Source organism: Amblyomma mixtum, chromosome 2 (genome assembly GCF_055824585.1).
Source record: "Amblyomma mixtum isolate Tamu chromosome 2, ASM5582458v1, whole genome shotgun sequence".
In the NCBI taxonomy this organism is placed as follows: Eukaryota; Metazoa; Arthropoda; class Arachnida; order Ixodida; family Ixodidae; genus Amblyomma; species Amblyomma mixtum.
Window position 1 is genome coordinate 227,469,272 of NC_143013.1, and position 144,179 is coordinate 227,613,450.

At 46.7% G+C, this 144,179-nt stretch overlaps 5 protein-coding genes and 1 non-coding gene across 10 annotated transcripts; 4 read left to right on the forward strand and 2 right to left on the reverse strand.

The window, feature by feature from the left end:
- Positions 1 to 14,083: 14,083 nt before the first annotated feature.
- On the reverse strand, positions 14,084 to 66,640 carry LOC149362812 (caspase-7-like). 3 transcript variants are annotated; one of them, XM_089573253.1, is made up of 6 exons: positions 66,586 to 66,640; positions 50,724 to 50,970; positions 42,915 to 42,991; positions 38,433 to 38,603; positions 24,345 to 24,567; positions 14,084 to 14,669 (listed from the first exon to the last, which is right to left on the reverse strand). In XM_089573253.1, the coding sequence occupies exons 2-6, from the start codon at positions 50,863 to 50,865 to the stop codon at positions 14,272 to 14,274; spliced, it is 1,011 nt and encodes a 336-aa protein (XP_089429379.1). In that variant the 5' UTR covers positions 50,866 to 50,970; positions 66,586 to 66,640; the 3' UTR covers positions 14,084 to 14,271. The 3 variants fall into 3 exon arrangements, with proteins under 3 accessions (XP_089429379.1, XP_089429377.1, XP_089429378.1); XM_089573251.1 differs by lacking the exon at positions 66,586 to 66,640 and adding an exon at positions 54,329 to 54,602; XM_089573252.1 differs by lacking the exon at positions 66,586 to 66,640 and adding an exon at positions 53,953 to 54,322.
- On the reverse strand, positions 54,962 to 55,034 carry TRNAM-CAU (transfer RNA methionine (anticodon CAU)). The gene has a single exon. It is a non-coding gene; the product is annotated as a tRNA-Met (tRNA).
- On the forward strand, positions 55,428 to 63,884 carry LOC149362814 (THAP domain-containing protein 5-like). Of its 3 annotated transcripts, XM_089573257.1 has the most exons (12): positions 55,428 to 55,788; positions 58,905 to 59,037; positions 60,896 to 60,943; positions 61,031 to 61,054; positions 61,158 to 61,214; positions 61,507 to 61,545; positions 61,626 to 61,676; positions 61,764 to 61,846; positions 61,906 to 61,962; positions 62,045 to 62,092; positions 62,188 to 62,241; positions 63,856 to 63,884. In XM_089573257.1, the coding sequence occupies exons 1-8, from the start codon at positions 55,627 to 55,629 to the stop codon at positions 61,835 to 61,837; spliced, it is 588 nt and encodes a 195-aa protein (XP_089429383.1). In that variant the 5' UTR covers positions 55,428 to 55,626; the 3' UTR covers positions 61,838 to 61,846; positions 61,906 to 61,962; positions 62,045 to 62,092; positions 62,188 to 62,241; positions 63,856 to 63,884. The 3 variants fall into 3 exon arrangements, with proteins under 3 accessions (XP_089429383.1, XP_089429382.1, XP_089429381.1); XM_089573256.1 differs by having other exon boundaries at positions 61,764 to 61,962; positions 63,856 to 63,872; XM_089573255.1 differs by lacking the exons at positions 61,906 to 61,962; positions 62,045 to 62,092; positions 62,188 to 62,241; positions 63,856 to 63,884 and having other exon boundaries at positions 61,158 to 61,545; positions 61,764 to 61,823.
- LOC149362815 (uncharacterized) lies at positions 64,341 to 65,592 on the forward strand. Its single transcript, XM_089573254.1, has one exon. It carries the CDS (start codon positions 64,600 to 64,602, stop codon positions 65,590 to 65,592), a length of 993 nt encoding a protein of 330 aa, XP_089429380.1. The 5' UTR covers positions 64,341 to 64,599.
- A 46,303-nt stretch (positions 66,641 to 112,943) lies between the features above and the next one.
- LOC149362816 (beta-1,3-galactosyltransferase 5-like) lies at positions 112,944 to 114,540 on the forward strand. The gene has a single exon (XM_089569819.1). It carries the CDS (start codon positions 113,016 to 113,018, stop codon positions 114,120 to 114,122), a length of 1,107 nt encoding a protein of 368 aa, XP_089425945.1. The 5' UTR covers positions 112,944 to 113,015; the 3' UTR covers positions 114,123 to 114,540.
- A 7,734-nt stretch (positions 114,541 to 122,274) lies between these two features.
- Positions 122,275 to 135,460, forward strand: LOC149362817 (3 beta-hydroxysteroid dehydrogenase type 7-like). The gene is made up of 5 exons (XM_089569822.1): positions 122,275 to 122,418; positions 127,692 to 127,856; positions 128,525 to 128,713; positions 129,539 to 129,675; positions 134,844 to 135,460. Exons 1-5 carry the CDS (start codon positions 122,280 to 122,282, stop codon positions 135,252 to 135,254), a joined length of 1,041 nt encoding a protein of 346 aa, XP_089425948.1. The 5' UTR covers positions 122,275 to 122,279; the 3' UTR covers positions 135,255 to 135,460.
- The last annotated feature ends 8,719 nt before the right edge of the window (positions 135,461 to 144,179 follow it).

The window sequence follows — 144,179 nt, forward strand, 5'->3', positions numbered from 1 at the left end:
TCTGAAATTCTAAAACTTCGAATTCTTCAATGCTGTCCTCTGCGAACTTTACTAGATGACTAATTATTGGCGGAAATCTTAATAATCAACGTGAAATGGCGACTCAAAGCCACAAGAGAAAGTGCGTGGAAGTGGCTGGAGCGCAACCTTTACAATTCTGCATTCGTGCACTCCGATGAACCTATCATTCGAATGCGCGTGAACGGGTGTTCGTTTAGTACAAGTATTTAGTCAACATACCTTCTTGAACCTCTACACTTCACCTCGTCTAATTACTGTCCTGTATACGGGAAGCTACGAAAAGCACAGTTGCAATATATTGAAGAATTTAAGGCCATAAAATTACATTCTTTTCCCACACAGTCGTAATGGGTCAGTCCGAGTTCCTCGCTAAGTGTGCGAAGGAACAATGAAATAATACGCAAACATAGGTGCCAACATCCCGTGTACAGGCAGTTAGCCTACGTATAGGCAGCAGCCAATACCAGGGTACGTCATCGAGTGCGGTCTGTATTTCGTTGTTCATTGTTTTCACAGGTATTGAGCTTCATATACTTGGACATGCAGGCGGATTAACTGCCCATAATGAACGACAGCGATGTTATTGTCTTAAACAAGAAACTCGACTGCGATAAAAAGCCGGCCGTACGTATTGTTCATTAAATTTTCATGTGAGCACGGACATTTTTATGACAAAAAGAAGATTTCTATCACCCCCTCCTCCTGATAAGCCTTCTGGTGATTTCCCAACGGAACATATATTGGCGCCTAAAGCTGTTTTCGTCCATTGTCATCACTATCAGCCTACTACTTTCACTTTAGGACAAATGCATCTTTCTACTTAATTACCCAGTCCTGTGCCAGCTGCGGCCACCGTATCCCCGCCCCTCTCTTGCTGCGCTTGTCTTCTTTTGAAATCTAGACTGTTCACCTTAAAGGGAAACTGCATAGGTTTTAGAAATAAACCCGCTTAAGAGGGTCGAATGTGTGAAACTTGCAGGTAAGGCAAGCGAAATATTTTTAGGCTAGCACTTGACATAGTGAAGTAATCATCGATTAAAGTCTGGACGCCCTTCAAGCTTCTCCGCAGCGCACAACGCCAAGTGGGGGCTCATGATGACGTCATTGAAGGTATCGGTACATTTCCAACACACAACATCCTGCTTTGAAGAAAAAAAAAACAACGCCACCTAAGGCGAACCCTGCCAAGAGTTGTTTGGCAGCGTATAACGAATCAGGGCAGGATGTGGCTGATGACAGCGATAATTTGAAATCATACCTTCCGTGACGTCACGCTGAATTTCTCCGCACTCCTCTGGTGCATTCAGGAGAAGCGCGAAAATCGATCGTCGATTACGTCTCTATTTTAAATGCTAGTGCAAAAATACTCGGCATGCTTTACCTGCAGCCTATAAAGATTTGCATCCTTGAATATCGCCAAATTCGCAAAAAAGTGCTGCAGTTGCCCTTTAACTACAACCGGAATTACCTTGCCTTTCTATTAAATTCCGTGCATAAACCCATTTTATTGCGTAAGCAATACTGCGCCAGGTTTCGAGCCGTCGCGTAGCTCCCGGCGGTGGCCACGGTTGACCTCCAGCCGCAGCGAGGTCACACAGATGGAGTGTCGTTGCCATAGCAACCGTTCCAGCCGCGCTCCACCGGGCGGCCGGACCGTCGCTGCGCCGCCGCCGCTGCGCTCTCGAAGCATGTGTCGGAATGTGGAGAGAGGAAGCGGAGGGCGGGGGGGGGGGGAAGTGGGAATAAATACCCGCGTTCGCCTCGGGCAAAAGAGTTGCTGCTTGCTTACGCAACTTGCGCGCTTTAACCAAAGCTAAACCTCAGCTGTTTTCCACTTGATATCGACTAGGATGTGATTAACCCTCGTTTGTTCTCTGACCCACTCTGCCCCCTTTGTGTCTCTTAACGTTTCAACTATCATTTTCCTTTCCATTGCTTGCTACTTAGTCCTCAATTCAGGCTGACGAACCCTTTTCGTTAGCCTCCACGTTTCTGCCCTATAGTTGAGTACCGGTAAGATATAGTTGTTATATACTTTACTCTCGAGGGATATTAATAAACTCATTCCTAATCAGAGAGAATCTGCCAAGTAGGCTTCACCCACTATTATTTCACTCCCGTGATCCGGATGTCCAGTCACGACCTGCCCTAAGTCGATGTATTTCCTCACCATTTCCAGCACCACTCTACCACTGGTACATTGCTGTTGCCTTTCGGGATTGTCGAACAATACTTTAGACCAACAGTATGCTGTTCTGCCTGTCAGATCACAATTTGCAATTCACCTCGTGAGTGACTCATCAAGGCAACATATTAGCGAATCGCAGATTACTAAGATATCCTCTGACTCTAATCCCCAACGGTTCTCAGTTCAGGCCTGAATACCTCCTGCAGACAGGCGGTGAATAGCATTGGCGAGACCGTGTGTCCTTGTCTGACACCCTTCCTGATTGGAATTTTATCGCTTAATTTATGGAAGACTATGGCGGCTTTGAAGCCACCACCTAGGCAATAACTTGCAATCTATAATGAAATATATATAATGTTAGAACAAAATTAGCTTTATTTTTTAATGCCCCGCGAGTTCCTCCTGAGGAATTTTTTTCTTTGACCTCAGTTTCACAAGCCGTTGCTATAGGCTATGTAGATGCAATACAAAGCTTCTATGTTCCTACGCGATTTAAATACGAATACCTTTTGTTCTCAAGTGATTTAAATAAGATATTTCTAGCTGTACTGTGGCCTGCTGTGATGCTATAGCAATCGCTCTTCATTCACCTTGGTAGTCAACGCGCGACGGCTCGTCAACGGGGCGCATTCAGTGAGTACTTAAAGAGAGAAACGAATTGAGAGGACAGGTCTGTTCTTTCAGAGCGAAAGCTCTATTCCTGACGTACAAACCCAGAGAACAGCTGGTTCCGGCACTCTCCCCTTCAAGCTCAGCCAAGGTCAGGCCCCCTCTCGGGACGAACGATGGCGCACCTTTCATGTCTGCCGGAGCGAACAGCCTCTCAGTAGATGGCGACTCTCCATACATGGCGCTGGAAAAGGCAGATCAGGAAAGAAATTTTCTATGATAACTCAAGAGGCAGTGCCCTACTTTTTGAAGCTAGGTCAGGGTGTTTTAGAACACGCAGCTAAAAAAAGAAATTTAACGAAGAAGATGACACATGTGCAGTGTGTGGTAGATCTGTGGAAACAATTGAACACCTCATAATCAAATGTGATGGTATCCATCCGGAGGTCGATGCAGGCGCAGCCACTCTTCCTGAGGCCCTAGGGTTTAAAGATAACACTAATCACGTAAATAAATCTGCAGTGGAAGTTAGCAAAAAGCGATTGGAGGATTGGTGGCTGAAAAGCAGGAGGTGGCATATATAAGGTTAGAAGTGTAAGAAACCGTAGGTAAAGAAGATGGCGAATCTTAATGAGAATTGGCAACACAGTTGAACAAAAATAAAGAAAACCTAAGCATGGTGGCAATTGCCACCACCCCGTTTCAAAGGGGGCGCTCCTATCCATCCATCCATCCGCTGGTGCTCGCGCAGCGGCCCTTGGAAACCAGCGCACACAAGCGAAGCGGCGCGAACATCAGCGAGCTCGATGAGTGATACTGCAGCGGGGAGAATTACAGACTGTAGCGCAAATATTGTCCTTTAGTTAAGTTCATAGCGAATGGTGTACGAGTTATCTCCATGACAACGGACGACCGGAACACGCTGGTGCGCGGGGTGTTCGCATGGAATCTGCTTCAATGTGAACCGGTCCAAAATCGTGTCCGCTAGGGGAGGTGGGCGGATTTATAGTCGTCCGCCCCGCCTGCTCTGCGCGCGGTCGCGCGCCGCGCTTTACTTTGATTTTCGTAAACCCTTTCTTGGCTGTTGTGTCATGTTAAAATTGGTTGCGCTGCTGGTCAGCGATGGTAACAGCAGAGCTGTGGCAATGAATTTCTGGTTTATTGGTGCATATATCCTGCTGTTACTTTGTATCTAAAAGATATCTCAAAATAAACTACATGTCTATGTTACAGCATTACGTACAATTCAGATAATGTGCGCCGACGGACCAAGGGTGTTAAGTATCTCAAACGGCGCGGCTGACGTTTTCAGTTCATCATTTCATGCATCATTCACGCAATTCGCGTGCATTGTCAGAATATCGATATTGAATGTCGATATTCTGTACTATATCAGAAATGGTGCGTGCGCTGCTTCTGTGATGTTGCTTGTAAAGTGAGTCGAGAGCTCCTCAAGCTGCTCCCGTGAAGCTTTTTACCTCGGCCTCCTCCACACATTGCATGGAAATAAAACAGTTGAATTTAGCTGAAATTGAAGAAGGCGATGTACAAGGCTCAACGCGAGAGTGAGTTGCAGTTTAATTAATATAATGGGTGATCGGTTGCGTCGATAGCCTATATATATATAGTGCTCTCGTGCAGTGGGCGGCGAAGCTGATCTGTTTGCGCCGCCGCGGATTCGAATCACGGTCACGCCAATATTTATGTTTGCCCAAGGTCACCATCAAGGTCAAAAGTCACACAAATCGTTAAGCCGGTTTGACCTAGTAGTACAGTGGGTCCATACTTTCCCCTGGCCTGGTGCTCGGAATGTCTGGGATTAAATGCATTATATATGAGTGTTTGACGCCACCTTGTGTAGACGAAAAATATAGCTTACGGCACGGCGCTTTTTGTCCAAAAGATGCCATTGCGTCACCAGTATCCACGATCATCATCATCAGCCCCAACAGCCTTGAATGAATGAAATAACTTCACTCAACAGACAAGCGCTACTCGCCTTTGGAGAAGGGCCCCATAAGTGGGGTTTATAATTCTGAAGAAGAGTTCAGAGAAAGATGACACACTTTTGGTGTTGTGTCACCTCTTCGGGTCTGTGCTTGTTGTTTATCACATGTCATGCATGCATGCCTGGCTCGCTTGCTGCCACTTAATTATAGGTGCCAGCAGTACAAGCGTTCACATTGAAGCACTCAATTGGAATATCCAGTCTATTCCTACTGGTGCTTCAAATTGGTTTCAAAAACATCCGCGGAAATTTTATAATTTATAACCCCAATTGATAGCCAATTGTGGTTCTTTGAGCAGGCGTCCCAATTGGGCATTCGAATTGGTTAAAAAAATACAATGGGGGATTTTCCGATTGGAGAGCCCGAGTAGACCCATAAGCTTTTTTGCCTGTGATCTTGTTGTACAGTTTTTAATCAGGATTTCTTCAATGAGCTAATATCTACGTTCTGACCAGTACTTACACCCCTCAAGTTTCACTGCATTATGCACCTGTTGCACCACATTTCAAAGGTAGGTACTTCACTGAGTAGAAGCAAACCTTTCTTGCAATTTCATTTCATTTCATTTCATTTATTGGTTTTGTTTGGCCAGTACAGAGACTGCAAACAAGGGAGAGCAAGCTAAAGGCGCCTAGTAGCGCCTGACAGAGGCCTGCCCTCCCCACAGCAAAAGGGCAGAAACAGCACCTTGTTCCGATTGTAGCCACTCAAGATGAAATCATGCATGTGAGGCACTGTCTAAATGAGAGCATCATGCTCCGCACTTTTGGCTCGTGCATTTCGGACAGACACTACAACATCCGCCCTGCAATGATACTTTCTTCAGCACACAAGATACACAAGGATATCGGTTCCTCTGGCTTGTTTAATACAATAGCACTTCGCTGTTAACGTGGGAGCAAGAACGTTAGAGATCACTGCGGCACCTTCATTGGAGAAATGCGTAAGCATGACGTCACATTTTATGACGTCACACCAAGACATCGACGTAACACTTCCACACTCTTCATGTCTACTGAGGCTGGTGGCCGGAAGTTGAGACCCTCAAATCGGATGTCGGTCACTTATCGATCAGTTATCGATACCACAATTGTCTCACTTAATCAAGTTCCATCATATGCCCATCTGAGTTTTCAAACTTCGCGCCATGCTTCGTTTTCATATTTGGCGCCACGCGTTGACTTCGTCCACACTTCCGGTCACGTAGCGCCACACTTCCGGCGTTTTAAATATGGCGCCACTTTTGCTTCAGCCTCGCGAACTTTTCGGACATTTCTGGCTCTAATTAATTCACTAATTAACCCACCTCAACCCCCCGCCTTCCCGCACTACATTTTTTGTTCTATCCGATGGTACCATTCTTTTTCGCCTAAACCCGTTCGCTCGGACGTAATCGTGTGGATCTCGTGATGACACGAAACCACCCACTTTTTGGACATTTTTGGGTCTAATTAATTAACTAATCAACCCATCTCAACTCCCCCAATTTCCCATACGAAATTTTTTGATGCTCTTTCCGATGGCTACATTCTTTTTTGCATATACCCATTCGTTCAAACGTAAGTGTGCATACAAACTCGGCCCACTTGTTGGACATTTTCGGCGCTAGTTAATTAACTAACCCACCTCAACACCCCCATTTCCCATATGAGATTTTTTGATGTTCTATCCAATGGTACCATTCATTTTCACATAAACCCATTCATTCAGACGTAATCGTGCGGACAAGCTCGTGATGACATGAAACCATAAACATAGTGATACAACGCTAACCCATAAAAAAAAAGTACCGGTCACGAAACATAACAGCCGAATACAGCGCATGAAGAATAGTATTTATTTGCCACTTTTTTTTTTATTTGTCAGTGCAGCATGATTCTTAGGAACTCTAAAGGTTTTGTGGCTCTCGCGATAATTCTGAGTGCACAGAACATCCACAATGGCTTTCAGTTTTCCTGAGCTGTTGTTAAAGTGAGGCAGCATGCGAGGAGGGAGCACACAGAAGCGGGTGAAGTTGTGGCATATGCGTAACCTTCTGTGTTGTTGATGCTGATCCTGTAGTACCAACTTCTATGACCATGCAGAAATCTGTGAGCTGCATTAGATTGACACGCTCAGTGTGGCATTTTAGGAACCCTAAGCCTAGAGTGTAGCAGCCCATCGGTGGTCCATCTTTAAGTTTTCATTGCTGGGACGTGACCCAACAGTGAGCCACTGATGATACCAGCTTCTCTGAGTCACTAACAGATGGCAATAGCCACCTTGCATGTGCTCTTTTTGCATGCTCTGAAACTTACTGAGCTACTGTGCAGCTTCATCGCATGGCGGTGCTCTTGGCCACACAGCTTGCATGCGTGACATGAGTTACTGATGACCCGCTGTGGAGTCAACATGTTGATGATGAGTCTGCACACATTTAGCCAATGTTGAATGAGCGACACGGGCAGCTACTTGAGCGTACCGGATAGTGAGTGAATTTACATAGATCAGCATCTTCTATGTATTTAAAATGGACACCTTTAGCATACCGCGTCACCGTCACCCTTACTGAAGAACTAGGAGCCCGCCCACCGCCGGTTAGCATGCGCTAATTGGTCCCAATGCTGCAGGCGCACACACAGCTGCCGGGTATCTGGCGCCATCTGGAGCTGTCAAGGTGATTTGCGCATGCGCATTGGCTGTGCGCGGGCTCCCATTACTCCGGTACCGGTAACGATAACATGGTACACGGTATGCTAAAAGTGCATAAGTAGGCACGAACTTTGCTAAAATCCTGCAACACTGCACATGAACAGCACGCACCAGCATGCATGCTCACATGCAAACATCTTATTTTATTTTTTAGACACGATTCTAGCTTTGTTAGGAAATCATACAAAGATGGCACGAGGACACCTGCACCACAGATTAGAAACAAACGTTGAACGTTTTATTTTTCAACCTCACACATCTCTAACATCCGTAATAAGGCACAATAGTCTTTCCAGGCATTCCAGCAAAAATTTCACAGCAGTCATGGCCTTTTTGTTGAGAGGCCTTTTCATTAAAATGGCAAATAATGCCTACCTTTCACACCTTTAATAAATGACGAAAAACATCGCCTACATCCACACAGACAAATTGTGAAAGTACATTGCACTACACTCTAGGACATAGCAAAAGTACTGCTCAAATGCACTTCAAGTAAATCTGTACAACCAACTCAAGAACACCAGACGTAAGGAGCAGAAAGAGCCGTATATATTGTGGTGATATACTCTGTCCTGTTAACCTCCAAGTTTATTTTAACAAACCGATGTGAATTAGTGATGCACAGCAGCAGGGGAAAAACTTGCTTTATGTTCTGTGGTGTTGATTCACATCATGAGCTATCAACGAATCTGTTTGTTGTATACTGAATAATATTGCTACTCACTCATAGTCAGACATAAAGCGGTTTAAAAAGGTTAAAAGGCTTTAGGCCACCTGTCATGCACCATCACAAGGCATATCATTAAAAAGCACAATAGACTACCAGCTTGGTGCCTATGAAAACTTATATGTATAATAGAACTGTGATGCAATTAGCATTGTCATCCGTTACACCTGAAAAGGCGGGACTAGGGTAAAAAGTTTGCCGCAGTGAATAATCTTGACTGCAGGGCACTCTGGCAGATGTCAACACTTGTACAAAAGCCTCGCATAAACGAAAAACTGCAATGCATTCAGTACTTCAGCACATTATATACCAAAATGGGCGGCACAGTACAGCTTGGCATATTGAGCAAGTAACATTGAGCAATTAAACTGCAACTGCACTTCTTTTACAAATAAAATGTTTCAAAGGTGGCAGTACACTGCACTGCAGGCACGTGACAGTCAGCTGAATAATTTAGGATTAGGAAGTAAAAGTGCAAGCAATGATACACTAGAGCTAACAGTAAAAAAGAATGAGCAATTTCAAAGGAACAAATTAAGTGAGCGAAGTACCACTGACACAACAAAGTGACAAATGTGAACCCATGCTGTTGTAAACAGTACAAGTAGGAAACAAATAAAGATGAGCTAGACTGTCAAGAGCTTTTAAACATAGTGAAAATGTCGTTAGATATAGACGTTATAAAACTGAAACAAAACCTTGACAAACACAGGCATGCTCAGGCACAGTTCCTATATATGCTCCCTATCGAAGCATATATGTTTTGTATAGCTCTACATGCAAGCTTTATATGCTTCCTGTCGGAGCATATAGAGCTGCGCTAGGCTTAGTACATACATCACTGAATAAGTACAATGAACCAACATTTGTTTGTGACATGACCTGAAAACAAAGAACATTCCATTTTTTTTATTTCATACAAAAAAGAATTCAGATTGGCTTTTCTACAATAGAACAGGGAAAATAAACAAGGCTTAGCACATTATGTATTACATACTAATGTGGAAGAATTCATATCCAGGCTGTTAAGCGCAACCACACCAGGGGCACCCTTCTACAAAATGGTTTGGTTTGGTTTATAGGTATATTAGGGTTTAATGTCCCAAAGCAACTAAGGCTATGAGGGACGCCGTAGTGATGGGCTCCGGAAATTTCAACCACCTGGGGTTCTTTAACGTGCACTGACATCGCACAGTACACGGGCCTCTGGAATTTCGCCTGCATCAAAATTTGGCTGCCGCGGCCGAGATCGAACCCGCGTTTTTCGGGTCAGCAGCCAAGCACCATAACCACTGAGCCACCGCAGCAAGTCTTCTACAAAATGGTAATGACACAACGATATGTGTGTATGAGATTGTGACGAGCATCCTAGTTACGCTGACTAAACGTCGGTGTTAGTGATACTCATGCTGTCAGATTACATTCCACACATGCCTTTGCATCTGCAGTGTGCAGCAATGACACGCACTTAAAATCACGCCCTCAGATGCACCAAGTTTAAAACATTTTCCCACCTTGCATTTAATGGTATGATTAATACTTTCATTTGGTGGCTCAGTGGTTACGGCGCTCGGCTGCTGACCTGAAAGACGCGGGTTCGATCATGGCCGCGGCGGCTGACTTTCTTGAAGGCGAAATTCTAGAGGCCCGTGTGCTGTGCGATGTCAGTGCACGTTTTGAACCCCAGGTGGTCGAAATTTCCGGAGCCCTTCACTACGGCGTCTCTCATAGCCTCAGTCGCTTTGGGACGTTAAACCCCACTAAACCAAACCAATACTTTCATTTCTGCAGGTCAGAAGCTTCCATCACATATTGCAAGCCACGTCTACACAGATAAGAGGTCCAAAAGAAGACTGCACATGGGGACAAGTAACAAGCGGAGGTGTACTAAACTGACACTGAATCCCCAAATTAAAAAGAAATATCATAATACACAGCTGTGTTCACACTTGTCATACAAAGAAAGCTAAGGTCAGCTTTGTGAGCAAATCACAGTTATTTCATGCATTTCACGAAATTTTTCCTGTAGCTGTTTTTGCACGAGATTCCCGAGATTGATACTGTTCGTTTCAGATAATTTAGGGCTCATCCATCAATGAACCTGGCACTGCAAGAGCACATGAAGTGAACAATTTCTGGAAGGAAGCAAACAAACAGGTAACAGAAAAGTAATCCATAACAAGTCGTGCAAAACAAAATTTGAGGCAAAATGAAGTAAAGACGTACATACATGGTACCACGTATAAGAGCAACTGCATATTACACCTGTGAGCAACCCGCCATGTGCCGATAATAATTTGGTGCCCTTCACAGCCCTAGCATGGGATAGCTAGAAATGAAACACGCAAATTATATTTTGTAGCAGCATTTCTGCACAGGTATAAACAAGTCTTGAAAGAAGCGATATGCATTTCAGCTTATCTCTGGAACCAAGACAGCTGTCAGAGAGTCTCGTGCAAATGTCCAAAACTGCAAGCCAATTTCGAATAACAAAGACCACCCCTACCACGGGATGTCAAACAAAAATGGCCGCACTGCTCTGCATAAGCTGAGTGCAAATCAAAACAGATTAATATCAATGAAAAAACATATGTAGGTCAATAAATACTAGACGAGACTATGTCAATGTGAATGTCTATGGACCGAACACTACAAAGTACAAACTGAAGGCACAGCTTTGAACCATGTACCGACTAGCCCAGACAAATACCTTACTACAAAGTAGTGTCACGTCCATTACCACGAGGAAGACCAGTTTATGCAAAACAGCCAAAACTGTACCACCTGTACTAAATTGCCACAAGACCTTATTCCACGACCTGAAAACTACTGCACAGACGAAAGCAAGCTGACTGGAAGTTGTACTTGTGGGCATTAGTGATGAAGACTAGTCAAATGCTTTCTGCCGCCAACAAACTGTAATGTGCGTGGCCAGCGGAGTCCACGCTTTCTACACAGCAGCACCCAGATACAGTTTGCACAGGATAAAATCTGCAGCGCATGCCCATAGTGTTCTTAGCTATACGTTTAGTCACTGACTGCATTGGCCTCGTTGCTATGGGCAGACACCACATTCTGTGCTACCCAACCAACAAACTTCGATTTCAAATTGTGATGGCATAGAGACTGGCACGGAATGGTGCGCATGGCTCGGTCAATACAACCCATGCTGTTTGGCAACTACCATAAACAGTTTCCCAAACAGAACCAATATATGGCACAGAAAGAAATGAAAGGGCACGCCACATGCAGAAGCAAAAGTAAATCAATTACAGTTAAAATTTTCAGGATGCAAGTACAAATGTCATCACCTAGTCGATGGACAGGCATGTACGAAACAATGACTCTTGATAAAACTCGCCAATTTTGCTCCTCAATCAAAATCCTGCGTTCACTGAGCCCACTAGTGAAAAACACAGCTGTACATTTGCATCTTCTTATATTAATATAATATTTGTAGCAGCGCTATCGCTGGCACAAATATCAGATTTCAAATCCAATACACAGGCATTCCTAATTAGGCAGGAATTGGTCATAAGTACATTGAGCACCGAGAGCTAGCACCGGAAGAAGCACAACTCCTGCTTGCTTCAGGAAGGTGCCCCAAGATATAATTTGCTCCTGCAAGGTGGAACAAAAGAACCAAGGCGTCGAGATTGCAGCAACACAGCTGATGACACATTATGTGCAACAGCACATGAAGGACAAAGACAAAAGGATGGAAAATGGGCACTATCATAACAGAGAGTCCTAAACAATCAGTGCCAACTAGCACTAACTAATGACAATAATTGTGTAGGAGGCAGAGCTAAGAAAAAATTGGCTGTGGCTTAGCTAAGGTTAAGCCTGGATATCTCGAAGCGAAAAGCTCTCGCAGCTTTTCAGCCAACTCCCAAACTACCACTTCTGGATCGGTGTTTCTGCACCGTCCGACTGTTGCTTCTTCTCCTTCCATGGCGAGTGTCTGCGCCTGTTCTATGGGCAAGTGCGCCTTATATACCCCTCCTTTCAAATGGGCACTGCGCACGGCTGCGGCGAAAGGTCGAACGGTGGCGAGGATGGCCGCCTCTTCTATGGCTGCTGCCACCACTCACGCGTTCTCGCAATGCCTTGCGAAAGAACCTACTCCTCTTGGGATGGCGAAGGGTAAAACGGTGGCGAGGAGGAGAAGCGGCGACACTCAGACGACGGAGTCAGCGCGCAGCGGCGACGACAGCTGCGGCAGCAGCGGCCACCTGCGCTCCGCGTGACGTCGCTCGGTTTCGCGCGTGTGCAGCTGTGGCTAAAATTGATCATGGCGCACGCCAGATCCCGTGTTGACGAGCCTAGTGAAGCTTTTCGCTTCAAAAGAAGCAGGCACCATAGTGGAGGGCTGCAATTGAATTTCAACCACCAGAGTTTCTGTACCACGCACTGATGTCGCACAGCAAACAGCCCTCTTCGCATTTCGCCTCATGTGGCTGCTGTGGCCGGGACTCGATCATGCAACCTCATGCTGAACCGCTGAATGTCATAATCACTGAGCCAGCTTAGCATTGCGGTAAGTTGGGAAGAGCCTGATAAGCTCGGGGATGTCAAGATGGAATGCTAGTCTGCAGTCTGCAAAGACCGGACAGTCTCGCAGTCTCTGTCAGAAAATGCAGGACAAGCTATTGCAGCAACAGCGGGCAGCAACAAGATGAAATACTTGCCATTCTTTTTGACAGAAAGCATATCAGGAGACTGTTATTTCTTTCTTGGCAGTAGTACACACAACAATCGACAAAGAACAGTCTCGGGTCAATCTCGTTAGTCTCAGTTTTAGCCACAAGGTCTAAATGCAATGGGGCAGTGTTCACAAAGGCAAGGGATCTGGCTGTGGAGCAGTGATGAAGGAAGGCACTGGCTAGAATGCGAGGCATCAGTGTATCAAAGTACGCAAAGTTCCTCAACGGCAGCAACTAGGCTTTCAAGACGAAAAGGTGTATGGTTATCTAAGGCACCACATTCTACGTTACAAACGCAATCTTTTGCACCGAAGCCACGGAAAGTCAACAGCAGTACAGGTACGAAAATATGCAGCAGAAAAAGACTGCACAGAGCATCACCACCTAAAGCAATTCGACCTCACTGTACAGGCACATAAACGCGACACTGCCACAGTAACTTAGCTTCCACTCCTCTCGTCGCTGCAAAATGCACTTAGTGCATGCGGCAGCCACGGAACCAGCTTAGGTTTGGTTTGGTTTATGGGGTTTAACGTCCCAAATCGACTAAGGCTGTGAGAGACGCCGTAGTGGAGGGCTCCGGAAATTTCGACCACCTGGGGTTCTTTAACGTGCACTGACATCGCATAGTACACGGGCCTCTAGAATTTCTCCTCCAAAGAAATTCAACCGCCGCAGCCGGGATCGAACCCGCGTCTTTCGGGCCAGCAGCCGAGCACCATAGCCACTGAGCCACCGCGGCGGCGGAACCAGCTTAGACCCACATGAGAAGAAGCTTTGAGACACTGCTGCAATCGACTTTCAGATGCGAAGCGCCATCTCATCACACTAGCAGCTGATGCAAAGACAGGTTTACTCACAGCCAGTCCTCTGCTTTGCCAGCAAACCTAACTGTCACTGCAGTCATGTGCAATACTTAAGCAGCCACTCCGAGGCATGATGGCATGAAAAAAAAATGGCCGGATTTTAGTGGCACAACTGAAGCCACCCTGCTTGTGCAGGCAGCGTGTTGTAGCACTCCTCGATTATGCGCCAACCAGACCTGTGCAGCATCCTACTCTTTGCTGGTCATGCAGTTCATCAATGCCAGCAGTGGCAATGGCAAGTAGTGGTAGCACCAGTAGGGTTTCGGAGGCACAGCGGTGAATCGGGCCATAGGGCGACGGACAGCAGAGGGCGACGAATTACACCGAGACCAAGATGGCACTGGAACAATCAAGTGCAGAGAACTGATACACAGTACCGGTGCTTGTGAGACCAAAAAATGAGTAACCCCAACGCATTCACTCCAAGACTCTCGTCCCAATCACCAAGGGTCAGCTATTTAGCAGCGGCTTCCTCAGGCCTACGCTCCACAAAGAGTCCCGGGTTGAAGTACAGCTTCTTTCTCCAACCCTGCAGCTCCATGCTGGGTGTCTGCCTGTCGCCATCGTGGGAAGAGCGGCTCAGCACTTTGTCTTGGACACGGTGCATGAGCTTTTCTAGATGCATGGTGCAGGCATTCTCGCAGAAGACGGTGTAGACGGCCGACAGAAACCACGAGCCGATCACTCTGTTCTTGAGCGCCTTGTAACCCGGGATGGTGGCGTACGCAATGTACATGTCCGACCAGGTGGCCATGCGGTCGTGACCGGGCGATGCTTCAGGCACACCCGCAGGTATCGGTCCCGCATCTGGGGTGTCAAATACAAGGGCCTTGGTTCCGCTGTCATCTTTTACTGCACGAGAAAAAAAGAAATGCAGCTGTAAAAGCACGCACGAAGTGCTCAAGATGGCGGAAAAGGAACAAGCACATACTGCCTTCAAGTAATTTTCTTCGAGAAAAACATGCAGACAGAAAACTGGGTCTTGTATACAGTTCGTGATTATTTTGTAAGACACAAAATTTACGGAGATGCAGGAAGAAAAAACATGGAACGAAGCACACCGCTTTCCTATTATCATCCACCACCACCATAACTGCCTGGTCATGTGAAAAGCAAGAAATGGGCAAAGGACATGTTTCCTCCACTAAAGCAGGAATGCAGGAAAACAACACTGAAAAAAAAAAAAAATGTACCCTGCATGCATAATAAGTCACCACTTCAAAGCTTCGTGCAGAAAGCTGTGGAGCGAAGACTGTTCCCACCGCTCCTGTAAGACTGGACAGATTAGTCTGGTGGTTCAAAAAAGGCTGAAAACATGGGCTTAGCCGCCGCGGTGACTCAGTGGTTATGGCGCTAATCTACCGAGCCGAAGTATCCGGATTGGAACCCGACCGCAGCGGCCGCATTTCGATGGAGGCGAAACGCAAAAGGCACCCTGTGCTGTGCCATCTTAGTGCACCCCATGTTAGTGCACCGGGTGGTCCAAATTATTCCGGAGACCTCCACTACCACACCTATTTCTTTTTTTCTCCTTTCCCTCCCACATTTATCCCTTCCCTTACTGCGCCATTCAAGTGTCCACCAAGATATGTGAGACAGATACTGCGCCACTTCCTTTCCTCAAAAAACCATTTTTCAACTTTTCGAGCAACACATGCTAGGTAAAGTAGAAAGTGAGGTAGGTATGAGCGCTATCAGTTGGGTGCTGTGTATGGGATTCCCTTCACATGTGGATATTCATACATCGGCCAAACCAGGTCCTGTTTGAATATTTGCATCCAGGAGCACAAAAATAATCTAAACAATTCTGGTTTGGTTTGGTTTATTGGGGTTTAACGTCCCGAAGCAACTCAGGCTATGAGGGACGCCGTAGTGAAGGGCTCCGGACATTTCGACCACCTGGGGTTCTTTAACATGCACTGACGTCGCACAGCACACGGGCCTCTAGAATTTCGCCTTCACCGAAATTCGGCCGCTGCGGCCGGGATCGAACCCGCGTCTTTCGGGTCAGCAGCCGAGCGCCATAACCACTGAGCCACTGCGGCGGGTCTCTAAACAATTCTTTCTTTCTTTTAGGTGATCATCGTAGCATACACAGGTGCCCTCACATCAGCACACGAGGGAAATGATGAAAGCATTCTAAATTGCTTCATAGATAAATTGTGTAAGCCGGCCATCAGTTGTGCTCTGCCGCAAGAAAGTATCATTTTCGGAGATTGCAACACTTTTATGGTTTTGCAGGCTTGAGATGTTACATTTCATGCTTTTGCTGTTGTTCTATAGTGCATTAATTTTTTTTTTCCATTTCCCAATTAACCAATTGCGAGAATGATGTCTTTTCTCTTCTTGCATCTTCATGAAGTCCACACCTCACACCATAATCAAGATCTTCTTGGTCTCACAAGTACGTCAAATGGTCAATAATTTGCCCCCCCCCCCCCCCCCCCCCCCTTTCCCAACGGGGTTTTTGCTCGAACTGCCTGTCTACAACGTAATAAAGTGGCAACATAAGTTGAGGCAAACAAAAGTGCCTAATGATCACAGTGAAGCCTGTTGCATCGCAATGTGGTAAAACGGTTGTAACTACCGAAAACTATCACTGAATAGACAAGCTTGTGACAACATTTTGGAGCAACAAATTCCTCGGCCCAAATAACTGATGCCTGAACAAACGTCCCAACAACCAAGTAAGTGAGAGTCCTTGATTTTTACATGTGAGATAACCCCCACAGTGGAATACGTTCAGGCTATAAGTCAGAAAGGCTACTTTGCAGAGCGACGTGCTCGAGTTTTTGCCTCTGGCACTGGGAGGCAAGCACTGCAGTGAAGTAGAACCTCGTCAACTCGAAGTCCGTCGAAGGCCATAAAATATTTGAATTAAGAGGAATCATTCGAAACTGAAGCAAGATGAAAAAGACAAGCATGACATGTTGTTCAACTGCTTGCACTTGTCATGGTTGCCATGTCACTGCCAGAGACGCGAAATTCTGCCACACAGGTTTCGACATCAGCGAAACATTGGCACAAAGCTCTGTAATGTTTGTTTATGCCCGAAGCCGCTGGCAAGAGGCTTCATCTCTTTTTGACACGAGGTGCAACCAGATTTACCTGCAATTATTGCAGCCATATGCAATTGCTTCTTTGTAATTCAAGAATGCACCGTATTTACTCACATAATGATTGCACCCCTGAATTTGTTGTCAAAATTCAAATTTTTTCATTCCCAGCGTAATGATCGCACGCTGAACTTTCCGCTGCGATTTGTCATGTGCCAAGTCTAGCTGACGATGATCGTACTTGCCATCTGTCAGCACCTGCTGACAGATGGCACGTGCAGATGGCCATCGTGCTCTGTCAGCCGCCATTTTTGTTTTGATGTCCCGCACTGTTACAGCGGCAGCCACCTGTTGGTTGACCTGCAGACATCCAGCTGCAAACGCGTTCCGACGCATCATGGGCAGTCTAAATACGGTTACGCTTAACCGTGGTTACAAAACTTAACAGTGGTTATCTCGAAACATGGTTCACTGTTGTCACAAGACTCGCCACTGTTCTGGGTTGCGGTGCAACGAACGAAGTGACGCGGTGATCTGCAGCGAAGCCACATTTGCAAATATCTTGCAGCGCATTTGGCGTAGTGTCGAGAGTGCCGTCCGACGGCACTGTCCGGTGGCAGCACTGCCTCCACACCGAATACATCGCCGCGCCGCCTGCAAGCTGACCGTGCCAAGGAAGCATCTCAACGGCGGATCCCTGGCACCAGTGTCAAAAAACCATGTTTTTCTTGTACTCGTAAATAATGAGCCCTGGGGTACGGGAATGTCAAAAATGAATCCTCTTCGAGGATCGTTGACCTGTACTGAGTTGCCGGTAGGAGTCATAACTGCGATACAAGCTAGTTTTATCTTCTCAGCCGCGTAGCTGCTGCTGCCGTTGCAGCGTGGCTGACCCGATCTGCTTGCACGCCAGCTCCGTTGCCAAGACGTCGCTGAAATCGCGCATATATCTTTTTGATATGAAACAACGAGGTTATCGCAGTGCCATAAGTTGGTCGATTCAAAAGCGCCGTCCGCTGTGGCTTCAATGCGAATCATATTAGACCTAGCAACAACTAGGGAGTAGCCCACCAGAGCGCCGTTGTCCGCCGCGCTTGTGGGCGCACCATTGCAGTAAGCTCGTGGAATCCGGTGCTGCGAGCGTTGCGAACATGTCACCTACTTTAACGATGCCGCAGGGACCGGACATTTTTCGGCGTAACGGCGGTAAACTGCGTACCTTGAGCACCGCGGGACGTTGCTGCAGTACGCTGTTGCTGCGCCTTCGGACAGGATTGAAGGTTCCATTAAAGCGCCGTCGCACAGCCTATTTCGATGCATTGCTCTCTAATCGTGGTTTAGTGCGAAGAAAGTACGCTCTTGAAGCGAGCCAGCTCATGCGCTTTACGCACTCGGACGCCTGCGGGCACTTTCCGTCCACAGATTCCACCATTTCGGATAACGACGCAAACTGAGGTCGCCAAGCTCAGTTCATGATAACCATGGTTTGGTCCGCTGTGTGGACAGCAGTAACCACAGTTAGCGATAACTGCGGTTACCTCAACCGCAGTTAAGCGCGCCCTTGTGACAAGGGTATCATTAGTAGCTATTGAAAGTCTGACCTGAAACTTGTGTGCGTTTCCGGTGCTCAAAAAGTTTTTGTAGAAAATTTACCCAGTATAATGATCGCACCCCTAAATTTGTGTCAGTTTTTTAAAAAAAAAAGTGCAATCATTATGCAAGTAAATACGGTAGTAGGTGATTTCCATGCCTTATCTCAAAAGTTAATCAGATTTAAATTGACCATGGCCAAGGGCAGCAGTCATTCTGTTCTCCTCAACTACCATCGAGCACATTTGTTGCTACTGCAGTCGCCAAGTTGATCAAAGCTTTGTGGGCATACGTCAGCCCAATAAAGAGCTCATTTCAATGTCCCATCAGTCTGCTGATATGTTCATGGCGTTGTTGCCAGCCTGTGACAACAAGGTGCACATCTCTCTCAATGTAACCCGGTTACTGGCAATGTTCTTCACCATTTGTTTCTGAGTTCCTACCCAGTGCACTGAGTGCGCGTATGCGCGACAGCCATGGTCAGACATGATGGGTTAGGTTTGGTTTATGTTTGGTTTATGGGGTTTAACGTCCCAAAGCGACTAAGGCTATGAGAGACGCCGTAGTGGAGGGCTCCGGAAATTTCGACCACCTGGGGTTCTTTAACGTGCACTGACATCGCACAGTACACGGGCCTCTAGAATTTCTCCTCCAAAGAAATTCCAGCCGCCGCGGCCGGGATCGAACCCGCGTCTTTCGGGTCAGCAGCCGAGCACCATAACCACTGAGCCACCGCAGCGACCATGATGAGTTAGTAGTGTGGCTCAGCTCTGAGGCTTATGCACAAAGGGGCTGCTGTTGGTAGAAAAGGGGCAACGGGAAGAGTGTGCACACACTCCATCCCGCAAATCAGGACGTGGTGCGGTGTATATTGTATCAACAAGTTCAGCAAGATGTGAGGTGTGCATGAAATAAAAACTGTTCGTTAAGTCACCGCCACTATTAACTGGTCTAAGAAAGATCAGTGCACACTGACCAACGTTGTTTGTCGCATTGCGCAAGCGGTTTGCCGACTTACTCAGACATTGTTGTCAGAGTTTTGCTGCAAGAACGTACCTTAGAATGGCTGTTATATGGACGCATCCACTAGAATGAAACAAAAGTATCACTAAGCATTTTTGCATGGATTTCCAGGTACCAGCAATAAACAGTGAAAAGGGGAATAGCAACTTTTCACGCTGTAGTGAGATGCATGCAAGCCCATGACAGTGCAGCTGACACCAGGCACTGAGCTGATAAAATATCATTTTATCTAATCAGCAGTGCAGATGTAAATACGAAACGCTATTTGTCAACATCATTGAGCACACATGACTAAGAGGCACATTTTAACCGCGAGGAGATTTGTGCAGACTACGATTTCCCGGCTACTACGTTTATAATTTCAACAAACTGTGGTGGTATAATACCGTATATACTCACGTAATGAACCCACTCGCATAATGAATCTCCCCGCCCTACCTTTCGCCTCGAAAAATGAGATTTTTTTCTTTCTCATGTAAAAGCTACGTGCCGATCTTCAGGCCCATATTGCAGCATGTTCGCGTTATCTCGGCACGATTGGCCGGCACTGCTGACGATAACAAAGTCAACAGATCGTGATGTGATGCAGCCAGTTTCTTTTAATGCGAGATACGCCGGCGGGGTAGCTCAGTATTCTGGAGCCCTTCACTACGGCTCTTCTACCCTTCGCTCACAGCGCAGCTCGGGTGAGCTCCTAGTGCGAGTGGCAATTGCCGCATCTTTCCTTTCCCATAACCACATGATTATTATTGTCTAACGCGAGAGAAACGCCGGAGACATGAGCGCAGGTGACGAGGAAACGAAACATGGCGACTGCGCTTTTGCCGAGGATGATGATGATTTGGTTGTTAGCGCCATCTGTCAAACGCAAAACAAAACCTTGCTCATAGCGCCGTTTGTGCGCAGCAGCAGCAAAACGATGTAAAGACAACGCATTTGGACGTCAGCCACCCGCCATATTGCTGGAGCTGCGTGTGAGTGGTCTGTGTGCTTTGACTTGTGCGTTGTGGTGACGGGTCGTTACGCCAGCTACACGGCAGGTTTCAAGATAAAAGTCGTGGAGCATGCCTTGGAGTATGGCAACCGCGCAGCAGGGCGACTCTTCAACGTGAACCCGGTGCGTGTGCGCTACTGGCGTAAACAAGAGAACGAACTGAGGGCTACCGGAAAAGATTGGCGTGCATTTCGAGGGCCTAAACAAGGGAAGTTCCCTCACGTGGAGGAAGAAGTGCTGAACTACGTGAAGAGGCTGCGCAACGAAGGATGCGCTGTATCTCACGAGCTCATTCAGAACCACGTGTGGGCCACTGCAAGGAGTCACAGCATTCCTATTCTCGAATTTAAAGCCAGCAGTGGTTGGACAACTCGTTTTATGCGTCGGAACGGGCTATGCCTGAGAAGGCGTACCACGCTATGTCAGCGGCTGCCGATGGGCTGTGAGGACAAAGTGCGCGACTTTCATCGCTTTGTGATACGTATCCGGGAGGAGAAGAAGTTCCTGCTCTCACAGATTGGGAGTGCCGACCAAACGGTGATAAACTTTGATATGCCACGGAACAGCACTGTGGACCTGAAAGGTGCAAGAAGCGTGCACGTGAGGACAACGGGCGCCGAGAAACAGCCGTGCATCGTAATGCTCGCTGTAACGGCGGATGGCAGGAAACTGCCACCGTTCGTTACATTTAAGAGGAAAACTCTTCCAAAAGGCACCTTTCCGGCTGGGATTCACATTCGTGCCCAAGAAAAAGGGTGGATGTCGGCACAACTGATGGTCGACTGGCTAAAGACAGTCTGGGGACGGCGACCAGGGGCCCTTCTTCTGCTGCCGCTCCTTGTCTTAGATAGTTTTCGAGGCCACCTAGACAAAGACGTCCGGCGCCGAATGCGCGAGCTGCGAACAGACATCGCCGTAATTTCGAATGGCTTAACCTCAGTGCTGCAGCCACTTGACGTCTCTGTCAACAAACCATTTAAGGATGACGTGCGGCGGCTGTACGCTGAGTGGATGGCAGCGGGCAACCACGACCTGACACTGACTGGTAAGATACGAAGGCCAACCACTGACATGCTTTGCCGATGGATTTTGGAAGCGTGAAATTTAATTACCCCCGAGGTGATCGTCCGCAGCTTCAAGAAAGCTGGAATCTCAAACTGCTTGGACGGCACAGAAGATGACGCGCTGTGGGACAATGACGCCGACGCCGACGAAGTTGCGAGCGACGCAAGCGAAATCCTCGACTCGGAGAGCGAGGCTCAGTGATAATGCGAGACAGAGCCAAGCGGTGTGTGAAATAAATTTTTTATTCACATCAGATCCGTGGTTTTTCTATAGAGGTAAGGCTGAGATTGCATTTTTTATCCATGTTGTGGTATGAAATTTAATCGCCCGAAAAATTTCGAAAAAAAATTTTTCCCGCATGATGAACCCCCCCCCAACTTGAAGTCAATCTTTCGGGAAAAAAAGTAGGATCATTACGCGAGTATATACGATATGTTTTTACTGACCAACCACATATGTGCAAACATGTGGGAACTAACACTGTTCCCACTTTGAGTTATTGATCACTTCGCTTTCGCCCTACCATATGCTAACTTTCCAGGTTAGCTGAGTTGGTAGAGCGACTGCTCTGGTGAAGTGGTGGTCCCGGGTTCGATTCTTGGACCAGGACGAAGTTTCTGTACAAGTTGCATGACTTTCCTTTGTAGTCGTATGGCTGCGCTCGGGTGGATGCCGATGAGTAATTACTCCCTTATTATACAAGTGGACCGAACATGAGGGAACGCAACTTGAACAATGCAGCGGCAGTCACCCGCTATGGTGGCTTCTCTGCAATGCCTAAGTGCAAGGAGGTGAAGCACCACCACCACCACCACCACCACCACCACCACAAACAATAAAAATTAAAACTAGCAATCGAGAGAGCTGTTTTTGCGGGGACGCGACATGAAGAGGAGAAACGCTGTTTTTTCGCGGTGCATAAGGGCAAGGGTGCGGGCATGGGAAATGCAGCTTAAAAGCAGAAATGCTGTGACAATCAGCCGCCATGGTGGCTTTCCCGCGGTACTTATGTGCAAAGGGGGCGAAATATCCGAAAATGATGAGATTTTGGTTACTTTTGTCACTGCCGATGACAGACTGGATGCGTTACGAAGTTCCTTCTTCGCTTAAGACAGCAGGAACGCGGACTAAATTGTGCAAGCATTAGAAGAGGATCTGTGTAGACCTTGTTCCAAGAAATGCTGACCAACATTTTTATGCAGTGAAATTGTCAATAAATGTCTTTGCACCTCACTCAACAGTTCAGTTTTTCAAAACTGAGCGGTTTGGATCATATGTTTTCCCGAATAATAAGTTTTTTCCGCAATTTTACTTACCCAACAACACAAGCTCGAGATCACATGTGCATGTGTGACCCGACTGCGTTCGCCGACCCACGGAGAATGCCACTCCGTATTTGGATGTGGCTCAATTTATTTAGGAGCATTATTTATAAGAACCAACTTTTTAAGTTGCAAGTTTGAATTAATGTGGCTCTACTGTACAAACAAACCGGAAGCTTGGATGTTGGCAGCGCTGTTCCAGCGAGCACAAATATCGAAACTCTTCTTGTGGTCTTACATTAAATTTTGGGACACGTGATGTCGCAGCTCGAAGACCTGATAAATCTACAGGACCCAAGTTTAGCACTACTTCAGCCTCTGGATAGCAATTTTTTCTCAGCATGTGCATTCCTCATGTCACTTTGGGACAGTGTTGGCAGCGCCGCTGAAGCAGATGTGCAATTACGTGCTCACACTGTGTACTAACAGTACAGGCAGTAAAAAGCTAGACAGTGAAACAAGATGGATTTGTTGGTCATCTTTCTCAGTACACACCGGGAGACAGAACCTGAGGCATGCCTTTGCACAATAGGCGGTAGCCTGAACCTCTTCGTGTTCACCGTGGCTCTTGGTTGCTAGAAAAGCCAGCGTTGGCGGCATTGGCCATGAGTGAAAAATCCCAGCAGCATTAATAAATAAAACCGAGTAGGAAACTGGTCGAGCGAGGGAAACGAACTAGGGCCTCCGGAGTGCGAGACGAGCACGCTAACCGCTCCGCCACGCCAGCTCGATGGTTTGGAATGAACAAAGGGGCGTCTAGTGAATACTGTGTTGCCTTAGAACGGTGCTTTAGAGACATGTACTGCGGTGTATATTAGTAATTACGAGCATAGAAATTACAGAAGTCGCAGTTAAGCGAGTAGCAAAGTACGTTTCCGCTACCTTTCCTCATCGCTTGGCACGCACGTAGCACCATCAGGTGGCGCCCACTAAAACCACTCCCTCCTCGCAATGTACGCCACTGCCCCAACAGACAGCGCGCGACAGCAGCGCCTCCCGCTCGTTTTGTTCAGGCGCAGTGGGGCTGTGCGGGGAAGCAGGAATAACTCAGTGAGCGGCGAACAACGCAGCGTACATCTAAGGCATGTTCACCATGAAGCTTGTGGCTTGCTGCCCGTTCGTTCGGCGCGGACGCTATGCTGGCATCCGTGGCAGCGGGTTTGTCGAGAACGATGTGCCGCACAAACTACGACTGCAACTTCAGTCTCGCGCAGTTCCCATTACGCTCTCGCGTCATCCCCTCAAGGCGGAGCTTCAGTGTCCCCTCTAAGTTTCCTCTGCGTACTCTATCTTTCCACCTTTTGGCGCAGCCACTGAACCATGTTATCAAAGACCACCAATTTGTATCAGCTTGCAGAGCAGGTTTAGTGAAATGGCGCAGATTAGCGCAACTGGCGCAGCATTCCCACCGTGCGAATGGGCAAAAACATCATTGGAGCAGTGCAGGAGCACCAAGAATGACACCAAGAGCACGTACCTCCTCGGCATGCCTGGATGAAGAACAGCTTCGGTTTCCCTTGGAGGGCAGGGCAGTTGTCGTTATTGAACAGGGCGTAGACGTCATCGACTAGGTGCAGCTGCTCACCGTCAGAGCCATCAATCAGGTCCCTCTTCCCGTGCGACATAAGGATCACCACTAGGCAGTCCGCACCCTGCTGCTGCTCTGGCTGGGCCGCCCAGGACAGCAGTGCCTTCATGTCCTGCACATCAATGGCAAACAGGGAGACATTTGTTCACTGCGTAGGACTGCGGAAACAAACGCCTGGAAAGCTTCATGCCAGTGCGACACACGAAGCACCGTAAAGCTACAATCTGAATATATAGGAAAATGTATGGCTAGATCGTACACAAGCTGTCACATCCGATAGATCGAACTTCGGGCCACACCGGGTGACTCGATAAGCTGGCATTCCCTTAAGGGGGATGTGGGGTCAGATCGCAAAAATCACGAAAAAAGTCGATTTCTGAAAAGTACACTTTTTGGCATCTCTAACATGGTTTCTAGGTTGTACTGAAATATTTCACCCAAAAGTAAACTTTAAGTGCTCCAAATAAATATATTTGTCGGCATCTACACATAGACAGTGTGTGCTAGCTTAGAACTTTCAGGCTTGTTTTCTCGAAAGTTTGTTTTGAGCTTAATACCTTGCTCAAGGAAAGCGTAGCACAGCAATGGGTGCATGGATTTTTACCCCGCTTGTTTTGTTGTGATCACTGAAATGCGGTCTGCGTCAAGACAGTCTCAGATTTACCATTTAGGCTCACATGTTTTTATTACATGGTAATTGGAGCATGATACATTCTAAACATAAAAGAAGGTGCATATTGTGTCCTTCATAAAAAAAAAGCAGAGAAATTAAAAAAAAAATTAAGAGAGTCTTGACTTACACCACACTTCTTAGTAAATATTAAAAGCATTTACAGACCTGTAGTCTGTTTTTTTTTTGTCATGCTAGGCTTTCCACAAGCAAGCAGCATGGGGACAACATATAAACAATGACAAAAGGTAACCCACTGAAGCTGTCATTGTGAAACTTTATATCTGATTGTTTGATGCTGTTTTAAGCCAGTCTGCCAAATTTCATCACTCCAAGTTGAAAAATAGAAAAGTTGTTTTCAATCCCCTCATCCCTCCTTAATACGTCTCCGGGGGTAGCTGTCCCGCATAGACCTGCGGGTGTTATGGCGTGGCGTAGTGCGCGCAGACCAATGATGACACAGATTTTTCATGACGTAGGCAGCAGTCGCTTGCCCAGCCAACCAGAATACGCGTTTTTTGCGCGTTACGCAAAATATCTAATATCTTAAGCACCCAAGCTGCAGGCGGTGGAAATAAAGGGACACGGAGAGGATAGCAAAGAGAAGTACACAGGGGAGCGATAGTGAGAAAGAACAAGGGCAGGGTTTATATGCCATTTACGATATTTACAAAAACATAAAGAAAGGTGAGCAAGTTTGTGCCGCTCGTGAGCATGTGTCCAGGCACTGTTAGAATTAACATTGTGCGCGAGCGATGACTGCGCATATTTAAAACACAGAAACACTGTATAACAAAGCCACGCACACGTAGTGGCCTGTCGCAACGCGTGTGTACTCCGCGGTGTGCTGTTCAAGCGCTGTAGAGTCAGGTGTGTGAACGACTGTAGTACTGTGAACGATATAAGAGGGAACATGGGAGCATATAACAGATAGTCCTGAACCACATTTTTTTCAACATGTGGCGGCTGCCCTAAGAAACAAAGCAGAAAGGGGGTATGATCGTGTTAGCTGCTAGCACTCCCACCACTCTCTTTCAGACCATTTTACTGAAATAAGTGACTCAGCCACTTCTCTGAAAGCAATCATTGATATCTTTCCCTAATAGGGGATATTCAAAATTCCGCAAGTGCGCTTTCCCACATAACTATGTTGCCCCAAACAAGATGGCCGACTTCGCTATAAAGGAACTACGTGGGCTACAGGACAGGCGCTAAAGGTGTGGATAGAATGTAAGAAGCGTATTTTGGAAGAATCAAACAAAAAACCAGTCTTTCTTGCTCTGTTTCAGCAGGAAACGCATGGTCAGCCATCTTGTTTGGGACAACATTGTTATGCGGGAAAGCGCACTTGCAGAATTTTGAATATCCCCTATTGTGATCTAGTATTGGATTACATTTTTCTGCATTTCTTTTTAACTATTCGGTAAAGACGATTAGGTTTGGTTTTATGGGGTTTAACGTCCCAAAGCGACGGTAAAGACGATTATGAATGTCAAATTTCGTATCATATTTTTGATGATGACCACTACTGTATCAGTTTTACCAGTTCCATTATTTTGCTCACATATTTCTACTTATTGTTCTCGCGTTTACTTCCCACCCCCTACCAATCATGTAATGTTCCAAACTCAATGGAGCCCGTGAGGTACATTTTGTCAGTGAGCTGAGGGTGATTGCATATCACATTGCATTTGGATACACGGTGCATTTGCCCATCTCAGGTCACCAGCCCAATACGTACTGTTGGTCATCGGCAATCGTAGGCAGGTAGTGCAACCACCACAACTTACCAATGTGAGCACACCGTAATGAGTCCAATTTCCAATGCTAATTCCTGCAGTTGAATTCCTCACCAAGATGTAATTTAAATTCTGAGACACTTCCAAATGGGGCTACACTTGGCAGTAGATATGAACCAGGAAAAAGTTAATGGCTGCACCTAGAACTACAGTCAAACCTGCATATATCAAACCTGCAAAAAAAACTGCATGAGTTCCATGTAATTTGATGTAAAGTAGCAGTAAATTTAATAAGATACAAACGTACTGAGATGGAAAATAATGGTAGTATTTCCATGATAGCCATTTACTCCATATAGATTACTGAGCGAAATAGTCATGAATTTACTATGTTTCTTCATGTTCATTACCATGGAGAAAACGTCTTTTAATGCTAGTGATGGACTCTGAACAGCTGACACCACAGCCTTCTATTGACGCGCAATATTGACGAACCATGACGAGTGCACGGAGCACACGAGCACTAGTTCTAAGACCTCGTCACAATTTGCATCGGTGGTGTTCTGGTTATCTGCAACTTTGGCAATGATGTTTTCGTAGCACCAGGAAATTCAGACAACTGGATCTGCAAATTCATCAGCCGCAGCTTTGTTGAACTCACCTTATAAAGAATTTCCTCCATCTTCTCTGGCAGAGCAGAGACCAGGATGCCAGAAGCAGTTCTGTATAGTTTTTTTACAGCATTCTATGACCCACTCAGCATAGACAAGGCACCTAAGAGGTTTGTCCACTTGTAAGACACTTCCAGTCTTTAGATTCTACAGGAGCCATTCAATCATGTTTCCTACAACTAACCTTCACCACGCGGATTAACCCCCCCAGTCTAAGGGCTGAAGCACCGACATAGCATTCAACGGCAGGAACTGACGTGCCATGTTTCTGAAACTAGCAGTGCAGCGGTGGGCACAGCCGTTGTCTACGGTGAGGCAGACATCGAGGAACCATTTGTACGCTGCTGCCTCAAAATCTTCACACGCAGCTGTGCGTACGCATTTGGTGCCGTGAGTGTAGGGTCCCTTCTCTGCTTTATCCCGAACGTCAGCCTCGTCCTTCAAAATGGTGCTCAGTGTGCCTCTTGGACTCTTGTATGCAGCGGCGACTTCGTACAGTCGACGACCGATTTTTCGGACTCTCTAGGGACCGCAAAAATGAATGCAAAATCAAATTTCACCGAAAAAATCACGAACTTATCACCAATATGACGGAGGAAGTCGTCAGTTGTATTGCATACATTCTAAAGTTCCTCATGACTCTATTTCGCCACGCAACATGTGCATGGACGACGGGCAGCGACCACTTTCGCGAGCTCGGCCTGGCTGTGCTGCCCTCAGCATGTCGCCGATGTATGCACGACTTGGGACAAAGTCTAAGCGGGAAAGCGAACAACCACTGCGGGAACTGCGCTGCGCCCGCTGTACAATGGGCCCGGAACTAGAACACGAAGATGGAGAAACAATAAGAGCCTGAGAAACGGCTGAAGCAAGAGCTCCGTCGGCGTTGGCCTAGCGACTAGGGCCAAAATCGGCATTGTATCCAGTGATATGCACTCTGTGGTGGCTTGCGTACAATGAGGCGTTTTGCCTGTTATCGAAACGCCAGTTGTTTACGGTTTTACAATAGAAGAGTCGCGTTGTGGTGCATTTGCGGGTACGCTGACCTTGCTCTGAAATGCACCACCGTTTCCTCCCGTGCTCACCGTCCCCGTGAGGCCGTACGCCTCCCACGCGCTTCGCTGCCACCTCTTTCCGTAATTGGGATGAAAGACTCGGCACAGATGAGTTCCGTGAATTCAGACTACGGTTCAAGTTCGTGCGGCGGAAGACGTTCAAGAACAGTATGAATTCGAAACCACGCGGGCGCATTGTGCTGACTCGCGCAGAATTTCAGCATCGCAAGTTAAGAGGCTCCCTTTAAGCTTGAATTTCATTTTGTCTGATCAAGTTTTCGATCTCTCCTGCAGTTTGAATTAATGAGGTTCCACTGTACATATATGGCGGCTTTGGTATTGGCAGCGAGTGTGAATGAGGTCCAAAAAATCGAGTGGTCAGCTGCAGTGCGTCCGAAATTTCAAGCACTCTTACACATTGACTCTATGGGCCATGTCGCGGTGCCCTCGAAAAAGACCGAATAAGCAAGCACAGTGATGTGATTGGCTGAAGCCATTTTGGAGCAGCTTTTTGGAGCAGCCAAATGGGAATTTTGGAGCAGGGAAACAAGCTTTTGGAGCAGCTCAAGGCTCATTGCAAGTGAAAAAATTGACTTTGCGAGAAGTAAAATAGTAAAATAAGGAGGAAACCTTTGGGAACAAAAAGGTGCTGTTCAATAGGATGTTAGGGGCATTTCGATGCGAGCAAAATGCAAAAACACCCGTGTACTAAGATTTAGGTGCATATTAAAGAACCCCAGGTGGTCCAATTCTGGAGTCCCCCACTACGGCGTGCCTCATAATCAGATCGTGGTTTTGGCAATAATTTAATTAAATTAGAGGCAATTGTGAAACATCATATGTTGGCCCAAATAACTAATTTTAGAACTTCAGTGTCATGTAAATTTTTATGCGACCAAGTATAGATCAGCGCTGTGTTATAGCCGCCAAGCACCTATAGGACAGCAGTTATAAATGGACAACAAGGAATTCACTGGAACTTTTATTTAAAAATGACTAGAATGCAGATCACAAGCTTACAGAAAAACAATGAAATAACACTATCAACGTTTCGAACTGAATAATAATTATGTACACGACAGCACAACTTTTCGGCTTCTTGGCCTATCAAAAAGCAGTGGACCTATTCTGTGCCTTTTTTCTGTGAGCAACATCATTCAGTCTTTAACTGCAAAATACTGCCCAGTTGGCTGCCTTAGGCGACATTTTGTCAACAGCAGCTGAAAGCCTTGTTTTTCCTTCAGCAAGCATGGCCTGCCCACTTTCCATATCACCAAAATTCTTCATCTTTATGCCATTGTTGATGAGCAGCTCTGCATTCACCAGCATTTTCTTTGCTGTTTCTACTTCCAGCTTGAGGGTTTTGTCAGCATCACTTGGTGTCATCTTCGGCACATTGGCACGCTGCCGTTTGGCAGCCTGCTCTTCTTCAGCTGCCAAACGTTCTCTGTACCTTTTGCGTGCCCCTCGCACTGCTCTGACAACATCAGGCGTAACATCAAAGTGAAAATACGCGTTTGGCGCAGCTTTGGCGCACAATAACAAAAATGTAGCAGGATGTAGCAGGTTTTGCCTTTTGGCGCACATCGGCGCAATTGGCGCAGCTATCACATCACTGCAAGCATGTCCGAAAAATCAGGCGTCTGAATTTTCGGTCGTCAACTGTATTTCCTAGCACCTCGTTCAATTCTCTTCATAATTTCCAGTTTCATAGAAAAGGTGGGGTTCTGCCGTATTGTCGTTACCATCGCACGCACTCAGAGGAATCAAAAACTTCGCACAATTGCCAAAGGCAGTACGATGTACTGTGTGTGTGAACAGCGAGACAATGCAGGCATAACTTGCATAATACACAAAAAGTGCATATTCTAGTTGGTTGGGTAAGCGCCTGCCGCCATGCCATGACAAATCCGTGACATCATTGGTCTGCGCGCCCTACGCCACACCATAACACCAGCAGGTCTATGCAGCATAGCTACCCCCAGAGATGTGTTAAGGGAAAGGCAGCTTATCGAGTCACCCGGTGTTGTCCAAAGCATGGTGTTAGAATAGGTTAGGTGTACGAACAAGTCTTGCCAGCGCGGCACTGCTCATAGTGCAGGCGGCGCGCCAAACTTGGGGCCCTAGGGGCCCTCGATGGTGCAGCGGCGCAGCGCCCATAAACGCGCGGTAGACTCGCGTGGATTCGAGTATAGCACGGACAGGGTCAACGCGCGCACTGCTGGCTGCTTGCATTATTTTATGAGAGCCAATTCTGTCTTAGTCGTAATAAACCTAACCTCTTCTGGCGCTTTGTATTAAATGCTCGTCGTGAAAATCGTACGCCACTCAATAAGAGCTGTTCGCTCGCACTGAAATTTCGAATTGATGCGGGCTGTAACAGCACCTACTCTGCGATATGTCTGAAAGTGTTCCTAATAGTCTGTTCTCATATTAAGCTATAATGCGAGCAGTGTTGCGCTTGATTATGCAAAACACTGTTGGCACTTCTGGAAGTTGGCGTCCGGAAACAAGTTTCTCGTGTTTTCGCTTGCAGCTGTTATACGCACGAATTTCTGCGTAGCTTCCGAGCGCCGAATGTTGCGTTCATGCTTTGAAAAAAAAATAATAAACACAATGCTGCATCACCATTTATTCCACACACATATCTGCAATCACAAAAAAAGGCCAGATTCTACAGGTTTGCGTAAAATTTTGCATCAGAAGTTTGCATCAGATCCGGCTACATTATGCTATCATCTGTTTAGTTCACAAAAAAAGATCTGGCACACAAAAAACACAGATAAGTAAAAAATCACGTATTAAACAAGTTTAGCAAGCTTTCGCAGCTGCTGCGTTTTGTTTTTCGCATCAGCTTTTCTTTGCTTGCAGACCTGTCACATTCGCATTGCTATATAGTGATGCAGAAGGACTGCCATAATTTCTTCTCTGTGTTCCGGACAGGGAAAAGAAAAATGGTAGCTTTCTAGCATGCTTTCTACTGTCAATTCATAAGACATTTCTATGAAAAGTATTCTTCTGAAATTCAGCCTCGGCTGCTTGCAGTAGGTGGAAGATGGTCCTACTCGGGTGCAATAGTTCACCTCGAGTTTTGCACTGAACTAGAGCACTTTCTTTTAGAGACTGTGCAGTAGCTTCTCCAATAAGGCACTCTCTACATTTTGAGCATGTTGTACTTTTTGTAAGTTTTCGGCACATAAAACCAGCGAGGTAATAAATTATACAGTCAATAACCTCTGGCTCTGCACATACATGATCAAAAACATCTTCACACTCAGCTTCCGCATTGACTAAGCCATCCTGCTTTTGTTTTAGCTGTTAAAGCTGTGTCTTTTCTTCAGTGTTAGCCTTAAATGCAAGCTTAATATCATTCAGTGTTAGTGCATATGCATTACTGGCGCTTTGCACTTCGCAATTGCCAAACTTTGGCAGCTTGAGCAGACTGTACGCCGAGAGCATGTTATACAATTGCAGGAAAGTGGGCATAGAGGGGTGGTCATTTTGGCCACCTGCCTGGCGAATAATTCCGAAGAAACGTTCAAGCACGTCCTGATTGAACTTGCCCGCCAAGACATACCTGAACCCACATTCCTTAAGCAGATACTGAGACAGCTCCAGTGCAGATAAAATTGCGGTCCCTCTGCGGTCTGCTCGGTGAGGCAGTTTGCACGGGAAATCGTTCCAGATAACACATCTTTCTCCCACTTGTTAGGCAATACAATGAAGAAGCTAAAACTCGCAGATCTTTGCTCCCTACAGTAATACCTTCTTGCGGGCAGTTTCGATTGAGGGCGTCAAAGAGGTCATTGATTGGTTTGGTTTGGTTTATGGGGTTTAACGTCCCAAAGCGACTAAGGCTATGAGAGACGCCGTAGTGGAGGGCTCCGGAAATTTCGACCACCTGGGGTTCTTTAACGTGCACCGACATCGCACAGTACACGGGCCTCTAGAATTTCTCCTCCAAAGAAATTCAACCGCCGCGGCCGGGATCGAACCCGCGTCTTCCCGGTCAGCAGCCGAGCACCATAACGACTGAGCCACCGCGGCGGCAAAGAAAGAGGTCATTGAGTTTCATGGTAAACTCCATCGTTCCTTTCACGTTTTCTAAACCTTGCGTGCCTCTCCTCGAACAAAACTCCAGCCCTTTTGCTACACTACGGCCGATCAACTGGGTCGCCAGCTTAACACGCATTTTTTCAGTGTTCGTTGGATTGATATGGGAAAATGCTACAGTAAAACCTCGTTAACCCGGATCTCACGGGACTGGGAAAAATGTCCGAGTTGACCGAATTCCGGATTATCGAATGTACCAAGAAAACGAGAAACAAATGTACGCAGCATGAACATACCTTTATTGCTTGAAAAACTGCGTTATTTTCGTTTGTTTCGTCGCCGGAATCTGCGCTACAACGATCTTTCTCAACCCCATCAGGTGATGGTTTGCACGCTCACTGTCACGGGATTCTACGCAGAATTCCTCTAGAGCGGCGAGAGCGTCGGCGGCCTCCCGCACAGTGCGACGTCGCGGCGGCTGATCTGGATTTTCATCATCAGAACACTCATTCTCCTCCACACCGAGCACTTCCGATATGATGTCATTATTGGCTGGCTGCTGTTGCCGCTTCGCTGGGGGGGCGGCCGCCATAACAGCAAAGCGTGAAGGCAAAGACAGCAAAGCATGACGGCAGAGACAGCACGCACCAGTCCGTGCGCAATGCGGCTTATCACACTCGCAACTAAAAAAAAAAGCAGCTGCAGCGTCAGCGTAGACGTGGCGGCAGTTACAGCACGCACCAGATGTCGAACGCAACGGGCATGAGTCCGCACACAACACGGCTTTTCGCACACTCGCAAAACAACACAGCTGCAGCGCAGGCGTAGCGTGGGTCGAATGGGCTGAGCAGCATGCGCGTAGATCCGGTGACAAAGTAAGCCTAGCAAGCCGTCCCGTCGTCCTTTGCAACTTTTAGTGGTTGCTGGATGGCTGAATGCTCGACCAGTGCGCTGGGTGGTGGCTAGCGCCACCTGGCCACTGATCGCTCTCTCACTATCATCATCACATCTCTCGCCTACTGCGGCCGTTTCTCGTCCTGTTTCGATTTGTGTGGCTCTCCTTGGCTGCGCCAGCTTCGTCGTCGGTTAGGGGTGTTTGAACATTCGGGCCGCCGAGTATGGACGTTTCGATAGCTCTCGCCGAGGTTGTCCGAGTTAACCGATACGCGGCTAAATGCTGCCGAGTTAACAAGCGTTTAACCCCATTGAACTACACACATTTTTGCCGGGACCGCGGTGCGTGTCCGAGTTAACTGAATTTCCGAGTTATCGAGATCCGGGTAAGCGAGGTTTTACTGTATTTTAGGACAGACACGTGCCAGATCGGGTTGCTTGGAATCTTCAACAAACAATCTGTCATAGTGCACCCAGTGCACCCGTTCACCATTGACAACCAAAACCTTTTGTCGATGCAAGCGGTTCCGCACACGCTTGAGGAGGTGAGGCACATCGGAAAAAACAAAAACACTGCGTTTGTTGTCAACAGGGTCAGTAAAGTGCTTAGTGTGCCGAAGAGCTCCACTCACTCCAAACTCTTTCCACATTAGGCGATTAGTAGCTGCTCCGTCACACACTATTCCATCGACCAACGCACCTGTTTCCTCCAGGAGAAATATCGCTTTTCGTATGAGCTGTGCAAGTTTCGTCCCTTTTGTAGGACCCTTGCTCGCAAAGACAGCAACTGGCTGTGAGTCATCATCATCATCAGCCTGACTACACCCACTGCAGGGCAAAGGCCTCTCCCATGCCTCTCCAATTAACCCTGTCCTTTGTCAGTTGCCGCCACTGTATCCCCGCAAACTTCTTAATCTCATCCGCCCACCTAACTTTTTGCCGTCCCCTGCTACGTTTGCTTTCTCTTGGAATCCATTCCGTTACCCTTAAGGACCAGCGGTTATCTTGCCTTCGCATTACATGCGCTGCCCAAGCCCATTTCTTCCTCTTGATTTCGACTAAGATGTCATTAACCCGCGTTTGTTCCCTCACCCACTCCACCCTCTTCCGATCTCGTAACATTACACCTATCATTTTCCTTTGTGAGTAATAGTCCCCAAATGCTCGAATAGTGAAGACCAGTCCATGGTCGGCGAGGTCATCGCTGGTCGACGCACTGTCACCAAAATCGCTGAATCCACAATAAGTCATTGACTTTGAGTGCACTCTCATCTCCTTTCTCACCTGCATTCCATCGAACACCAAAATCCCATGTTGCTGGAACTCGTCTTTGGTTGCCATTTTTTTCTTAAATGCGGCAAAAAATCACGTGTCAAATCCGCACTTCACTCTCACCAAACTTAACCCTTTGAAGGGTTTTGCCATATATGTACGGCGGCGGTTTTCTGTCCCGCAAGGTCTTTGCCATACGGGTACGGTTTCGATCTTCCGTTTGAAATTTTGCGCCAAAAGAACAATGCGTGTTCACTGGGAGGTGCTGCCACCTCTTAGGACTTACAAGAAGTGTTTGAATTTTGTGCTGCCTTCTTACGGAGATAAGCAGAACTTATGTCTAGCTTTAGCGCGGCGGCACAGACTGCGGCAACACCCCTTTTGTAGTTTTGGTTTCGCCGCGTGATCGCAACGGAGTCGCGCGAAATTTGAGTTTTCTTTTTGTCAGCACTATCTTGCAGGGGCTGCCGAAGTTGATTTCTATCTTTATTGGCGCTGCTCTTAGCTTGCTTATCACCGTTGCTCGCGAGACATTCTCGCCCTCTGTGGCAACGCGCCTACGCGGTTTCGATTCCGCCGTGGAATCGCAACGGAGTCGCGCGAAACGTGTTTTCTCTTTGTGGGCACTGTTTTGCAGAGGCGGCGAAAATTGATTTCTATCTTTATTGGTGCTGCTCTTAGCTTGCTTATCACCATTGCTATTCTATTCTATTGAACATTTTCCAGTTGTGAGTGATGCTGTCACCAAAGTACTGTTCCTAACTTTTTTTTACTATTTATTCTCGATTATGTACATTTTGTAGATTCAAGATCCGCAATAAAGTAATTTGACCACCTGGAAAAGTTTTCTTCAAAATAATTCGACCCTCAAAGGGTTAACCACTTTCGCACTGTTGTGACACAAGGAAGCGGTAGAACATCATTTTCTCGAAGGAAGGAGTAAGCCGATGGGCTGCAAATGTGCAGTAAGAGACACAGCAAAAGGCAGTCTTCGGTGTAGCGCCTGCTCCTTTTATTTGCAAGTTTGGCAGCTGCCAAACACTCTTTCACTGCTGTCAGCTGCATTCCTGGTAGCTCAGCTTCGGAAAGCTTCGTTTCAAGGTCTTTGCCAGAAATTGTCTGCAGGCGCTCAAGAGCTTGCTTAAGCTCGGCAGTGAGGATCTTCAGCCGGTTACAAAGGCGATTCTTGGATCTTTTGAAGGCATAGTTCGCACGCCTGAGCATTCCAAGTTTTTCGCGGTTTTGCAAGTTTTTCGCAGAAAAAAAAGAGAACCACCAGGCTTCAACTTGCGTTGCTTCTCCATTAGCCTCTTCTGGCGAATTCGGAATGTGTCTGAGAGGCTGGAGCACTTCTGGCAAACCGATTCAGCAGCATTGAGGATTAGTGGACATTTCTTGTGGCACCATTTATTATCGTAATCAAGAAACGCACTTTGCGGCTCAGCCTTAGGATACTCTTTGGCGCTTGGTCCTCCAGTACAAAGCCTTTGTCTACCTGCTCCAAAATAGTTTTAACGTCCTCCAAAGATCTCACAGAGCTTGCACATTTCAAATCCTCCAAGGAAACGACTTTGCCCATCACCACTACTCTCACCTCCATTTTGTCATTAATTTCGACGAGCTTGACAGCCATCAGAGAAGCAGCAGGGCAGATGGCATCCCACGAGCACGTTGCTTCATTCATGACTGACGTGACGTCGTTCGTCTATGCAGCACGTGAGGTAACCGACGACAACTGGCTGGCAGATCTCCTGGAGCGTTTTAGTTGGAGAAAGACAACACTTTTGACTTTGTCCATTTCGAGTCGGTGAAAACCCCAGCCTTTAGACGGTAGGCACGAGAGTGGAGCATGGAGTGGAGGGTTTTCGAACAAGCTTGCGAATACTGATATCGTTGCTGTAGGTGAGTTGGAATCAGATTCTTCTTCAACCGCTGTCACGTTGCACGCCTTAGCTGTAATCGACGAGGAGTGCATGCTACCTTCTTCTGAGACTTCTACGCAAGGTTCGGTGCTCTTCAGTTTTTTTGGTTCCAGCGGTTGCCTTTCGGCGGGTCGCTTTCTGCTTTTTGAAGTCTTCGAAAGGTAGGCAGGACAGTCAGGGAATTTCGTGGGCCCCGCGTCCTTTGCTAACAACGCACGTTGTGGTGCGCTTTGCAGCACATGCTCATTGTACTCTGCCGTCCAGGTTTCGGACACAAAACTGGGCTCAAAATGTCTTTCACAAACGTAATCTGTTGTTTGTAGAGCTCGGTCCTTTCTTGGTATGGCCCGCCGCCACAGCTGCAGCCATTTGTCGTCTTCGGCGCCGAAAAAAGTGAAAACTTCTCCTTGCAGGATTTGTAGGCCGTATTGCAGCGGGGCACAAAGCACTTTTTCCCCATCACGCAAATGCAGAATACAGCATCGAAGAAAACGATGCGTGAATATCAGCATGTGGAGAAGAAGAAGAAGCAGCGAAAGCCACGTGCGCAGCGATAGAAAAACGAAATATGCACACGACGGACAAGCATTCACACAAGCGGGTGTCGCGGGCTCACAGCCGCTGAGCCACCAACGGTCTGCGCCATCTCTCGGCGGCCGGCAGAAACTCGTTCCTCGCTCTCGCCACTTGCTCTCCGACGCGGGACGGTCCGTTCACGCACCTAACCTATTCTAATCACCATGGTCCAAAGTTTTATCTATTGGATGCAACAGTTTGTGTACTACATAACCAAACATTTTCCAAAACATTCCCGTTGTAGCTTTACGGTGCTCATAAATTCGATATAAAGGATAACTCGATCTAACCGAGTCTGATATAATCGGGTTCGATTGTAAACGTTTAACCCTTTGAGGGTCGAATTATTTTGAAGAAAACTTTCCCAGGTGGTCAAATTACTTTATTGCGGATCTTGAATCTACAAAATGTATATAATCGAGAATAAATAGTAAAAAAAAAATTAGGAACAGTACTTTGGTGACAGCATCACTCACAACTGGAAAATGTTCAATAGAATAGAATAGCAACGGTGATAAGCAAGCTAAGAGCAGCACCAATAAAGATAGAAATCAACTTTCGCCGCCTCTGCAAAACAGTGCCCACAAAGAGAAAACACGTTTCGCACGACTCCGTTGCGATCCCGCGGCGGAATCAAAACCGCGTAGGCGCGTTGCCACAGAGGGCGAGAATACCTCACGAGCAACGGTGATAAGCAAGCTAAGAGCAGCGCCAATAAAGATAGAAATCAACTTCGGCAGCCCCTGCAAGATAGTGCTGACAAAAAGAAAACTCAAATTTCGCGCGACTCCGTTGCGATCACGCGGCGAGACCAAAACTACAAAAGGGGTGTTGCCGCAGTCTGTGCCGCCGCGCTGAAGCTAGACATAAGTTCTGCTTATCTCCGTAAGAAGGCAGCACAAAATTCAAACACTTCTTGTAAGTCCTAAGAGGTGGCAGCACCCCCCAGTGAGCACGGATTATTCTTTTGGCGCAAAATTTCAAACGGAAGATCGAAACCGTACCCGCACGGCAAAGACCTTGCGGGACAGAAAACCGCCGCCGTACATATACGGCAAAAACCTTCAAAGAGTTAAAGGAAGTGAAATCTGCAAGTCAAGCAGAGCATCCAAGGTGCCTACTCACACATGCACGCAGGTTTGAACGCACGATACAGTGAAAGTGGAATGCTCTGAAGAGGGCCTCCATGCGTCGTACATCATGCTCGGAGCCTTCTCGGCGCTCGGCGAAGCTCCCGAATTCGCAGTTGTTGATGATGAGACACATGCCCCTTGGTGAATGTACCATGCTGTATATCTGCAATGCCAGCACGGAAAAAAAAAAAGAGGCAACACTTCAATGAGAAGCACTAAGAGTGCTCTTGTGGCAGAAAACAAGCAGCAGGACAGCCGCTGCTGTTTATTATCCGTCAATGCAATCTGTGGACTGGGGGTTGAACAGTTAATGTAGCCATTGCAATAATATACAGTAGATTCCCTTTAAGACGAACTCCAAGGGACCATGAAGACTGTTCATCTTATCAGAAGTTCATCTATAATTAGGAGTGCTTCTTAAAATGATGTTCGAGCATGCAGTGTGTGTCCAAATACTTCGTATATGTGAACAAAGCCATGAAATAGTCTTTTAGGAAAAAAATAATTGCAACATAAGCATTTATTGCACTACTAGTGCAGTGCATCAGGCACTGTTCAGTGTTGCCCAGTCTGTTATTTTTTTTTTGTGTCTGTCGAGAAAATCGTCTGCTTGCTACAAGCGTAGGCATATCACTTAACCTTCCAAGAAATCCTTCAGTGCCCTCACAGGGGAGGAGCAGCGACAGTTCTGCTTTCACAAAATCGCCCTTTCAACGGAGACGTAGTTAGGTCTCTGTGCCTCCCCGCGTCGCATGGATCATCGGCGGTGTAAAAAAGCTTTCAATTTTTTAGCTTTTTTTTCTTTCCTTCTGCTGAAATACTGCTCGAATGGTCAAGTAAAGCTGCATGGCTTGGGCACGGCTGGTCGTGAAAGTTCATCTTAACCAATTAGCACGTGTGCAGTGTACATCTTAAGCAGATTTTTTTTGCATTGACTCTATGGGAAACCAAACAAATGACCACCACAGTTCATCTTAACCAAGGGTTCATCTTAAGTGAGTTCGTCTTAACGGGAGTCTACTGTATACTGTATCACACTGCTGCATTGCTATGCTAAAATTTATAGTAGAGATGTGATATATTAATGGCCTACTCTATTTGCATAAAATAACAGAAAATTACAGAAATACATATCCCCATCCATTGTGCTCACTAAATATGTGCTGCTTATTGCAATGACTGTTGCCCTGCCTGCTTCAGATCTGACCTTTTCTAGGCCCTTAAGAACGAACGCTACAAGTCGAACTGCCAATGAGGTCAAAAATTTTTATCTCATTCTTTTTTTATTTTTGCAATCCTCAGGTGTTCATCTGTCAAGTGACAAAATATTGAAGCTAAATATGGAGTAGAAATTTATAAAATTAAGTTGCTTGTTTATGTGTGGCCACCGAAAATTGTGAGTGCTTCCGATGGTCCTGGCACACCGCGATTTCCGCAGACTCCCGACAATGCAGCACCACTCTTTTAGGATAACACCATGAGAAAGAGAGCACAAGATCAGCGATTCCGTTGGTTGCAATGCTACATTTCCCTGACCAAAAGCAAAAGTATACAAAGGCAACAAACAAGGCAAATGAGGAAATAAACGTTAAGGTTGACTTCCACAGCTTTTACATTTTCTGCGATTGCTATCGATCATCCTTTCGGCATTATGTAACGAATGGCAGCAGAATTATTCTGTTTGTTGCACAAGAACCCTGAGCCATTGAGGAGTGTAATAAAGGTCTCGATTTTATATGTTACACGTGCAATAGTCTTTCAAAGTTATATTTGCAAGAAAAATTTTCATGTAAATATGCATGCTGGAGTTTAACTTTTATTTCCATGTGTATCAGGGATCCATGTCACTTTCTCCTTAATTATTCAATGCCCCAGGGATGACTTTATGAGGGTGTTAATTGTATAATTACTCAACAACATACCAGCTTACCTAAATATAAAATGCAGTTGAAAACAGCACAACAGGTTACATATCTGTGTCAAATTTGGTGACATTTCATGCGTAAATAATGAGAATGGTTTTAACTGCCACTACCCCCTTAAAGCACCATATGATACGTCAGCAACATCTGATCTTCTGAGCACATGCCAGGGCTGACAGGCCCGTTTTGAAATATATATATTTTGATATACAGTCGAACCTCGATGTAACGAACCTCAATGTAACGAAATTCGCGATGTAACGCATTTTTTTCATTTCCCAATCACTTCCCCATTGAAAACCATGTATTTTTTTTCGCGATTTAACGAAGTAATTTTGCTCCGCACTTTCGATGTAACGAAGTCCTTGCGCATCGCATGCATGTGCCAGGAGCTACCTTGACAATCGAATGAGAGTTAAAAGTTTAGCCGAGACGAAACGCAGTTTGTATTTGCCCTTTTACGCGCCAATTTTGCCGGCAGTGTGCGAGAACGTACCGCCGCGCCATCTGTCGTGCGCATACAAAGCCCGCGGCATGGAAGTTTCAAGACGCGCCGCGCCATGACGCCACTGGCGAGCTGTAGACTCTGAACGTGAAAGCGCAAACCGGAATTTTCTTGCAGCGTCCGTTGGTTTTTTTTTTTTTTTGCGTGCGATGTTCTCGTAGACAACAACAAAAAAAAAAGTATTCAGTGTTGACAAACTCGTGGAGCTAGTGTGGTCGTACCTTTAAAACGGGTGAGCGGCGAAAAAAAAAAAAAAAAAACGTGCCCTGGCAGAGGAGGCGAGTGGCGAAGGGGGTAGAGGGGAGGCGTGGCGTGGGAGGCGCGCGCGGTGCATTCTGGGTGGGCGGCTTCGGCGCGCTCTCGGCGCGGCCCGCGCGCCGGGCGCCGTCAGAGCGCGCCGGTAGCCGCCGAACACTAGGGTGCCTCGATGCGCTCGCCCTCTCCGCCGCTCCGTGCGCACGGAGCGGGGGAGAGGGCGCGCATCGAGGCACGCTACCGAACACGCTGGCGATCGGGCGCCGCTGTTTCGCGGACGTGACGTCGCCGTGCCGCGCGCGCACGCGCGCTCGCGCTACGTCGGAGTATAACCGCGCCGCGAGCACAATCCCACCGCGCCGGCGTGAGCGATGCGAACATTTTTCTTTATTTTTCTCTGATGCGTCCCCGGCTGCAAATGTTCAATGCTGATGATGATGATACCAGTAGCGACATCTTGTGGCGGCTTTCAGTACTAGGCGCTGCGCTCGTTCTTTTGCTGTGCGCACACGGAGAAAAATGATGCCGTCGCGGTGTTTGCTATCACTCGTTATGCTCCTGATGTAGAAAAAAACATCCGGTGCCCTTGTTAGCGATACTATTACTCGATTTTCTTGCGTATTTCCTCAATAAGTGATTTACAAGTTCCCATCAACAAGCAGTGTTCCTGAACCAAATATACTTTATTTTGACAGCTGAAACATGGGAACCTCGACGTAACGAAATTCGCGATGTAACGAAATTTTCGGCTGCAAGTAGGACTTCGTTATATCGAGGTTCAACTGTATATATATATACATGCCAGGGCTGACAGGCCCGTTTTGAAATATATATATTTTGATATATATATATATATATATATATATATATATATATATATATATATATTTCAAAACGGGCCTGTCAGCCCTGGCATGTGCTCAGAAGATCAGATGTTGCTGACGTATCATATGGTGCTTTAAGGGGGTAGTGGCAGTTAAAACCATTCTCATTATTCTAATTTATTAGAAAAGCAGAAGAAAAAACCACATGCCGCCGGTGGGATCCGAACCCACAATCTCCGACTTCGGAGGTCGTGGGTTCGGATCCCACCGGCGGCATGTGGTTGTTTTTTCTTCTGCTTTTCTAATCAATTAGGTTTAAGCGATAACATATTCAGTAATATTATAAATTGATCAGCACCACAAAATAAATAAAAATTAAAAAAAAAATCCCCTGTGCCCCTTGGTTTCTGTGGCTGTTGGCTTCTCTCGTATATATATATATATATATATATATAAGATAAAGTCACCAGAAATTGAAAACAACAGGATTTAATTCACGACGTTTCGGCTGGAAGACCAGCCTTTTTCCTCCAGCCGAAACGTCGTGAATTAAATCCTGTCATGTTTTTCAATTTCTGGTGACTTTATCTTATATTGATCAATCAGCTGCCAAGAAATCAGTTTTGATATATATATATATATATATATATATATATATATATATATATATTTGGAATATAGAGGTCAAGAGTTAGATGCCTGGTTTGACACAACTTTTGTTACTAAATAACCTGTGATGAGCCATTCCTTGATTAGGCTGTTCAGGAACCTAGGTGACTGTAATTAGACTGACACTGCCTGTAGCATTTCACGATTCATAACACATGGCTTCCCATGTTCTCACCAATTTCCGAATCCTGTATCCCGAACGCAGCGGAGTTGTGCAAGGAAACAAGCAGCACTACGTGAGCATGGCACAAAAACACTCGCAGAGCAATGTTGTCAAACAGAGCAAAACGAGTCCTTACATCGTCACCATGCTTCCAATCCTCGGCTGGAATCACCCTCAGCTCGGCGTTACTGGCCTGACCCACTGTGCCGTGACCTGCAGCAGCAAAACACATATTAAGCCTGTGAGGCACCCACAGCATCAGGCACAGCTTGCTGCGTGGAGAGTAATGCGAGGCTGAATTAGCAGGGGCTAACTCGGGAGGTTATCTTGTGGATGCATTACTTAAAGGGACACTGAGGAGAAATTGAAGTTGGCTTGCATCGACAGAATACCAGCTCCTGATTACAAAAACACCACTCATACTGACAACAAAGCTCTTGTAACGTAAAAAACAACAAGAACCAAAATACAGGTATCGCCGCCACAGGCCAAACTCGCAAGTACAAGCGTGATGAGGTCATAGGACAAAACAGTGTTGCCAGAACCAATGGCTCTAGCAACACTAGGACACGAGAAGCTACGAATCACTGAGGCGCAGCCAATGCATGCGCAAATGTCCTTGACCTCGCCAGATGGCACAACGTACCCAGCAGCTGCGCGCGCGCCTGCAGCATCGGGACCAATCAGCGCCTGCTCACCGGCGGTAGGCGGGCTCCCGGTATTCCGCTAACGGTAACAAGGTACACGCTATGCTAAAGGTGTCTATTTGCGAGAACTTCGTTGACGACTTCGAGAATGGTATCCATCGTAACGCTGGCAAAACGCCGGTACAAACGTAGCGACTGTAGCGACGGCCGCAATAGCCGATAGATGCCTTCAACGTGCGGCCGGCGGTAGCTTTCTTTTCGGCTGCTCCTAGGCCGCTCTGCTGGCTGCCAGAAATCACGGAGTCTGCATTACGTCATGTGCACGTCATGTTTCACGTCACTTTGTCCTGTGTCGTCATAAGAGAATGCCAAGTTTGAATCAGGGCGGCAGGAAAAACTTTTTCAACTTCGAATCCAAATTTCTTAGAAATAAATGCATCTTTCGCTGCCGGCCAAGTGGCAACAAAACCATGAAATGCCGAACTATCGGATTTTGCTATAAAAAAAATATTAATAGTGATCTCCTCACTGTCCTTTTAACGCGTAGGTGCTGCTACGTTGAAGCCGTCAAGGTACCAGCACCTACGTGTTGAGTAGTGCATCCGCAAGATAACCTCCCGAGTTGTCTACTAATTCAGCCTCGCATTACTCACCTCGCAGCAAACAGCATCGAAGTGCACATGCTATGCAAGCTTGGCAGGCTCGGCATTTACCGCAAGAACTGTTTGATAATCTCAAGAGCCTATAATGTCTTAAGAAAGTTTTGCTTCATCTACGCAACATTCGTGTTTTTGTACACTGATCCAGTTGCCCTAATAGTGCCTGATTACTGTTTGCTATTCGTGAGTGTGCTGTACTGTTCCTGTTGGCATTACTTTGCCAGCCTTCCCTCTATGCTGTGAAGCCAAGTCTTGCAATTTGTGTGGTACAGTTACAAATAACGAATGAATAAAATAAAATATGACAATCCTGTTATCACAATCACCTAGCGTGCAGTTCCACTATCAGGAGAAGCACTGCTGCTGTGGTCAGTGTAACGTGGCAAGTCACTGCTTCACACAAAGTGATCAAGTGGCCCAGCCACAGTTTGCATCCTTTGTCTTGTTCACCTTGCCAACAAAATGCAGTAAGCTATACTGGCAGAAATAGCAGTGAAAAGTGATTTCTGGAGCTGTGTTTACTTGCTGCAAAAGAAATCGGTGTCTCGTGAGGATCCCGGATGTGCCCTGTTCTCAGATTCCAAAGCTCGATTTTAATATAGCAAGCTGCCATTTTATGTGACACTGTAATGTCTTTTACATTGTACAGCTTTTCCCAAAGTTCCTGTCATCTGCTATCACCTTTTATTCTTCACGATTATGATTTTGAATGCTTGAAAATCGCTGTTACCAAAACGTCATTTGCTGCACTTTGTAGCACCTCATGAAAGAGACCCTGAATACAAATGCTTCTTAGCAAAGAACAATGTATGTTCATGCAAAGTTGATGAGAAACGCTTGCTTTCTCTTTTTTGCTATTTACTATCTCAAAAGCAAACAAACAAGATTAGCTCAGTGGTAAGGTTTGGTTTATTGGGGTTTAACGTCCCAAAGCGACTCAGGCTATGAGGGACGCCGCAGTGAAGGGCTCCCGAAATTTCGACCACCTGCGGTTCTTCAACGTGCATGGACATCTCACAGTACACGGGCCTCTAGAATTTTGCCTCCATCGAAATTTGGTCGCCACGGCCGGGATCGAACCAGCATCTTTGGGGTCAGCAGCCGAGCGCCGTAACCACTAAGCCACCGTGGCGGGGCCAAAAATAACTATATGCCGCCGGTGGGAACCAAACCCACGACCTCCGAATTACGCATCTGGTTCTCTACCAACTGAGCCACGGCAACGGCTATCGGTGGTAAGGATTGCTAGGACTCATATTGTGGTCTAGTGCCCCACAGTGAAATGATCAGGCATCTTTAGTGCCAGCCGGAACGAATTTTTTAGCGCATAAAGCTGATAAAACTGATCAGGGTTCAAAAATATGATTTACGACTGATGGTTGCCAGGCCAAGAAAGCAAGAGTAGCTTTTACTAAAAGCAGGCACAAAACTGTGCGGCTGATACACTATGCAATGTACCAGTTGGCAACCAAGGGAAGTGGTGCCGTTAAGCCGGGTGAATAAACGCAGATCTATGCATGTTGTCAGTGAAATACCAGATGGAAAGCTTGAAAATAGAACAATTTACCTCGCTAATGTGAACAATTCAACACTGGATACCATTACCAAGAAGCTCACATAATGCAGCACCCCATCTTAAAATTATCTGCTTCATCCCTTCAATACCATCCTGTTCTAGGAACCTCTGGACTCAAATTATGGAATTTAATGCCACTGACTCAATCACTAAAACACTAGGGAACCAGCAATAACACTGCAACCATATCTGAACACACCCATAACAGTAGTATTAGGGTGGATGAAAGCAAAATATGGCATGAAACATTCTGTAAAAGCACGGTATTTTGCATCTGGACACCACTGCCACTTACCTCAAAGCGCGACAGAGATCTACACTGACTCATCATCATCATCATCAGCCTGACTGCCCCCCTGCAGGGCTAAGGCCTTTCCCATGTCTCTCCAGTTAACCCTGTCCTTCGCCAGTTGCGGCCACTGTATCCCGCAAGACTTCTCAATCTCATCCGCCCACCTAACTTTCTGCCGCCCCCTGCTACGCTTGTCTTCTCTTGGAATCCACTCCGTTACCCTTAAGGACCAGCGGTTATCTTGCCTTCGCATTGCATGCCCTCCCCAAGCCCATTTCTTCCTCTTGATTTCGACTAGGATGTCATTAACCAGCGTTTGTTCCCTCACACACTCCGCCCGGTTACTATCGCTTAACGTTACACCTATCATTTTTCTTCCACTGACCCAGGGAGCCAGTTATGTGCCTTACCTTTCCTCAAAATCAACATTCTAAACCTTCCTAAACCTCCCGCTGGTTTTGAGAAATGGAAATGCGCGTAACTGCCTTAATTTGTAGGTGGATGCTCACCTCTTACTTACAGCGCGATTCACGTGTCTACTGACCCATCTACTCTTGCTACTCAGAGGCTTCACACACATACAGAGAAACATACCGGTGAAACGTGGCGAGTGCGGCTTGAAGTGCTTTCACACTAAAAACATGCACTATACTGCACATCAGTAAGTGGGAATGCATGATAGATGCAAAGGTCAAGGAGCTGCCAGCAGTACATGGTGCCATGCTATGTTGTCGCACACACAGCTGCACAGGTACTATGTTCAATGCGGCAAATATAAGCCACTACAGATACCCACTAGTGTACGAAGTCAAGTGTCTGATGGAAACCCATCTGGTCGGGATGGCACATGACAAATAGAAGACGTCGACCAAAAGAAAGAATGGGATGACGTTTCGGCACCCCCACGGGAGCCTTATTCACAGTGAGGCATAACGTAGCTGCGTCGTTTATTTATACACGCTGCATGAGCGAACCCAGGCACCTGGCGTAGATTGGGGGCAAGTTTCCGTCATTCCGATTAGGCGTATGCGCTGTAGTGTGAATACTAATGAGCGATTCCAGATAAAGCCGTGATTTCTTGTCAATTTCTTTTGCGATCACATGTGCTTCTGCCCAGTTAATGTTGCGTGTGGCGGGCACCGAATGCTCGGCAAGCGCATTTTAATCTGCGCGCCGGTTTTTGATGTCACTCTGGTGATCATGTATTCTTCGCTGAAAGTCACCTGACTCGCTGATGTACACAGATGGGCAGTCCACACATGGGATCGAATACTCAACCACCTGGGAACTTTTTCTTCTTCAGCTTGTCTTTGACTTGCACAAGCTGACTCCTCAGTTTTCGAGCTGGAACATGCGCGGTCTTTACATCAATGGACCGTAATATGCGCGCCAAAGGTTTGCTTATGCCAGGAGCATAGGGAATCGCGGCTCGTTTCTGTGTAGCGGGAATAGCTAGGAGCCTGGGATGTCCCATTTGGCGCTGTACAGAGTCCATGACGTGTACAGGATAGCCACAGTTGGATAAGTCACACCGTACATGCACATCTTCAGCAATCCGGTCTTCTCCTCTGGAACACATTTCTTTTCGTCGGAGCAGCGATGACACCACAGAATGTTTTTGGCAATCAAGGTGAACTGATTTAAAGTAAGGTAACGGCCGGTATGCGTGGGTTTTCTGTAAACAGTGAAATTTAGACGTGAGGACTGCCTGGAAACGAGAATATCTAAAAACGGGATGGGGCTGTCGATTTCCTCTTCAACAGTGAACTGTATGCTAGGCTCCAAACTATTCAGGCGAGTAGTAACGTCACGTAATGCCTCTTTCTTCAGGATGGAAAAGCAGTCATCCGCGTACCTCAGGAACACTTTTGGGGCAGGCCTGAAGGACGCAAGAGCGCGGCCTTCGATTTTTTCCATGGCCAAGTTAGCGACTGTCACGGAAATCGATGCACCCATGGCGGCTTAGTGAATTTGCCTGAACGGGACGTCCTCAAAAGTGAAGTATGTGTTTGAAAGGCAGAATCTGAGAAGGCGGTTCAGGTCATGCACATCTATCGGAGTTCTTTCTGACAGTGATGGGTCTGATCCAAGGGCATTGGTGCATACTTCCACGGCAAGGTCAATCGGCACACTTGTGAAGAGTGACTTTATGTCGAATCAGACCATGATTTCCCCGGCATTGATTTCAAGGTTTTGCACCTTTACGATGAAGTGATGGGTGTTGTGTAAGTGTGTAAGGCTCCTGCCAACGAGAGGAGAGATAATTCTGTGCAGAAACCAGAAACTTGGACAGATTCTGAAGCGGCGAACGTGTAAAATCCACATTACGACGCAGAGGGGCATCAGGCTTATGAATCTTTGGCAGACCCATCACTGCCAGAAAGCACTCCGATAGATGTGGATCACCTGACCCGCATTCTCAGATTCTGCATGTCAAACACATACTTCACTTTTGAGGACGTCCCGTTCAGGCAGATTCACGGAGCCGCCATGGGTGCGTCAATTTCCGTGACAGTCGCTAACTTGGCCATGAAAAAAATCGAAGGCCGCGCTCTTGCATCCTTCAGGCCTGCCCCAAAAAGTGTTCCTGAGGTACGTAGATGACTGCTTTTCCATCCTGAAGAAAGAGGCATTACGTGACCTTACTACTCACCTTAACGGTTTGGAGCCTAGCATGCAGTTCACTGTTGAAGAGGAAATCGGCAGCCCCATCCCGTTTTTAGATATTCTCGTTTCCAGGCAGTCCTCACGTCTAAATTTCACTGTTTACAGAAAACCCACGCATACCGGTCGTTACCTCCATTTTAAATCAGTTCACCTTGATTAACAAAAACGTTCTATGGTGTCATCGCTGCTCCGACGAAAAGAAATGTGTTCCAGAGGAGAAGACCGGATTGCTGAAGATGTGCATGTACGGCGTGACTTATCCACCTGTGGCTATACTGTACACGTCATGGACTCTGTACAGCACCAAATGGGACGTCCCAGGCTCCAAGCTATTCGCGCTACACAGAAACGAGCCGCGATTCCCTATGTTTTTGGCATCAGCTAACCTTTGGCGCGCATATTACGGTCCTTCGATGTAAAGACCGCGCATGTTCCAGCTTGAAAACTGAGGAGTCAGCTTGTGCAAGTCAAAGACAAGCTGAAGAAGGAAAAGTTCCCAGGTGTTGTGTATTCGATCCCATGTGCGGACTGCCCATCTGTGTACATCGGCGAGTCAGGTGACTTGCAGCGAAGAATACGTGATCACCAGAGTGACGTCAAAAACTGGCGCGCAGATCAAAATGCACTTGCCGAGCATTCGGTGTTCGCTGCACAAAACATAAACTGGGCAGAAGCACGTGTGATCGCCAAAGAAAGGGACATGAAATCACGACTTTATCAGAATCGCTGATTATTCACACGACAGCGCATACGCTTAATCGGAATGACGAAAACTTGCCCCCAATCTACGCCAGGTGTCGCTCATGCGGCGTGTATAAATAAATGACGCAGCTACGTTATGCCTCATTGTGAACAAGGCTCCCGGGGGGGGAGCTGAAATGTCATCCCATCCTTTCTTTTGGTCGGCGCCTTCTGTTCGTCACCCACTAGTGTACACAGTACTGTTGCACTTACTCTCAGCAATAAAACATGCAAGAGTGTGTTCTTTTTTCTAAACAAAGCAAAATGATCTAGTAGAAGCACAGGAAAAGATCTGTCACTTTGCAAGCCACACTTGTTTTTAGTTGTGTGTCTGCAGCAATTCCCGGAAGTCCATGTCAACACATGAAGAGAAAGGAATACGCGGAGGAGCAAGTTTATCCAGTTTTCTGCTACGCAGTTTATAGACACACCTGCAATAAACCATCACTGCACCAAAAGGCATTGAAATACCGACAGTAGCATCAATCAGAGAAAATGGAAAAAAAATTCCCTCGGCGAAACCACCCGCCTGCTGGTGCTCAAAATTTGCACAAAGGTGGGATTTGGCGGTCAGTTATCTTTTATATTACGTTTGGATGGTGAACTTGCCTGATTCGGTCAAAATTAATTGGGAATCTTCATAGTGTGTGGCGACAGCGAACAAAACTGCGAGTGTTCGCAGTAATGGTACCGGTAGCGCCATCATGTGCCCTCCAGACGAACAAGCATTCTACTGTGCAGGGAGGCTGCGGAGAAAATCCTGGGAGAAGCACAAGGTGCGGGAAGCGGGCAGTTGCGTGCAATAACGTTTTCTGCACCCAATTTTGATAAAACAGCCGAGAAAGCGCTTTCAAACGAACTGTGCAGCCGCTTTCACCCCTTGTGCATTTCGCCGCAGCCTCAATGGTAGGGCTCTCGTTCCTCTGGCGGGCACAGATGGCGTTACGGGTACGACTGCTGCGAAAGCCTGCCGTTTCGGTCCGCCGTCACCACATACGATGAAAATTTTCGATTAATTCTGACTGAATCAGGCAAGTACCCCATCCAAACGAACTATAAAACAAAACTGACCACCAAACAGCACTTTGGTGCGAAATTGGAGACCGAACAAGCAAGTGGTTAGGCCGAGATAATTTTTTTTCGATTTTCTCTGATCAACGCGACAGTTGGTATGTACCACGGCGCCCACTGGCAGAACATTAGACTTACTGAGCTACGTACCAGAAGTATTATGTCTATATTACCCACAAAAGTCATGCAGTAGCAACAACACAGCAGGCTTTTTATCTTTTTTTTCTTCCACTCTCTTTCATGGTATCGGTTCGGTATAATGGTGTAGTGTAAGGTTCAGAGCCATACATACTGTTAGGTGCAGTAGAATCGACGACATATCGAACATCACCGCCACCAAAGGCCCGGATCGGAGGGGGAGCTACGGGTGCCGCAGGTATTGCGGGTGGTTCTTGCGGGGCCTCTCCCGTGAGCAGCCTGATAGCCTCGTACATGCGATTCTCACGGAGAACAGCAACAAAGCGGTCGAAGGCTAGCGGACCACGCCTGGGAAGCCGCTGCAGGAGGCACAGGTTGCGCTCTTCCAGGCCCTCTTTCTCCTGCACGTGACCACGAGGGTGATATACGACACAGATGCAGCAAGCTATCACAAACAGCGCCCATCACCTCTGCAATGCCTCCCTGACTTCACTGGCAGCCAGGTCAGGCAGTTTTGAGGGAATCAAGCCCTCTCTTAGAGGTGCACTGAAGAGGAATCTGAACCCGTATTTTTGCCACTGCAACTCGACCTACACGTTCCGAGCATTCTTGGAAACTTCGAATTATTGCCCTATGCGGCCGGATTCCCAAATTTAAATCAGATTAACGTCGTGCTCCCGCCTTTCTTTCTTTGAATTCCCTGCATACGGTGGGAGAAGTTGACCAACCTTCCAGCCAGTCCCATGGCGGCTTGCCGCTCTGCCATCGGCGGAGTGATACGTAGTGATCGGCGAAAGCAAAGAGTCCACGCGTATTTTTATTTCCGTGGGCCTAATTTGCAGCTCGTAGTCTCTGACTAGACCTATTTATTCACGGAAACCTAAAAGAAACAAAATAAAAGCGAAAGCAAAGTCGCCACGCGACTGCCTGAAAGGTACTCTATGCGTTGGTCGACTCCTCCCACCGTATGCGGGGAATTAAAAAAGAAAAAGGCGAGAGCTGGATGTTAAGCTGATTTAATTAGGGGAATCGGCCCCACAGGGCAATAAATTGAAGTTTCTAAGAGTGCTGGGAACGTGTAGATCGAGTTTCCGCGGTAAAAAGACGAGTTCAGATTCCTGTTCAGTGCACCTTTAATGCCCCTTCTTCAGCTCCATCATTTGCTGAACTTTGTGCGTGCTCTGCACAAGCAGTGCGATGGGAAGTGCTCCAAATAACCGAATAAATTTTTTCTTCTCTTTTTTTCACAAGGCGGTGTTATCAGCTCATGCTATAACATAAGTGACGTGAAACCAAGCATTAGCATCATGAAATCATGTCACGTTCTGGCTATGGCAACTGTTCACCGGCAGCTCCATCGCTTCGATCAACATGCGCACCACGATGTCCCAACCCTACCTCTACACAATGTACCAACCCCAGTTCTCAAAGGTAAACTTCCATTTGTGTCCGGTAGCTGCGTCATGAAACCTCGATTATTATTATTTTTATATTTTTGTGGCAGCACTTGCTTCTAAAAGCACAGTGCTTAGTACTAGTATTCGTGCGTTATTAAGTGGTAAATCGGCTGCTCGTGGAGACAGAAAGGACGCGATTAAACTTAAACTATTAGTGACCTTTTCAGCACAGGAATATGACGTTAATCATGAACAAAATTCAGCAATTCACCTGCAGAAAAAGCAGGTGCTAAAGAAACACGAAAACTGTGTTCAGGAATAAATGCCAAATTTCTAAAAAAACAGAAACTGAACACTCCAACCCCTAAACATAGGCTACCACTCCAGGTAAGTGGCACCAGATTGCGACAAGTAAACAAACCAAGGGACCCAAATGGGTTCCAATGGGAAGTGAGTGGTGTGTGTGGCACTGAAATAAAGGAAGAGATGATATGTGCTATGACACAACTGGTTGTGGCAGCTGACTAAGGATGTGATAGCGTGTGCACAGAGCTTCCCTTCCCTCTCTACTTGTTTGTATCCGTACGTCCTGTTATACAGGGCGTAAACAGGCTTCTTTGAACTGCGTGAAAATGCTTGATCAATTGGTATCGCAGATTGAAAATTTGTGGCACAAAGCCAAAAAGAGGGTACAATGTTAAAAACTTTAATGACATGCACGCTGGTGGCTGGAGTGAACATGCGCCACCACATATGAGTGAAGGATTGTTACATCATAAGACCAATCAAGCTACAGCCAAATTCACACATAGCTACAACATTGTGACTCATACCACCTCTTGCTTCGCTATCTACGAACTGTTTGGCTCGTGGTAGCACAAGTTGCACGCGCTCTGACTGCCGGTATGACCCTCATCATTGAATCTGTTGAAGAAAGGAAAGTGTATGCCATATTTGTTTGACTTCTTACTAGCCTCCATTGCTTAATCCAGTAATCCATTAATAGCTAACTCTCCATATCTTCCACAGGTACTGAGTGACTGCATGCACACGAAAGTAATGATACCTACTAGGGCAGAAGTAAAGCTGCCAAAAACAGTCTCTCTATAAAACTGCTATTGCATCAGAAATATAGAATTTGCAAAAAAGACCAAAATATTTTCAGGCAGTAACAGTTTCGCGTCAGCAAAGACTTCACTTGATGCAACACTGTCACTTGGTTTATACCCCAATTTTTCACAGTCATTTTGTCTCCCAGAATGTACAGATGTGAAAGCTGCAAAAGTTGCAAGTTTCACACAAGTGCAAGGAAATTTATAAAACCAACAAGTGCTGACATTTGCTATGCACTACACATGCATTAAACTTTCACACATTACCACCAAGGCACAAAGACAAGGACAAAATAGCCATTTCTTCAGTAATATAGTCCTCAGATGTTGACACACTGTTCATATGGGTGTACATAGGTCGGTCCAAGGGGTTGTAGTTCCCAATATAGTCCGCAGCTGTGCTAATTTGGCAGCCGTTCGGGGCACAAAAAATGACAACCGCTGCAACGTCATATGACATTTAAACGCAGTCGATGTTTGACTCGATACGGTAAAATCAGTGACAGCCATGCTAGACTACTGCCTCACGACACCAAAGTCGTGTGGCAGTAAGCTGTCTCTTTTAAACATGAATGTCACATTTCAAGTACATCCACAGTATCGGCCTTGTTATCTTGCAGGTAGCTTTTATTAATTTTAGTTACTGAACCGCTTGGCGACACTCTTGATTGCCTTTCAGAGCACTTTCAGAGTTTGAATAACGAGCCCCAAAGAAGCAGAGTTTCGCGCTGCGCAGTACTCCGTATACAATTTTTTATGCGCGCTAAAAATAAGATTTCGTTATCTTATCGCTACCACAGCGTAACGCTAGATCACCACTCTTATCACGTTCCACAGCTGACAGCAAGTGGATTGAATGCGTAAACGTGTTTACCAAATAACATGGTCTACAGCCTGGTTCGTGCTGCTTAGAACCAATGTGTCGGTAAAACTTCCGTTCGTGCTCTTCACAGATTGTCTTTGTGCTTCGCTCGAGAACAACAAAATACCAATATTCCAGCGCTGACTGAAGCCATTTGAGTTACCGCAGGAAGTCAAAGTCAGGAAACGTTATTCAGAGCACGTCGTAACACGCATATTCCATGCGACCACACAAAGCCGCGATGTCCCACCGATCGCAGCGCTTGAGAAAGATCGGCTCGCACGAGCGAGCGTTCGTGTATCCACTTTCACAGCTGACTGCAGTTCACGACCACATGTCACGAACACATGTCACGAACATATCAAGCAGCGACAGCCGATGATCTCACCCGAATGTCGTCGACCATCGGGGCCGTCAGAATGCCCCTCGTTTGCAAACTCGGCGCCAGAACATTGAAATCTATGCACGCCACTAGAGCGCTGACCAATTCAGGATCTCTGAACTTTCTGCGGTGCTCCGGATCCATCGCGCACGCACACTACCGCAGCACTCACTACAACGAAACGAGGCAACAAAAGGTCGCCCCACATGAACCATACGCAACAATGTGGAAAGTGGACAGGCAGAGGGAAAGAGCGTTGGCGGATGCCGATGGCAGCCGTGAAAATTGGCGAGCTGTCACAGCCTTACCTATTTTGAGCGCTTCGCTTGGCTACATTGGCTGTTCTTACATTCACACGCTGGTTTTGTCATTTGTTCCGCTCTTGGGTCCGATTATTCAACAGTTAATCGAGTTCGTTGCATTCGTCGCTATTATCGCTTGTGTGCGTCAGGTGATTGTGCGGCGTCACACACATTCTATGTTACTCTTCGTCGCACACGCTTTTGCCAATTCCCAACATAAGCCTGCGAGTTCTTATGTAAGCCCACAACATTCGGTAGTGCGCGTAGTGCCTTCGGATTCAAAATTTGAATGATAAAAAAAACGCGCCGCAAAAAAAAAAAAAAAAATACACCGCCTTGCCCCGGGTGAGGATCGAACTCACGACCTTCAGATTATGAGACTGACGCGCTGCCTACTGCGCTACCGAGGCGGATGGCTCGAATGTTTGATGTTACGCTTTATAAACTACTTCCATAAGTTTGGCCACCGAACTTTCTAAACGATTCAGGGGCACGTTCAGGCGGGCGACTTTCGTCGTGACTCATGCGGATACTACTGAAACCTAGGAGCGCGGCGTTTGCTAGGCTCCACTGGTTGACTCCAAACAGTGCTCCCAGACAACGTTGCTCCTAGTCCGACTTCCTACGGCCTTCGCAATGGGGTCTGTTTGCGCCTCCCGCCGCACTTCGGTGGGGTCGCCACTGCCCCATCGACCATAAAGCCCATGGAGGAAGAAATAAAACCCCTGGAAATTTTTAAAGTAACGACAACCTTTGCAGAACTCCGCCTCTCCCTCTACTGCGCCCGTCGCCCCTTGGTCGATGGTTCCCGCGCAAAAGCCCTTTAAACCCCCCGCGCTTTTCGTGGCCGCAGACGCCATATTGTTCGCTCCAACCGCGCACCGTAGGTTCGGCAGGCGTCGTTGCGGACACTGCGCCTTTGCTTGCTGTAAAGAACAGCGGCTTTTCTTTTGCTCGGAACGTGTGTCAGTCACCTAACTTCAAGCCGTCTATCTGGGCGGCATGACGGGCTGCTGCGCCTTCGGGTGCAAGAACCGTCACGACGGTGGAAAGCGGTTCTTCGCGATCCCATCATCAAAAACCGACGCGGGCCGGAGGAAGGTTTGGTTACACAGAATTGGCCGGGCGAATTTTAACGCAACGCCATCGACCAGACTTTGCGAGGTAAGTGACGTGCTTTCAATAGCTGCTGAGTTTTACTTTTTTTTTTTAAGCTACGCTGTGCAGTGGTTTGTTCGCGATCGAGCGTATGGCCGCAGTAAGCTCGACATAAGGGCTCTTGCGTTGAGCTCATCGTGATTGCACGCACGCTTGGAGGAAGGAAATTAAAATTTCCTCATGCACGCACGCAAACGTGTAAGCAGGGTTAGGGTGGCTACTGCAGGGTTGCCATGGAGGAAGGAAAGAACTAAAGGAGAGGCCCTGACGTCACTTTTTGTGAAGCCGCCCAGCAACCGGAAGTTGGCTCGGCTCTCCTCACTATCTTCTTTCCCCACCGAGCTTACGGGGCGGGGATCGAGCGCGGCTCGCAAGCACTTCGTAAAAGAAAGGTATCACAAAACCGCGCCGCTCTCCGCTACACTCCTACACCTCCCTCCGCGCAAACACGCACCTAGACACAGACCGGCGCACAGGTGCGGTGAACCTTTTCCGACGCCAGCCGAAGAAAGACGACATTGCGCACCATCCTCCTCGCGAGCTACCGTACACCCGCCGTGTGGCCTTCGAAACGCAGCTCAGCATCGCCGAGAGCGGCTTCATGTTTCTGTGCTGTTTGGTGAGGTGCGAAAGTTCGCTGAACAAAACAATCAACGCTTCTTCGCGTGTCGAAGCGCGGTTCCGGAGTGCCACCTTTTCGCGAGATTTATTTCAATGCATCGATCGCTCCGCGTAGCGACACCAAGTTTGACGAACAAAATATCAAATGAGAGGTTATTTGCTGCATTTAAAAGCAATCTTAGATGCGTGCGGAACGTCACGACGCCAGGTAACACGCAAGGCCGAACAACACACCGTGCCGAAAGCCCGTCCACCGCCACCGAGAAACATTCGGGCCCCTAGCAACAACGACGCTAACGACGCCGTACGCCGTTGCTAGTGGGCCGAGTTTTCTTAGCAACAACGACAACGTTGCTAGTGGCCCGACTTTTTAAGCCTAAATTTTGACGTCACTTCCGCCACATTCTCGCCAATGCATTGGGAATACGAAGGGCCTCTCCTTAGTTTTCCTTCCTCCATGAGGGTTGCCGTTGGGAACATTTTAAAAGGAGCCAGAACTTGAGCTGAAAGTAGCCAAAAGTAGCCATGTCATTCAATCTTGGCGCCAAATTTGTAGCCAAATAGAATATAAGCGATATTACGAATCTGACTTTTATCGAAGAACAATAACTGTTAGCATTTTAAATCAACGCAAGAAACAGAATAAAGAGCACAAAATTTTAGCCCTTTTTCGTGGTCTTCAAGGCGCAGGTATATTACAAATAGATGAATTATTAAATGCTCTGTGCGCGTGGATAGTGTGATCTAGCTTGCGAGTGATTTTGTAACATTCTAGACAACAGCCCAGTAGGACACAATCTGTTTTAACCTTGAAGCCGTAGGGCGAACTTGATTTGTGTAATGCATTGGAGCATCATATTGTTGCGCACCTTTTTCTTTTTTTAAAAGGTTATCACAGGAGAACACTTGCTCAGCATCAGAGTTGGAAACTGAAATTGACAAAATTTTGTGCCTTATTGAGCCAGGTGTGGAAAAGGCCATTCGCCGCAAGTGTCTTAGTACGATCCGGCCACTGTGTGCCCCAAACTCAAATATGATGTGTGATCAAGGTCACGCTATTGTTTGCAGTTGCCGCATTTCTGACTCCAGCTCGATGGAGAAACATCCATAAAAATGCAATGGCAGCTTTAGTATGTCTTCGCTTTCCTTCGTGCTTTCTATGTCATCAGGATTGATGGCATGCAGCTTCCGAAATGCAAGGAATTTGGAAACCGCTGCAGTAACTCAAGAACTGGAAGCAGTGGTCTATCACGGCTCCTTGGTCTAGTGAAATCTTTTCCCTGGAGATGTTACCTTATTCAGCGTCGCTCTGCGCGCGCATGTAAGCTACATAGCTACCCTAGCCGTGCGTGGGGATGCCTCGATGCGCACCGGCCCTGCTGGCGGCAAGTTAAAAAAATGGCTAGTAAATGCGCCAAAATAAAAGTACAAAGTCCAGGAAGTAGCCGGGGAGCCAATCTAAAATTTTCATCGCCAGAAGGGTTTCAAAAGTAGCCAGTTTGGCGCAAAGTAGCCGCCAACGGCAACCCTGCGTGTAAGTGACGCGAGGCACACGTCTAACTGTAGAGTGACGTTCCTTAAATTTGAGCGCATGCCGCAGTTATACATACATGCGTACTATATAAGCGCAGATCAAACTGCGCTCTAACATGGTGAAGCGCACGCGTTACATTCTGCAGTTGCGCGCGTTCAAGATGGTCACTTGTCATCTTAGGACTGATTATAAGCAAAGTACATTGCCATGTTTATTATATGTAGCTAACACATCAGATAGACTAAATTTCGCAAAGTAACTGTTGTGTATTGTGGTTCATTTATCGTCTTGTGATTGACACTGTGATTCATTTATCGTTCTGTAGACATGCGCCTGATGCTTTTTATCGAATTTTTTGGCTCTGTTATCCTGTGCGTTGTTCTTTCCTACATATATTGTGCCATCCCTCTCTATCCAGACATTCTGACGAAGGCCGTTCCACGGTCGAAACGTCAATAAATTGTTTCAAGCGTTTCGAACGTTGGTCTACGTTCTTACTATATATATATATATATATATATATATTACAGAAAGACAAAAAGAGAATTATCGCGCCGATATGCATCGTCAAGGCACCGTATAGGCACCGTTGGTGGAAACACCAGCTAGCGCGCGCTGGCTTGCGTTTACTCTCGAAATATGACCAGTAGCTGTGCGTATGTGTGATAGTGCCCATCGTAAGTGTGTCGCGCGTTTCCTGTCACTTCCGCGTTCTCGCTTCCCCTTGACGCCGAACTAGCCGATCGGCGCCGCGCTGCCTTGTTGATTGCTGGCATTGTTAGCACTACCTAATGCCGCAACTGCAAAAACCGCTTTCTCTAGCCGCCCGTACGCGTCAAATTACCACCACTAGCTAGGTCCCGCGTAAGTCACCTTGTGTGTCAGCGATGTGTTCGAGCAACTTATGCGCAACACAACTCCCAAACGATTTTTTCATGGTCGCATGTTTGCTTTTTATTTTTTTTAGGATCACTTCACTAGCGACCAATTTGAGGCCCTGGTCCTTCAAAAATTTGGTGTCAAGAAGTTGAAGCGCGATGCTGTACCGAGCATCTTTGCGCACCGAAAGCAGCCCTTGCCTAGGAAACCTCCAGCCAAACGTAAGAGCAAAGCGCAACTACGCGTTATAGAAAAAATTTACCGTTTCCAGTACGGATGTTCTTGCAAAGATAGAATGGTGCTATCTTTTTGGCCACTGACAAAATAAAAATTGCAACAGTATTTGAAAGTTGTCATAGTAAGCCATGATCACTGTGAATTGAAATCTGCTGTAATCTTAGGTCAGCGCCATGAGAAGGGGCTCACTCACACCCACGACCAGTGACACTCACCTCCACTTGTACTCACAATCATGCCCGCTCACACGTCCACTCACTCGCACTCATACTCTTGCCCTCTCACCCTCATATACACTCACTCACTCTCAACCCCGTTCACACTCATATTCACTCACTCGCACACACACAATGCCTACTCATATTCATATCCACAGACTCACAATAATTCTCACATGCACATCCTCTCACTCCCACTCACAGTTACATCCACTCAACTCATGCCCGCTTACACGCACTCCCACTCATACCCGCTCATGCTCACACCCACTCACTAGAACTCACGCTGAAGTCCGCATACAATCCCACTCCATCCACCTTACTCATGCAGGCTCAGACATCCACTCACTTGCGTTAGTGGACCTGAGTACGCCCACCCACACTCACATCCACTCACACTCGCACTCATATGTCCACTCACACTCACAACCACTCATTAGCAGTCACCCTAACATCCACTCACACCTCAACCACTCACTCGAACTCGCACTCATGTGCACTAAAATTTTAATCCACTCACTCACGCTCATGCCCACTCACATTCGGCCACTCACTCACACTCGCACTCACGGCCGCTCACATTTACGTCCACTCACTCACACTTGCACTCCCGGGTGCGAGTTTGAGCGAGGTGATATGAGTGCGCCGACCTATGGCTGTAATAATGTAGTACCAAGATGAAGTGCGTGTAGGTAAAGCTACAGACTCAATTACCGTATTTTCCTGTGTATAAGACGCGGCTTTTTTTTTCAAAAATCTTGCTGGTGCGTCCTGTACAAGGGTGCGTATTATACACGAATTTTTCGTGTGTTTTTTTGCGAGTTCGGAAATTACTCAGTTCATGTTCAAGCTTTTTTCACCCAAAAAATATCGCTACCAATGACGTTGTTGTAACACGGTTAACACTTCGGTACGGGGACCGCCGTGCGCAACTTTGTTTAGGTGAACTTAATCATGAAACGGCGCGGATGACGACTTCCGGGATCACAAACACGCGACCGTTTCGGAGGTCGCAACCAAAAGTAGTGTGAAATGCCAAAAGATGGCGACAATCTCGCTTCTAGCCATTTTCAAGCCAAGACAAGCCGTCGTTTTTTTTTTAGCCCCCGTTTGCAACTTTGTGTAGTGCGAAGAGAATGTTTCAGCCGTGTTGCCTCAGAAATGGATGAACTTTTTGATAGCGCATCCGAAGATGAAGGCTTCGAAGGTTTTAAGTAGAAATAAAATGTTGTTATGGACATATGGGAGAGTTTCGTTTTTTCTTTCTTTTTTCTAAAACGTGGGCGGGTATGGCGCGAGTGTTGCCTTTTTCAATCACTTAGCGTTGCTTACGAATTTCTCTCAGTGACGGTGAATTTCGTGATGGTCATGCAAGCGTGTTTAATTGAGCCTATCTGGGTAAATTGGGGTGCGTCTTATATACCAACTTTTTCAATGACAGCCTGCATATATGGAGGGTGCTTGTTATACACCGGAAAATACAGTATTGGGAGTTACACGTTTTTATATGGTCAGCCAACATTTAATTATTATGTTACCCCCACATCGCCAATAGTCATTAGTGAGGTCTTATTCTGGAGCATATATGGCTACATCATCATTATTTTCTATTTCATTCCTGAAGGTGTAGCTCCTAACCTTGCCAAGGGCCAAGAGGAATGTACATCAGAAGGTAATGCCATTAATGTTTGAATCTAGTGCCCATTTCTCAGTTTTGCTCATTTTTCTCTCATTGCATTCACCGACTCATCTTGCGCAGGCTCACATGCTCTGTCATGTTCAGGTAGGCTTGACATGTTGCTGTCAACTTCAGTGCACTGACATCCACCGCTATATTTTACCTAGGCATTCTCTGATGCTTTTCCATATTTGTTCTGTATTCACAGTTCCTCAGCCACCAGATAGTGATGAGGGGCACATTCAGGTTACCGACTACAACATGCGTGAGTATACTGTCTGGCATAATACCGTAAGCTTGCCTGCAGTTCGCACCTCATTTGAACTGTTCTGGTGCCTCTCTCCTGCAGCTTCTCAACCTGCCCAGGAACACTCTGAGCCGCAGTGCTCCTGGCAGTATAAGAGAAATTGCAATTTAAATTTAAATTTATTTTCCTTTTGTGGGTTTTTAATAATACTGATGATATGAAGTTAGAAGGATGTTAGCAGCCGTGTGTCGCAATTTCCTACTTTCCTCTTGTTGCGTGGCATTGAATTCTCCCCATCTCCTCTGTGTAGGCTCTGCAGTAATGTCCACCTTTGACTCCCACATCACTGGTAAGTGGCATATATTGTTGAGTGTGCCTTTATTAGCCATAACTGCATGGCTTTATTTTCATTGTCTGTTATTTGTGAAGGTGCATCCGCTTCTGACCTGTCTGAGTGCATGGAGGAATACACATCAGAAGGTAATGGCCGTAATGATTGCAACCAGCACTCATTTTTCAGTTTTGCTCGTTTTTCACTCATTGCATTCACAAACACCTTTTGCGCAGGGTCACATGCTCTGCCACATGCAAGTGGACTCGACGTGTTGCTGGCAGCTGCCAAACATGTTGACTGCGAGTGATATCCACCAGTCAGCATTCTCTGTGCAATCTTTGATATACCTGTGTTCATCATTTTTCACATTTTCAGCTGTCGAGCCACAAGAGAACGTTGAAGGGCACATACAAGCTGCATGTCAAGATATGTGTAAGTACTGTATTGCATAATATTGTCGCCTAAGCCGAAGTACAATTCGCTGTCACAGTATGCTGGTGCCTTTCTCCTGCAGCTTCGCAACCTACTGAGGGATACTCTGAGCCGCAATGCTCCTGGCAGGGTAAGCAAAGTGGCCTTGTAGATAGGCTTTTCATAGCAAATTTTCTGTGACTTTCAGGTTTTCACAGTCTTACGAACTCTCTTTTCCTTGTGCAGGATTTGCTACAGCCAGCACTCAGCAATTGATGCAAGGCTCGTATGTGAGCTCCTGTGAGTTGCACCGTGTTGAACGTTATCATACTACACATTTCAGAGCAAACTTTCGTGGTTTGCTTTTTGTCTTTAGTGTGTGCACCACCCCTGAGTCACTTACAGCCGCAGTGTTCCTGGCAAGATACAGACAGTACATTTCTAAGTGATTGCTGTTTATTTAAAAAAGAAACTAAGTTAACCTGATTAACATGGTATATTGTATGGATAGGAGGAACAGTAATAATTCTGCTGCATAAGAACCTGTATTACACTCATAAAGCAGGTAAAGATATTGAATGAAAAAATAAAAAGCAATACACGTTACAAGTAAAATGGAAACAAACCAAATAGGTCCCCTTATTAAGAAAAAGTAAATAGAAAAAAGCATTTTAGATTACAAAAACATAGACAAGTACACTGATGCGCCAGCACATATGCTGTTAAAATTTGGTTCTTCATAATCTGTGGAAATTTCTTTTCATAAGACATCCCATTCTGTCTGCGCATAGTATGAAAGAATGTGCACAATGTAATGAATGCCACTTAATGCATTTGACTTTATATATGTGGACACTGTGGAAAGCTGACTGAAAGAATTCATAGACAAGTGTTTGATGGAGATATCGAAAAGCAATAACAGGGCATATTGATAGCGATGGGCTAAGTTTTCCAACTCTGCCTTGGTTTCAATTCGGTGGCATTGATGGCACTTGCATAATTTGAAAATGTTAACTATTATTACTTTTGATCTCTCGTGGAATCACCCCTTTGTCACTTGCTCACTGATTGCTGGCTTTCGTGCAGGTTCTGCTGTGCCTGTGAGTGGTGTAATTGAGGAGCCCCCCTTAGAAGCTTGCGCCCCTCTTGACTGTGAGTGGTACCCACCATAGAGTTTCTTACTATTACCTAGAGGGAAAGCTGGCGGCGCTGCACTTCAGCCACCATGGACGCCCAAAGCATCATGGGGCGGTGAGCTACTTGTTGCGGAACAGTCGTAGTTTTTCAGGAACACGGAGTGTCATTACTAAGATGTTTCATTCCAAAAACGCTGTCCGTGTGTGCGCAGACGACTTTCGCGCGAACGCAGTGTGCAAAAGCCATAGTAGTGAAAACTCGACGACACACGACGCCAATAAAAGGCTTTACTCTTCCGAAATGCCATTAAAAAACCTCTTAAAGTATCTAAGCAACAACATTTTTTTTTGAAAACATATTTGCTTTTAAAAGTGCGCCTGTTAACTACGAAATATTAGTTTTTTTAGAGTTCATCACTTGGCCAATAGGAAAGCTAGTCATCTCTTATTTTAGGCAAACTTTGCACTTAAATACCTTTCTGCTCGTTTGTTGCAATCATTAGACAAGATATTGAATGTTAGGACGTTTGTAGTTATCGAACAGCTTTATTTTTCTATTATTTTTTGGACAAAAGTTGCAGTTCTGCAACAAGTAGCTCACCGCCCCATGATGCTTTGAGCGCCCATGGTGGCTGAGGTGGTCACGTGGGGTCTCCATGCAAACTCCCATAGACGGCTTGCCAGCTTTCCCTCTAGGTAATAGTAAGAAACTCTATGGTACCCACCATTGACACTTGTGCCTTGTTTCACAATCTCCGTCATTTTCCCGGTCTTGCAGACACTATTCCACGCTCTAGTGCACCTGCTGGTCATGAAGAAAAGGGATGCAACGACGTGAGTGGTAAACAGCACTACTGAAATCGCCCAGTAACCGAGACATCAAGAGTGTGGTTTTACTTATTGCTGTCATTACACTATTTTGAACAGGGGACTGCTCAACAACCAAGACTCTGTCGGCTGAAGATGCGGCTGCGCTACAGACGAGGATAAGGCAACTGGAGGGCCAGCTGGTACAGACTCGCCGTCGGGCGGCGCAATGTTACGACTTGGTGCGTCTCAGTCTGCTGCCTCTGTTCAGCAGACCTGTGCGAAGAACGGTCGATGCGACGGTTAGTGAACTGACGTTTATGTACAATATTGTCAGTGGACAACGAAGAAGACAGTGCTGGGCTCGTGCACGGAGCGCGAAGAGGACGAAGTGTGATCTGTGCGCCGTTGGCCGGCAGTGGTTCGACTGAGCTGCTGTGAGCTGCTGTCAGCATCCCTCAGTGACTACTTCTTGTGTGCCTACATTTACGTAACATCTCTTGGTGGAGGTGCTGGGTACGAGCCGCCATGCCGCTGACCCGACGAGCCGACGAGCCGATCCGTCGAGATAGCTACCGACGCGCCTGCCACGCCAACTGTCGTCCTAGCCCACCCTCGAGACCCGGGCACATTCTGCGGTACCGATGGCGTGGACGTTGAAGACTGGCTGTCGCTGTACGAGCGTGTGAGCACACACAACCGGTGGGATCCCACGATGAAGTTGGCCAACGTCATTTTCTACTTGACGGGCACTGCAAGGGTCTGGTTCGAGACACACGAGGAAGAACTGACCAGTTGGGACCTGTGCAAGCAGAAGCTCACCGAATTGTTTGGTAAGCCATTCGGACGTCAGCTGGCTGCGAAGAAGGAGCTTGCATGCCGTGCACAATCCTCAACAGAGTCATATGTGTCTTATATTCAGGACATTTTAGCCCTCTGCATGAAAGTTGATTCCGCCATGTCAGAGAGTGACAAAGTAGGTCACGTTCTCAAAGGAATTGCAGACGACGCCTTTAACTTGCTGGTGTACAAGGACTGTGGAACGGTTGACGCCATCTTAAAAGAATGCCGCCGCTTTGAACAAGCGAAAAGCCGCCGTATTTCCCCTCAGTTCACGCGGTTGCCGAACACGGCGGCAACGTCGTCCTGCGTAGACTCATCCCAACCGTGCTCCCTGCCAACATCCGACAGCCTGACACGACTTGTACGCCGAGAACTAGAGGCAGTGTCTCCCACAATTTCCCAATTATCGGTACCGGACAGTGCCCCTGCAGTATCCCTTATACAGGCTGTTGTCCGACAAGAATTCGCCAATCTCGGGATCCGACCTGTATGCTCCATTAGTTGCCCAGATGCTCGCAATGTGTCTCCCGTGCTCGGTGCCCGACATCCGTACCACACTCGCCGCAGCCGCAACCCGGATGAGTGGAGAACACCTGACGACAGGCCCATCTGTTTTAACTGCTCCCGAGTTGGTCACATCTCCCGACACTGCCGAAGCCGTCCGTCATCGACCTACCGCCGCTATCCTGATTCTTTCTATCCCCGCCGCTCGTCATCGCCCCATGAACCACAGCTCGCAAGCTCCGACGCTCAGGCCCCTCCAACTAACCGCTCGTCGTCTCCTTACCGTCGTCGATCTCCGTCGCCCCAAACTCGACGCCCATCATTTCCTGGCCCGTATGCTCGATCCCGTTCGGAAAACTGATGGCTGCAGCGTCTGGAGGTGATGCTGCTCCGACGACCGACCTTGGAAATCCTCCTTTGACTCTACAAGCCCGACGGAATATACTTAGCGTAGACGTGGACGGGATCCCTGTTACCGCTCTCATCGACACGGGAGCGCACGTCTCCGTTATGAATGCCTCTCTACGCCGTCGCCTAAGGAAAGTGCTCACTCCTGCCCACTCCGCTGTTGTTCGTCTCGCCGATGGCGGTACTTCCGCTGTCGCTGCATTCGTCACACCAGACGGCTTATATCAGTTCAAAGTTATGCCGTTCGGTCTCTGCAATGCGCCAGCTACCTTCGAGAGAATGATGGACTCCTTGCTTCGAGGATTTAAATGGGTTACATGCCTGTGTTACTTAGACGACGTCGTGGTTTTTTCGCCCTCATTTTCCACGCACCTCGAACGACTGACGAGCATTCTTTCTGTCTTCCGTAAAGCCGGGCTGCAGCTCAACTCGTCGAAATGCCAATTCGATCGTCGCCAACTGACCATCCTTGGACATCTGGTCGATGCCTCGGGTGTCCGCCCGGACCCTGCTAAAGTTCAAGCTGTCAAAGACTTCCCTCTTCCGCAATCGTCCAGGGGCGTACGCAGCTTTGTAAGCCTGTGCTCTTATTTCCGACGTTTCATCAAAAATTTTGCTGGCATCGCACGTCCCCTCACCGACCTCCTTAAGAAAGACAGCCCTTTTACCTGGGGCCCTGCCCAAGGAGAGGCCTTTTCTTCCTTAATCCAATTGCTCACTTCCCCTCCTATATTGGCCCATTTCGACCCGTCGGCACCCACTGAAGTTCGCACAGACGCCAGCGGATATGGTATCGGCGCTGTGCTCGCCCAACGTCACCAAGGTCAAGACCGTGTCATTGCGTACGCCAGCCGTCTTAATTCTTTCCACCGCCGAGCGCAATTACTCCATAACGGAGCGCGAGTGCCTCGCCCTTGTTTGGGCGGTCGCTAAATTTCGACCCTACCTGTTTGGCCGCCTTTTCTCAGTTGTGACGGACCACCACGCTCTTTGCTGGCTTTCTTCGCTCAAGGACCCCACAGGCCGGCTTGGTCGTTGGGCATTGCGCCTGCAAGAGTACTCTTACACCGTTGTTTACAAGTCCGGGCGCCTACATCAAGACGCTGACTGCCTGTCTCGTCACCCTGTGGAGCCGCCAGATCCCGGAGACAATGACCTCGGCCCGTGCTTATTCGCTATCTCTGATCTGCTTAACATCGCGGCCGAGCAACGGCAAGATTCCTCCTTGCGTCCCCTTATTGACCGCCTCACCTGTGCCAACCCCGATCCTTCGCTCCAACTCTTTGTCCTTCAGGATGACATCCTCTACCGCCGCAACCTTCGCCCTGACGGCCCTCCGCTCCTGCTCGTCGTTCCTCAGCGTCTCCGCTCGTCTGTCCTCGCGGAACTACACGACCTACCCACCGCGGGACACCTCGGTGTCTCCCGCACGTACGATCGGATCCGACGCCGCTTCTTTTGGCCCGGCCTTTACCGTAGTGTTCGCCGTTACGTTGCCAGCTGTGACCTCTGTCAACGAAGGAAGCGGCCCTCCACTTTGCCTGCCGGCCTTCTGCAGCCTATCGACGTACCTCTGGAACCCTTTCATCGTGTCGGACTAGACCTCCTCGGACCTTTTCCTACGTCCAGTTCCGGCAACCGTTGGATCGCCGTCGCGACTGACTACGCCACTCGGTACGCTATCACACGTGCCTTACCAACCAGTTGCGCCACCGATGTCGCCGATTTCCTGTTGCAAAATGTCATCCTTCATCACGGTGCCCCACGCCAATTGCTGACGGACCGCGGCCGCTACTTTTTGTCCCGGGTAGTTGACGACATACTCCGGTCCTGTTCCACGCAGCATAAACTCACTACAGCGTACCATCCTCAAACGAACGGGCTTACCGAGCGCCAGGACCTTCACTGACATGCTATCCATGTACGTCGCACCCGACCATCGTGATTGGGACATTGCCTTGCCCTATGTAACATTTGCTTATAATTCATCGCGGCATGACACCACGGGCTATTCGCCTTTCTATCTTTTGTATGGCCGGCATCCTGCGTTGCCACTGGATACACTCCTGCCGCTTTCTTCGGCCTCGACCACGGAGTACGCACGTGACGCCATCGCTCAAGCAACCTCGGCCCGCGAAATCGCCCGCGAACGTCTCACCGCCTCCCAGGCCTACCAGAAGTCAGTTTACGACCGCCGACATCGCCCAGTCCACTACACGCCAGGATCACTCGTCCTCGTTTGGTATCCCTCTCGCCGTGTCGGCCTTTCAGAAAAACTCCTGCATCAGTATAAGGGCCCTTATCGCGTGCTCCGTCAGGTGACCGACGTGACTTATGAGATTGCCCCCCTCGACCCTCCGTCGTCATCCACCCCCCCTACCACTGACGTTGTTCACGTGGTTCGCCTCAAGCCATACCGTGCACCTGCTCCGTCTTCCACTTAGCATCGGGACGATGCTTTCGCCGCCGGGAGTTGTGTCAGTGGACAACGAAGAAGACAGTGCTGGGCTCGTGCACGGAGCGCGAAGAGGACGAAGTGTGATCTGTGCGCCGTTGGCCGGCAGTGGTTCGATTGAGCTGCTGTGAGCTGCTGTCAGCATCCCTCAGTGTCTACTTCTTGTGTGCCTACATTTACGTAACAATATTTACAAGGCTTTTTACATTAATGTACAAGGGCCGTGAGCACAACAGGCTAGGACGAGGCCCTGCGGAGAGCGTCTCTCTGGCACGATGGCGTGTCTTCTGCCCGTCTGCTCCCGCGTCTCAGTGCGGCTCTCCTCTTATAGCCGCCGGTGACCGTTACGTTCCTCTGCACCCGGCGTTCCTCTGCTCCGATAAGGTCACGCCACAGGCCACCGCTCGGATTGGCTCGATCCGACGCTAGTGAGGAGGAGGAGGAGGAAGGGTCAGCCGGCCAGCCAGGATAACGCCGTGCCATGGCGGCGAGTCCGTGCCTGCTTTGCGCGACGGCGGGCGCACAGCTCTGGTTCCCCGACAGGCCAGCGGAATGAGGGTTCAGGCACAACAGCACCCCCGCCGCCAGACAATGCGCCACGAAGACGAGCTGCTTCCGCGTGGCTCGGATGCGGGGCGCGCTCGAACACCAGGCTCCTCCCAGTTCCCGTCCGGTGTTCAGCCGCAGGTGGCTCCATGCTCCTTTCCGTGAACAGGCCCCGCTCGCAGGACAGGATCGCTCTGCCTCCGCCTTGTCGACCAGGTGACTGGACCAGCTTCGCTCGGTCCTCCGGAAGAACTTGCTGCTCGGCACCGGTCGTTCATGATTCTGCGCCTTGCCAAGAATCGACCGACAACAGGCAACACACAACACGAGCAAGTGCCCTCTGCCATCCGTCAAACTGCCAGACTTTAATGCCACAAAACTCGGCTGGCTACATTTATGCCCCCCTTTTGTACCCTCTTCAATAAGAGACACATGTGGGACACAAGAACTCTAAAGTAATTAACTCAAAGTGCCAAACGCATGTAACACACGAAATAAATGAACCAACAATAAATTTGGGTCTCTTGAGATCACTTGGGCAGGATAACCATCGGCTGAGGTCACCAATGAGGACATCAATTTCGCCCCAATTTACGAGCGGACTTGACAACCGTTCACAAAGCGACAAAAGTGTCACGAAGAGGTCTAAGTTAGCCTGGCTCAGAGCGCACGGCTTAGTGCGTCTGCATTCGCGTTTAACTTGCCCTTCTTGTAACGAACGACAAGATTGTGCTGCTGGAGTGTCATACTCCACCTCAGCAGCCGGCCGCTCTTAGACGACATATTATTTAACCAAGTTAATGGGCAGTGGTCAGTTTCTACAACGAACTTGGAACCGGCGACGTAGCAGGCAAGCTTCTGAACGGCCCATAGAAGGCAGGCGCATTCTTTTTCAGATGTACTGTACGCCTCTTCTCGGCATGTCAACTTATGGCTTAAGTACAAAACTGGCCTTTCATTGCCGTTATCATCCTCTTGGCATAGCACAGTTCCCATTCCCCGATCACTTGCATCACACTGAATTATGAAGCCTTTTGAAAAATCAGGTGCCATTAGAACTGGCTGCTCGCTCAAGGCTTGTTTCAGCATTTGAAACGCGTTCTCTTTCTTTTGGTCCCATCTCACCTTCACGGGCTCTGACTTTCGAAGCGCGTCTGTGAGAGGACTGGCGAGCGCCGAGTAATCTTTCACATAATGCTGGTAATATCCAGCCAAGCCTAGAAAGCTCCTTATCTCGGTCTTAGTGGTTGGCCGGGGGTAGTTTACGACAGCGGCTACTTTGAATTCAGACGGTCTACGCCGGCCACGCCCCACCACATGCCCTAGGTAAGTCACTTCGGCGCAACCTAGATGACATTTAGCAGGTTTGACTGTAAGGCCTGCATATTTCAGCCTGCTCAGCACGACTCGTAAGTAATCTACATGTTCTTCCCATGTATTAGAGAAGATGGCGACATCGTTGAGATACGGGAGTGCGTACTCGGACAGACCATGGAGCACTTGGCCCATTAGATTGGAGAAGCAATATGGCGCGTTTTTAAGTCCGAAACTCAACATTACTGGGCGGAACGTCCCGAATGGGGAAACGAACGCGGCGTAGCGGCTGGCGCGCTCTGTTAGGGGGACTTGCCAATAGCCTCGCACGAGGTCTAGCGTGGATATGTAATTCGACTTTGACACTAGACAGTTTTAGTGTAGCGTACGCAAAACCTTTGCGTACGCAATAAAATAGCGCATGTAGAATGCGCATGCGCAGAACGCTAAAAGAAGCTTAGCGTTTAGCGTACGCACGCAATTTTCTGGAAATAGCGTAGCGTCTTTGCGGGGCTTGCGGAGACAACATGGCGGCGCCTTGTTTGCCCGCTTCGGTTCTAAAATACCTCGTCATTGAGTTATTCGGCGCTCAACTGGCAATAAATGGTGGTATTCGCTTCCGCTTTCTGTCGTTTCACTGGGACGCAATGTTATGTGCGATAACTTGCCGGTACTCTTGAGATAGCAGTCTGTTTTCAAGCCAGTAAGCCTAACGACAGGTTGTGTACACTGTCGTCATGGCAACGGCCATTTTTTTGGCACTTCTCAAAACGACCTCAATTTGTTTTTTCGACGTGTGGTGGCGCTAGGTACTTACCCAAACGGGGCTGAACCTGGATGTTGTATGTCTACTTAGCGCCTATTGCGGAACGGTCCGCAAACGCTCAACTAAAGGTGTTGTTCGCGCTTTGAATTTAGCGTACGCAAACATCTTGCGTATTGCGTACGCAAAAAACGCAAACGCTATACTAAAACTGTCTACTGTCTCCACCCTTTCCTCAAGGTTTGGTATCGGGTAGGTCTGATCCCGGGTAACCGCGTTTAGTCGCCGGTAATCAATGCACGGTCTGGGATCTTTTCCTGGTACTTGGACTAGTATCAAGGACGATGTGTAATCGCTCTCACCCGGTACTATGACTCCCAGGTCGCACATTCGCTTGATCTCACCTGCTATGATTTCTTTCTGTATGGGAGAACAACGATATGGCTTACTACGGATCGGTTCTTCACACGTTATCTCGATATCGTGCGCAATTAGCGTCGCCTTTCCGGGACGATCCGAAAAGACCTTTTCGAACTCAGAAATAATCCTTCTTAAGTCTTCCTTCTGGGCTTGGCTTAGACGTGGTTCTAAGTTGACCTGTTCTAACAGTACATCCGAACCGCATCCCTTCATGTCCGCAGAGGTCAGAATTGCTGCACCTTCCTCTTCTGAACCATTCAAAATCACATTCACAACAGCGTGCCGCTGAATGTACGGTTTCATCAGATTACCATGATAGATTTTGTTATGCCTTCTACTTAGTTTAACTTCGTAGTTGGTATCAGAAAGTTTCGATACTACGTTCGCTGGCCCCTCCCACTGGACCTCAAGCTTATTTTTCTTAGACGGTCGCAGTATCATTACTTGGCTGCCCACTTCGAAAGTACGCTTCTTTGCTGACTTGTCGTAATACTCTTTCGACAATTCTTGTACAGCCTTCATATGGCTCTCGACAAGATCTTTCGTTTTTCCAATCCTTTGAAGTAGGTTAAGGACGTACGTGACCACGTTAGGGTCTTCCTCATCGCCTTCCCAAGACTCTCGCAGCATGCGCAGCGGTGTTCTTAAGCTCCGGCCGTATACAAGCTCCGCAGGGCTGAAGCCTGTGCTCTCATGGGGAGCGGACCGTAAAGCGAACATAGCTGCAGGCACGCAGGCTTCCCAATCGCGTTCGCGCTCAAAGCAAAGGGCCCTAATATTCTTTTAAGCACAGAGTGCATTCGCTCTACTGGGTTGGATTGCGGGTGATTGATCGAGCTGTGTACGACCTTGATACCGCACCTTTCGAAAAAAGTAGAGGTTAGGCAGCTGGTAAAGACACTGCCGTTGTCACACTGAATTTCCGAAGGAAATCCGACACGTGCGAAAATTGAGAGAAGGGCGTCCACAACCTGAGGAGAATTGAGCTCCTTGAGTGGTATCGCTTCAGGGAACTTTGTCGCGACACACAGAGCAGTCAGAATGTACCGAGAACCGTTCTTGGACTCGGGCAGTGGCCCTACAATGTCAATTACCAACCGGCGGAAGGGTTCAGTTATGATTGGCACCAGCTTCATGGGCGCCTTCCACTTGTCGGTAGGCTTGCCTACTCTCTGGCATGTGTCGCAGGAGCGCACAAAGCTTTCAATGTCCTTCCAGCAATGAGGCCAGTAATACTCTTGGGCGAGCCTAGCTTTGGTCTTTTTCAAGCCGAGGTGCCCTGCCCACGCATTTTCATGCGCAATGTTCAATAGCTGACGGCGATACTTTTGTGGGATCATAAGCTGTTCGTACTTAAGACCACGGGCATCAGTGTAACTGCGGTACCACAAGCCGGATTTATCATGAAATGAAACATTCTTTTTTCTTTGTTCCCAGTTTAGCGTTATCCAGCAAAGCTTTTATCGAGCTATCTTCCTGCTGTTCCCGAACGAGCGTAGCTCTGCCAACCTGAGTTAGCTCGTGCCAACTGTCAGAAACTGGGGTCAATGTTGAGTTTGCATCGCTCAGCGGTGGCACTGTTACCTTCTCGTTGCCACTAGCGGTGAAGATGTTTTCAGTTACGTCAACAGTGAGCTCTCTGCTTCCCCGAGAGTCCTCCACCTGAGGATCTACCGACATCGTACCCAAGCTACAATGCTCATCTGCTTCCCTAAGCGGTGTTTCCCTCTCCGGTGCAAGGTCAAGTTTCTGCGAAAGCTTCCGCGCTTGAGAACGCGTAAGGGCCATGCATGCAGACACGGCCTCCTCGGTGTTAAGCTGACCAAAAGGACCCTCAACGATCACTGTAGCGATCGGTAAGCAAGCACATTTCTCCTCGGCAACTTGCCTTATCCACGCGCATTCTCCTGTAAAGTCATTCGGAGAAACTAAAGACGGGTGGACAACGTCCATAGTTGCCGCCGAGTCTCGAAGAGCTCTGCACCTCTTACCGTTCGCACTAATCTCCTGCATATAGGGTTCCAACAACCGCATATTCTTTTCTGTCTCCCGAATCGTTGCGAAAGCAACCCTTTGCCTACAGTTTGCCGCGATATGCCCTTCCTTTTTGCAGTGGTAGCATGTCGAAGGCCTCCGTGACTCAAATGCGCGCGCGGCATCAGCGCGCTGCCTAGGAGCATCGTCAGATTTCCTTAACTCCTTTTGTTCTTCGCCCACCGCCTCCTTTAAAGCAGACACATCTTTTCGATAATTGCGACGCGCGAACTGTTTCTTTCCATCAGGCTTCCTTGGAGAAGCGTCCTTTATTTCCGCTTTTTCGATGCGTAATGCCCTGCTGTGCAGGTTTCGGCGTGTATAGTACTCCTCAGCCAGCTCGGCTGCCTTATTGAGCTTAACCTCAGTAAGCCTATCCTGCAGCCACAGCCTTACATCATCCTGAATGCAGCGATAGAATTGCCCTAGCGCAATGCATTCTACCACCTTATCTCGATCGTCATAAACTCCCTCGCCCTTGACCCATTCAACTGGGTCGGCTTTCAGCTTAAACGCAAAGTCAATGTGCGACTCACTGCCTTTTTTTGCGTACCGAAACCTTTGCCGGAACGCCTCAGGCGACAGCTTATATTTCCTCAACAGGGCCTCTTTGACCTCTTAGTAGCTCTCGAACGCCTCCTTCGACAAACACGTTATCACGTCAGACGCTTCCCCGGTAAGCAGAGCTAGCAAATTCTGTGCCCAGAGTGCCCGTTAAAGGACATTTCTCTCGCAGACATGCTCAAATTTTACAAGATATTTTGCCATGTCCTCACCGATTACGAACGGTGGCAGTTGGTCTCGGATTCTTTGACCGTTAGCCTGCACCGTCGTTGATGATACGCTAGACGCCGTCGAGCTTCGCCGCAGCTCCAACTCTTTCATTTTTCTCTCGTGTTCCCTATTCTCTTGGCGTTCCTTTCTATCTGCGTCTTCGGGCTCACGGCGTTCCTTGATCTCATCCCAGGCTTCGTTCTTCCTCAGCCGTTACTTCCTGAGCCCGCATGACCTCAAGAATTGCATTTTGCGGGGCCCAAATCGATGCCCAGCTCTTCACAAATTTCGATGAGTTCCTTCACTTTAAGGTTCTCCATCGCACACAATAGCCTCTTGCTGTTCGCCCTTTAGCTTAGAATTCCCTTGCCGTTCTCTACTATAGCACTACTAGTATGAAACGCGCAAGCAATTCTTTACAACAAAGCCTTGTTAACTCCCTCTTGTGCTAAACACAGCCCTACTCTAAACTACAATCACGTGTGCTAGAGCAGTCTGGCGAATTAAGGGTAAAACATCAGGCACCCACCGCGCCGAGGTAGCTGACGCCGGTCGATCCCGCAGCTGCCAACCACTGTTACGAATTGGTGCGTCTCAGTGTGCTGCCTCTGTTCAGCAGACCTGTGCGAAGAACGGTCGATGCGACGGTTAGTGAACTGACGTTTATGTACAATATTTACAAGGCTTTTTACATTAATGTACAAGGGCCGTGAGCACAACGGTCTAGGACGAGGCCCTGCGGAGAGCGTCTCTCTGCCACGATGGCGTGTCTTCTGCCCGTCTGCTCCCGCGTCTCAGTGCGGCTCTCCTCTTATCGCCGCCGGTGACCGTTGCGTTCCTCTGCACCCGGCGTTCCTCTGCTCCGATAAGGTCACGCCACAGGCCACCGCTCGGATTGGCTCGATCCGACGCTAGTGAGGAGGAGGAGGAGGAGGAGGAGGAGGAAGGGTCAGCCGGCCAGCCAGGATAACGCCGTGCCATGGCGGCGAGTCCGTGCCTGCTTTGCGCGACGGCGGGCGCACAGCTCTGGTTCCCCGATAGGCCAGCGGAATGAGGGTTCAGGCACAACAGGAAGCACAAAAACAAAAAAAAAAACAACAACAAGGCAGTCGAGCAGAAAAACACCTTACGGAGGCAGGTACAGCACTTCTTGGCACCCGATCAGCTACGGTGCTTGGAAAGCCCACCATGAAGGGGATACCGTGGTCAAAAAGCACGATAGAGAAGGCCCTCAAGGTGTGCCTCTCATGTGGAGGCCGAGGTTACAACGTTGTCTGGGAGCTTGGTGTGCCGTTGCCCACCGAACGGACGTTTCAGCGCCACGTCGAGCATATAAAGTTTTCTAGGACCTGGCATACAGCACAAAATACTACGTTCCCTTGCTCTCAAAGTTAGTAGGACAAGCACTGGCAGTCACTTCCTTGCTGTTCATTTTCAGATTAATTCTGCACCTGAGTTGATTATTTATTTAGTAAGGCAGTGCCATCAGGAAATATGTAATGGCACGCTATTAGCTTTCATCCCAAACTCTTTCTAATGCAGTTCTCTGAACACCTCCTCTAAACGTGTCATGAATAGTACTGTAAAGATAGTGTCTCCTTGAGTGATACCCTTCTTAATTGCTATTTTAATCCTTGTGAAGGGCTGTGTTTGTTGTGCCACCATTACAGATATTCTAAAGTACCTTTACATATGCCTCCTCTGCACTCTGGATACACGATGCCTGCATGGCTGCACAGGTTTCAACTGAGTCATGCTTTTCTGGTAACCAATGAAGGGTTGAATAGCGGCTGGTTACATTCTGTGCATTTCTCTATAACTTTATTGTTGGTGGGAATGTGGTCTATTATCACGTAGGCTGGTCTTCTGGCTGTATGTTTAAGGTTGCACTTATATGGTTTGTTGTCAACTTAGTAAAAATCTTGTAAACAATGGACAGTAAGCTGAACAATCTATAATATTTTGAAGTTCATCACACCCATTTCTTATGGATTAACACGATAACATTCTTCCAAGATTCCGGTACTGTCAATGTCATCACTTTGCTTTTTGCAGGTGAACCAGATGGATGAGTCCGAGAGGCATGCTGTTCTCATGCTAGATGAGATGCAGCTGACACCTGGGCTTGCCTATGACCAATCAACGGGAACAGTCATTGGCAAGCCGAGCCTCCTCCTAGCAGACGGCAGCCTGCCAGAGGACGCACTGGCTATGCACGGCCGCGTTTTCATGCTAGGGGGTGTTACGACTCGTTGGAAGCAGACTGTTGCGTACCATTTCACCGGAATCGACCACCGCTTCACAGTTGAACAAAAATAAAGAAAAAATGCTGAGCATAATGGCAATCCACCCCGTTTCAAAGGGGGCGCTCCTGTCCATCCATCCATCCTCCTGGCAACAGTGAACTAGAATCCGCTACGACCGCCCTTCACGCGGAAGGCGAACGCGCTCTCGATCTCATTTAGACGTCAGACTTATAATTCACCCCCCCCCCCCCTCCGCCATTTTAGATTTGCCATGTCAGGAATACAACTGATTAACACTTGCGCGCGCTCGGCTTCAGACCGACTGTGCATGGTCGCATGCATTCTTCGAGCACAGGCGACACATTTTCTACCCCTTACATTTTGCTGAAAATAGGATATCAGCTTCTGCAGTTGGTCTTCCGACAGGTCTGCATTAGCGTGCAGAATGATATACGCGACGGGGAGCATTTACGTGGCAAGTTTCAGAGAGTAACGGATTCTGCATGCAGCGCAATATAGTTCCTGAAATTTCAAGTGCAGCTGCTTTAGTTTTACACAGAGCAGCGGCATGAGCAAGAATTCGTGGTGCTCCCCAGCAAAGCGCATCACGTGATCCACATATATGAACGGGTAGAGGCAAAACTCAACACTGGTCGCAGGAGCATGACGCGGTGCGAGTACGTTGCACATACGCGACGTCCAAGAGGCACCGATCTCCTCCTCTTGGAAATGTCGTTAGTGGCTATTTATTAATAAAAATGACAATGGAGAAGGAAAAGATGTTGCTAGCCGCGGCATCTGCCATCAAAACCTGAAGCACCTGATGCGGCTAGCATTTTGAAGTTTGGCGTCGTCTCACGACCGCAAAAATTAATAAGTCAGTTATTAACTGTAGCTGCCAGTTACAGTTAGTTTCAATAAAATCGGTCTTCACATGCGAACAGACTTATCTGAGAGGCGACGACTGCCAGTGCTGCGCAGTGTACTCTGCAGCCTCCTGATCGCTTTCGTTAAAATTCCCTCGAACATGAAATTTCCTCATATTAGTCAGGAAACGAAGCAACATCCCAAAAAGCATCTTTTCCGCTACCTAACGTAGATACATGAAACCTCACAGCAAGGTGTTGTACTGGCTTAGCTTTTGATGTAAAGAACTAAAAATTAAGGTCTTGTAATATTTATACATGTTAGTAAAAGAACCTGAATTAGAAAACAGTAACGGTCAGTGGAAATTCAGCTGCATGGCCGACCATAATTAATCTGAGCCCTTCTTTTACAAAAATATTCAAACGAAATATTCTTTAGATAGCCTCAGGACGTGCCGCAGGTTGAATATACCTCGACAGCAAAAAATGGTGTTCTTTATGGTGGTTTAAATCTGAAATTGCAATACTCAGTACGCGTCAATATCTGTAACAGCATACACAACTTGTTTGCTTCTGTTACGTTCTGGTTACGTCAAACAGGCATGAATGACGACAAGCAAGCTTGCGCTCAACTCGAAAACTGATTACGGGGCGAACTCGCGCGATCACATTACGCAGATTACGCGCTACAGTAGGATACAGCTTATAAAAACAGCAGTTGCTAACACTGGGCCGCAGTACACGGAGTCTTGTATTACTCCGCTGGCCAATCGCAACTGTAAACGAAACCAATTTTTTAATGTTTGAATATATCAAATCATCCACGTATCAAGATTTTAGAGTTCATAGTTTTTTTTCCTGTGCTAACCTTCTTGTTTACGTAACAAGAAATGTTTAAGCAACGAACTACTTTTTCGTGGAGGAATCGTGTGCGCGGAGGCTGAATGTGGACGGAGCTTCACTGCAGACTTAAGCTGTATCCGAATATAGCAGATTACGTGCTAGGCCTCTTATACTATAATAGGGTAGTTTTGAGAAGATTATATCATGCTTGATAGAGTCGAAAGCTTTCTTAACGTCTAAGAAAATGCCGAGAGTGTAAAGACGTTGGTCAATGTTAACAATTTTTCTTGAATTTTTAGCAGCGCACTCAGTTGTTTACCTTTGCGAAAACGGTATTGACATTCAGTTATTAAGTTACTCTTGTTTAGGCGATTGATTAGACTTTTTATTAATAGCCTTCTTCACTATTTCTGAAAATAAGGGCAGTACATAAGCCTGTAGTTACCTATATTGCTCACGTCACCTCCTTTGTGCAAAACGGTGTCTTTCGCCATCTTCATTTTGTCAGGAAGCACTGCTTTAACATACAGCTGGTTAATTAAGTTACAAATCACGTTGCAAAGGAGATCAGAAACGGCTTTCATCGGTTTAATACTGATCCTATCTTTACCAGAAGAGAAGCTATTTTTCATGTCGCTTATTATGCACATGATTTCAGCGGGAGTAACATTCTTCAAGAACATTGTATTTGAAGTAACATTCTGAATATAAGACTTTGGCTGTGAAATTGGTTTAGAGTATGATGCTCAGAAATCTAGAAAATATCGACTGAATTCATTGGCAAGGCATCTGCCGCTCAAGAAATGCTCATCTACCTTCATTTCATGTGCTATGTGGTGTAGGCCTGAGAAGGCCGTTTATCGTCGGCCATGTTTTCCCTGGATCAAAGTAAATACTGGCGAATTTACTAGCGTAATATCTGTAATCGATTCTTTATACTCTTTTAGAATCGATATGCCTCTGGATGTTATAAACTTCCTAAATAGCTCATTACGTAGTTTTATGTTAATCAAGAAATCACGAGTTACGCCACGGCTATCTTCCTTTCTTGCTTTTTACTTGTGACACTATAGGGGAAATGCATTTATTACCGTGTGTCCAAAAAATGACTGATGGATTCTGAAAATCAATAAAAAAAAGTCGGAATGAGATAGAATTGTATTGTTTGCGGCCTTAGGCTTAGGAAATCAGAGAATTTTATCTCTTCAAAATTCAAATTTAGTTTACTTTGGTATTTTCGCTACGCCAACAAGCAGAACTCGCGATTTTGGGGAAGTGAACATCTTCATATTGCTGAACCATCATTCCTGCATTCACCAAAATTATTCGTATGGCTGCGGTTTCCTAAAAGGAATAATAGGGCTATATTTTTCGAGAGCAACCGGTAAATGCTGTATGATATCTTGGGATACTGGAAGAATTTGCGGCGATTCATACCGCTTTGGAGGACCGTCAGAACGCCTTCTGGTTCATGCAAGATGGCGCTCGTCCAAACCGAACGCGTGCAGTAGTTTATTTCTTGAACGAATATTTCAGTGAGCTTGTGATTGCCTTGGATTATGACAAGCATACAGGAAGTGGCATGGCATGGCCTCCTTATTTGTCAGACTTGACGCCCTGCGACATTTTCCTTTGGGGGTACCTGAAAGATTTGGTTTACCACCAAACTCCACAAACAATTGCGGAGCTGCAGCAGCACATCTGTACGGCATGTGAGACAATTTCGTGACTTGTTACAACGGGTGTCTGGGAACTTTTGCCTCAGACAGCGCCACGTCGTTGCAGCATCTGGTGGTTACATTGAAAATGTCATTCTTTAGTTTTTTGCAACAGTCCTAGCAAAAATTTCATACAGGTATTTTATTTTTTTTTTGTAGCTATCAGCGCCGCCTGTTGGTGGAAATGTAAACTAAATTTGAATTTTGAAGGGATAAAATATCCTGATTTCCTAAGCGTAAAGCCGCAAACAATACAATTCTATCTCCTTCCGTCTTTTCTTTATTGATTTTCAAAATCTATCAGTCATTTTTGGGACGCACGGTATATAGCCCCGCCGCGGTGGCTCAGTGGTTACAGCGCTCGACTGCTGGCCCGAAAGACGCGGGTTCGATCCCGGCAGCGGCGGCCGAATTTCGATGGAGGAGAAATTCTAGAGGCCCGTGTACTGTGCGATGTCAGTGCACGTTAAAGAACCCCAGGTGGTCGAAATTTTCGGAGCCCTCCACTACGGCGTCTCTCATGGCCTGAGTTGCTTTGGGACGTTAAACCCCAATAAACCAAACCATTATTATATAGTTTGGCCATTAGTTTCAGAAATTGATCATGTAAGGCATTCGGATGAATCAAGAGCAGAAAACTGCTTCAATCTACACTAGATACTAGTTGGCGAAAATAATCAATGTTATGGTTTGATATAAATCTCACATTGCTAACTGCAGAATTCTGTCTCTTTCGACATGAGGAGAGATTCGGAAGAAAACAAAACTCTGCTAAATGGTCACTTGCATCACTCAAAAGAACACCAGCTTCGGTGTCATTATTTTCATATGTGGTTAAACATAGGTCAGTTAAAGTTCTAGTGGAATCTGTAATTCGTGTGTGAACATCAATTAGACTTACGAAACTGCAAGATGCAAAAAAGATCCTTAAGTTCTCGTGCAGATTTTGATGGCTGTGAAAGCTTGGTGTTAAAATGTCCTATAATAACAACGAGGATTTTCAGAGTAATAAGATGATCCAAGAATGCTTCAAAACGACAACATAATTCATTAAACTGTCTGGATGGAGGGCGATAAATAACACCAAACCCAAAAGTGCGGCATTTAAGGAAAATACACTGGAAACAATCACATGGAAAACCGTACTCAGGTAAGCCTTTGTAAAAAGAAGTTTTTTGCGAACATAAAGAGCAACACTACCCTCTTTTGTATTTACCCTACATTTTGCCTCACAGTTATAACCTTCAAACTCAATCGTGTAATCTGAGCTAGTAAACCATATCTCGCTGAAAGCTAAAATGTCAAATTCATGACCTCAATGCGATGAACGAAAGCCTCAATGCCATCAACTTTCGTTATCAGTTCGGAAAGGACCCCAATCTTTGCGACAAGCGGAAGAAGTAACGAAAGTTTTTCGTTGGTGTCATTCAACTTTGATTCAAGGTAAGAAGTTTTCATCGTGTTAGAAACTGAGCCACTTCTTTTACGAGCGGTTCCACACGTCTTACAGATCTAATTGGCTTCGAGATGTTCAGAAGTATTGTGATACTTGGTAGCACTTATGCCAGGACACTCCCCAATGTGATATGAAAACTTACATGCCACACATGTGATAGACGCACTGCTTTTTGGTATTTACTGATGGCAAGACAAACATTCTGACATTGGTCCTCGTCAAAACTAGTTGCATCAGAAACAATAGCAGCAGCAGCAGCAAAAGCGGGAAAAGTTGCTAAATAAAGTTTCAACAAAACTACCAACCTGCAAGGTCTGTGAAGACCGTTGATGACGCCGAACTTCGAAAAAAAAACGTCCGCTGCTGCTGCTGTGTTCAGCGTAAGTGTCGCATATGTCGGTTCAGTGATACGTTTATTGCGATTTATCGATATTGCATGTCGGTAGGTAACGGTCGTCCAGTGGGGGTATCGGTCACAGGTTTTATCTGCCCTATTAGTCTTGCTCGCGTAACAAAAAAGGCTGCGCGAAAGAATGACAAAGTAATTAATTTGCACTACCTTGCGAATTGGCAGTTCTCTTCCGCATTCTTGTTTGCGTCCGAAGTTATACAGTACAATGCTTATGCTCGGTAATGCGTGCGAAATATGCTTCCGTCGCTTTTTTGTAAAAAACAAAAGGGTTCATTGCCTTTACCAGCGGGCGAACCGTGGTCGGCACCACAACGCTGCCTCAAGGCAAAGAGCGTGATGGCAAGCATCGGCCGATAAGCTGCCGCAATTAATGTGCAACTGGGTTGTACAGGGACCAATTTGGATTAATTGTCTACCGTTTTCTTGTGTTCCTTTTGACGTGTATGCAATATCTGGTACCTTGCGCTGCCTGTCAGCCAGACGCTGCGTCCTACTTCGGCGCATTAATTCATGGAATGAGATAAAAAGAATATGTTGTTATGTGCAGATTCAGATGCTTATTCGAGAAATTCGCCTGACATTTTGACCACGTTCTACTTTCGTGCGTTGTCTTCACTGTTCTCATTTCCGTGCCAGAAACACGTGCTAATTTCAGCCTCAAAAGCTTCAAACAGAACTGCACGGATGGGTGGAAGACACTGAAACCGAATCCAGTACCAACGCTGTTCCCCTTCAAAGATAAGATGCCTCCTAAGCCCGGTATTGGTACACTGCATGGTTATCGCCTTATTACTTGCATTTGAAAAAGTGGCGTTAGGAAATGATTCGGGCACATACATAGTAAATGTTTTCGCGCGCCTGCTATTGGCGCCACTATCTTACTTATATGTATTACGCATTCCCCCTTTTATTTACCTGCTTCCAGAACTTCCTAAAGTGCGAAAGCCACCAAAGGAACGAAGTGCACCTTTGCCTGCATTATTCAGTGACGACGCAGCTTCAAAAGATTCTTCACCAGAATTGAATGACACGCTTCCCGTAACCACGCAAAGATCTCCACCTGCTGATACTTCGTCAGAGGAAGGGACAGCTCAGAGATCGTGGAGTACAGAAGGCAGCAATGCTAATGGGCAGTTTTCTTCGACCTTCGAGGATGTACCCCATTAGGAAACGGCATTGGCTAGTGCGACCCATTCATTTAATTCTGAGTCAGCAGAGCTTCTGAAGAAGATTGCAGACCTCACAGCAGCCTATGACAAGTTGAAAGAATGTCATAACAAATCTAAAAACAATGTCCGAAATCTGCAGACAAGCTCCCGAAAGAGGCGAACAATTTCTTACGAAACACGAAGTTTTTAAATGACGACCAAATTCGTGCCCTTTCTCGGAAGAGCAATCAAGGCAATTGGTGGTCAGCGTGAACAGTAAAGCAAGGCCTACAAATTAAGTTTACTTGTGGGACCACCGAGTACGAGACACTGCAACTCGGAGTCTGCATCTATGTACACATGTGATTACAACTGTTTTGTAATTTATGGTCATATCTCTAATATTCATGTTAGATTTTAAAAGTGCAGTAATATTTCAGGACCATGACCTCATTAAAAACAAATCTTGTTAAACTAATTTTGTGTGGTAGTAATGAACGAATATTGTCGTGCGCGCTTGGATAACAGAGTTTGTGCTCATTCAGAAACACGAATAGCCTATACCAATACAGACAGGTGAGAACTAATATTTTATTAGCGTTGCTGACATGTTTTATAAAATTGGTTTTGAAAATTTGTTTCGATTAAAGGAAATGACGCAGGAACTGTCTCACATATCTCGGTGGACACCCGAACCGCGCTGTATGGGACGGGATAAAGGAGGGAATGAAAGAAGAAACGAAGAAAGAGATGCCGTAGTCGCAAAACCAATACACTGATGCTTAGAATGCGTCTGCTCATTTTTTTTTTTACGGATTATATACACTCGCTTGCACGTTAATCAGACCTTCCCGACGAACATTTCGAATGTAATTCTTTACACGTAAAAAAAAATGCGCGCCCACACTTTTCTAATTTTTCTCAATTTACGCGCCCGTCGGAAGCGATAAACGAGCAGCACTGCCCTCGCGAGTAGGAAACTTGTATGCAGTGGGAGCTAGAATGGCAGCCGCCGCAGCAGACGACGAAGTTGTCTTCGCCCTAAGCAGACTGTAATAACTTTGGAAGCATTTCATGCCACCGAGACCAAAGAAGGCCCGCCAAGTGCGCAGCAATGTCAAAGTGATGGTGACATCTTTCTTTGACTCCCTCTGTGTGGGACACCACGAGCATGCACCCTACAGGGTCAAACAATGACAAAAGAGTACTATAGGGACTTCCTCCGTCGTCTACGTGGTGCTGTGAGGCGCAAAACACCGGAGGTGAGGTCAAGAGGAAATTGCCGCATCCATCACCACAATGCTCCTGCACATTCCTCGCACTTGATTCCGACTTTTTTGGCGAAAAACCAGACTCCTGTAGTTCAACAGACTCCTTACTCTCCTGATATGGCCCCCTGCGACTTCTGGTGTTTCCCAACGTCAAGAGGATATTGAAAGGAGCGCGATTTCAGACAAGAGATGACATTATGGCTGCAACGACAGCTGAGCTAAACACCATTCCGAAAGAGGCCTTTTCGGAATGCTTCCAACAACGGCAGCACCGCTGGGTGAAGTGTGTGGAGTCCCAAGGAGACTACTTTGAAGGTGATTAGGTTTCCAACGCTCTAGTTATGCCAGTTTTTTTTCTTCGGCCAAAGGTCGGATACCTTTCTAACAAACCTCGTATACTGTGTATACTATGCAGTTTGCTTTTTTAACTGCGAAAGACTTATTCTGCAAATCTGCTTTCATGAAATTATTTGCATCAGTTGGAGGGTTTGACGCGAAGACGTTTGCAAATGGTGCGAGTCCACTCCTACCTGCAGTGCAAGAGCCGCCAACAAGCTAAATTAATTTAAGGGGATAAGCATGTGTTGCAGAATTTTGCAGCAACTTAATTACCAGTTTTATCTTTAGAAAACTTTTACAAATTAGTGGAGTTGTGGGATATGTCCACCGTTTTGTTACCTAAACCTACCATTGAAACCGTTCGTAAATTAAAAACTCCCGCGCTTTCTGCTGTCATCATCATCATCATAGATATTAGTTTGCGGTCAGTCCATTCTAATCCATCAGTACGGCTCCGTAGAGCTGTTGCTGATTTGTTGAACAGTGTTGTGCTGCTTTATAGCTCTGTTATTATAATGCGTGGCTCTGTTTGGTCTGTGGACGAAAGTATGTAACTTAAGCAATTGTAAAGATACGGGAAGCGCCTGAGGCTCTTCTGGAACGCTGGAATGCCGTACTGCGCTGACCTTGGTTTAAAGACGGCTTCGTGTGATTGCCTACGAAGGTATATGTATACAGTACACTGCTTGGAAATTGCTTTTAGGACAATACAGCATGATTATATAACATTCGTTCAGAGGAGAGTGGGAGCAGTAAGCGCGAGGCGATGGCTTCCACAAGTGTGCTGTTCTCACGCTTTTTCGGGAGCCCTCAATTCGTGCGTGCGGCTAATTCCCACTCCTCTGCAAAGTTGTGGGACAGAGTGTTTTCGCATCTGGTTAATTTTTATGGCATCGCTAGGCTCACTGTTCCTATATAAACAGTGTAAACACGCGAAAGGCAGAACATAGGAAGCACGAGTAGTTCCCAGTGGTTCGCAACGGAAGCTTTGCGGCTTTCTGTGCACAGTTGCGTACAGTGCTGCGCAGGTTTAAGGCCGTGAACTGATGGTTGTAAAACATATAACCATGAGGGTAAATAACGAACAGATACATTGTCAAATATGGTGTGGAAAACTGAGCTGTCATTGCCTTATACACTCTAAGAACTGATACTCTCTATGATAGAGTATACCGGCTACTGCACTCTCTTTAGCAGCAGTTTACTCTGCCTAAATTCCCTAAGGAGTGAAACGCCTCCTTCGGTAAAGAGTAAAACTGCGAGCGCACTCCCTCTAGGGCCTGAGGGAGTTGGAGGTTGTTTATTTTTTTAGCTTTTGTACTGCAGCGGAGCCATATATATAGTGACCTGTGACTCGCATCTCATGCAAACTAGTGATAAGCAAAAACAAACAAACAAGAAAGTGTCCTGTGCTCCGCCCACAGAGCCAGACCTTGTACATAACCGATACGTGCAGTGTACACTTTGGAGATTATTGCGTTGCATTCATGCAGCATATTTGATTTGATTTCAATGGATTTTACGTCCCAAAGCAACTGCACTGACATCGCGACATCCCAAAGCGAAGTGCACTAACATCGCGCAGTGCATGAGGCTTTGGAGTTTCGCATTCATCGAAATGCGACCGCCGCGGGGTTCTGAATAGTCGATACCATTCAGCGAAGTCATGCACTTCCCTAGAATGCGTTTAAGAAGAGACTGTCATGGTAACTGTCGCAATTTATCCTAAACATTAGTTTATTGCTGTGTGAATATATTTTATGCCCTTCAGAACCGCCATTCACATTTTGCAACATCTATTTCAGCACAACAACCTCCAAGAAAAAGCGGTTCGCAGAAACGAGCGATGCTTCTGTTAAAGGAAAACACTTCTGTCAGATCCCGTAAACCTTCGCGGTCGACGGCGAAACATTAGTCTAAACACTTTATATGGCATTCCTACTACGGTATGAACGATCGACGAGTGCTCTAGGGAAGCTACACATCATTTTAATACGAATAATAGTGCATCAGGACACCAGTTAACTCGTTCGCGAAGGGCGAGTCAACGTACTGTGCACCATGAAATTGCTGTCGAGTAAAGATTTACCGTGGCGTTGTGGCGTTCAGATGTTGCCTTTACTGTTTCATCATTTACTGAGCCGTGCCAATTCTAACCAGCCAACGATCTACCAATTTAGAGAACAGAACCCGCGACATATACGCACGAAACTGCCGCTGAACTCAAAATGTTAGCATATATAACTACTGAAAAGCATCACCACTCGTCCCAAGTATAGGCGAGAGGAGAAAGACGAAGACGGCGTTCCGAACGGTCGCGTTTTTTGATGCTCTCCGCAGAAATGGATAAATCGGGCCTAGGCCGAGGTACTGTTGCGGCTTCTGCTGCCAGTAATACTTACCGTACTGTTCTTCCCCGTCTGCCTGCTGGTAAGCTGGTTTTTAACTCCGTATTTCTGCATGCGTACCTTGCTGGCCGTCCCTATCGTGCCCAGGACTTCAGAGATGCTTTACGGGGTGTCGTTGACCTCTGTGACATCAGCTCTATCGGACAGTTTCAGATGTCTCACGTATGGATGATAACATGCAAGACAGCGTTAGCGAAAGCTAAGCTCGTGAGCACTCAGGAGTTACAAGTGAAAATTCGCCGTTGTCTAATGATTGACCCGGAACCGAAGACAGTAAAGCTCAAGATACTTTGGCTCCCTGAACATCTTGAAGATTTTTACATTCGGGACGCCCTTCGCGCTTGCGGAACGATTACGTCCATCACAGTGGAGCACTGGAGGGTTCCAGAAATGGAGGGCATGCGCACCTTGAATCGAGACGTTGCCTTGACTCTTGCTGATGGTGTCACTGTCAATGACGTGCCTCACATTTTGACAATTTGCGGTGTACAATGTCTGGTTTTAGTGCCAGGAAGGCCACCACTGTGTCTCCGTTGCCACATGGTTGGCCATATACGCCGTCATTGCCGCACTCCTCGGCAAGGTGTCCTCGGTGTGATGATTGTCGGCGTTTCGGCCATACTACAGAGGAGTGCGTAGTGTCGTATGCTGATAAGCTACGCGGTGGCACCCGTGCCATGGACGACGCATTGCAGGAGCACTTGATGGACGCAACAGAAGTTTTGGATGCTGCTGGTGGCACGCCAGCCGTTGTGCCCATTGACTCAGCGACTACTGACCCGCTGTCTGGCCCCGTTCCTGCTGTGCAGCATGAGCCTACACAGCCTTCACAGATGGAGCAGCTGTCTGCAGATGATGAGCGTCGATGCCTGGCGGAGCAGGCTCCAGCTATATGTAGTGTCAGTGATGGCGCTCTTGGCGCACGTGCCTGTGCTGTGCGTGGGCCAGAGGAAGACAAGGACGACGGTGTGGCTCCGGTGCCGAGTGTCTGCACTGCTGCATCTTCTGAGGCTCCTGCCGGATGTGCCACACAGGTAACAGAGTGCCAACCTGGCACTTCACTCCCCGACGGCAACTGTGATGCCGATGAGCAAATTTTAAGTGCGGCCTCGAAGCGCGGTGTGTCTCCGAGTTCTGCCTCCTCTGAGGAGGACAGTGTCCCCGCCAAGCACAAGTCCCGCCATCGAAAGTCAAAGAATAAGAAACCTCCTCGGCGCTCCAGATCAAGGAGAAAGGGCGTCAACTCTAGGGAGGTTTCACCTTCCGGAGTGATGCCCCCAGATACCGTGGATGCCTGATTGAAGCTCCAGTTAGCCACCATGGCGTCTAACCAGCAGTTGACTGTCGCAACACTCAACATATGTGGACTCCGTTCAAGGCAGAAGCAGGTACAGTTACGCCGATTGCTTTGGGGCAATCGGCTAGACATTGTCGCTATTCAAGAAACTAAGATAGAAAGTGAAGTGGATACAGAGATAGCCCTGCGACCTTTCCTAACAGATTACAACGTCTGTGTGTCGCACTCAGTGGGTCTTTCGGCAGGTTGCTTTCTTTTCTTAAAGAAGAGTCTACCTATTTCTGACTTTAAGTACCAGGTTGACATAGAAGGGCGTCTGATATGTTGCGACTTTCGACTGCATGGCGAGTCGTGGAGGGTTATCAATGTGTATGCTTCAAATAATCCGGTGCAACGAGCAGTTTTTTTTCATGCCATTGCAACTCTCCTAGGATGTGATCGTTATGTCGTTTTCATGGGTGACTTCAACTGTGTGTGCGACCCACGCGATCGCACAGGTCCTAACTAAAACGCCGATAAGAGCTCTGGTATATTATTGTCTATTACCGAAAACGCAGGTTTAATTGATGCCGGATTGCCATCCGCCTTCACATACATCAGAGGAGCCTCACATTCACGCCTTGATCGCATTTACGTTTCCGTAGATCTCCTTAAACGGCACATTTCATGTGATGTCAAGCCTGTTTCTTTCTCAGATCATGCTATGGTCATTGCGCGGATTGGAGAATGCGCCCGTCCCAAATTTCGGCCGCAGTGGGAACTGTGGAAGCTTAATTCCGAGCTTCTAAATGATGAGCATTTTCAGCAGCGAGTGATGACAGCTTTGGAATCTTCCTTGGTCATGGATGTCCCATTATTTGCAGCTTGGGAGATGTTTAAGCTAGAAGTTCGTAGCATAGCTATTGAGATCGGCTCCGTGAAGTCTTATCTTAAGCATGGTGAGGAGAAACGGTTACTTCTGAGTCTTTATAATCTGCATGCGCTTGAATGTGAGGCTCCTGGCTTGTACACAGAGGAAATTGGTGCTGTTAAGTGCAACCTTCAGAAGTTTGATGCCGAACGCTATCGTGCGGCCCGCGTACGATCCCGAAGCAACCGTGCTCTGCACTCTGAGGAGCCTACTAGACAGGCCTTGCTAGATGAGCGTCGTCACGTGGCTGCAAAGCGAATTTCTGAGCTCTAATGTGGTGGTGCCCTGGTCACAAGTACAGATGTCATAGTTACCGAGTTTGAAAACCACTATAGCTCTCTGTTTGCTGCCACGTCTAGCACTGCTGATGATGATCATATAGCGCGATTGGTGTCCATGATTAACCCACTCACATGAGGATGAGTGCAAGGCAATAAGTGGCTCTTTAAGCTTGGGTGAATTGCAAGATGCAATTGATCAATTGCCGCTCTGGAAAACTCCGGGACCTGACGGCCTCTCAGGAGAATTTTACAAGGCATTTAAATCCGTTCTAGCCCCTGTCCTGCTCCAAATTTTTGAGACAAGTATTGATGTTGAATTTCTGCCTCAGTCATTTACGAAAAGTCATATTGTCTTTATACCAAAAACCGAGGATAAGGAAAAACTTCGATTTGTAGATGGCTACAGACCAATCACGCTTTCTAATGTAGATTATAAGATTTTTGCTAAAGTACTGTCAAATCGGCTGCAGCTTGCAATGTCTACTTTGATTGGGCCTCATCAAACATGTGGCTTGCGGGGACGATCAATACAATCTAACCTACATGTAGCGCGCACGGTGTTGCAGTATTGCAGTGACGCTAAAGAACAAGTAGCAATGCTGCAAATTGACCTGGCAAAGGCATTTGATCGCGTGTGCCATTCATTTCTTTTTGCACTTTTAAATCACGTCAATCTCGGTTCAATACTTTCTACTGGCATACGCCTTTTTTACAAATCCTGTACCACGCGCTTGATTGTTAATGGCTGTCTCTCGCAACCAGTCCCAATTCAGTCTTCGGTGAAACAAGGGTGCCCACTGTCTCCGCTCCTGTTCGCATTATACTTGGAGCCACTTTGCATAAGTGTTATAAACAGTAGAGCTGTCAATGGTTTCCAAATAATGGGCCCCGAACTGAAGGTATTGGCTTATGCAGATGACCTTGCGTTTTTTTCTACTGATAAGCCAAGCATCAATGAGGTTATTCGTTTAACGGAGGACTTTGGTTCGGTGTCAGGAAGTCGGATTGATCGCTCTAAGAGTTGCGGTCTTTGGTTTGGTAGCTGGGGTTCGACACCTGCTGAATATGCTGGTATAACATGGACATGCAGGCCACCAAAGTACCTTGGCGTCCATCTGAGTGCCTATAAGCATAGCGCACATTATTGGAAAGACCGCGTGTCAACTCTTCAGCGCTATGCTCAAGCGTTTGTCCCCTATGGCCTCTCAATTTTTGGCAGGGCGACCGCCTGTAATCTGTTTCTCGCCACTAAAATATATTATGTACTGCAAATTATTCATTGCGCAAGACTTCCTATCCAGCGTTTTCACAGGGTTTTCGCTACTTTTGTGTGGGGTTCGTCTTTTGAATCCATGAGGCGTGATAACCTTTTTCGGCCTGTAAGCGCTGGCGGCCTTGGTCTAGTTCACCTGTATGTCCGACAGATAGTGTCACGTTTCATGTTTTTCCTTGACACTACACACCCAATAGTACGTTCATTCCTGCAAACAAATTTAGTTCATGTTTTGCCCAACCTCATTGTGTCTTCCAATGTTTGTGACCGTCCGTGTTTGTGGGGCATAATGCAAGAGGTGTATTTGGCTGTCCGTTTCCTACTTGTTCGTTTTTCTCCTGAGTTCCTTTTTTTAGTGTCGAGGAAAAAGTTGTATAAGGATTTGATTAGTATGCTCTTTCCTCCGCCCATGTACCGCTTTCTGTATGTTGGTTTACCGGGGCATGGCGTACTTAAAAGAGTACGTAAGATACCAGTCTCGCCGTGTACAAAGACCTTTTTCTTTAAGTTACACACCGGTACGTTGCCCGTTAGAACATGGTTAGATAAAAAGGGCATTTTTGTGTCTACCGTTAATTGCCGCCTTTGTGATGAACCAGAAACAATTGAGCATTGTTTCATCAGTTGCAAAGATGCAGTACTCTTCTGGGATATCCTGCAACGCACTTTTAAAAAAGAATTCATCTGACTCCACATTCTGTTCGCTATCTCACTGCGGTGCCATTTGTTGATGAACCCCTGGACATGTTCTTTCTGATTGGACTGCACAGCCTCTGGAAAACCCGCATGATGGACAGACACTGTGAACCTGTTGTGTCTACAAAGGATCACTTCAGTCGAATGGTTGGTCATTTAAGAGACGTGTATGCCCAGACTGAGTACGAACCGGAGTGGCACTCACTATTAGTGATGTGCTCTGCATTGCCCCTTTTCTAGTGTATGTCTTTTGAATATGTATTGTTTAACACTGTTTTCATAATGGCTTGTATATGGTTCATGTACATAGAACATTACATCACTGTAATAAATACCATGTTGAAGAAAAAAAACCAAGTATAGGCGAGAGGTAGCGCACTCGGCTCGCAATGCAGAGTTTCCCGGTTCGAATCCTCCCTCCGGCGCAGCTTTTTTTTTTCCCCAGCCATTCGTTATCAAGGAGTGTTTCTACTCCTGCAGAGGGAGTGCGCCTAGCAGGAGTGCGGCGACTCTGGAAAAAGGAGTGAAATATGGGACAAGCGTATACTCCATCGAAAGGAGTTCCCCGCACTCCTTTTGTTCTTAGAGTGTACTTATTGATGTGCTGGTTAAACAAAGTACGTTGTCTGTTATACTTGCATCTATAAACACTTCTATTAATTGGTTCCAATGTGTTTACTTGGGCTACTGCAGTGTGCCATTTGTTTCACGTCAATGATGTTTGTCGCTTTCTTTTTGTTTACAGAAATCCTGTGAGTGGGAAGGTTATAGATGCGTGTCCCAAGCATGTCGCATCTGAAGAGTCAGATTTAAGAAATTTTCCGAATATAACCCATTGCTCTCCTGATGTATCATCAACCGCAATAAAATATGAATGCTATGCATCAAACTGTTTTTCGTTTTATTGCATCGCGCGGAGTGAAAAAAGCACCGCATGCACCATATATGTGAATATTCGAGAAAGATCCGCCAATGGACGTACTCAACTGGACGTCCGTCGACGGGCGAAACGCTTACCTTTGGCCTCCTATCGGATGGCCGGCGGACATCCACCGGCTGTTGGCGGATGTTCACGGGACGTACGGAACATCTGAAACTGACCTCTGTCGGCCGTCCGAAGGATATCGGTGGTTTCTTGGGTATTAATTACGATGGGCTGCAAGCCTCGAAATAATAAAAGAGCCTTTCATCTATAGTTAAAAAGTTTACTTTTCAATATTAGTTAACCATCCTGCTAGTTAGCACGTGTTAGCTGTATTCTGATGTACTACACTGCTTTCAATACTATATTGCCACCTACGAACCTGCCACCTACGATCACGTCCTGTGGGACTGCAAAATAGAGCCACCTCCGGGTGATCTAGTTACAGCTCCTTCTCTCGAGCGGTGGGAGACCGTGCTGGCTAGCTCTGACCACAGAACGCAAGTTTTGGCGGTGGAGTGGGCTGACAAAGTCGTCGAGGGCTATGTACTCTCGACCACTTAACGCGACCTCTTACCAAGCTCTTTCCGGCGAATAAAATGTTTTACAATCAATCAATCAATCAATCAATCAATCAATCAATCAATCAATCAATCAATCAATCAATCAATCAATCAATCAATCAATCAATCAATCAATCAATCAATCAATCAATCAATCAATCAATCAATCAATCAATCTTTTTACATGAAAAGAATTACATTCGAAATGTTTGTCGGGAAGGTCAGTGGGAGACTCTGCTGTCCAGCGACCGCTGCGAAGACCAACAAGGTCTGGTACAGCGAGCTCAACGGGCGGCAGTGGCCAGCGGAGCCCTGGACTGAGGGCAACCGACCACTGATTAGAGGCGGACGACTTCGACAGAGAAGGCTCCTGGGGGTAGAACCAAGACGTCTCTGAAGAAGCCCCCAAACCGCAGGAAAAACCATTACTGAAAATAAAGTTTTCCCTTCCCTTCCTTCGGGAAGGTCCGATTAACGTGCAAGCGAGTGCATTTAATCGCTAAAAAAAATGAGCAAATACTGTCTAAGCATCAGTGTACTGGATTCGCCTATATGCTTTGAAGAACTACTCCACTACGGCACCTCTTGCTTCCTTTCTTCTTTCACTCCCGCCTTTATCCCTTCCCTTACACCACAATTCGGGTGTCCACTGAGATATGTGAGACAGTTTCTGCGTCATTTCCTTTAATCGAAACAAATTTTCAAAACCAATTTTATAAAACATGTCAGCAAAGCTAATAAAATATTAGCTCTCACCTGTTTGTCTTGGTATAGGCTATTCGTGTTTCTGAATGAGCACAGACTCTGTTATAGCCGCCGCGGTGGCTCAGCGGTTATGGTGCTCGGCTGCTGACCCAGAAGACGCGGGATCGATCCCGACCGCAGCGGCTAGAATTTCTTTGGAGGAGAAATTCTAGAGGCCCGTGTACTGTGCGATGTCAGTGCAAGTTAAGGAACCCCAGGTGGTCGAAATTTCCGGAGCCCTCCACTACGGCGTCTCTCATACCCTTAGTCGCTTTGGGACGTTAAACCCCATAAACCAAACCAAACCAAACCAAACCACAAACTCTGTTATCCAAGCGCCCACGAAAATATTCGTTCATTACTACCACACAAAATTAGTTTAACAAGATTTGTTTTTAATGGGGTCGTGGTCCTGGAATATTACTGCACTTTTAAAATTTAACATGAATTTTAGGATATGACCATAAATTACAAAACAGTTGTAATCACAAGTGTACATAGCTGTAGACTTCGAGTTGCATTGTCTCGTGCTCGGTGGTCCCACAAGTAAACTTAATTTGTAGGCCTCGCTTTACTGCTCACGCTGACCACGAATTGCCTTGATTGCTGTTCCGAGAAAGGGCACGACTTTAGTTGTCATTTAAAAACTTCGTGTTTCGTTAGAAATTGATCCCCTCTTTCGGGAGCTTGTCTGCAGATTTCGGACATTGTTTTTAGATTTGTTATGACATTCTTTCAACTTCTCATAGGCTGCTGTGAGGTCTGCAATCTTCTTCCGAAGCTCTGCTGACTCAGAATCAAATGAATGAGTCGCACTAGCCAATGCAGTTTCCTAATGGGGTGCATCCTCGAAGGTCGAAGAAAGCTGCCCATTAGCATTGCTGGCTGCTGTACTCCACGATCTCTGAGCTGTCCCTTCCTCTGACGAAGTATCAGCAGGTGGAGATTTTTGCGTGGTTAAGGGAAGCGCGTCATTCACTTCTGGTGAAGAATCTTTTGAAGCTGCGTCGTCCCTGAATAATGCAGGCAAAGGCGCACTTCGTTTCTTTGGAGGCTTTCGCACTTTAGGATGTTCTGGAAGCAGGTAAATAAAGAGGGGGAATGCGTAATACATATAGGTAAGATAGTGGCGCGGATAGCAGGCGCGCGAAAACATTTACTATGTATGTGTCCGAATCATTTCCTAACACCACTTTTTCAAACGAAAGTAATAAGGCGATAAGCATGCAGTGTACCAATACCGGATTTAGGAGGCATCTCATCTTTGAAGGGGAACAGCGTTGGCACAGGATTCGGTTTGAGTTTCTTCCGCCCATCCGTGCAGTTCTGTTTGAAGCTTTTGAGGCTGAAATTAGCACGTGTTTCCGGGCACGGAAATGAGAACATTGGAGACAACGCACGAAAGTAGAACGTGGTCAAAATGTCAGGCGAATTTCTCGAATAAGCATCTGAATCTGCAAATAACAATATATTCTTTTTATCTCATTCTATGACTCAATGCGCCGAAGTAGGACGAAGCGTCTGGCTGACCAGCAGCGCAAGGTACCAAATATTGCATACATGCCAAAAGGAACACGATAAAACGGTAGACAATCAATCCAAATTGGTTCCTGTACAACCCAGTTGCACATCAATTGCGACAGCTTATCGGCCAATGCTTGCCATCACGCTCTTTGCCGTGATGCAACGTTGTGGTGCCGACCGCGGTTCGCCGGCTGGTAAAGGCAATGAACCCTTTTGATTTTTACAAAAAAGCGACGGAAGCATATTTCGCACACATTACCGAGCGTAAGCATTGTACTATATAACTTCGGACGCAAACAAGAATGCGGAAGAGAACTGCCAACTCGCAGGGCAGTGCAACTTAATTACTTTGTCATTCTTTCGCGTTGCCTTTTTTTGTTACGAGAGCAAGACTAATAGGGCAGATAAAACCTGTGACCGATACTACCACTGGACGACCGTTACCTACCGACATGCAATATCGATAAATTGCAATAAACGTAGCACTGAACCGACATATGCGACACTTACGCTGCACACAGCAGCAGCAGCGGACGTTTTTTGGAAGTTCTGCGTCATCAACGCTCTTCATAGACCTTGCAGGTTGGTAGTTTTGTTGAAACTTTATTTAGCAACTTTTGCCGCTTTTGCTGCTGCTGCTGCTATTGTTTCTGATGCAACTAGTATTGACGAGGACCAATGTCAGAATGTTTGTCTTCCCATCAGGAAATACCAAAAAGCAGTGCGTCTATCACATATGCCGAAAAAAGTTCACTTCTACTCAAAAAGCCTATCTTTAAAAACTGTGTAAAGTCTTAGGTGAAACACCCGGCATATAGCGGGTGTTTAAGCGAAGAATTTCAAAAATTTTCAAAAGTCGGCTTTTTGAGGTGGCCGTACGGCTTTTGCGGCATAGTATTACGAGGCCTGGTGGACACCAGGAAACCGGTTAATCGTCTTAAGTAGTGAATTCATACTGCTGTGACACAACGAGGACAAGGACAGAGACAGAGTGACAACAGGTGACGGCCTGAGCATTTGAGTACTTGTGTTGTCGTCACTCTGACTCCGTCCCTGACCTCGTGGTGCCACAGCAGTATGAATTCGTACCAAGTGGCCCAATTCTCAACCCTTTTTAAATAGTGAACTCGTTAACTAATTGTTATTAATTAACTTTTTAACTATTAAAATTAGGCACCTAGTTCCAATTAGAGATTTGTAGCCGGTCGTTAGTAATAGCCGTATCAGTTTATAGAATTTATAAAACGCGACTACCCTTGGCGCCGTGGCACGGAAATATTTGGCTTTTTTGACTAGTTACGTGCACTGGAAAGGTTGCTTTTCCTGCATGCATTTCTAAAGTGCTTTCTTTTTTTAATTTGTACGATGTAGCCAGATTTTGTCGAGCCACAGCGCCGAGGATAATCACGTTTTCGAAATTCTAAAAACCGTTATTTCTAGTACTAATGCGCGGCTATAAATCTATAATGGCAACCAGTTGCCTACCGGTGATAGTTAAAAGTTCATTAACAGAAATTAGTTAACCAGCTTCCCACTTAAGACAATTCACCGGCTTTCCGGTGTCCGCCAACACTGGTAATACTGAGCCGCTAAAGCCATATTTTTACTAATAAAAGCGTAGTTTTGAAAATTGCTTAGCTTTCCCTGAAACACGTGGTATATACAGAATGTTTAATCTAAGACTTTACACAATTTTTAAAAATTGGCTTCTTGAGTTAGAAAAGCGCATTTTTGGCACACCAATGTCAGCGGTGCAGCCCATCAAAATGCAGCTAAGATGTGCTAACTGGCACGCTGATTAACTAATATTGAATCCTTAACTTATCAACTATTACTTTTAGGCTTCCTAATTACTGAGAGGCGTGTAACCCACCGTAAGTAACAACGGTGTCAGTTTTTAGTTTTTTTAAAACACGCTTACCCGGCGCTGTGGCCCAACAAATTTTGGCTATATCTACGAATTACGTGCACTGGAGAGGTCGCTTTACCTGCAAGCTTCTCGAATGCTCATGTATTTCATCGCAATGTAGACAAAATTTATAGCCAGCAATGCAGCCAAGTGACAAAATGTTTATTCAAGACGCTACAAGCAATGCATGAACATTTTATCTCTCTTTCTCTCACCTATTGCAATTACTATTTCGTTTTGTAAACCGCCAATTTCTTACGCAATGGTCTACATTCCCGCAAGGCCTGCTCGCCTTGTAAACTGCGAAAGCATTGATTAAACATCACAGAGGCTATTTTAGACTGGCAAAAGTTCCGGAGCCGGACGTCATTAGCGTGGAAAGCGCTTGATACATGATATGAGCGAAAAGGGTACTTTTCACACATATCCTCGAATTAAGTCGCGTCATGAATACGAAGCGTTAAGGGAAGCGTATGATCACTAGCTGAAAAAACACTCTTCTTGAATGAGCACAGAATGTCCTCTAATTTTCTTGCGGTGTCTTCAGCCTTGTTCAACAAAGTCTACGTTTTCTATTACGTTTCATATATATAAATATCTTAACAAGCGCCTCATTGTGTTGCCTTTAATTGTGTGTTCTCTAGAAGGGGCGTTTTAGGGGAGAAATCGGGTTGAACCCGATTTTTAAGAAATGGGTTCGGGGCGCAGTAATCTGGTAAAATCAGATTTTACCCGAAAACGAAGGGCTGTCTAAGTATTGCATCTGAATGAATTTTTAAGAACGAATTAGTGCAGCGAAAAAAGGCGAATTTATTTATGACGATTAAACAGTTAAGCCAGCAGTCCCATGCGTAGGAACCTAATGTTTTGCCCAAGATGCAACTGCATTTTGTTTCTTTTCATGCTTCGCTGCTGTAGCGTTGGGGAGTATTGACCTTGCTTAGCGAAACTGATCTTTTACACATCAGCAACAAGCCAATTCCCGTGCTGATCTTTGCTGCGCATTTTTCGCCCTGTATGAGGACGACACTGTGAGGACTTGCTTCCAGGAGTAATCGGAAATAAAGACGAAAATCCCGGCCATTTTTCTAGACCACCCGCTCCCCTCCCTCCTCCAATACATATCCAATCAACGTATAAGGGAGGGTCCAGGAGAGAAAAGAGGAGGAAGTGGACTTAAAGATATAGGTATATAAAGAACTAGGTTCATAGATTTGATCGAAAAAAAAAGGATGCCAATGTAAAATTATTAGTGAGGAAGAGCGTCGTTTCTTACGAATTACAACTTAGCAGAGGGTTTGAATGGTGGAAGTTTCGTTGTCCTCCTCCTACGGATATCTCGCTTTTTAGTTTTTTTTTAGCTTTCTGTTTTCTTTCTTGTACCGATAAAGATTGTGTCATCTTGCAGTTAGGTGCTGCTGTCATACTTTGCGTTATTCTTCGCCTTTCCTTTCGTTGCTGCGCATGGGCGCAGCAATAAACCTTTGTTGAAGTCAGCGCTTTGTCGTGTTTCCCCCTTCTATTGTTTGTCGCCGCGCTGTTTGAATGCAAGCACGAAATACCAACTTGCCCGGGAACTGGTTTTAAGCAAACCGCCCCCTTGCATCCTCATCACAGGTGTTACTGCGGTATCGCGAATTATCTTTCGCTGCCCTTATTTCAGTATGCATTTCCCAACGGAAATCTGAAAACAAGCTCGCAAGATCCTTTTCGTTGTCCCTTAACGCTGTGCGCCAACGTCAGAATTAAATCGCTATAAAAGATTCAAATTGCTAGGTTTGCCCCGCACCAGTGCAACAAGCAAGTTAAATACTATTCAGTATCACGGTCGTTTTTGCTTACCTGCTAAGAGATACACGTGCGCTTAGTTGACTGGCTCGGTGACTGCACTGATGCCGTAATGCTAAATAGTAGAGGGCCAAGCAAAGCGGTTGTGGTACGCACCTTCTCGAGAACATGATACGACATTCGGCCACTTGGGGTACTCATGAAAAGTTGCCGCTGTTTTGAGTAGTTTCCAATTCACTTGCAGAGCTTTCCTCTGAGACCAACACTTCTTAAAACCGCGAGTACTGCATGACGAAGAACAAAGTCGCAGACGACCTTGATGTCGAAGAAAACTGGCATTAGTGCATGCCCACCGTGATTCCCCTCTTCAAGGAAATTTGCCTCTTCACGCCTATCACCGGTCATGCGCAAAACACTGCAGCTGCAAAAAAGATGACGAGGCTGATGACGGGGATGCGTGCCATTCATTGTACAACAAATGTATGATTATAGGCAGGCATCGTCACCAGTTGACAAGGGAGGTAGCGGAAGTCCAAATGATAGCGAGGCTTTCGGAAGATTGAATTAGTGCGCCGTCTGTGACAATGTCGAAAAAAGAAAGAGCCTATCTCGAATGCGAGTGCTGACGCGTCCCGATAGGAGTGTGGATCCTTCTGTCTAGTCATGTTACGTGCACCTTGATTTCCTTTCCGCCCTCCATAGGGGTATATATGCCTGCTGGAAAGGCAATAAAAATTAGTTGTCACAGCGCTGTGTTTGTCACGACATGTTTCTTCTCATCTTGTCCCGTTTATCGCGCTGTAGATATGGAGCATCGTCACCAACTCGCCCAACAACTTATCTTGTCGAAGGCATGAGACGAGGGCAATGGCGTCGTCAATCGCGGACCTGTCTAGCTGGAACACATTCATTTCATGAGGATACACGTATAGACTTTGAGGAGCCTTGGTAATCTTATATAGACAATCCACTCCATCAGTTTACCTTTACAGAGGTTAGTAGCATTATGGGCCTGACAGATGCGTATCTGGTTATCTGCTTTTCGGATTTCTGAACGGGCATGATCGTCGTCCGTTTCTGCTGTATGGTGACTTCATCATTTATTCAGGAAGAACCGAAGAATTCAAGGAGACAAAAGCGAGAGATGTGAGGTAGGCGAGCGCTAGCCTCGTAGCTCACCTCGTCATGTGGGGACGATGCGGGTGTTTGATTCGGCAATAGCTGTCTACAGCTCTTCCATCGTGAAGGGCAGATCCAGCGCGGGTACTGTCTCCCGTGGAAGGTCAGTTTGATGATTTGCGTAGGGTGACGAGGCACTCAAGGCCCTGACAGAAGTCTTCAGTAATCTTCAGATACTTCTGTCAGTTTACTCCACTCATGCAGAGAAAGCGCAGCAAAAAGTCAAGGCTGTTGGAACTGCTAGCGGATGCCTCTAACAATACGCAGGTTTCAGTTAGCATTTGACGCACTTCCAGTCTGGTAGAAAAATCTCGCCAGCTCTATAGAGTAGATTGGCCAAGTAGCGCCGGAGGTGGCGCTGCGCCCGTAGGAAGGCGCGGAAGGAAGTCTTTAATGTTTTTTGTGCGCAAGACTTTTCGTTCTGCCCACCTCCGAATGGCACAGTCTTTGAAAGGACTTGTAATTTGATGGTAACGTGCCGTCTTTAGCTGCAATGCGCGCACTTGCTTTTGGGGAATTAGCTATTTTAGGGACTTGTTCAGCATTCTGGGGTACGGCTGTAATTACCTTACTTACGGAGCCTTGCAAGCATCCCACTTCGTAGATTCTATAAGAATTCAGCTGAGTGACATTCGTGAACTTGCAGCTGCTATGAGAATAGGGTCATGATTACTTCCACGTGTTTCTAAATCATGCACCTGCCAACATACTGAGCAACAATGCTTGAAACAGTTCAAGATGGTGCAGCTAGCAATAGTCTGACTCAGCAAGTAGATTACACTGCCACCAATCAGCGGTTCGATGAGTACCTAGAGAGGCGCCCTGCGATGGACACCTCGCGCACACACCTACGAGCTGTCCCAAATCTTATCATGAGCATTGAAGTCTACGTATACAATGCGGTGAAGGAGTCGACCGTATCAAGTTTTGTCACCTCGAGTCATCAAATCGTTTACCTACCAATCAACGAAGCATCAATCAACGAAGATGGAATGTCTTCAGGGTAACTTACCAGTTAACTGCCGACGCCATTTTGTCGTTGCTAATGATAGACGTAGTAGCCGCTCAGTCGAAAGTTCCTCGACGCGCGATTCTGAGGTGACCAAGAAGGGGAAGTGGTACGCTCTCATTGAGTGACCCCCCACTGCTAGTGAAAGTGGTGATGATGCAACCACTATTAATCTGGCCTCTGATTGGCTGCCTTACGTCGCTGGCGTGCGGCTTCCTATGCTTGCTATCTCTCAGAATAAAATTACTTGTGGGTAGGATAATAAAACGGGCAAATTGTTTCATTCGAGCAGTTGAGCAGCACTTCCTTTTCCACGCGTGTCGAAGCAAGAAGAGGAACTTGCTTGCCAGCCCGCATTGCTTAATTCTTGAGCTTGTTAAATGATCGGCAACTGAGTAACACTATCGGATCCACAGCCTAATTAAACGGCAACGCTCGACTCCGCATGCTCGATGGGCATCGAATCTCTTCTGGCGGCTGGGGTCTTCCGGCCGAACTGTGAACGCGCGAACCTCGAACTAGAGATACGGTTCCCGGTGGCAGCCGTAAGGCTCGTATCACGCGCCCGATGCGCTAGCTTCCGCCAGCAACCACTTCCTTTTGCATACGCTGAAACACGAAGTTGCAGGGCTCCTTCAGGTCCGCTTGCATGGTTTCTGTTTCACAGTCCTTGTGCGGGGCTTGTTAATGCATGGCCCTCTTTCTTTCCCGGATTGTAACATTTATTTATTTATTTATTCAAGGTACCTACAGCGCCTTGAGAGGCATTATTGTAGAGGAGGTAAGTACATTAACAGTAAAATTCAATACAGCAAAAGAGAACAAAACATAAAAAAGTTACAGAAAAATGTTAAGAACTTCCAATAAACACAACAGCATTCTGATTACACCCGAGACTTGCTTGGTTTAAAATTAATCAGTAATAATTACAGAGAAGGGGCCCAGATTGCAGTGTGAGCACTTTTTATTTACAGGAATAGAAGGCCCACTTTGAGACTGCGAACTGAGGCCTGCCGCTGATTCTGAGATAAAGCATTATGGACAGTTTTTTTTGCGATTTCTCAATAAGTTGATAAGAGTTTGTGACTTTTCTCCAAATAAAGTTCGCCCGCTTCTAAGAGCGCTCTTTCTTCTCTGCGGTTATCTTCTGCTGTACCTTTCTCTCTTTCAAGCATTCATATTCGTAGCTGACTGATCTGTCCGTGGCCTCTTACTTAGTCGACTCTGTTTTGACGAGGTGCATTGGTAATTTGGTATCCTCCCAGCGAGTAGCAACAACAGACGAAGGCCGAGAAAGTTACCTCTACCGTGCACTGTGGCAAAAGTTCCGCGTTCTGCACCCTACGGCTAGATGGTGCTGCTTTGTCAGTGGAATTAAAACCCCTTCAAGTGAAATATGTCTCTTTTCACTACAGCCATATTTCGGAGCCATTAAAGTGCGATTTTGTTTCTTGTTTCCAGTGTTTGGTGTCAGCGAAGTGACGGCGCCAGAGGTGCCTCAACGGCATTTTTTCTTAGTATCCCATTAATGTCTTTATTATACTTGAGCGGGGAAGCTCGAGCGAGTGTGGCTTGTTAGGCTGTATCCGGCAGTCGGCGAGGGCAGTGCTAAATGTAGACACAGAAAGTAAATAAGGGCCAAATTAGGCGAAATACATATGTTGACTTGACTATAGATTGCTGGAATGACCGTTCTGATAAAATAGGAGGTGCAGAAATATTCACTTATTTATAGCAATTAGTTGTGAATTCTGACTCCTAATTAAACGGTCGCAGGGGGTAGCAGCGAGAAACGAGATACCGAGACAGATGAGGGGAAGAACGTGCGGAAGCATGAGGATTTCCGTCGTCCTCACGCAATCATGGGCGGCCCTCATTGGTCGAGAACGCGTGGGTGCTGAGGCCAGGGAGTGGTTGGTACAGCTCGAAACCTCCTCTCCGTCGCGGGACCTGGGCCTCCTCTTCCTTTTTCTCTGCGTTGTATATGCAAAGCGAGGTTCGTGGCGGTATCGCCTTCGTGTGACGTCAGTAAGTGTCGAGGAGCGTCGATCGAGCCGAAATCAGAGAAGGAAAGGACAGCATCTGCATGGCGCGTGCGTTGCATCCCACGTGAATCGCTACACGGCTTTGGATTCACGTACGTAGAGCTTTTGACGGGTGACCAGTGCGCATGCTCACAACGCGAAGGGTCTGCGTGAGCCTCATGGACGTACGTGAAATTGGGATTTTCACGTTGCGTTGCTTGCGTACGTAGCTTTTACAACATGGCGGCACCATGCCCGCCCGCTTCACAGCGATAAGGGCTTCGTCGCTGATCTCTCGACGCGATATGGTGCTATAAAATGTTGCATTCGCCTTCAATTTGCCCATCGCATCAAGTTTCAAATGACAAATAGGTTTTTTTTTTTTTAGATAGAAGGGTGATTTTTCAGCTCTTAAGCCTGACGAAGTAGCGTTTGTCGTCGTCATTGCAATGCTTCGACTTGCTTGTTTTTGACTCATCTTGTATTAGAGCGGCTGCAGCAGCGTCTGTATGCTTTAGTAGATGGCGCCAGGAACAACGCGTGGCGTGCTTCGCGTGCGTGTCTCTAAAAGGGTTTCAAACGACATGAGCGTAGGCTGCGTAGACTTCTCGGGTTTGCGTACGTGAACGCTGCACGTGCGTGAAACAAAAACTGCGTACTGTCCCGTGTGTTCGAGTTCTTGCTCTTCGTAAGTGGCCAGTTCCCGCTGTTCGTTTTTGCGAATTTGTTCATCTTATTCCGCCCTCCGTCCCTGTTTTTTTTTTACCCCGACTGGGATGAACGTTCGTGAGCCAAGGATGAATGTTCTTGAACTAGCAGAATGGCTATAAAGCGAGCATCACATTCGAACCGCAAAATTATGCAAAAATGTAACCAAATGGGTGCAAAAGTTACCAGTACTTTTATAGTAATCTCGATGCCTGAGTGCCACTGTGCTCAATACATGGAATGCTGTAGTGAACAGATACCTGAAAACTGCAACAAGTCAGGAGAGTCGGTGTTATAGGAATTCTTGTAGTACTGCGTATTATTATTGCGTGCAGGCATTATCCCCAATGAGTTTGATTGTGCAGGTGAAAAGTGAGGAAGAGCTTACTGAAACAATATGCCTTGGACTTTCGCAGGCAGTACGCGTCTCGTCATCTTCGTGGCCTCGTCTCCTGCGCAGTGGATGTGACGGCTGCTGCCGCAGTGGAGACCCACAGCACCCACGTGGAAGGGCACATGAAGGAGCTCATGACGGGCGTCTCTGACACCAGAGGTAAGTATATTCGATGCAACGGTGATGCACGTGCCATTTAGTTGCGGTGGGGCGGGGCAAAACATTTCACTCTACTAGTCCTGCGAATCTAGTTCCAGTGCTATATCGCTCTGTTCTCTCTCTTCTTCTGGCAGTGACAAATATTTTGGGGTGTCAGCCGATTGTGGCATATTCCGTAGAATTGTAAAGATTAGAACCAGCGCGCTTCCCTAACACTGATAAAAAAGTTTGCCTCCGCAAAACTTTTGCTGACCATTTATGAGAATAGATTGCTGATTTACGTTGTCATTAAGCTGTCCATTGCGCTCCAGATGAGCCGTGCCCGTGTGGATGCCCTCATAATTCAGCTGACGCCGCTTCGCTTGTGGGAGTGCGCTTACCAGGTAAAGCCAGGAATCGCTAGCGCTGCTATCATGATTTGCAATAAACGAATCCGAAGCCAAAACTGTTGCCAAGTGCCATTTTGAAATGATACACCACCGCAGAAAGCGCGAAGAATAAAAGTTACAGCCGATTTAGCTTACTTGGCCAAATGCGGAGTGTGTACGCTAGCACAGAGCGTTTCATTTCGCTTTGAGTTCGAGGCTCGGGTTTCAAGGTCAGTCTTCAGGCAAAGTTCGGTGAAATGGTGATTGGGAGCTTAGTGGTTGCGCACTATAAAATTTTGGGAAGGCTTAACACACCTTAAGAGGGCATTGCCATAGCGGTGTGTTCTGAAGCCATTACGCACGGATGAAGTTCATGAAGACGACGACATGCAGTGCACAGAGCGAGGCAGGGGCAGTTAAACAAGAGAGGAGAACGGTTGTGGCGATAGCACAGTGCTCTCGTTCAGTGGCCATCGAAGCTGATCTGTTCGCGCCACCGCGGGTTCGAATCCCAGTCGCGCCCATATTTGTTTCATTTCTGCAGGCCTCGCTGCCTTAAGAGCTGTAAACAACAGGTTTCTTTGAGATTGGAAGTCTTAGTCCTAGCGCACTGAGAACTACACAAACACACAGCCCAGAAAGCGTTTTCGCTCGCACATACTCTTCAACCTTTAACAAATTCGCTCGTCTTCATCCTGCTAATGTTAATTACATGCGGTGGTATTATTTTACTTAAAGCTACGAACTAATACCTATATTTTCTTCGTACGCGTCAAAAATATTAGAGCGTATATGCACTCCTGCAGCGAGCTTGCCGGTCACGGGCTGGGCCACTCTCGAGCGGGACTAGTTTACTAGTACTGGTACTTGATGCGAATTAAGCCGTTATTACAACTAAGCAAACCTTCAGTCTGCACTCTGCTCCAACCCACCTTTTGCGTCTTCCATTTGAAGCGGAGAAATTTCACGGGTGGTTGCCGGATCTTCGTGAAGTGAGCAAACTATTGCGGCACTCCGTAGCGTAACAATAATGACTTCCAGCGTGCTGCGAAGACCTTTAAAGTTGATGTCATTGCAGCAAATGGAACAATCTTCACGGCTGTTACAGTATGCACAAAGAGCTTTTCACACGGGAAGCTCTTGGAAATTTACTTCCCGCCACCAGAACCGCGAGAAAAAATAGCCCAACAACTGAAGACTGGGAGGCTGCGCTGTCCAGCTCACATCAGCTTCGGTTGCTGAACAGGGAAAGAGCGGCGGAAAGCCAACGAGCTTCACCCAAGTAACTTCGATTTATTTTATGCATTAAATATTTTGCTCGTTCACTTGCGCCACCAGGGGATCCAGTAACGGTGCACTCCTGTCGCGCCTCCAAATTCGAGCTAGGCGTAACTACCACACCGGAATAGGGGTTCCACTCTGGAAAATTTCATTTTTCTAAATATCAAGAATGTTTTTCGAGGCAGTGCTTCCTTGAGTTTTTTTTAAAGTACTTCGAAGGAGGCACTGGATGAGAAAACACGGCCGATGCATTGCACCGATGCACGCGGGTCAGACAAGTGGTGTCCATTCCATCTTTCTCCAGGCGGAAGACCAAACAAGAAAGGCTGCGCACTGCGACATGGAAACGTACCACAGAGGGTGGACGGTAAGTGGGCCTGCAACAATGTCTGGCGGGCGCCTCATATCCATACATCTCTCTCGTACTACAATTCCTGAACCTCTGGTGGTCTTCATCACAACTGAGGGCGCCATGGATTTGAAAACAGGCGAAAGCTTACCTGGTAGTTCTCGCGTTACGGTCGATGTACTCGAAATATGCTGGCTAAATTGGCTACTGGATAAATTTGTGTAAAACTTTTCGGCTATTTTGACTGCCTTTTCATAATGCTGATGACATTGCCCCTTTTGTCTCTTAAGGCATACTTCTGGTGTTTGACTATGCCCTGTTTTGCTCGGCTGCTGCCCCGAATGATGCGGGTTCGAACCCAGCCGTGGTGTTCGAATTTTGATACAGGCGAAATTCTCTACAGGCCCGTGTGCTGTGCGATGTCAGTGCACGTTAAAAAACCCCAGGTGGTCGAAATTTTTGGAGCCCTTCACAGTGACCTCCATCATAGCCTGAGTCGCTTTAGGACGTTAAACCACATAAAACCATGAAACCGAACTTAGTTTCTTCTTCACAGCTTTTGGATTATTTCCGTTCGGTAGAACATGCTTGGATCTTTTCATATTAAATTTCCTTATATCGATTGCCTTGAGCTGATTACCTTTGACAGCTCTGCCAGTTCTGTTGTTTCTCTGGCGTTACATGCTTTTATGCCACGGCGTTTCCTAATCAAGCCTTTCGTCTCTTGAGAGAGCCTGCCGGTATCCTAACTATACTACCGCCTACTTCTACTGCACCCTCCGTATTGATAGCTATGGGATTTTTTTTAGTTGCTTGAAAATTAAGGTCGCCTACCAGATAACCGACAGTAAATCTGGTTTCGGCCAAGCTGTGGAACTCCTGCAGCTTCCTAGTGTTACGGGGCTACTGAAATTACTGCCTACGGCCTTTTCCCCCTAGAGACTCTCGCCTCTAAAGATGAAACAGTTTATACCAGGTGTTGGTCGGAAGACAAAGGATATACCAAATAATAATTCCGTCAGATTAAAAACAACAGAAAGGCCAACACACTGTCCCGGGGAGCACCTGAACAGTAAAGAAGCGCATCCGAAGGAAAGTTTATAATTTCATCATACTGGCGGTTGTCCTTAAGGTACGAGTGGACCTACTTGTTAATAATCAACGCAAGCCCTATGAATTCCAATGCACACAACAACGTTTAATGAGGCACGCTATCTAACGCCTTGCAGAAACCTAAAAGCAACATGTCCATTTCAGCACCAGCATCAGTCACTCGCGAAAATTCATTCATTGTAGATAAAATGTGAGTGACAGTTTACATCCTCTTCTTGAACCCATTTTGACAACCCCACAAAATTGTATAGTTAGTAAGAATTCCTTGTATTATAACATGAGACGGCATGTTCTAACAATTTACAACAAGTGCTCTTAATTGAATTGGGTCGATAATTGGAAACAGATAAACAGTCGCCCTTGTAAAAAATTAGAATTAGTCGCTAACCCAGCTGTACGCCACCTGCTGTATCTATCCCGTTTCTAAACCCAGTTGTACGCCACCTGCTGTATCTATCCCGTTTCTAAGGTCATATTAAAAATGTCAGTAAGAAACCCAATTATCTGCACGGCATACCGCCTCAAAAAGGGATTCAAAACACTCTCAGGCCCAACAGACTTTCTGCAGTAATTACACAGCACTATCTGGGGTTACCAGTATGTCACTTACCGGGCCAGAAGTAGGAATATACGGCTGATATTTTTCTTAGTTCGTAAACATACGTTGCAAATAATTATTAAAGCTCGTCGCAATCGAGCTTTCAGTCGATATAATTGAACCGTTTACCTATTAAGTGTCGCCTTTAAGCGTGCCTTAAGGTCACTTTCAACGAACGTTTCGACCCTATCACGAAAAAACGTCTCTAACATCTTAGACCTTTTTTTATTAATTGCTGCTGTAGTTCCTCATACTGTGGTATTTCTTTCTGGCGATGCTCACTGAATAGCTGAATTTTACGTTTGTAATGAGTAATGTCGCGAGTATTCCAGGGATTAAGGGGGAGTTTAAGAATATTTTTAGCGGTATAAAGTTATCAATGCATAATTAACGGCGTCACCAAGCTGTTTCCATGAGCTTTGAGTATTATTGGTAGCAATGCCAGGGTGTAAAAATAGTAGATTATGCAAACGTCATTTGCCTTGTAATCCCGAACAGCACTCAGTGGGCCTCTTCGATTAACCGCTCTCGGGCAGCCCGCTGGCGGCCCGCAAGTTCGTCTCTGACAGGAAAACGCATCATGGTCACGTGGGCTGGCGGCCACCGGAACCAGCCTACGGCAATCACGGCGGCAAGCAAGTCGCGGATCACGGAGGGCAGATGCTCTCTCTAGCTTCGCGTTCTGCGTCTCATTGCTACGCACGCGTACGGTAGAAATAGGCTGCTTGGTATCGAAAACAACGACTCGCAGTTATTGAGGGCTGCGTGCCGCAGACTGCAGACCATGCAGCTGATCAAGCTCGCACTCGTATACATCGGCAACGACAACGCGAGCGTGTGCCTTCGGTGCACTGTGGAAGCTTCAAGCATAGGACGGAAAAACTGCCCGTGCGTTGTTTACCAAACGACAAGCCGTACTCTCGGATTATTGCGTGTTTGCTTACTACGCAGTAAGTATATATGACTGGTGTGACGCCGACGATCGACCCTGGTGGACTCTGCTGTGGTCGTTGCGATTTCTACGCTCGTAACCTGCTTCCTGTAAACTGTAAGCAGAAAAGAATCGGGATACGTTCGTTCAACTGTAGTCTGTCGGCCGCCGGCTTTTGCTGCGGGCAAGCAAGGAAGCATAATCTTGGCAAAAGCGCATATCAGCTTGTTGAACGTCCACCTAGAACAAGCGGGTGCACTGTATAAATTTAGCTGCGTCGTTTCTGTAATAATACAGCTTTATAGCAGAGAACTGGCACTGGAATGAAAGGCGCTACAATAAAGCCCTGCGTGTCGGCGCCTCAAGTTCCGCGTGTGTTTGCATGACGATCAGCGCAAGCTCATTTTTATCTCTTTTTTAAATGAGCCAAACGCGAGGAGGTGCATGCCTGGGGTAATTCTCATATATTTTGAGCATATGTGGCAGAGGGCCCGAGCATGAAGCTGTACAACAGTTGACGACGACAGAATCAGCACTTGGCCGGCGCGACAATTCTTGCCCGCAGAGATGTCTCGAGCAATGTGCTTGTGAGGGCTTTTAATAAAGGACACGTTTCAGTCAAGCGTTTTGCAAAGCATATCCACTTTTGCACTGCGCCAAACGAAATGAAGACCATACGCTCCCGTATCGCGCTCAACCAACACTTCGTAAAACACGTTCAGCACATGCATATATGCGCGCGTCTGAACGCGTACTCGGAACTGGAATCCGGCTGCTCTCGTGAAAGGCCTCGAACACCATCGCAATATCCGCCGGGCGCACGAAATTAACAGCCGAAATATTTTGTGAATCAGAAGTATGCGATCGTAATATGAAGCGAGCAATTGTGCTTGCGAGGTGGTGAGACGATCGAAATATGATCGCGTATACGCACGCAAAACACATAAATAAACAGCGAGAACTACCGCAAAAGGTGCCATTGCAGGCGACACAGTCGATATGCACCGTGGCGTAGTCGAAACAAGCGCCTGCATCGCGCAAAACATCGCATGAAGAACCGCGGTCCTTCTAGTCCTTATAAAAATGGCCGCGCGAGCTTCCCGCTACCGTACCCCTCTCTGTCGTCTGCTAGCTGCCCGAGCGCTGCCAGCACAAAATCGTCCTGGCGAGTCTGGCCGCCGGCTGGCAGCCCGAAACCGCCCAGCCAGAGAAAAACGAACGCGTTCCGGGCAGCCACCGGAAGTGGGCGGAGCAACCCGAGAAAATCGAGCGCGCTCGGGCAGCCCGCAAGCAACCCGCGGGCTGCCAGAGGCGGATAATCGAAGAAGCCCAGTGTCGACAATCGTGCTGTCTCGCTTCCACCTTTCATGTAGAAAAAATCTATTTGTTTACTCTCTGCACTGCCTGCCTCAACTTTAGCAAGTTTTCCTCTAAATATTTTACTCAGAAACAAAATATGTATTGTAGATTCTCCACTGGTATGTTCTTTTACAACCTGCTCAAGGTTAAGGGAAGACATAATGCTGAATAGTGAGTAGTGTGTCAATGAATGTCGAATAACCGTAGCTCGAGGTCTTCTAGTTAACGAGAAGAAGCTTGAAATCACCTGTCGCAATTATATTCTTCCTGCGTGACCTCAAGAGACGGACATAGAGCTTAAACAGGAACATGTGATCAGAGTTAGCAGCTCGGTACGCAGCACATAGAAACAAAAACGCCCCCCAAATCGAGCCTTTGAAAAACAAGCTTGTATTTCTGCAGCTTGATCAACACCACACTTAGCAACGATTGGGACTCCGCCACCGCGTGATCTTCTCTCGAGTCTGCATAACTCATAACTTGGCGGTACAGCCTCAACTTCTTCATTGAAATCATGCAACCAAATTTCCGCTATAACACTTAAGTACGGGTCATTAAGCAGCCCGTAGTTGTTATCTTACACTGGCGTTGCTCTACCTTATCCCAGGGAAATAAACTGGTCATCAATTCGATGCTTATCATACACAAGTTGAACATTTTAAACTTCGTCTTTATCTGCTTCTGCACTGTCCCCGAGTACCTTGTGCCTTTGTTGAGCAACTGCGCTGTAATCTTCGAGATATCAGTTCCTTTCAACTTCTTGAGGTACCTCATTACTGGCTGCTTTTCTGAGTAGTCCTCGTAAGTATGTGTCATCATCACTCGTGATCAGTTAGGCTGATGATGATGGTGATTACATGATTATCTCATGTGCTGCTATGATCACGACGCGAAGAAGCGGATCCTGGCAGCACCGGCTACACTTTCAAGGCCATAGTGTTCACTCCGTGACGTCACGAGATGGAGACAGGTGCGCATGCGCGCAAGCAGGAAGGGAGAGCACGAATTTGCAAAGCCAACATCCCGATGTGGCTCGGGCGCGGATGAATCTGAGAACGTGGCTTCCGCAGTAACCCGCTTTTCCTATCACTCCTCTCACCCCTGCAAAACCTTTTACTTCGTAGCTCCGCCTGTCATGGCCACCTCCAGGCAATGATGCGCATCACGTGACCAACGGGAGCGCTTCGGTCTTGAATTCTAGTCTGTATTGCGCACACCGGGCTGAGCTCATGACATCACGGAGCGAGCACTACGGCCCTGGAAGATTAGTCGTTGCTGGTCCTTCTGGCATTCCTCAAGAGGGCAAGGGTGTCGCTTATCTCTCTGCGAATGTTGATTCCCTCGCCTAGGGTTTCCGGAAGGCCGTCTGTTCAGGTAGTAGCATAGTAAGAAAATCTTCGGTCAATGACTGCCGAAAAAGTTAGTTGGTGTTTCACAATCCGTAGCGATGCTTTTTCAGAATTAAAAGCCGGTCGTAAGCGAGGGAGTTAAGTTAGATTTAAGTGATCGATGTAATCAATTTGCACAAGATGGATGAATCTTTCTCTTTGCTCTATTAGGGTATTCGGTGTCGTCTGCATTGTCAACGGCTCCCGGTGCAGCCGCGCTAGACAATTTTGTTTAAGTGTCAGCGATTTCCACGTCATTGCATGAGATTATATGCCCTGCTTTTTGGTCGTGTTCTGTCACAGGACTGCAGGCCGCGCGATTCTCGTTGACGTCGTTGCGCTGCTCTTTTAGCCGCCTCGGTGCACCCCCTCCTCCCCTGTATTACCGATGTGGACAGAATGATAATCATTGCATGATATCTTGTAAACGATACCCAGGAATTTGGAGCAAGGCAGAGCGTCTTTTACGTTGACGTAATACCCTAGTATTTATTTATTAGTACCTCAAAGGCCCACTACGGGCATTACATGAGGGGTGGGCATACATATCATTGAAAAAAATCACTGATGAATGATTTGAAGTATTCCAGGCCAGGATGGATGAAAGCTTCAGCGTTCCAGTCTCTTGCGGTCTGGGCGAAGAATGATTTTAGGTGCGCAGAAGTAGATGCTCGAGGTGTATGAACAGCTTTCGGATGACTGATGCGAAGTGAAAGGCGGTATGCAGGGGTGATAGCGGATTGGCTGAAATGCGAATGATAAAACTTGTGGAAAAGGCAGAGTCTGGCTATTTTTCGACGGGATTCAAGGCTAGGGAGGTTAGGTTAGCTTTTGTTTTCAATGCTGTTACGCTCGTATGATATGAGTAATCAGAATATACGAATCTTATCGCGCGGCTCTGGACGTACTCAAGGGTTTTGCTAGGTTAATTTGTTGGGGGTCCCAAATTGAGCATGAATATTCAAGTTTAGGACGGACAAGAGTTAAATGGGTGGACAGTTTTACGGAAGCAGGTGCCAAACGCAAGCTACGCTTTAGATAACCAAGAACACGGTTAGCTTCGTTGGTTATGTTCATTATGTAGGTGGTCCAAGAGAAATTTCCAAGAGAAATGTCCAAGAGAAAGAATAATTTATTAGTCGGCATGTGGTCTACATGCACCTTGTGTGTGCGCTTCGTGCTTCATGTATTTGTCGCTTTTCTTTGCGATTATTTCCTGCCATTGTCATTCCGGATTAACCTATGGACTAAGAGTCAGCTTATAAATCAGCCTTTGCACTGTCTGCACTCCCCCATTATCAGAAATAAACCGACTATGCTGGTCGGCGAGAACGAACGATAGCGAACAGTTGCTATGACAGCGCTGAAATATTTGCGTCGGGTTCATAATCATTTGTTCGATTGACTGGGTAGCAAGCTCCGTAGATAGCCCCTGCCATACTGTGTCGCTCTTCGGCGCCTTCCAGCAGTCTCACTGGGCGAATGATTTTCTCTTGTCCAGGTAGCGAAAATGAGAAGCCGACCGGCACCCAGCAGATCAGGACACCGCTGGGTACGCCTGTTATTATTCGTCAGCGACAGAAACCACGACGGTGGATGTTTGTCGTTTCGGTTCTTCAGGCTGCAGCCATAGTATTTTTAATCGCATTTACCACTCGTGAAGCTCGGCATGGGCTTCGCCGACAAGCCGATACATCGTCGACTGCCACGGTTGAAACCACTGCAGCTGCAAAAACAATGGGAGCAAGCGTCACCGAGTTGTCGTCTATAGGAGAGAACATTACCGAATGGACTACCATGGCGCCGTGTCGTCGCCCTGGCCTCCGGATCCTCTACTTCGTGCATACGGCTCCAAGGAATGTGAAAAAGCGCGCCTGGTTACGGAAGACCATAGGCGACCCGCAGATTGAGAACTTGCTCAATTCCGCCATTGTCTTCTTCGTCGGCGTTGCGCCTGGCCCGAATGAACGCCGACTCATCGAGAAGGAGGCCGCTGAAGAAAGGGACGTTGTCGTGCTGAATTTCACGGACACGTACCGGAACCTGTCGCTCAAGTTTATTCAAGGGGCAAAGTGGGTCCAGGAAAACTGCCTCCTTAACTCAACCGCGACGATCGTCAAAATGGACGATGACGTTGTGGTGAACGCGTTCGCCCTGTCGTCCTACGTGGGCAGCTCGGTGATGCGGAAGAGAGGAATTCACTGCCACTTGTTCGAAATAACAGCTCCCCAAAGGAATCCAAAGGATAAGTGGTTCGTCACTAAGGAAGAGTATCCACTGGACGAGTACCCAGCGTACTGTGCCGGTGCAGCCTTCATGATGCGGCCCGCGGTGTTAACCAGACTCTACGAAGCTTCGATGCATGTTCCAACCTTTTGGGTGGACGACGTGTACGTCACTGGAATCCTGGCGTCGTTAATGAAAATCGACATAGTGGACATAACTCGGCATTTTGGCTTGCGCGTTGCCAAAGGAACGACGGCTATGGGAACCACGATGCTATTTATGCACACGGGCCTTCCAAATCACATTAGCGACAAACTCGTCGAACTGTGGCGGAGTGTTCTGCGTGTGAACCAGACTCTGAGCGATCGCTACAGTTGGAGGGTGAAGGTATGGCATCGGAAGACAGTTCCCGGGTTGGCTGAGTGGGTAGTCAATCGAACTGGCGATGTTAACTTTATCCGATCTATAAAGCAGTGATGCTCATAAGCTGAATCAATTATTTGCTTGAAAATAAGGCTCACAGTTCCCGCAGCATGGCCTACTCTGCCGCGCAGAAGCATGTTAGAATCTATTTGGCGCAGTGAGCCTTGCTTCGTTCAGAATTCATGCTCGCATTCAAAACTAGCGTGAATGCTAACCGCTGCCGTTGCCCTCTTGGCATATCCCATGACATGATATGAAGTAAATGCTTTCTAGGCGACGCCTATTGAATTTTATCGACTATTTTGCAAACCATTCACTGGTAAGAGTGGCTCTTGCTGCAGTTTTATTCTGAAGAAAATAGAATTTTTGTGAAATAAAGCGTTTGTCGATTTTACGCAGTCACTTAGTTTTGATTGATCACATTTCTTAATTCGATGCTCGATACCCTCGAAGTATATCAAAAGCCTGGCTACTTGTTAATACTGAATTAGCATGGTATGGGTGACCTTGATGAGAAACGAAGTTGACAACAATCACATATAGCAGGACTCAGCTCTAATGGTTGCTGATCCGTGGCGTCGTTTGTCGGGCTTACAGGAACACTGACTGGAAATATTCACTTCACTTCACTTTATTACCTCAAAGACCACCATTTAGGGGGTATCAAATAAGGGGTGGGTAAAGATAGAATCAAACTTTATGTACAAGGATGTTATAAATTAAATAAGGCGGTTATAGAATTCGAAGATGAGGATGGACAGGTGGTCGCAGTGACGTCGTGTGGAAGGCCGTTCCAGTCTTTGGCTAAGCGAGGAAAGAATGATGCAGCGAACGCTGTGGCATGAGCCTGTGGACGGGAAACTTGCAGGGGATGACCAAGGCGCAGTGAAATGCGTGCTGAAGGGCTAATGGGGGGTGGAATACGCAATGAGCTGTGAAAACTTATGAGCACATACTGGCGATACGATGACGACAGGCATGGTTTGTTAGGCTCAACTCTGCTTTTAAAGATGATATGGTGATATCATATGAAGAGCATGAATGAATGAATCTAGTGGCTCGTTTCTGTAGCGATTCTAGTGATGTTGGGGGATCCCAAATGCATCCCAAAAGGGGGATGCATATTCCTAGTTTGGTTCGAACCAGTGACTTGTAGGCAAGAAGGCTTAACATCTGGCAGTGCGTGGCGCAAATGACGTTTCAAGAAACCAAGGGTTTTCTTAGGTGATGATAGAATGTTAGTGACATGCGCATTCCAGGTTAGATCTTGGCTTAACGTTACACCTAAGTATATATAGAAATTGGTTAATTCTACTGCGACGCCAGAGATTACGTAAAGGAATAAAAGGGGGTTGCGTTTGCGGGGAAATGACACGTGTTTGCATTTACTGGGATCAAGCTCCATGAGCTACTGGCTGCACCAGTCTTCATACAGGTTGCGTCGTTTTGGAGTGCTAGCTGATCGGATGGGTTAATAATTGCGCGGTAGACAACGCAGTCATCCCCAACATGCGGATGTTAGAGGAAGCATGCATGGGTAAATCATTGATATATGTAAGAAAGAGAAGGGGACCAAGCACTGAACCTTGAGGAACGCCTGATGTTACTGGGAGTGAATTAGATGATTGGTTATTAGCATAGACAAACTGGGAGCGACATGCTAAAAATTGTTTTAGCCATTATAATACATTAAGGTGTAAATTTAACAGGGAAAGCTTTAGAAGTAAGCGTTGGTGAGGTATCTTGTCAAAGGCTTCAGCAAAGTCCAGAAAGATTGCGTCGGTTTGAAGGTTGGAATCAAGATTTATATGCAAATCATAAAAAAAAATGGCTAATTGTGTTTCACAAGATAAACTTTTACGAAATCCATGATGACAATGATAGAAAAAATGGTTCGACTCAAGAAAATGCATTATTTGGGAAAAAATGATATGCTTCATAATTTTGCATGGCATACTGGTCAAAGAGATAGGACGATAGTTAAGGGGCAATTCTTTGTTACCTGATTTGAAGAGCGGAACAACCTTCCCCACTTTCCACTCGCTAGGTATGTTACCTGTGCGAAGTGATTGCCCGAACAGTGGAGATAAGTATGCTGCACAAGCCTGCCGAGCATTATTTAAAAGCTTCGAGGTTATTTCATCAATACCTGCTTAGGACGATATCTTAATATTTTCGATGATACAGGCGATTCCATGTGCAGAAAATGTGGGTAAAGTCATTGAAGATATTGGACATGTAGCTGTATCAGACAGTGGCGTGTCAGTTTCTTCAGTGAAAACAGATGAGAATGCAGTGTTAAATATGTTCGCGCATTCAACGTCGCTGGCCTCTTGTCCAAGTGCGTTAGCAAGAGTGATAGTGCGTGTCTGCTGGGGGTTTAGTACTTGCCAGAATTTTCGCGGATTATTGATTAAGATCTTCGGTAGAACAGGTTAACAGAAACGCTATGATACGTTAGATATATAAAGTCCATCCAAAAAAGTTGTGGCTTTTTCCTGCTCGAAAATGTGACTGCTTTGCTGCAAATTATGAATGAAGCCCCAGTATATTTTCCCATCTACACCCCCGAGACCACGGAGGTGTTATTGTGTCATTTTATGTCGTGTAAAACTCCCAAAATTTCGGCGACTCAGGGATCACTAATAAGAACGAAACCACTTGGTCTGCCTATCAGAAGGCCAGTTGTATCAATTATTGTCAACTGATGTCGTTTGCGCAATATTTGTCATAACAGAAAAGGCAACTAGGATGCACAAGGAATTTTGGGATCTGGAAACCGGCAATCGAGCATTGACTACAGCTCTGCGACGGAATAAACATATTAAAAGTTAAGAGAAATTAAAATGTATAAAGACGGTCTGGGCAGTTTCGGGAGTGTCCATAAACGAATTACCTTCTGCTTCGGCGATGGAGATATTACGATAGGGCTCGATCCAGCCTGATGACAGAACCTTTTTGAAACGCTAACAAGTGCCGGACATTTTAGAATGAATAGACAAAAAAGTAGCAGAATCCTCAATAAAAGAATGGAGCAACGACGAACTGATTCGCCTCACCAGGAAAGAAAAACGAAAAGTAAATCGAAATAACCACTTCCAAGACAGAAAGCAAAATTGAATCTGCTGGAGGATGGAAATTGGCAGTGGAAATCTACAGGCGGAAATCAAGGTTGCACCGAACGGCCAAGAAGGGCCGGCGAGGACAGCAAGAGGTGAACAGAAAATGATGCCTGCACTCACAACGCTTTTTATGCCCAGAAGCTCGTTGAAGAGAAAATTAAAATGAAAGGCATTCGTTAGACTACGCAGGCCAGAGAAAAGGGTGGGAACAGGCCTAGAAGAATTTGGAGTCGTAGGAATTACTCAGGCAGAAAGACCAAATCCACTGAATATTTTATGCAGGCCAAGGGTGGTTACAATATGAAAGGCAGCGTGGCTCTGAAATACATCGGTGCGGTAATTAGCTAGAATTTTAAAGTAAACAGAGGGGCATTGTCTCATCTAATACATGCTGAAACGCTGAAGATGGCAGGCGAAAAGTTAAGCTTGGTGGAACATGGACTGAAAGAAAGCCCTGGAAAGGATTCCCAAGAGCATGGAAACCAGACGCGATAGTATCCTGGTCAGGTTTATTACTGATCTGGCACCACAAGTAAGGAAGCACCTCAAAGCTGTAGATCGTGTTTTCGGAACAAGGGGTACCAGAGGTTTGGCTGCACATGAGAATAAGTTTAATATACGAAGATAAAGGAGACACAGCAAGTATTGCCTCACACAGACCGATGACGATAACATTGGTCATATATAGGCTGGCTATGCAAGTTATCAAAACAAAGCTTCAAGCAAGGCTAGAGAGAAGTGCAGTATGCGTTTAGGCCAGAAAGACATTCTGAGGACAGTCTGCGGTAACGCAAGTTATTTAAATAGCTAATGTGTGAAATAGGCCGCTATGGTTGGCTTTTATTCATTGAGATAGTACATAGGAATTGTAAGCTGTAGATTACTGTTTGACTTTCGGACGGTAGCAGGACTAGACATTGAGGTAATCAAGTTAACAAAAACGATATTCAAGGGTATTATACCATGTTTTGGTGCCGTAAATCAGTTGTGAGAGCAGAGATTGGTCGTGTCTATGGGTGTTTCTTTCCTATGTATTCGTGATTTTCATGCTGCAGTTATGTTCCAAGAAGTTTTACGAACGGGTTGCCTTTTGTCGGCACTGTTGTTCGTGATGTATATAGGGAGGATGCAGCGAATGAGAGAGGAGAGGAACGGGGTTTCACTTAAGAGTACAGTAGATAAGGGCGCACAATAGGCCAATGTCTTCATAGTTTTCCTGTACGGGAATGGTGTAGTACTTTTTGCATGCAGCCAGAGTGAGCTAACGTCTCAGAAATCTGTGGTAAGGAAACAACAGCGTCGGATTCAAATAGAGTATTGGCATTATTATCGCGGGGCAGGAATAATATCGATACAGGGATGTGAAATAGCACGCGTAGAGAAGTACAAACATGTTAGGAGGTCGATTAACGTTGGAAGCGAACACATAAAGGCAAATGAAGAACATCTCAAGGCGAAAGGAAGGTGAAACGCGGCCATAGTGAAGCGTAGAACACTATGAAGACTGCAATAGATATTAACTAGTACGAGTTAATACGATTGCTCTGCATAACTGTGGAAGGGCGTAATGGTTCCGGGGCCATCATTTCCGAACGCGATACTCTTCTGGAAATTGACACGCTGCAAAGTCTAGAGATTAACCGAACAATGATTCGCCCGTTGACTCTTAGGGATCGTGGAAGGAAAAGTTGTTCAGGGGGTATAGGTTGGTTGTGCGTTGAATCACGGGAGCACATACCAAAGTGTTGTTTCACGTGACACTAAGCAAAATGCATGATACGAGATGGACAGCCGAAGTCTTCAGATATTTGTACAGTGAAGAGCGCAAACGTGGCGGGGGATTAGGACTAGAAAGCCTACGAGAGGATACAAAGGCCCCGGCGGGAAGAGGACGTTACACGAATATCAAAAATAAGGTATGCGAAGCCGAGACTGCAAACCCGAGACAAAAAAGAAAACGCTATATAATAATTCAAGAGACAGTTCCGTTAGTTTCGAGGCTAGATCACGTTGTTTTAGAACCAGGCAATATACAAGTAAATATGCCGAGAAAAATAATATTTGTGCAGGAAGCGGCAGCAGAGTAAAAAGCATTCAACGTGTACTAGTGGACTGTAAAGCTGCACATTAAGACTTCAAAGAAAGCATGGTCGTCGAAATTTTCCAGGATAGTTGGATAATACAGCGGATATTTCGAAGTATTTAAACTTGACAACAACACTGTAGTATAAATAACAACTCGTCCTTGTGGCTACTTCTCCAGAGTTTCGTGATAAGCCCAGAAAAAAGCCACATTTCTGTCTACAGGGGTTTTTAGAGCTTCTCAGTTATTACGTCCTATTAGTTTTTTGTTGCGGTAGGTTGTTTATCCGAAAGACTGGAGTCTCTGCCAGCTCTAGGATTAGTGGCGTGCGGAGTGACTGAGAGTTTGCTAGGCTATGTGCTAGTTTGGACCATTTACTTCCAAGATAATCTTGCAACTAAAGAAGCAGCTATACTTAGAAAAAGAAAAGCCCTGCTCTGTTTTCCGTGTGACAGAACCATTTCTTCGAAGTGATGCCGAAGTTGTGTTGTCCGTAATGGCCGCTTTCCGCGCCACTCGCTGCTTTTTGTTAGGAACACGGTCCTTCCGAACCCCCTCACCTCCCATCACCCGGTCGCGCGCGCGACGATCGCTTGCCCGAAGCAACGCATGCAAAATAGGACACGCGCCCGCACTCACATGAAAGGGGCCCAAGGACGCCGGCTGGGCGATACAGCGTCGCTCTTTCTCGCACGCGCCCGCCTTACCTGATAAGAGTAGCCGCCTAAGCTTCACAATGGTAATTGTAGCGATCGGAGACGGCGCGAGTTGTACAACGTGCATTGAAGACAGCGCCGAAGAAGACCCAAACTATAAGCGGTAGAAAGGAATAAGTACCAGCGGTGAACGGGAAGCTTCGGCGGCTATGGGTGAGGACGACAGGTGAGCAATGCCAACGCCTAAAATGAATTTTCGTCTTACTTTTAGTGCTTGTATTTATAAAATTTACATAATTTTTTTCTTACAGCCGTCATTGTGAAGCAGGGTGCTTAGAAAAAATTTTATTGCCGGGCATTACGCGCAGTGCGCGCGCTGACTTGGTAGCTTTACACACTTGATGCACTGTTCATGCTCAGTAGAGCCCGTTAGGTACTCGTGGGGGCAAGTGTCGCCTGAGGAGATGTCGTTTAGACACCTTTCAAACACAAAGCAGCTCATAATTCGGACCTATAATAAGGGGTTGGACTTTCCGGCTTATAATTTTTGAAAAATGGCCGATTTCAATGGTTGATAATTTAAGAACAGAGTTTAATGTTTTCTTTTTCGGCGAATATTATTTGCAAGAGAATAAATATTTCTTTTAGATGATATAAACATGGCATTTCTATGCGCTCAAAACTCAGAGTTTATGTTGGCCTTTTTGCTAGCACGAGTAGTAATGGATTTACCAGTAATTAAAGCATAGATGATCGTATATAGAGCTGTGCTCGCAGAAGAAAATGCCATCGCCGCCAAAAATATAATTTAGTAATATAACAGATAAATTTATTTTTATCAACTCTGTTATGTTACAGTTAGGTTGTCGCACTGTGGCGTGCTGTGTTGGTGTGACGCTGTGTGGTTGTCACATTTTTTCGGGGCGATTTTGCATGGTTTAGCCATGGCTTCACGTCAGTGCCCTTACATGCAGTGAAGTAGGCGATGACCGCGAGCAAAGAGAGCTACGCTAGGAGACGGAGTCTGGCCAGGAAGTGGAACATCCTGGTTTGATAGGGGGGAGAGCCTTAAAAAGCGCAACTGCGTTTCTTAATCTAACAGTACCACCGTCTCACCGCGCCGCTGACTTTCTTGCTATATTTTTTAGTTTTGGTGTAACTTCTAGTGAAGTGGCGGCTTGCTGTGGCGTGCATGTGAAGGATACTGACATTTTTGGGTTGGAAGGGAATTTTCGAAAGTTGAATTTGGCGTACTATCATCTGTGCTTTTCGGCTCTTCGAGCTAATCCGAAAGCCCTAACCTCTACCTACGTATAATCTAGAGCAGAGAGAGACAAGAGGAACACTGAGCATACAGAGCACGCGATGACTGAAAAGTGAACATTTATTCAAAGAAACGACATCTGAATACGTTTAGAACACGAAAAGTAACTGAAATAGCAAATACGCAAACTGGTAATGCACGGTTAAGTTGTCCACCTGGATGTGAGACAGATACCGTCCCATTTCCTTTCCGCAAAAACCAGTTTTCAATGGAGCGCTCGCTGGCTTGCGAATATGACTACGCACACAGTGATGGGTACTGCGGTGAGAAGAAAGCCCGATGAAATGATTCTGCTCAGTACCAAGAATTCGCGGCAAAGTGCTTTTGTTGAACAGGCACGGCAGACTGGGTGAGTCGGTCGTTATTCATAGTTATTTGAAAACAGTGCTACCGGACACGCGACAAAAGACGTACAAGGTCAATTACACTTACAGAGAACACTGCTCGGCGTGTCTGCGCACACGCGGAGCAGTATTGCGACCTAGCCGGTAGCAAACCCGTGCAAAGGAGCAGATGACACTAAGAACCACATCGAGCTCCCTCTTCTCGTGCAGCACAGTGCATTGATTCACGAACGGTTAGATGCAATGGCACTCGGCAGGTACGTGGACACGTGGAGCCGTGTTCCCTCTAAGTGTGATTGACCCTGTACGCTTGGCTGAACATACTGCGTTTATTAGAAAATTGTGGAATAATTTTAAAGCAAAATCTCAAGCTTGCGCACGTGCGCAATTGTCATTACGCTGCATTACGCTGTACGCCTCTCAATGAATAAGCAGACTGAAATTAAGAGTTAAAAAGTTAATTATTCAGTTTTAGCTGCCCATCTTGCTAGTTAGCACGTCTTAGCAGTATTCTGATGCGCTACATCACTAATAATGCTCAGACAAAAAATGCGCTCTTTCAACTCAAAAAGCCTGCTTGTAAAAAAATGCCGAACATCTTAGGTGAAACACCCGGTACGGAAAACAGTGTTCTAAGCAAAAGCACTTGCGACAACCATGCGCTCCATGCAGCACAAGGGCCATGCAGCGACCTGCCCGGGTCGTCCTGGTCACCGGGTCGAGTGGGCTGCTCGGTCACCACGTGGTGCGCGAGCTGCAAGACCACCCCAGCGTGCAGGAGGTGCGCCTCTTCGACGTCAGGCCATTCGAGAATGCGTTAGGTGAGTCTCAGTGCTTGGATCAGAGCAAAGAGTGGCACATTTACAACCTGTTACCGTTAACACACGCCACATGAAGACTCATTAAATTCCAAGCATTTTACGCATGGCTAATAGGCGTACAATATGAAACATACGGAGCTCATTCGGATCACATGGACAACGCATCTCAAAAAGTCGTAGTTCATGCGGACGTTGTATGATGTCAAGTAAGCCACATGCAAGTCATGTCTTCAGGAAAGACACGTAAAGCTTGTGTACTTTCATATTTTCCATATCATAGGGACTAAACATTCCGACAATTCATTATAAGGTGGTCATACAAAACTTTTCAGCTGGCATAAAAGAAAACCGGTTTTTCTCTTTGCCATGTTTCAAAGAAGTTCTGAATGTTTATCATATACAAGGCCTGCAGTGGGTACCGCTTGTAAAAGCAATTGCAATATGGGCAACAACCGACCTAAAACAAAGTAGATTCAAAACCCGACCTAACAAACCAGAATTTACGAATTTTCGTATCTGACGAACAAATTTTGGCTTGGTTTATGGGCTTTACGTCCCAAAGCCACACCGCACAGTAGGCGGGCTTCTAGAATTTCGCCTTCATCGAAATTCGACCACCGCGGCCGGGATCGAACCTGCGTCTTTCGGGTGAGCAGCAACCTCTGAGCCACCGCGGTGGCCGAACAAATTTTTATTCTCGGGAAAGTACTCATAGAGTTTAGTGCTCTCATCAACCAGAAATAACGAAACCATCTTGACCACCAAGCCCGACCTTGCGATGTTTTTCCGCGAGGCAACAAGTAAAAACGGAGGTTACTTCCGAATTAATGTGCCCACAATGTGTCGCACCTTGTTGGCAGCGTGCCAGTGGTAACGTCTAGGCACCATTGTCTCGGTCCTAAGTTTGTTCTGGAGGGGCTGCACGCTGCACCGCTGCACGCAAAAGTGGACTCGGAACCGGAAGTTGGCGGCGCTTCCCACGGACCTTGGCCTCGAATCCTTTATACCGGATGCCTCTTTCAAGCACCAGCGATTCGGTCAGCCTTCGCGGACTTTTCATACCTGCAGCTGCGGGTTAGAGGAAAATACAATGCCGCGGTAGCTTTTTGGATGCCGCTACGTTACGATGTTATATTTCGAAGGGCCGCAAAATGCCTTTCTTGATTTTGCACAGTTCCTGATTTAACGTAATAATTTGCAGCGGCGTTTCACATCGTTAAAAGGAGTTTTAACTTTATTCTGAGCATATATCAGGCCATGCAGGTGTAATAAAACGAGAACTTCCATAAAAACAGAAACCCTTAGGGCAGAAAGATGAATCAATAAACGAAACTAACGCTCTCAAAGAAGCTATCGCTCATGCAGTACCGCTGATGTGAAAACAAACAATATGACTTGTGACTTGGGGAAAGAACATGCATAAACGTAGAAATGAGCTACGGAATGCAAAAACAAAAAGAAAGGGTACATCAAGCTTCCACCAAACAACAAAAGAAGTTGCGGGAAACTTGGCTTAATTGCTTAGCTTAACTCAGGAAATGACTGGTCACAATTCATATGGCTTTTTTTTTTCGGGAGTGACACTACTTGTGAGACTGTTTTTTTGAGAGCGTTACTCCAAGAAAACTTCGAGTAAACTTTGAGGTGCCGGTTAGCGCTGCTTTCGTCCATTCTCCTTCTTGTCATGTCTCAGCATGTCCCGTCGTGTGCATGTTACACGAGCTAGTCATGAATAGCTACATGCTCTTACGTAAGCTGATAGATCGTAGCGAGGATTACTTTTCCAGCGTCCTCTTTTTTTCTCCCCTCGCTTTCTGAGACGCGCATGGGCAACGCTGTATAATCCTTGCCAGGAATTCGGGCAATCGCTTCTTGTTCCTTTGGCTGTCATCTCGTGGCGAATATGACTTTAAACATTCAAAATGGCACTTTGGCATCATCCGTGACATCAAAAAGAAACAGGACGACCGAGTGGCTGCAGAACAGAACGCGATAGGCTGCTAGATATAGCTGGATTCCTGGTAATTCCTGGTAATGATGGAGGCTGCATGGGGCACGAGTGAAGTGCTCGGTGCTGAGTCAATAAATACCTCAGGCTGAAAACTAAACAATATTTCAGGCTTGGTGTTGTCGGAGGGGAATTCAGCGGTGTTAAACAGCGCTGGAGCGCTGCATGGGCTGAGGCCGGTTTGAAGGCTCGGGCCGGGATGAAAAATCCGTTGTTTCGCCTCGCCCGGGCCGGGCTCGGGCCTACACATAGAGGGCATGTGTGCAGGTTTTGATTCAATACTGCAGGTTGCACTTGGGGTGTTCTAGCAGCGACACGGATGAAACGGCGCCATCGTGTGGGCTGCAAGAAAAAAAAATTGCTCGACACTTCTTTATTTGTTTTAGGAGTTTACTGCTGCTGCATTCTTCTCACGAGAAAAAAGTTTTTAAAACTAATGCGTATTTTTTTGCCTGCTGCCCGGAAGGCCTCAGAATTAAATAAAAGCGGGTGCTATAATCCGTCTGGAGAGTTTTCGCTGACGCCGAAGGTAAAAACCTTAACTACGTCAGTTAAGGACCGATTTTAAACTGCTTCACTGATAGAGCATTGTTCAAGTAAGTGTTATGTGTTCCCCCGGCCATGTTTAACGATAGTACACAAGTTTGATGATGAAAATACTGTGTTCAGCACAAAAGGTAAAGGTGGGAGAGGTGAGGGGAACTCCGTATTTCAGGAGGCCATTGGATTGAGCTGCAGACTTGGCCCTCTCGGTGAGCACCATCTGTATCAGTCAATACTCACGCCTGCTTTAATTGCGCCCATTTGGAACTGAAAATCCATCAGTGGACTTAACTAGCGCGGCGTACCCGGTGGACCGTTGTAACGCCTGATACACGGTTGATTGACAAGAGTGCGTTCCCCTGGCAAGGGCTGTTCGAGCTATCAGTGAACACACGCCGCCGCTAGCGCTTCCGATGAACTTGGTTTTCTGTCACCGCTCGCTGTCGGCATTTAGAGCTGAATAGAAAATGCTAGAGAAGGACCTTCATTCGACATGCGGGCACCATCTGTTCCATTATAGACACTGATTGTTTGTCATTATCTCCTATCTATCTGCACGATATAAAAAACGGTATTTGAGAGGGGTAAATTGGTTAAGGCCAATTAATAAACAAGCACTATTGCCTTTTGTCTCATGGACAAGAGGCCATTATGCAGCCGTGGATTCAACCCGCGATATTGTGTTCATTAAAAAAAATGTCATTGCTACGCCTGCGAGGTCGGTTTCGTATTAATACATGGCGGGTCGTAAAAAGTCCGAGAAGACTACAGCTAACAGAGACACACCGCACAGGGAAGAACACACGTACACGAGGCTGGCTAATTACAAACTTTTATTCAAGCAAACTAGCACATATATAGTGGAATGAGGGAGAGGAGGGGAGCAGAGGGGAATGTATGCTGCAAATAGGCGGGCGATCAGAAGTAGTCACGTCAGAGGCTGCAATTACAAAAAGATAAAAACACTAAAATCTAGGGGCCGCCGCGGTGGCTCAGCGGTTATGGTGCTCGGCTGCTGCCCCGAAAGACGCGGGTTCGATCCCGGCCGCGGCGGCTGGAATTTCTTTGGAGGAGAAATTCTAGAGGCCCGTGTACTGTGCGATGTCAGTGCACGTTAAAGAACCCCAGGTGGTCGAAATTTCCGGAGCCCTTCACTACGGCGTCTCTCGTAGCCTCAGTCGCTTTGGGACGTTAAACCCCATGAACCAAACCAAACCAAACTAAAATCTAGAGCTACAAAGGGCCAGGTCAGAAGATAACACTGTGCACTAATAGCTAAAAAACGATAGGTCTCGAAGCTAAGTAAGCTAAAAAACGGTAGGTCTTAAAATTGACACGCTGAAAACCAAAGTAATGTTCAACAGTCTCGCAAGGGAACAGCAGTTCACAATTGGTAGGGAGGTGTTGGAAGTGGTAAGGGAGCACGGATACTTAGTTGCCGCTGATACGGATCATGAGATAAAATCACTAGAAGGATAAGAATGTGCTGGAACGCATATGGCAAGTTCTCTCAGATCATGAATGGCGGTTTACCAATATCCCTCAGGAGAAAAGTATACAACTGCTGTATCTTACCAGTACTCACCTATGACGTAGAAACGTGGCCGCTAACGAAATTGCTTCAGCTTAAGTTAAGGACAACGCAGCGAGCTCTGCAAAGAAAAATGATAGGTGTAACGTTAAGTGACCGGAAACGGGCAGAATGGATGAGGGAATAAACGTGGGTTAATGAAATCCTAGTCAAAGTCAAGACAAAGAAATGGTCTTGGGCAGGGCATGTAATGCGAATGCAGGATAATCGCGGGTCCCGAAGGTTATCGGAGTGGATTCCAAGAGAAGGCAAGCGTAGCAGGAGGTGGCAGAAAGTTAGGTAGGCAGATGAAATTAAGAAGTTTGCGGGGATACCGTCGCCGCAGCTGGCAAAGGGCATGGTTCGTTGGAGAGATATGGGAGAGGCCTTTGCCCTGCCGTGGGCACAGTCAGCCTGGTGATGATGCCAATGATGAGACGTGGAACGTATGTATTACAGCTTCCCGCAAAGTTCTGCACTGCAGTATGTAGAAGAGTGCATCGAACAGTACGGCAAAATTACGTTCTACCCTTACAGAAATGGTGTATAGACAGTCTATAGACTACTAATAGACTGTGTTACCTTCCTATAGATATTTCTTTTTGTCTTTTTATGATTTATCGAGTGTCTCTAGACAAAAGTCTACTAAAAGTGCATGGCCATAAATCTATAGATTTTCTATGGACTGTCTGTAGCATTAAATTGGTAATGCCTATAGACTGTTCTCTAGGAATTGTCTCTAGAGAATCTATTGACTTTGTAGACATACGTCTGCAGAAATTCTGAAAAAATATTGTGAGAGTATATAACCTTTGCGGTATGAATATCTATGGGTTTTTCCGCTTACTTGCTTTAATACCTATATTCTTTGCACATCGAATACGAAGCAAAAGTATACCTCCAAAAACAAGACATCACCGTCGGGTTCAGTCGTGCCCCGGTTGTCTCAGATTTGTTCATGGCTAGGTGCAACTTATGAACACCATCCACTGCAGCCTTTCTTCCTTCTTCGATGTTTCTCTTACTAATTCGGGGTGCCCAACCTGAATCTCTTCAGGCTGCCCTGTCTGCTTTTCCGTCTCCTGGTCTTTCTTCCCCTGTCAAATGTTGAACAGGGCGCCGCATTTCACACAGCATTAACCATATGCTCAGGGAACCGGATGCACAAGATCACCAGGCAGGTGGTGGCCAGCGTGTGTGACGCCAAAGCTCTGAGGGAGGCCGTACGAGGAGCCGACGCGGTGATCCACTGCGTGGGGCTTGTGCCCCGCACTATATTGGAGGACGAAAACGCGTTTCAAAGAATCAACGTGCAGGGTAGGTGCGTTTTCCAAACAGAATCATTGCGGAATCTGACTGGGGCATTTGATAGGTTTATTTGCCGAATAATTGCTTTCGAACTAAGGGAGTGGGGCACGTTACACGACGCCTGCTCACGACCGGAACTGAGAATGCTGGTTCGTACGGTAGCAGCTTGGAACTAACTGCATGTTAGTAAACGGGTGATGTGAGTCAATATCAATAATATCAAAAATATCAATGCAGTTGTGGGGTGGTAAAGCTCTTCATGAAGGCCAGGCCGAGTTTGCGCGTGACTAGTAGGTTGACAGCAGCGCAAGAGCAGCCCCAGAAGTGGGGTAGTAGAGATAAATTCATTTTGGGGAGTGATAGGCAGATGAATTCTCAAGTGGAGTCCCTAGACCAAGTTTACGTTTAGTCGTACCCCAAACCTTAAAGGCTGGATTTCTTTGGCGGCTGACTGCGTGGAAGTAGTTAAATTCGAAGAGCGGTGGATCAGCGCTAGCCTGCTTATTGCTAAAACATTTTGCGTGAAGAAGAATGTATTTGCAAATACTTACAATCGTGGGGGAAGCACACCGTGTACGGAGTGCCTGGAAGCGAGCGGCACAGTTTGAGTGCATCGATTTTTACGTTAGAGATGTTTACAGTCCCAATTGCCTGAGAAAATTTGCAAATATCAACAGGTACAAGAAACGTGGTTGACGCCTGTCTGGAAGAGAGCGTGCAGTACCTTGTATTCTCCGGAAGTGTGTCCGTCACCAAGGGCGCAGAGTCTTCAGGCAGCAAGTTTTCATATGAGGGACCATACGCCGAAACCAAAGCCCAGGCTGAAAGCATCGTTTGTGAGGCCAGCGGGCGCCTTCTTAGAGACGGTGAGTCTTCTTGTAACACCACTCTTATGCATCAATCCTAGGAGAGGAAGCCAATCGCCCAAGGCTCCTCAGTGCTTGCTCTTAAGGCAACGGTTCTAGGCAAAGACATGTTTGTCGTTTTCTTTGACAGGTTTCCGCGATCACATTACCTCCTCGAGCACATACCCGGAGGCTCTCGTATCGCGCTTTTTCGTTGTTTTCAGTTGAACCGCGCGGTACAGCAAGGCGGCGCCAAATGTCTCGAAACGCCGCTCAAGATGACATCCTGAAATGATTGCGCAGCTTGGCATCCTGGGTGCCTGCGCAATAACAGCCGCGTCAGTTATGGTGAAGCTCGCACATCATATGCATTGCGAGGGGGCCATGTTTGTAGCCGAGGTGGTGCGTCCTGTTCTGCATGCTGTACGTTACGGAACGTGGGCTGGTCAAGAGCCACAAATGAGTTGGGGTCGAAGATAAAACGCATCCTGACTGGACATTGACCGCAAACGTCGTGCACGACGAGATACCCTAGTATTGTCATACGGGGTTTAACGTCCCGAATCGAGACATAGAGATTGAGGAACACAATCACCATTTAGTTTCTCCATGGCGGATTACTTGAGTACTGTTCTGTCAGAGACACGTTCTTTTTAGTCACTATTCCTGTTGGCAGCGAATTACACTGAGGCCAAAAACATTATGTCGCAAATCGATTAATCACGCTAGGAGTTAAGCAAGGGTAAATCAGCTGAGGTCTGTGCCAGATATCTTGATGCTAGCCTTTCATGACGAGCGATCCTGTACCCTGGGAATACGGCCCAAGCCAGTTGCACTGTCGTGCAGGTGTCCACCGCATGCGCACTTTCGTGGTTCGGCTGCTGCCGCTTTATGGAGAGTTGGACCACGTCTTCATCACCTCTTACATCAAGTGGTCGAAGTGGACCTTCAACACACTGTTCAGAATAGGATCGGGATTCCAGGTGAGCTGCGTCAGAGACTGCTTAACTTTCCTGTGGTCATCAATTCTTAGCACAGTAAACCTGTCACGCCTGGGTACACAAGAACTGAGAGCGAAGGAGATTGCTATCGCGCTCTCGTATCGCTGAACTGTTCCTTTTTCGCTGCCTCCTACGACGCTCCCTGCTCGGTTCAGTTAAGCCTAACATTACTTTTATCCATATACATATTTAAGTTAGTCTTCCTTTGTGCACCGTGTATATGACACATACATTGTCATACACACACTGTATCTGAGGCACATTTCATTCATTCATTCATTCATTCATTCATTCATTCATTCATTCATTCATTCATTCATTCATTCATTCATTCATTCATTCATTCATTCATTCATTCATTCATCAGCATGCTCCACAGTTGCTTTACCATAGATCCTGGAGCCTGTGGTCTCGCCTAAAGTGAATTAGGCGCGTTTACTCTCGTGCAGCGCGGGCATTAAGATACACCGCCACATTGCTAAAATTACTCCCGAACTTTTCATTCTAGCGTTGAGAGAAGTAGTAGTATCGTCAATGCCCAGGTCGTTAATAAGAGAGGCATTAGCGCACAGCATTGGGCAATCCCGCCAGAGAAGGAAGAGGTAGTAATGAAAGCCTTAGAAGTACTAGAAAGGAGGAAAGCAGGTTGTGAGGATCAGGTAAGAATAGAGCTGCTGGAGGAGGGCGGGGAGATTGTGCTAGAAAAACTAGGCACCTTACATGCGCAATGCCGTATGATATCTAGCATATCGAAAGCTTGGATTAACGGTAATATCATTAATCATTTAGGAAGGAGACGTCAAGGTATTAAATTACAGACCGATCAGCTTACTGACCGTTGCCTATGAAGTATTTGCAAAGGTTATCGCTAATGAAATCAGGGCAACCTTAGATTTCATTCAACCAAATGATCAGGCAGCCTTTCATAAAGGCCACTCCATAATAGACCATGTTCACACTATCAGTCAGCTGGTAGAGAAATGCACAGAATATAACGAACCCTTGTATATAGGCTTCATGATTACGAGAAAGCATCCGGCTCAGTCGAAACCTCAGCAGTTATGCTGGAATTGAGATACGAGGGTGTAGAAGAGCTTGATGTAGAAATTCTGGAAGATATCTACAACGGCTGCAATTCCAGTAATTAAGGGTGTCAGGCATTGAGACACGATTTCACCTATGCTATTCGTCGCCCGTTTCGAGAAGGTATTCAGAGGCCTGTATTGTGAACAGTTGGGGATAAGAGTTAATTAATAATACTTTAGTAATCTGGATTTCCGTGATGACACAGCCTTGCTAAGTCACACAGGAGATGATGCAAATCACGATCTGAGCAGAACGGAAAACCTAAGTAATGTTCAACAGTCTGGGAAGGGAACTGCAGTTCATTATTGATAGGGAGGAGCTGGAAGAGGTCTGGAATACGTCTACTTAGGGCAGGTAGTGACGGCAGATCCGGTTCATGCGAGTGGAATATAAGAATGGAGTGGATAGCATTTGTTAGGTTATCTCATGTCATGAATAGCAGTTTAACAATATTCCACAGGAGAAAACTATGTAACAGTTGAATGTTACCGGTACTCACCTATCTTCCACAATCGTGGAGGCTAACCGAAACGGTTAAGCTTAAGTTAACGACAACGCAGCGAGCTACGGAAAGAAAAATGATGGGTTCAACGTTAATAGCCTGGAAGACGGCAGTGTGGGTCGGGTGTTAACAACGGGCTAATGGCATCCTAGTCGAAATAAAGAGGAAGAAATGAGCTTGGGCAGGGCACGTAATGGAAAGGGAAGATAACCAATTCTCCTCAAGGGTAATGGATTGGATTCCAAGAGGAGGCACGCTAGCAGGAGTGCGCGAAAGTTAGGTGGGCGGATGAGATTAAGAAGTTTACGGTGGTACTGTGGTCGCGGCTGGAGCAGGGCAGACTTAATTAGGAAAACATTGGAGAGGCCTTCGCTCTCCAATGGGCGCAGTACACCTAATGATGATGAAAATGAAAATGATGAAAAAAACATGGTCTTCTTAAACGCCGACTGCACCAAGCCAACCAGGACACAAAACTACACGCATTCAACATGCTAATCAGGCCTGCGATAGAATACGCGTCGGTGATCTGGAACCCTCATCACGTCTATCTTATCAGCATGTTGGAATCTATTGAAAACAAAGCTGCTCGTTTCATCCTTTCCCGTTACTCTCGGTATCAAAGTGTAACAGCACTGAAAATATCGCTCCATCTCTCGCCTCTGGTCATGCGCAGAAAATTCAGCCGTTTATCCTTTTTCCATACTATCTACCACAGCAACACACCATTTTCAAGCTCTCATCTTCTCCCGGCACCGCACAAATCGGCTCGTCTAGATCACATGCAGAAGATTAAACCTATTTTCGCTCGGACAGAACGATATAGATACTCACCTTTGGTCTTGTCTATCGAAGGGTGGAATTCGCTTCCTTCTAGCATTGCGACTATCGCTGAAACATCATCATTTCAAACAGCTCTTTGGTCCTATTTAGAAAATTCTAACATATGTTAATGTGCGCTCTTCTTCTTTTTTTATCACTGCGTGAGTCACTTCTTATTTTTTCTTTTTTTTCTTGGTTGCTCCAGTGTGTGTGTGTGTCGGCCGTAACGTTCCGCAAAATGTTAGATGCAGTGTTAAGTAACTTTCGAAGCCGGGATTTTTCTTGATTTTTTTTGCGGGGTTTGCTACATGTGCATTTTTTCAAATACCTCATCCTAGCCTTTTTTTTCCTTTCTCTTATTAACTTGTACCTGCCTTCTTGACTTGTTTACTTCTGTTTTCAGTGGTTTGTATTCTGTGTTGTATATCTGTTGTTTTCTTTGATGAATCCCCCCCCCATGTAATGCCCGCATTGGGCCTTTAGGGTATTGAAATAAATAAATAAATAAATAAATAAATAAATAAATAAATAAATAAATAAATAAACAAATAAATAAATAAATAAATAAATAAATAAATAAATAAATAAATAAATAAATAAATAAATAAATAAATAAAAGATGCATGTGGTCAGCTTGAGTGCGTCTTTTGAAATGGTGGTCGAGGGAAAAACAAGGGAAGTAGAAAGAAGAGACCAGCCCGGGAGGTGTGTCACGCTCGAAAACGGCGCGTCACTAGGTCAAAACGAAGGAACACGTGCTTTTTTTTCTTTTTTTTATTTCACCTGCGTAGTTGATCCTGTGTGTCGCGAGTGAAAATGTGCATTCTGTCTGTGTTGTGAATTCTGTTTTCCTGCTTGGTATTTCCTGTGCATCCTTTGTTTATTATTATTTTTTGTATGTGACTGTGAAATGAATTATGTATCGCTAATTTTATATGATATAGGAAGCACCTTTCGTCCGACAGCATTTAGAGTTTCGTGCAAAGAAACTATTAAGAAATATGGCCGCCACGGTGGCTCAGTGGTTATGGCGTTCGGCTGCTGACACGAAAGACGCGGCTCCGATCTTGGCCGCAGCAGCCGAATTTCGATGGAGGCGAATTTCTAGAGGCCTGTGTACTGTGCTATGTCCCAGCACATTGAAGAACCCCAGGTGGTCGACATTTCCGGAGCCCTTCACTACGGCGTCTCTCATAGCCTGAGGTGCTTTGGGACGTTAAAGTCTCATAAACCATAAACCTAATAAGAAATAAACAAATAACGAGAAAGGTAGCCATGCCGATGTCGCGAGCTCAGGGCAGGGTCTGAAAAAAAGTTCACGAGGTTCCAGGACACCTGAGAAAATGTGTGTCTGTGCGGGGGGGGGGGGGGGAGGCATGTGTATATAAAACGTCCGTGCATAATCTCATTTGGGAAGAAGACGGTGTCTTTCGACGCACCCCGTTTGCCGTGTATTTTACCTGAGCTATCCAACGGGTACCAGATTACTATGCTCATATTTTTAAACTATGGGTGCCTAGCCGATGACTTACAAAGAAGGCACGGTGAACCTACGAGATGAAAAGGTGTCATAGGGATGTAAAGGAAACCCATGTAGTCGCCTCTGGCGCAGCGACCGCGGAAAAAAGCCTGAAATCTCCAGGGCGAGCGGCAAGAATGCTGGCCGCGTACATGATCATCACGGTGATTTCACTCTGGTTGCATAAGGGTAGCTTTGCAAAATAACACCGTGCGTAACGTATTTGCTCTGTAGAAGGTGGCGTCGACGATTTATTTCCCGCATAGACGCTGAAGACTAGGCCAGAAGGGAGCCTCCGTAGTGCAGGCACCATGCCAGCAGGCAAGTGTTCTGACGCAGATAGCCGGAGTATTTTCTCTCCTCAAGAGGGAACGTTTCGAGAAGGTACGGAGTCGGCCAGGGGAGGCATAGAGCTTGCATAAGAACAAGAGCGGCATTCAAGCTTTTAGCATCGACGAAATGGTTTGGTTTGGTTTAATCGGGTTTAACGTCCCAAAGCGACTAAGGATATGAGAGACGCCGTAGTGAAGGGCTCCGGAAATTTCGACCACCTGGGGTTCTTTAACGTGCACTGACATCGCACAGTACACGGGCCTCTAGAATTTCTTCTCCAAAGAAATTCCAGCCGCCGCGGCCGGGATCGAACCCGCGTCTTTCGGGTCAGCAGCCGAGCACCATAACCACTGAGCCACCGCGGCAGCATCGCATCGACGAAATAGTGGTACGCTGATGGTCTGCTGCCTGGGAAGAAAACTTCATGAAAGATATCTTGGGCTGTACTTAACGTATAGTGTTGATTTTTTCAGTTCACGCCGGTTTTGTTTCTTATTTCATCTGAAGTTTTATGCAATGCTTTCGGAAATAAAAGCTGCTCTTTGCGGTTACTGCCTAGCTTCCCAATATAAACACAGAGACCGTGGAATCATCTTCTGGCAAAAAAGATAGAAATTCTGTGTTGCTATTTTTTTCTAAAACTCGCGGAGTGAAACATGTGTATAGTAGGTTGCTTATCGAATTTACTTGCCATTCAACTGCCGAATTTTTAAAAATATCAGATGCATCTTTTGCGTATTCACTCTTGGAGAGAGAGAGAAAACGATTTAACGAGAGACATATTAAAGCGCTATTGGAGGCTACGCAGACGGATATCTAGCTTGTACTTCGGGTAGGTACTACGCGCCGGACAGTTTCCCTTAGCTTGCCCTTTGCACTTCCTCTCAGGCCATCTACGCCGGCAACGCTGCCGCATTCCACGTGCGAGCACTGGATGCGCTGGCTGAAGACGTGGCGCTGTCCGGCCGCTGCTTGGTGGCGTGCGATGACACCCCCGTTGACGGCGCTGCTTTCCTGGGGCCCCTGGTCGAAGGACACGGGATCCGGGTCTTCCGTCACCCGATGCCATATCTGGTGCTGATGGCGGCTGCTCTGTGCGCTCAGGGTGTTGCTTGGCTCCTAGCTCCTGCCTTTCCCAGCGTCCGGCTACTCATGCTTCCCAAACCATCGGATGTCCGCTACGCGTACACTCCACCTTTGTTCGACGACGCCGAGGCCAGGAAGGTACTTTCCTGGCGCGCAAAGTATTGCCAAAAAGATGTAGTGAGACTGTGCCGCTCGTTCTACGATAACCTGTGACAATGGAACTGCGCACTTGAGTCGGTCGTAGCGTGTTGTTTGTTTGTTTGTGTGATGTGTTTCGGTTGTTCAAGTGACGAGCAGAAATTAAAATTGTAAATTAAAATGTGGCTACGCTGAAAGAAAGGTGCATTCACTCTTTCACAGCTGATGGGTACCTCAACTGCGCCGTTTGGGAAGGGATGAAGAAGCGTGTGACAATTGGAAGGGACACACATGCGCTGTTGCAGAGAGCCCCGGATTAATTTCGGGCATTTCCCTGCACCCGGGCACCTTATGCATTTCGTCTCATTGAAACGCAGCCATCACGACTAGTATTTGACTCCTCATCCTCGCATTCTCTAGCTGAACACGAAAACTGTCAACCCATCGCGACGTGTCGTGCAAAAAATGACCCTTTGGCATATTTTTAACAACCGTAAGTTGGAAAATATATTTTGAGTTAAAATGGGTTCTCTTTATTTTTGTTTCTCTTGACACGAAAGAATGGTCGCCTGAGCCCAGTTAAAATCAATCCGGTATACATACTGCAAGAAAGCTCCTTGTTAAATCACTACAAACAACGCGGAATAAAATCGTATATAATGCTCATTCCAAAGACCGAATAGTGACAGGGAGGCTTGAACTTTACCGTTTGCGCCCTGACAACGGAGGAGCGTTCAAGCCGTACAGCAGACGCTCTTTACATAGGAAATCTGCACAGTTAACAGTGAATAATTGTTTATTTCCTATTTCGACTTGCGCTATTGTAGCAAAACAAGTGACGTAAGGGCGGTCCCTCTATTTCTTTGATTATCTTCCTCAAAAAAAGACTCCGCGCTTGTGGTGGGCGCCGTGGCAAGCAGAGCCATTGTCGGTGGCCTCCAGGCCCGCTCGTGAAGATCAATCAATTCGCGCTTTTCAGCAACGGTGGTGCCCCCACGCCGTTCTTTTCCGAAGTGGTCGTCCGGTGATCAGCGCTCGCAGTGCAAGCAGCTACGCTTCGCGCAGTGGATGTGCCGACGCGAAAAGTGGGAAGCAATCGTTTGTGTAGTGTCCCCCAGTGCACAAATCGTGCAGTGTGAGATGAACTGGGCTTGCACAGTTCCTCGAAGTACAAAAAGAAATTGAAAGCAATTTAAAGCTTAGAGCTGTGGATCACGAATTAAGTGATTCAAATTCAATGGTCGTGTACCGTGAGAAATCTACAAAGATTGCTTGTGGCGTTATCTCGGTGAGTTAGCCGTCACAGCGTGACTGGTTACAGCGCTCCTCGGTCCGGGGTTCTATGACTTCAATCAAGGATCTTAACCCTCTGCCACCATGGCTGAAAGCCGGCACCGTGTCGTCGCTACAGATTACCGAGTACTTTCGCGACATGGCGTCAAGAATAAAAAAAAGCACAAGCCGGTTAGAGAGTTTGCATATATGTTTTTAAAGGTGTGGTTTGAATGTGAACTGTTGAATGTGTTTTGACCGTGGTGCTCATAACATTTAAACATAGCGGACCTCTGTGCACTGTAATGTTTTTTTTTTTTTTTTTTTTTTTTTTTGCGAAACGTTCTGTATTTTTCGCTCGTTAGCGTGTTCATGAGTTCTGTTGTTAGGGCGAGGTTAAATCAGTACATTAGTGCCGGACGTGGCTGATTACTGTAATTTACAATATGCAGTCCACACCTGTCAGCAGGGCTCAGTTTAAAAAAAATTTGTTCACTAGGCTGTCCGCGTCCGATACATATAGCCCAGAGGAGCAACTTGTGCGACCGGCGCATAAAATTTATCTGCACACACTCCAGAATGATAACATTCTAATAGAATAATCGTACGGAATGTCATTGCATATCCGGCGATATTGAAAGATACTGTACTGTCCGCACCTATAGTTAGTGTGCAAAGCGCAAAATTTCAGCTTTTGGACATATACAACCCGCGTACTGTATACCTGAAATTACGGTACATTCAAGCCAGTGTCTAGGCCATTCATGTTAAAAAGTTTCTGCGCAAATTAATGCAACAGAGGATCGAAAAGAGGCGCCTAGAAGGGCTTACTTAGACCCTTGCCTTCCTTTGCGTTGTATGGTTTCTAGCGGTTAACCGATCATATGGCTGAAATTGAAAGGTGTCTCATATTCTACGACGCATCTCTGCATTTGTTCAGCGAGCGGCAGAATCGCTTCGACAAACACAACAGGGTCGGGAGCTGCATGCTCCTTCATTTGCACGCACTTCCGTGGCACCTCCATCACCGCTCCGTTCTCCATTACGACGATGCCGCCGCGCCCCCTATAGGCGCTGAAAAGTGCGAATTCACTCGCGATGGCTAATCCCCAGCTTTTATCCGCAGCAACACCCCCTACAAGGCAGTCACTACATCAAAGCGTGTATACAACTTCGGAACTATGGATCTTCGTCGCGGGATGAACGTCTGCCTAGCAACGCACCGCCGCAGAATGCTATTGTCGAAGCCGCCGAATTGATGCCAGCGAAAGCGAAGGATGTACTATCGCGCTCAATATGAGTTGCAACGCGCGGTCATCGACCGGGACTCGTTCCGTGATGTGCCTCCTCCAAACAGTCGCTCGGAATTCTGGGAGAAACTGCTGTTCCAGGAAACAACAGCACCCCCGCTCAGGAAAAAGTTTCTCCCAGAATTCCGAGCGACTGTTTGGAGGAGGCACACCCCGGAACGAGCCCCGGTCGATGACCGCGCGTTGCAGCTCATATTGAGCGCGATAGTACGTATTGTTTGCGCATACGACCATTTCAAAACAATGTCACGTCAGAAACTAAGCAAGTATCAGACAATGGCAAGTTACTCGGCATTCAAGAGTTCTTTGTCAGCGATCGAGACACTGGGTGCACTTACAAGTAACATATAACGGATACGCTTAGCGGGAGTAAAATAAGGCGCCTTATCATTTCGACGCAGCTGTTTCGTAGCAGAAAGCATTTCCCTCTGGCTTTGCCCTTCTCGTCAGCTCTCGTCTTACAACTCTACAACGACTCCGTTACCATACGATGCAGTACGTTGGTCGAGATTGTTACTGCGCCGGCCTTGTAGTTGGAATCTGCACTAAACGTCAGTGCTCCATTTCATTCAACGACAGCCTCTCCGGGGCGCGATCCTCACTTCTGTCATAGCAGCTATGACCCCCAGCGTGCGCGATACACCACACGGCTCCCACACTACACTTACTGGCCGTGGCGAGACGCAAAGACAATGCACGCCGGGTGTCGTCCTCAATTCGCCGTTTCGATTTATAGCTGGCTAGCGTGGTTTAAAAGAGCGTGGAAAGATCCTGCCACACTGTGCGAGTAACCAACAAGCGGCGCTATCTAATCTTCTCCATGATTACCACGGAGGAATGATGAAGCTGTCGGCCGTACAGAAAAAAAAAAACTTGAAACATCTGTTTAACGTGTAGACCTTCCAATCCGCAAATGGACGCCCCGTTGGAAGACATCTCACGCGTCTCTCGTTCACATCACGAGGCAGCTGGTCATGGTTGCATAGAACCAGGGGCTACGCACCACCTCCAGCCAACCACAGGCCTACCACACGGACTTCCCGTTCACCCTTCAGTTCCATAGCTGCCGCCGTTCCTCGGGTACTGCGAATCTTGAAGCGTGATATCGAACTCCGAGCTGTCTACACGCACCGAGCAGTTTCATCTAAGCCCTCCACGTGAGTCTGTCAACTGCCCGTAACTACGCACAACATCGTCCCATCGCACGGGCCAGATAAGCACTGGTCCTTAAGGGTAACGTAGCGGATTCCAAGAGAAGGCAAGCGTAGCAGATAGGGGTGGCAGGAAGTTAGGTGGCGGATGAGACTACAAAGTTTGCGGGGATGCAGCGGAAGCAGCTGGCAAAGGACAGGTTATTTGGAGAGACGTAAGAGAGGCCTTCGCCCTGCAGTGGGCATAAACAGGCTAATGACGATGATGATGAGCAATGCAGACTATTTTGTTCAACTTGATAGCCATCTTAACTTCTCGCACGAAGCTAACATTTACGCATTGCTGGGGTGATTCCATCTCCGCTGGAGGAGGACGCGTCAGCGCTGCGCACGATGAAGTGAGGAAGTCGACGAAGGCACGTGCAGCGGCTAGAATAAATCAGTTTAGGTGGACCTCTTGCGGAAGCCACATCTCCTCCTACAAATTAATGGTTCGATGTGAACCGGACATGCTACTTGTCGGCTATAGCTGCTCGCCTCTGGCAGTTACACCTGTTGGGCCTTGCTAAATAGAAGAGGCCTGCAGCTATTTTCACGAGAAGTAATCACAGGGCGCCATATTAGTAAAGAATGTGAAACGCCAGACGTTGCTGTGCATGTGTGTTGAACACGTCGGCAGCGAAGGGCTACACCCACAAATAAAATTTGCTTCGTTCACGGGCTACAGATAAATAATGGGAGGGGACCTAGGGATGAAGAACAAAAATATAATCGAAGCGTTGAATATCCGAATGCTGTTTTTACTTGGCCTGTAGGGAGCTGTTCGATTTCAAGTTAGGCCTGAAATCTGGCCACAGTGGTAACCGGGCGGGGCGGAGATTGTCACGTGACACATCGCCACCGAGGGACGCGATTTGGTGGACGTTGTTTGGAGCTCCCCGCATGCACGAGGTTTTCAAACAGCGTGAGAAATGATCCAAATTTGTGGAGCCATGGCGGTGAGAGTAATCGCGTTTACAAAATTCTAAAAACTGATACGGCTATTACTAGCTGCTGACTGCTAATCTCTAATTGCAGTCAGACACCTATCGGTACTTCAAAAGGGTGGAAATTTGGGCTGGTTGGTGCATGATTGGTACGTGGTTGGTGCATTACAGGACACGATAGCGTCGTGTCCCTCTCTCTCTGCTTCGTCCCCGTTTGCGCTGTTTTTTAACCTCAGACCTATCGGTAATTGTCGAAAAGTTAGCAATTATAATTTAGTTAATCGCTGTACTTGTTAACATGACTCGCTTGTTTACTATGCCGCAGAAAGCTTCCCGTTAAGTCAAAAGCCCCATTTTTAGACATGACTGGCGGCTGTCCCTGAAACACTAAGCTTATGAAGTATAGTGCAGGCATTTAAACGGAGCACTGGGGACTCCCGACTGCACATGACCAAATAAAGATAGGAGCACACGATAACAACAGATCGGTGTCTGCTGCTTCAGTATTATTCGACCAAAGAAACATGACTATCGATTTTTAACAAATATATTCGAAATATAAGCCTCATATGAGGGGCGCGATATATGAATATAGCATCAGTTTATTCAAATTCAAGTAAGCTCCAGTAAAGGTCAGTAGTTAGTTTAGAGTTGAGGTTTACAAGCGTGCCCACGTTGAAATCCATGCTGGTGAGGTTGTGGGTTCTTAAGAGGATCTTGTTTTATGAAAGATATCTGATAATTTATGAAGTTAAAAATCTTACAAGAGTTTACGAACGGCTCATGAATGGACCTATAATGATTGAGGAGGTTTTATCACCAGATTTCGACATTCACACCACGTGCGGACGTTTCCAAACAGGGACAACGGCATTGTCAGGAGACTGATGAAAAAAGGGTGAGTATCAGGGAGCTGTAATGCTGCGTAATCTTTAGAATTTTAGTAGTGGTGCCATCTGGGCCTGGACTGGAATGCAAAGGTAAACGTTCACTTGCTGTAGAAATACCTTTAAAGTTGATAGGTGCACAAGTCAGATGTGATGCGGTAACTAAATCAAGTGCAATATGAACTAGAAATACAGACAGGTTCTTCTTGAAAGACCGCAAAACAAGAGGAGTTGAACCCGTCACAAATTTCGTTCTTATCTGGGTGTCCAAATTTAGACGTGGCATCGGCAGCTATTTTGGGGGCGCAGTAGAAACGACATTCAAAACTTTTTTTCTGGTTAGATTTCAGGAAATTCAGCAAATAATGATTGAAGAATTTGTTTTAGTCATTCTTTATTTCTCTCTTGCAATCTTTTAAGAATACGTGGAACTTTGTTGAACCCCATTCCATATTTTCTGGCTTGGCTAACTTCGATATCAAGGGAAAAAGGTCGTTTATTTTAGAGACAGCTCGCTGGTCGTCATCGAATCTCCAGCTCGCAGTCCGTCCCTTGCGCTGTTTGTTTACCTTACAATGGCGCTACCAACGGTGCCGGATCGCACATGAAGCACAATGTCACATCACAACGTTCGCAGCACCCCACGCATCACGTGCGTCCTGCTACGTCGTACTAATTCCTCTTTACAGCCGACGCTGAGGCATTACAGAGAGCAGCGCACCGCAGGTCTCCTTTCTCATGTCTGCCTTAGCAGAGTTGCTGCGACAGCTTGGGCGCATTCCGGCTCGTGCGCTACCTTGTGAGGGGCTAACGGGCATCCATTTGATGAGTGAAGAAAGTTGGGCTAGTTGGCACTTGTTCATTATTCACAACAGCGCACGAAACACGGACAAAAGGGGGAGAATCGACAACACAAGTGCTGACTTCAACTGAACTTTATTACGGGAAGGGAAGAGAATATATACATCTTCTAAAAAACAAATATAAACGGAACCGTCATACAAGGCGTGAGCCAATAAGCACGTGTTCAAAAACAATAACAAACTCTGGCCAGAGGAAGATAACACTGGACGCCTCCTTAATCGCGCTAACAATCAAGATGGGCACCCTTGACGAAATCGAGTTCATTCTGTGACACCACTACAGAAGGCCGACTGACACAAGTGGTTCCAGAATTATGCATGTGATAGGCTTCCATTATTTCTCTAGCCAATTGGTCTTTATGTCTAAAAAGAATGGTTGTGACAGAAAAAGCAGAGGTGCAACCCCGAGAGCGACGGTGCAGTGCGAAGTCAATAGATGACTTTGTCGAGTTGTTATCGCAGGAATTGGAGTGTTCCTGAAGCCTTTTATTGACGCATCGTCTAGTCTGGCCAATACGGCCATCCCTTTGCCATAGTCTGGCCATCCATTTGCCATTTGTTACGTGTCCTGTGCTCCCCAGTTACTTCAACAGTCCGCACAGGGGATGTAATGTGGCGGATAAGTTCTCCAAAAAAGCGGGGTCAAGATTAATAAGCCCCAAAAACATTTCAACTTCCTTAACATTTGAAGGTTCTGGAGCATCAAGCGCCACTTCCACTTTCTTTTTTGATAGGTGCAGTCCCTCGGTATCGATGATGTGACTCATGTATTTTCTGCTCTTATTAAAGAGCGAGCATTTGCTCAGCTCGAGGTGCAAACCAGGGCTTTCTTGAATTCAGCTCATAACAATTTCTAGACTCTCGCAGCGATTTGTTGTGCCGTTGACCGAGACTGCGTCAAAACAGATCATGACCCCCTTGTAACTTTGAAATAGGATTCGTGAACTTGCCGTGAATTCGCTCGTGGACGTCAGGGTGGTCCTCGCCTAGATCGATGTTTTAGTGTGAACTCACTATTTCACGGCATCAAACCCAAGCAAGAATCTTGTGGCGTCACTGCCCTTGAGGGTGCAGAAACAAAATAAATATTGCCGTGACTGGCTTTCCAACCCTGGGCGGCGCGAACAGATCAGCTTCGTTAATCCCTGCACCAGAGCGCTATCCTACCACTGCAGTCGACTGCATCTCGCGTTAAACTGCAACACACTCTGGTGCTGTGCATTGCACATTAGTAATGTAAAGGCTTTTAGCGCAAAACGACTAAGAAAGGACGGGGATAGAACAGAGACACAAAGGAGCGCTACTCTCAATCTAAATTTATTGCCAGATGAAACAGTCATTTTATACACTGGTTCCAGTACAGAATCTGTTCACATTCCGAAGACTGCGTACATGCGCACACGCCTGGTGAAGCTGTCGATCACACATCTTGTAAGATAATCCTATCTAATAATTTGTACTCGTTAGAGTACAACTTCACCGAGGGGCTGCTGACACCACAGATCCCTTCTTCCTGATGTGGAACGCCTCTGTCAACACCCGAGAAGCATCGTCATTGCCTCTTCCGATAACCCGTGTATCTTTTAGCAATGGCACGCATGTCCCTGCCCTATCACAGGATCTACAATGAACAGCCAAGTTTGTTCCGGTCCCCTGATCAAGGCATCTTTCGTGTTCCCGCAAGCGCTTATTCAAACAACGTCCAGATTGGCCAATATACACTCTTCCACAACTGAGGGGTATCTCACAGACGATTCGAACATTGCAACCAACATATCTAAATTGGTGCTTCGTTAGGCATCCCTTATTTCTCGTCTCACCATTCACTCTAGGGCATAGGCTCTTCAGCTTGCAGGGCGCTGAAAAAACAACTGGAATGTCGTATTTGTTGGCCACTTTTTTTAAGTTGTGGGCCACGCAGTGGGAGTATGGTATCACTTGAGGCCTTTTCAATCTTGCCCTTTCGTTCCCTTCCTTATCTGCTACATCCACCGCTGGTTTCCTCTTAGATTTTTGCAACATCGTCTCAGCCACAGCAGTTAAAAGGGTTAAAGGAAAGCCAGCTGATATCAGCCTCGAAATCTGTGAATCGAAACTTTCCTGAAGAACATGAAAACATGAGTTATTAATAGCTTGTAGTAAGCACATGGTTGCAACAGCCCTTTTTACCGCCTTGGACTGAGCAGAATCATATGGCATAATTTCTTTTTGGGGACGAGGCTTATAGCACCAGCAAACTAAACCATCTCGAAGAGAGATCTGAAGGTCCAGGAACTGCAACTTGTTATCCTTCGGGACCTCATGCGTAAAATTTAACCCTCTTCCAAAGTGTTTGAAGCTGTTTAAAACTTCCGCCACAGTGTCGTGGTAGGTCAAGGAGTCACATTTGTTCAAAACCACTAGGAGATCGTCGACATATCTAAATACTTTGATTACTTTGTTCCGGTCGAACCCGTCATCTAAAACTCTGTCAATGGAAGAGAGGAAAATCCGGCACAACACAGGCGCCACACACGATCCGATACATATGC

Bases quoted from the DNA above. Each gene is read 5' to 3' on its own strand.
- LOC149362816 (XM_089569819.1), top strand. From the start codon at position 113,016: ATGTTTGTCGTTTCGGTTCTTCAGGCTGCAGCCATAGTATTTTTAATC.
- LOC149362812 (XM_089573251.1), bottom strand. From the start codon at position 54,466: ATGGATCCGGAGCACCGCAGAAAGTTCAGAGATCCTGAATTGGTCAGC. The intron at 38,604-42,914 runs GTAAGGACTCGT...CTGGCATTGCAG, and splicing joins ATTGGAAGCATGGTGACGAT to ATATACAGCATGGTACATTC. The intron at 14,670-24,344 runs GTACGTGCTCTT...TTTCTCGTGCAG, and splicing joins CATCCAGGCATGCCGAGGAG to TAAAAGATGACAGCGGAACC.
- LOC149362817 (XM_089569822.1), top strand. From the start codon at position 122,280: ATGCAGCGACCTGCCCGGGTCGTCCTGGTCACCGGGTCGAGTGGGCTG. The intron at 122,419-127,691 runs GTGAGTCTCAGT...CCATATGCTCAG, and splicing joins GCCATTCGAGAATGCGTTAG to GGAACCGGATGCACAAGATC. The intron at 129,676-134,843 runs GTGAGCTGCGTC...ACTTCCTCTCAG, and splicing joins GAATAGGATCGGGATTCCAG to GCCATCTACGCCGGCAACGC.
- LOC149362815 (XM_089573254.1), top strand. From the start codon at position 64,600: ATGAAGTTGGCCAACGTCATTTTCTACTTGACGGGCACTGCAAGGGTC.
- LOC149362814 (XM_089573255.1), top strand. From the start codon at position 55,627: ATGACGGGCTGCTGCGCCTTCGGGTGCAAGAACCGTCACGACGGTGGA. The intron at 60,944-61,030 runs GTAATGCCATTA...CATCTTGCGCAG, and splicing joins AGAGGAATGTACATCAGAAG to GCTCACATGCTCTGTCATGT. The intron at 61,055-61,157 runs GTAGGCTTGACA...CTGTATTCACAG, and splicing joins ACATGCTCTGTCATGTTCAG to TTCCTCAGCCACCAGATAGT.